Raw genomic sequence first — 144,179 nt, 5'->3', positions numbered from 1 at the left:
ATATCCTCAAGAGTCTGAATAGTGCGCTCTGATTGACCGTCAGTTTGAGGGTGATATGCAGTACTAAACTTCAACTTAGTGCCTAAAGCTGCCGGCAAACTTTTCCAAAAATGGGACGTGAACCGCGGGTCCCAATCTAACACGATACTCTTGGGTACTCCGTACAAATGCACTATCTCTTTGACATACAACCGAATCAACTTATCCAAAGAGTCGGTACTATTGATAGGCAAGAAATGGGCACTCTTAGTCAACCGATCAACAATCACCCAAACTGAGTTCTTTCCACTAGTGGTCCTCGGCAAACCCAATACAAAATCCATAGAAATGTCATCCCACTTCCACTCAGGAATAGGGAGAGGTTGGAGTTTACCAGCAGGTCTTTGATGCTCAGCCTTAACTTGATGGCACGTGTTACATTTCTCAATAAACATGGCGATATCCATCATACTCGCATTAGCCTCCCAGTGGCACATCACGCCCAGTATCCCTAGGGTGGCTATTTATCCAAAATCTCCTTTTCCACAAGAATCTTAATACAAAATTCAATAAATTCCAATGATTAGCATCTCCATACAATAATCTGTGCTAACCTCAATCGAGTCCTATGCTATAACTTATAAACCTTCATTGTATTATACCTTTGGTAACTTAATGGACACTTCCAAAGTTAACCATCAATAACATAATTGGTCCAACTGAGTAATTAATCTCCAACTACAAGTATCGTCTCAAAAATTCAAGTCACCACTAATTCCTCAAAATCAGCACACAGAATATCACGCTCATGCTGTGCACTCTGATAATTCGCCATACGCATAAAATTTATGTCCTCATAAAACTAACACCATCGAGTACAAGGTGGCACCATACCTACTAACGAAAAACTCTTATCATAATTTGGTAGAAAATATTCTCTTTCCCACAACCATGAGTTATCTCACATATTCCTCAATTAACTCCCGGTGCCTTGATCAAAATCAATATTCCATAAAACACATCCATGATCATTCACAGAAAACAGTATCAAATCAACTTCAGCATCCCAAATTGAAAACAAGTAACATCACCCCAAAATACACATGTTTCATCTAACGAAAGGAACATACCCTAAAAGGCTCGGTTCCAACTTGTCCAACCAATAAGAGTGCCTATAAACTTCTACTTGACAACCTAAACCCAAAAGCTCATCAACTATATTTTGAATAACATCTAATCTAGTGGTGACTAAACTCACTACGAACCATCATTGACTTTACCAAAACATTAACAAAACCTTACTGGTAACTCGCCCACCTACTTCTACTCCTATAAGCTAGTATTAGCACAACTAGTTCCTTCAATAACACATCACTATTAAACCTCAAGGCAAACCATACTACTCAAATCTTCAATCCACCAAAAGCCATTGCAAAGCATCCATGGATCCTAATGCTTTATTAACTCACATACTTGATCATATTATCCATCACTGATGCCTAAGCTTCAACTTCCAAGATCTTATCATACACCATACATGACGACCCATCAATCTCTCTTCAAGTCAAATAACAATGTCCTTAATTCAACCTACTGGATGCTCACTCTCCAAAGGAAAGTATAACCTCAAAATTTAAATTCCTAGGTAACCACAAGTCATAATTAGTTCCTGTAAATAATTACAACAATTATTGCCAACCATCATTCCATTGAGTAACCTGCTTCGACTATACACTTCGATCAACTCATAAAAAAAAAACTCCAAGCCAAAATTTCTTGAATTTAATACTATTGTATATACTCCTCTTCAACACCTACCAAAGCCACTACCTCCAAACCAAAATGAGATTAGGACATGTACTCTCCAAAATGAATACACACTCACCACTACTCGCATCGATCTCATGCACTCTTAGCCAAAACCAATAATCCTCCAAACGTGCAAGTGGTCCATCACTACCATATCCATCATCTGGACCCATATCCTCGAAATCAACAAGAACCATTTCCTAAATCCGGACCATCTATTATCCTTAAAATTGATATGGATTAAATCCTTAACTTGTCACCATAACCTCGAACTAAAAACAATCATTTTCCGAACTAGATCAACATGTTCAATCCTCAGAAAATACACGAACTAGTTCATTACCATCTATCTCCAAAGAAATTCTCCCCTGAAAATTTCTCATATCAGTAACTCAACCCTGATCAATCCAATTTTAATGGTTACCGACTAATCAATCTCTAGAATAGACTAAGCTAGCATACCAAGTCTACAAAACTAAGAACTCCAATCCTATTATAATTCAGTCCTTCAACTCTGCAATTCTAAAACTTTAAACCAGATAAGAATCATTTCCCGAAATCCTCAAGATCGATGACCTTAAATCTAAAACATTCACCTTATAAAGCTTGTAAATTCTAAAACTCCAAATGTTATCAAACTGGTTATCAAAGTCGGCAAGATCAAAAATTTCTAGTCTAAGTAATCCCTCAATTGCTTGTTGATCCTACCACCTTAAATCCAATAAACTTATTTCCTAAAAATTATAGGGCCTCAAAACTTAGATGAACTTCTCATAAATCTAACCTTGAAGTTTATTGAACTTACAACCTCCTATTCTAAAGCCTCATGTCATATCTCCACAAAATATAAAACCTCAATTATCCTAAACGATTTAAAACTATTCTCCTCCTCAATTGCAACTTGAGTTCCTACTCCATAGAGTTCACCCAGACCATGTCGTTCCCTTCAAGCCTTGGTATTAAAACAAACCATTTGCCAAGAGTTCAGGCCTACTACACTAAATGTTCAAGCCTAACAATGGCATTCACCGTCGTACCATCTTCCTGCCATAGCACAACCCTTACCCGCCTTTCAACTCTGAACAAAACAAAACAAAACAAAATAAAATAAAATAAAATTCCATAAATAAAATAACATACGACAAAATGAATAAAACAAATGAAGTAGTACACAGTAAAATAATTTAAACAAATAAAATAACCTACCATAAAGTAAAAAAAATAAAAAAAAAATAAAACCAACAAAAATAACATACTTTAAATTAAATAATTTCAATTTACATTTTTAAAATTTCTGGTACCACACCTAAGGGACTTGTGGTTTTATCTAGAGCCGATGACATAATGATGACCCCCTATTTCACGTGATTAAACAGTTCACAATACTGTTCACTCACGGACTGCTTTACTTTTACAATTGTAAACAGGAACTCCTTATCCTATAAAATGATAACATTGCTTTAGAAGCAGGCAGAGCTCATACACTCGCCTTCTTCCTTCTCTCTACCCATATTCTACAGCTCTCTCTATTTCTTGTTTTACTTATTTCAAAGCTTGTAAGTAATTTTACTTTTGTAATTTTACTAAGCTGATATTTTTAATGCAATTGATCATTCTCTTTGCATTTATCTTATTTTTATTAATTACTGCACACATGCATATGGTCGGTTATACCGCCTGTATATTCTTGTGCATACTCTAATATTGCTTCTTTGTCTCTCCTCTCTTCTTCACTTCTCCGCTTGTTTGGTATCAAAGCCATCTCTGGTATCTAATTGTTGCTATTACTTCTCTTCATTTCATCTTGTTTTGTTGATTCACAACCCCCACCCTGAGTTCTTACTTTGTTTGGTCTATCTCCTTATTGTCCGTCTAGTACCTTGGTAAGACCCGTTTGCCGGAGAGCATTTAGGGCATTTAGGTTGTTGGGTCGGGATAAGGATGATATTCGCAGAACCCTGAAGTGCGAAGGTCGGTGTTGTCTGGCAACAAAATGGATAGAAGGTTTAGATCTAATTCAATTAGTTCCATATCGACTATGCCACCTGACATGGTTAATGAAGAAGATTGCTCTTTCGAAGAGGCTATTTCACCTGCTTTGGAAGCATTGATTTAAATTCTATTTATCAAACCTCTTGGGTTCAAACTACTTTCAATACTGCTTTTAATGTTAGAACGGTTGAACAAACCTATGTTCTTTCAAAATCTCAAGAAAAATGTTACCTATTCTCAAAAGATCATCTTCAAGATTTTTTGAAAAGAGGATACAAATACTTGCATATTAGTTCTGTTCAAATTGCTGCCAAACCTTTAACAAGGAAATGCATCAATGCTTCTATTCTATTTTGTTTAAGAGATGCTAAATTCAATAATTTTGAAACTAGTATCCTTGGAATGATCCAGTCATCCCTCTCGAAAGGACCGGTTCATTTTGATTATTTTCCTGATTTAACTCTTGCTTTGGATGACAAAAATATTCTTAAAGTTTTAACTTTGAATATTTTAACCTCTGGTTATGACATGCTTGAGGGAAGCAAACCTCTCGCTCTTATTTTTTGGATTTATTATCGTCTTTTAAAAATGAATTTAAATCCAAAAGCCATTGTAAAATCAACTGGTAGAAAAACTCTTTTGATCCAGTGTTTTACCCCAGATACTAATATTCAAGTTCCAAAGATGGTTTATTGGAAATATATCTCTCTTCCCAACGAATGGACCTTAGAACATGAAGTTCCTCCTATCAGAAATATTCCCAATGATTGTGTGTATATATATATATATATATATATATATCATCGTGCTAAACAACATATACAAGACAATCTTCGTTGTCAATCGAATTTGCAAAAACATATCTTAGTGATCATCACGAATCAACGTGACATGTAGGATAGAACCATTACCAAGTGGCTCTTGATCACGCCTAGAATAGGATCTGATCTCCATTTTATATATACAGTACTAGTACTACTATATATCCATGAAGTATTTTAGTCATTGTGTTTTTAGAAGTGATTGATTGATAGATTTATACTATGTAGCTAGGGGAGTTACTCATGAATCGGTCTCTGTCTATCCTTGCAAGGATCATCAGGCAGAACTTGGTAGATTCTTGATCAGCTTTTAATAAAGTTGTTTATCTAATGGGGAGAACCATTCTTAACAACTACAAGTACTTGCAGATATTGAAAATACCATACAAATTCGACTCCTTCAATTAATATTGTAATTTTGCTTCGGACAATCCAAAAACAAACTCGCAAATGTTGTTGTCTTTTTTATTTTCCTTTCCTCAAATATTGACTAAGAATTACCGTGACATTTATTTTATACAATTCAAGAAATAAATTCATTCGAATCCTATACATTAAATTCATGTGCAATATATTTTTCATTCGTATTATTATTTATTTATTTTTGTATATTTTGCCTTGGGGCCGGAAAGATAGGGGAAGCAAGGCCGGGGCCCCTTACATTAAGTGATATCTCTCGACGTCTCAACGTATTCAAAATGCAATTAAGTCCAATCACACATGTTGATGATTATAACAAAGAGACTGTAAATTATAGACAACCATTTTATTTCAATAAAATAATTTCAATGAGGTTACAAGTTGGGAAACATTGACAAACTTGATCACACCACCGTCTCATGGTTTATTGCAAATATCTCTTGAAATCTATGATTTTAGTTTAGGAAATTAGTTAGAACTGTTTCTGAAGATAGTTAACCACATTCTTGTCCACTTGGAAGGCCTTGGTGAGAACATCTTGATTGATGGGAGGATTGGATCCAAAGACTGCGTTGGCTATGGTGATGACCCCCGGATTCTGGCTGCTCAGACCAGCAAAGGCAACGGCCTTGGTATTTCCGACGTTCAACTGGAAGTGAATGAGACCAATTGGGAACACAAAGACGTCTCCCTTGTTTAGAACTTTGGTGAAGAGGCGGTTACCATCTGCATTGGATGTGACAAAGCCAACATGAAGAGTACCTTCTATGACTACAAGAAACTCAGTGGCACGAGGGTGGGTGTGGGGAGGATTTAAGCCACGTGGTGCAAAGTCGATGCGAGCCAAGGATATGCCTAGGGTGTTGAGGCCTGGTAGTTGTTCCACTGTCACAGCGGTGACGTTCGACCCCACTTTATTTGAGGTGTTTCCGGGAATGTTCACCGAGCGGAAGAAATCATCAGCAGTGACAAGCTTTGGGTCCTTGCAAAACTTTCCATTCACAAATACTACAGAAAGAATGAACAGAAAAAGTTTGTTATCATCATGACTATATATATACACATGATATTATGCAGAAAATACAATCAAAGAATGTAGCAATAATAATGTGTACATACCCGCAGAAGCAGGATTGTCGATTGCAACACAAAAGTCCTACAGGGGACTGGGGTCATAGGCAGAGGCGAAGGAACAAGCGAAAGCCAACAGGACTAGAGTTACAATGGCGTACTTAGGGAAAACCTTAGAGTTCATCATATCCGAGGCTATGATCTATCTCTGCATTTAATTTTGTACCGATCTGTGTAAATAATATTGCTTTGGAGGGAATGAGAAATGTTGGATGGTCACATCCCTATTTATAGAGAGAAATTAAGTGAACTGGTCCTTGTTTTCACCAAAAACGTGCAAGACTTGTCAACCCTTTAATATTCTGAGGTTATCGATTATTATTAATTTATTTAATGGGCCTGTGAAACATTCTTTTAAGCATTAGTGCTACTCGCATGCATATATATGCATTGAAAATGCAACTAAATTGGACCCCTTCAAATAATGGAACGGTGCCATTATTCCACAAAAGAGCTAGATTACATTGACCCAGTTCTCTCTCTCTCTCTCTCTCTCTCTCTCAAATAGACCGGCCTGCATGTACCCATGATGACTACCACCATGTATATATGCAATTACAACAAGTTTCCCATTAATTCCACCTTTCATATATTTTTATTTTTATTTTTATTTTTTTTAATGATTAAGGAAGTGACTATTAGTGAATTTATATTTTTTTTTAATTTTTTTCTTAATGGTTAAGAATGTTTAAAAATACTTAAAGAAAAATAAAAAATAAAATAAAATAAATCATTTATACTAGCATGCACATTAATTTAGTGAGCACATTTGATAGTCACCCTAACGTTGTCCTTTCAAATAATAATAATCTGCAGCCTTTATCACCTGATCGATCAATATTTTTCCATCACTATTAATTATTGATTCTATTAATCTCGACATGTTGAGTAAATGCTCACATACACGCATTTACTCAACATGTTGCGATCATCCAGAAAATCTAATTCGCATTGGTTAGTAACTCTCTAGAAAATCTGGTGTGAAATTATTGCTAATTTTGTTGCAGTTTACTTGTGTTTGAGATGGGCCTACGGCCCGGGGAAGTGTTTGAAATTTTTGACGTAGTTGTTGTCGAAATCTGGGCCGAGGGCAGGATGGAGGATGGGAAACGTGTGTATATAGTTGGGATTTGTGAAACTGTGGATTTGTGACTACGGTGTTGTTGTTTGTGACTGTTGTGTCTTATGTCATGACATCCAATAAAATGTCTGTCATGTATCTGCATATTACTGTTATTGATATTTGCCACAATTTATTCAATTGTGTCATGTTATATGCTATGCTGATAAAATTGAAAACAAGGTTTTTGTGTCTTGGTAATATTTTTATAGGTCTGTGCATATCACAATCCCAAGTCGAGGTGGGGTATTATCTCGGTAAAGCTCCTCTGGTCACTCGGGAGCATAATAAACTGAGTGACATCCCCAACTCGGTTGTCTCCTGGCGACAAGGGGCTCAGACGAGACGATAACACTCTCGTGCTGACTTTTTAGCCTCTCCGATGGCGGGGGTTAGAGGATGCCTAGTCACATACGTGCTGGGTGCTGAGCTGGGCATTGCTCGTTAAGAAGTCACATGCAGGATCGTTACCCGTGGTGTAACGAATGGAGCCAAGGTGTGCGCATAGTCCATTGGGGAGACTATGGTGCATGCGTAGTAAATGGATGTGTTTTTTGGTAAAAAGGTGTTTTTCGCATGAGAGGTTCTAATAAATGCATTTAGGGGATGGTCATAAAAATGGATATTTTTGGAATTTTTGCTTCCATGACTGTTGTTCATTGTTTGTTTGTATAATTTCATGTTTGAATCTCTTGGTTGTCGTTCTGCTGATTTATTTACTGAGATTGCAAAATCTCATTGTGGTATTCCTACATACGATTCTGTTTCATAGAATCGTAGACGTTAATGCAGATGAGGGGTATGAGCAGGACGGACCCACCGCACCTGATGAGTGATGGCTTGGGACTTTACCCGTTATTTGTTGTTGGACCTTTGTATTCATTTCTTTAGTTCAACAGGATGATTGTATTAACCTTTTGGAGGACTTTGTTTTGGGTTGTATCGTTTTTAAACTTTCTAGTACTTAGTTTTGACTGCCTTATATTTTTTCACTATGTTATTTATGTTGTACACATTTTGCCTGTTTGCATAGACTTGCACTTGGCGATGGGGTGTACGATCCGTGTGGTCATCATCCCCGTGTCACGACTTCCACTCAATTACACGTGGAGGGTCAATGGTGCCACTGGTGGTATCATATCGGTTCGGCTCTGGGTAAATCCATAAGTTGCTAAAACTGGATGGAATCATGTGTGCGGTCCGTTCTTAATGTATAGAGTCTTGGTTTAAGCCAAGGCCACCATTGACTTTGTTAAGAATTTGAGATACTTACACTAATTGAAGGTTTTGATCGAGATATACCTTCTTGTATGCATGAGGATATTGGTATTTGACTGAAAATTTAATATCGCAATCTAAGTGGGGGATTATTATATTTGTTATAGATTGTGATATTAAATATGTGAATTAATTGAATGCGGATTATTATTTATTTTGGTGAACCACTATCTCAAAGAGATGCGTTGGTTCATTACCAATCTCAAAGAGATGCATTGGTTCATTTGGTAATGATGTGTTGTTTCAAATGAAAGAGTAAGAGTTCGAAATTCCACAAGTGCACTTGGATTTATATATTTTGTGGAATAAGTGATCAGACCCACAAACTTTAACATTTCATTCTCTCATATTTTCAGTCACTTACACAATTTTGTAAAGAAATTCTGAAGGAAAAACTTCAGAATTACTATTTGGTGAGTTTGTTGTATCATGAAGGTGAATTGCTTGTAACCCGATGGCAAACTCTTTCGAGTGGGGGAAATTATCACCTTAAAGATAATTTGCTACATGCCTCAAAATCGCATTTATTTTTTTAGATTATTGTATCTGCATAATTTTCTTCAACAAGCTTTGGGTCCCTAAGGAACTATTCTTCATTCTGTAGAAGAATGAAGAACAAAAAAGAGACAAAATTTGAACAAAACTTCGTCAATATAGTGACACTTCCGTGAGGGTATTTGTCCCACAAGTTGGGGATGGATAAAGGGAATTGAATGAGTGCAATTGTGTACCAATGAGCCCTATTTATAGGCTATCGTGATCTAGTTGGCAAATGGCACAACTATTAGTAACTCAATAGTTGGCAAATGACACAACCTTAAGAAGTGACAACGTTTTGACTAAATCAAAAGGTTGTGTTTTTTTACACTTCCTTAACCATCACCCCATGTGAACCATCACATGGAATGCTATATTGAAAGCTTAAATTTGGGTATATCCATATAATCAATCAACATATTTTGTGATAATCAGTCTGTCATCTCATTGATAAAAAGTGGAATATAGAGTTTCAAGCAAAAACACACTGATGTGCATTATCACTATATTTTAGATATAGTAAAAATATGTGAGGTCAAGGTTAATTTCATTTCCTCGACCGAGATGGTAGTAGATCCGATGACCAAATAATTATCTCTGGAGAAATTTGGAGAACATGTGATTAGAATGGAGTTGAGAGAAATCTAGGTGTAGCAACCTCATAGTTGACATGTATAACTCAGGAAATTCTGGGGACACCTAGAAAATTGGAGTTAGGGTGATACCCAAATAAGAATTTTGGTCATTTGTAAAGTCACTGGTAAGGTAATTAAGGAAAACCTCAAGAATGGCTTTCGGAAAGGTACTTAATAAAATTTCAGTGCAAGTTAATTAAGGTTTATAAAGTTGCTGATAAAGTGATTAGGAAAAGCCTCAGGGATAGCCTCTAGAGGAAGTACTAAACAAAAATTCAGTGCAGGTCAATACATGTGTTATGTATTTGGCTAAAATCATCAATTGTGACAACAATATCTATTATTGATCTAGTCACGAAGAATTGATGTCGTTCATTAATTTTTTTAGTGAAATGAAGTCACCATTTATATGTAGTCAGTGGGACCACATATGGTGGAGGGTGCGGTTAGATAAGGTAATGACAAAAGCGTGCGCACGTACAGTTTTCTCATGCTCTGACGCCGATATGCAAAGTTGAGTAGTGAAAAGCTTATATTGGTACGAAGGTAAAATACTCAATTGAATTATCACTGTTTTATGTGATCAAGTGTGAGATGTAATTCTAAGCATTGTGATCACCAAATGATGTACCCCTGCATGAAAAAAAACATGGTCTTGTACTTATTATTATAAACATGAGTTTTCCACAACTTGAGCATAAGAAACTTTAAACATTTCGTTTATTTCCTCATCATATTTTAGCACATACTTTATTTAAAGCTTGACTTTTGCAAACAGGTGTACTTAAGGATTTACAATTTTCCATACCAAATTTTTTAAGTACTTTTCTAGATATTTTTATTGATCTAAATATAATATTTTTTAATTTCTATGTCTAGAAATTTTTATACCAAGAACATACGCAGTTTTACCTGTGTCTTTTATTTCAAATTTAGATTTCAAGAATTCTTTTGTTTCGTTCATGATATCTCGACAATTACCTACCAGTAATATATCCTCAACATATAATGTTAATTTATTATCATTTTTCCATACGTATAAACAATAATCTAGTGGACTCATTTCATATCCCATTTCCAAAATGGCTTGGTGAAACTTCATGTACCATTATCTTGAATATTGCTTAAGCTCATACAGTGACTTCTTCAAATTGTAGACTTTCTCTTCCTGACCTTTAATTTGGAATCCTTCTAGTTGAATCATAAAGATATCCTATTTTAATTCACCATTAAGAAAAATTGTCTTTACATCTAACTGATGTAATTCCAAATTCATCCTGACAACATTAGACATGATCCAAACAAATGTGAACTTCGCCACAGGCAAATACGTATCCACAAAGTCTACATCTGTTTATTGAGTATATCCCTTGACTACTAACCTTACATTATATCTTTCCAATCTACCATCAACTTTATATTTTCTTCTAAGAACACATTTACAACTAATAGATTTTCTATCTTTTAGAAGATTTGTTAACTTTCAAATATTATTTTTGTTTATCGATTTTATTTCATCTTTCATGGCCTCAAGTCATTTATCTGAATTGATACTATTGATTGTCTCAGAGAAAATTTCAGGTTCATTTTCTAAATTTTCCAAACTGGTATTTAGTGCATAATGATTTTGAAATAATATCAATGGTCGTCTGATTCTTTTACTCCCACTATCTCCAACATCAATACCTGAAGATTGATTTTTATCTGACTTTCTTTTAGTTTTATTATTTTGTATCTCAATAATATCAGAATTTTCATTGTCAGACTCTGTGGATATCTGTTGATTTTCTAAATTATTTAATAAATCTATCTGATCAACTGGAGTAATAAAGTTTGTATTTCTCAAGAAAACAGCATCCTTACTTTCTATTAATCCTCTTTCAGAATGATAAAATATGTATCCACTTCCATTTTCTACATACCCAATAAACCTCCATTCTCAGATTTTATTTTTCAGTTTATCCCCTAGTGGCCTTGGGATAAGCACTTGTGCCTTAAAACCCTACACTTTGAGTTTACTTAAGTCTAGTTTATGTCCCGTCCATATCTCATAAGGTGTAAGAGGTTTTGCTTTGCTTTTAACTCTATTTAATATATATGCCACAGTCGATAATGCTTCACCCCAAAAATGTGGGGGTTGATCAGCATTTGCCATCATTGATCTCGTCATATCCAATAGAATTCTATTTATTTTTTCCTCAATGTAATTTTGTTGAGGTTTATATGGCATAGTATAAATGTGTCTTATATCATTCAATTTACAAAAATATCCAAAGCTTCAAACTCACCTCTATCACTATTCAAACCTTTAATGACCCTATCCAACTAGGTTTCTACTTCTATTTTATATTTTTTAAATTTCTCAATTGCTTCGAATTTATGTTTGAGTAAATAGATATACTCAATTTTGAATAATCATCAATTAAAGTAAAAATGTACTCCATTCCTCCATGGGTTTTAGTTCTAAAAAGTCCACAAACATCAAAATGTATAATTTCAAGTAAATCTATTGATTTTCAACTTTCTAAAAAACATTTATTACTCATTTTTCATTTGATATATGGTTCAAATATATCAAAATTATATGAGTTTATTTGTGATATTAATCCACTTTTACACATTATAGTTATCTTATTTTTATTTATATGGCCTAATCTTAATTGTCATAAATATGTACAATCTATGGACACATTCAAATAATCAGAAATAGATACTTTATCAATATCAGCATTTAGTACATACATATTGTGATCTTTCACTAATTTCACTGACACATTACCCTTACTTATTAGAATGGTTCTAGATTTAAACTCAGATGTGTAGCCTTTCTGATCTTGTACAAGCACTGATACTAAATTCCTATGAATATTAGGTACATATAATGCATTATTAAGTAAAATAACATAATCATTTACTTTAAATTTACATGTACCTTGCCCCAAGACACCGCAGTATGTATTGTTGCTCATATACATTTCGTGATCTCCTGTTTATTTATCTTCAAGTTTGACAAACATATATTTGTTCCTGCATATATGTCTTGTTTTTACAGAGTCAACCCACTATGAATCTGACGCTGGTTACACTAGCATTACTTCTGAGACTGTCATCATAATTTCCGTGCTTTCTTGTGCTTTTCCCTTATTAGGACATTGTGATTTGTAAAGCCTTTTCTTCCCACACTTAAAATAGTTTCCAGTAAATGGTTTACTTTGTCTCTTTTTCAACCATTTCTTTTTCTTAAATTGTTTTGGCTTCATCTTGTTCTATGTAAAACGCTTGTTCTGAGCCATCAATAAATTGGATGATTCACTATCTCTATTCGTCCTTTCCATCCTTTCTCCTTCAACTACTAAAAGTACTAGAAGCAATATCATTGTTATTTCATTTACACTATGTGTTAAAGAAGTAACAATGTGATCCCAAGATGAAAGAAGACTATTTAGTATGGTTGTAACTTGCATTTTATCAGTGAGAGGATGACCGGCATCATATAATTCTTTTGCAATCAACTCCATTTGAAGTACTTGATCGCTAATATCATCATTCTCATTCATACAAGTTCGATTATACTTATCCAATAATAAATGTATATAAGTATTCGACCTTAAACCATACTTAGCCTCAACTGCATCCATAATTTGTTTAGTAGTTTCATAGTCTTCAAAGAGAGGAATGATCTAATCATTCATACAATGCAAAATTAAAGTTTTTGCTCATGCATTGTGTTCTTCCCATTTATCTTCACTTGGTTCACTGCTCCCACTTCCATCCAGCCTATTTTCTAAACTTTTTGATGGCTTTGGTGTTATTAATGTGCATAAGGTTTTTTCATGGGTTAGAATAAAAGTTATATGCCTTTTCAGGCCCAGAAATTTCTTCCCATAGATACCCACACTCTTTCATTTATAGATTTCAGAAAATCTCTCATTCAAACTTTCCAATAGACATAGTTATTACCATAAAAATATGGTGGTGATGTGAGTGATTGAGACCTATCTATTCTAACCACTAAAGAATGATCACACTCAGGAAATAAATCCTAGCGGAGTGAACCTTTCTGATACCAATTGAAAAGACAGTGGTTCTATCTAACACAACAACTAGAGTGGGGTGAATAGGTGTAATTCAATTTTGATGGTCTATTCAAAAATATTGTTAGACAATCAATTAATCAATGGAATAAAACACACAAATAATTAACACAGAGATTTGGTCACGAAGTGGAAACTCATTTGAAGAACGTCTTCAAAATCTAAAACCACTATGGGTGTAAGTCACCACCTCAAATCCACTATAAAAACTTTAGTTTGTTACAATCAATTTAGAAACACTCACAAAACCTTTGTAGTAGTTAATTGGCTTGCAACACCACGAGTGACCCACTCCATCATTACATGCATGCAATGCCGGAACTTCGACCTTTATATAGCTTCATACGACAACCTCTCGATTTCTGCTTCAACAGCAGCTCTGAAAACCATCCAGCCAATGAAAATGTCCACACCAGTGGACTCAACTGTGTTTAATCTTGAGTGTGATATGATGGAGATGTATTTTTCAAGAGAGATTTGACTTTGAATGTGAAAGGGAGCATCTCTCAAGTGCTCTTGGAAAAGGCAATGTTTTAGCTCAGTTTCTCCCACATTAGGATAGAAAATAAGTTCCATTTTCTACTCACCAAGGAATACAGCACTCAAACATTAGTTTAAGTGACAATTATGAACATTCGCTCAAACTACATGTCGAGCGTGTGTCGAGCACACGATTTACTTTAAAAGTCACTCGAGCTCCAAGTCAAGCGAGGGTTAAGCGAACTCTCTGTCTTGGATACCACTCGAGCTCCATGTCGAGCTAGTGTTGAGCGAATTCTCTGTCTGGGTTACCGCTCAAGTTTCACGCCGAGCGCCTATTGAGCGAACTCTCTGTATGAGTTCCGCTCGAGTGCTATGTCGAGCTCCTGTCAAGCGAACTCTCTGTACGAGTTCCGCTCGATCACTATGTCGAGTGTCTGTTGAACGAACTCTCTATATGAGTTCTGCTCGAGCCATGTTGAGCTCACTTCGACCCATTTTCACTTTAACACACTTCAACACTTGTTACAACACAATTTAACAAAACTTTTTACAAGAATATGCCAACACACTCATTCTTACAATTACAAAAAGGTTGTGTCGTTTTACACTTCCTTAAAAATCACCCCCATGGGAACAATTACCAAGGAGAGGGTGTCATTCCAAGGGGTACACCATTTGGTGATCACACCCCTTAGAATTACACATTCACAAGCACTGCAAAAAGATAAGCTTGTTAAATGTTATTATCACAACAGGTATACACTGCCCATAATATTGGTAGAAATTAAACACGTGATGCCAAAAGTAACACAATCCAGATGCTAATTCAAACAATTTCCAAAACAGAGAGAACGACGTGTACTAACAATCAGCCCCGGAACCGTACTTGATTGCGATACAAAAGTTTTGAAGAGGACTAGGATCATAGGCATAGGCAGATCAGAAAGCCAAAGCCAAAGCCAAAGCCAACAGGGCCACAGTTACAAGATCTTAGAGGCTATCAGCATTCTGTACATATATTCTTGCTTTGGGTGAGGAGTGAGGAATGTTGTATGGGAGCATGCCTAGCTATTTATGTAGGGGAGTTACTCATGAATCGGTCTCTGCATGTCTTTCCTTGCAAGGAGCTGCAGGTAAGACTTGGTAAATTCTTGTACAGCTTTTAATAAATTTGTTTATCTAATGCAGGGACCGGAGAAGCATTCTTAACAACTACAAGTACTTGCAGATGTTGTTGTCTGTTTTATTTTCCTTTCCCAATTATTAACTTGCTAAGAATTACCGTGACAAGGCATTTTATACATTTAAAGTAATAAATTCAGTTGCATCCTATCCATTAAATTCAAGTGTAATATATATTTCATTGGTGCTATTATTTATTTATTTATTTTTGTATATTTTGCCTTGGGGCCGGAAAGATAGGGGAAGCAAGGCCGGGGCCCCTTACATCAAGTGATATCTCTCGACGTCTCAACGTATTCAAAATGCAATTAAGTCCAATCACACATGTTGATGATTATAACAAAGAGACTGTAAATTATCAACAACCATTTTATTTCAATAAAATAATTTCAATGAGGTTACAAGTTGGGAAACATTGACAAACTTGATCACACCACCATCTCATGGTTTATTGCAAATATGTCTTGAAATCTATGATTTTAGTTTAGGAAATTAGTTAGAACTGTTTGTGAAGATAGTTAACCACATTCTTGTCCACTTGGAAGGCCTCGGTGGGAACATCTTGATTGATGGGAGGATTGGATCCAAAGACTGCGTTGGCTATGGTGATGACCTCAGGATTCTGGCTGCTCAGACCAGCAAAGGCAACCAAATTCGACCCCTTCAATTATGAAACGGTGCATGCAGTACTTTCATTATTCCACAAATATATATTGAGCTGTATTACATTGACCCAGCTCTCTCTCTCTCTCTCTCTCTCTCTCTCTCTCTCTCTCTCTCTCTCTCTCTGTGAAAGAATTCATTTTTTTTTTCTTTTCTTAGATGTAAACTCAGGCAATCATGTGAACGTACTCCATCTCTTTAAATTAATATATAGATCATACGAGGATCAGAATTTTGTGTTAAATCGTCAATTACTACGTTCGTGCATGGGTTTGAATAATACTTCAAGATACCGTCGTTTGTATATACGTTATCCCATTTGTCTTGTATATATAATTATACTCCATATATATATATATATATATATATATATATATATTAGGGAACGGTCCCAGGTGCGTTAGCCCCGGATATAATGATTTAAATAAAAAAAAAATGAAAAAATCAATAATTTATTTGTTTGGGAAAAGAAAATACAAGGTTAAAGAAAGACAAAAAATTATAATTAAAAAAATCTAAACTTCAGCAAAATATGAGCATTGGTCTGCATCCATATTGAATTAACTATTTACGTAATCTCTATATAATAAAAAAATATTTTTTATTTTTTATTTTAAAAAAATTGAAACAAAAAGAAAGGAAAATGAGTGCACTGTCAGAACAAAAAGGACATGAAAAAGAGACGTCAATTCTTGTGCGCCGCGAGGCTATTAGTTAAGGGCCTTTTGGTAAAACATGATCTTTCATTAAATTTTTCAAGAGAGCTACACGTCAAATGGTCAAGGGTCTTAAGGACCTTTTGATAAAACAAGATCCTTCATTAAATTTTACAAGGAAGCTACACGTCAAATAATCAAGGGTTTTAAGTGCCTTTTGGTAAACCAGGATTTAACAGACTTAACAGAAAAACAAAAAAAATTAACAGAAAAATAACAAAAACTACTATTTACAGTTAGATAGTCACTTATTATAATAGAGTAGATATATACCCATTTTTTGTAATATAAAATTAATTAACAAGTGAATACTATAATAATGTCCTGAGTTTTGATCAGCTTGGTCTAAATGTCCGTCCAAATATGCTTTTAAAATATTGATCTGCTGCATGCCTTTCTGATCACCTTGATATATAATATTTTTTTATAAGCTCATGTACTAATTAAGAATGAGACTTTCTCAGTACCTCGATATTCTTCCATCATTATTGACTTGAATACGATAATTAACAATGTGAGGGACGTGCTTGCTCTAAATAGACTTAATCATGTACATGATGTACTGTCCTCATACACAGGCATTTCAAATAATATTAATCTGCAGCCTTAATGATCACCTCAATATTTTTCTATTATTGATTCTATTGATCTCTATATTTTGCATGCAGCCATCATTTTACCCATTCACATCCAATCTGAAAAAACCTGAAGTTTCTTGTAAACGCGTCTTTCTCTATGAGCGAAGCCCCTTCTTCATGGAATACTATATATATAGCTAGATTATTTTGATTTAACTTGAAATGGATACTATCTATTTAGTTATTTAGTGTAAAATATTATATATTTATTATATATCATTCTATTTTTAAAAATAATCGAAGATATATATAATATGATAAAATTTAAAATAAAAATTATTATTTTTATATAAAAATATTACCTACATGATCATCATATTTTTTTTACAATGAGAATTAACGTTGGTTGGTAGGTTGGTTTTTTTTTTTTTTTTTTTTTTTTTTTGGTTTTAAACGAGGACAGTAAGTCCAATTTATTGAAATATGCCTCACTTTAGGTGGAGGAAACCATATTACAAGACCCACTCTGAACTTAACAGGACCACAAAGAAATTACCCATACTGAAAAAGAAACCCCACAAAAAACCGGACACCTACTAATGGATGCGTAGGGGTATTCATCCGGGTTTCAACCCGGGTCTATCCGGACTGGGAACCAGGTTTTAAACCTGGGCTGGAACCCAGACCGGGTTAGTTCGAGTCAGACCCAGGCTGGAACTCGGGTGAATCCGAGTTTTTCAAAACCCGGATTCTGGGTTCCGGATTGAACCCGGTTTTTTTTTTTTTTTTAACAAAAGTTTTTTTATTATTAATTGGACTTCAAATATTTTGTCTCCATTTAGAATTTCAAATCATATTCTCAATACAACATAAGCCTATAATATAACATGAGACTATAAACAATTAATTAAACTTTTTAACTAAATGCATGTAAAAATAAAAAAATATTACAAAACACATACAAGATGCAATCAACTACATATTACATTGTTTGAACTAATTTGCTAAATATTACAAAACGCATACATTGTTTTAATTAAACTCTAATACACAACAAATTGTTTGCAAAAAATCAGAAATTTTTCCAGCAATTAGCTCTTCTTCCAACAATCACATGATAGTGGTTTTGACAAGCTCTCTTGACTGAATCAGAAACTAGTATTTGATGTTGTTGCACGCCATATGGGAAAGGAGCATTTGTTACAACCTGTACAAACTAGAAGTTTTAATGCATCCATGGGTGATCAAAAGAGACCGTAGGAGAAAGTTGAAGTAGAAGAGTACAAAGAATCGAGTTGGCAGCAAGTCAATTTGTAAATGGAAACCAACCATTCCAAAATTCTTTATGTAATTAAACAAATGATGCAAAAAATTCTTCACCTACTAATTTAATAAAATAAGCCAAAATCAACCTTAAATTATCAGAAAGTATTACTGAGTGAAGATCACTTTGTGGTAAATTTTGTCTAAAAACTATTTATTCTTTGTCTGAAAATAGCTCCAAAGATTTCCCCACATATTACAATTCAACCCCCACCCTCAATCAACCTGTACAAAAAAATTGAAAAAGGTAGAAAATGTGAATGAATAATTGGAGCAATATAGGATCCAATTTTGCTACCCACAAATAAACCTTTTTCAGTCGCAATATAGGGTCCAATTTTGCTACCCACAAATAAGCTAGCTAAAGCAGATTTCTCATAATCAAACATAGCCAAACCACATGCAAATATAATGTATACAATTCTTTCATCCAACCTCAAAACAGGCCTGAAATTGTAAAACCAAAACTGCATTCATCCTCACTCTACACCAAATTTCCAAAATCTCAAACCTATCAAAATTGCCCAATCCACAACTTGTAGTTCCACTCCGGGATGCGTAAATATGGAATGCTAGACTTATCGGTTCGAATGAGACCTCGAAGTTTCCTAGGAACTTGCAAGAGATAATGCCATGTTAGATCATTCCCCGGGCATGTGACGCCCCGACTCCCACGTACAAAAGAACGGGAATCGTGACTTCGGGATGATGACAATACGGTCACGCATCCCAACAAAATGTGCTCAAGTGTGTGTGCAACATGCAAATGTGCACAATAAAAATTCGCAGCGGATATTATAATAGTCAACTAAGTACCAGAATTTTAAATACAAATATTCAACACAATTTATCTTTAAAGAGTTATACAGTCATCCCAAATATATTACAAATGCAATATATAAATTGATAAAAACATAACTCGCTAAACAGGAGCAATCTCAGATCACTCCACCAACGGAGCCAAGCTAAGGCTCGTCATCATCATCTGCATCAAAATCTGCGATACCATAAAATGGTACCACAGGTAAGTATAAACCAAACAACTCTCGGGATAAAAATACATTAATGCAACCAACAATATGACAAAATAAATTTAGTCATAAAATACCATTTTTTTCCAGAAAAATGATTATTTCTAACACACGCCAAAAATCCCATTTTGGCCCAAAAATATAGTTTGTCATTTTCCCAGAAAATGATTCACACAAACAACCCATTTATCGGACACTGTAGGCGGGAATCGCAGGCGGGACTCTACCACCGTCCCTGCTTACCACCATCCTTACCGCGTACACCGTAGGCGGGAATCACAGGCGGGACACAACCATCATCCCTGCTTACCACCATCCCTATCGTGTGCACCGTAGGCGGGACTCTACCACCATCTCTGCTTACCACCATCCCTACAGTTCCTTTACACACAATGAATACTTAACAGAGCACTGTAGGCGGGAATCGTAGGCGGGACTCTACCACCGTCCCTGCTTACCACCATCCCTACCGCGTGCACTGTAGGCGGGAATCGCAAGCGGGACACAACCACCATCTCTATCGCGTGCACCGTAGGCGGGAATCGCAGGCGGGACTCTATCACCATCCCTGCTTACCACCATCCCTACAGTCTCTTTTCCTTTTACTCACATGAGAATCCAATTTTCAATAAACACATGAACATGTATGCAATCATGCGAAAACCCAGTTTTCTTTACAAACATGATCATGCGTGCAATATGCGATGTACATGAACAAGCCATAACCAACAACCACAATTCACAATGCAAACAAACACACAACTCTGTCCACAATCCATCCGACCCCCGAAACTCCTCGGACTCAGTCCGGCAAAACAAACCAATTCACAGATAATATGTGTTAATACAAAAATATATTTAAATCACGAAAGTTCTTTAAGGAAAATACTTACAGCGCTATAATATGATTTCTGGAGGATCACGGAGTTGCAAAAGGTAGCGACTCAGCAACAACACAGTGTAAAATACACTGTGGCCGTGGGTCTCAAATACCCACTTTTCAACGGGGACAAACTAAGACCCAAAATTGATAGGGAAGGGCCTAGAGAGGTCGGTGAAGCCAATGGTGGTGGTGGTTTGCCGTGGGTGGCGGCGCAAGGGGTGGTTTTTGGCCAAAGATGCACAAATCGGAAATGGGCATGGTGGGGCTTCACCGGTGACGGATCGGAGCTGGGGTTGGGTCCATTGGGTTGCTAGGAGGTCGGGGATGAAGTAGTGAAGAAATGGTGGCCGGAGGTGGCGCAACGGGGCAAAGAATGGCGCGGCTTCGTGGGGTGCGTGCGGGCTACCGGCTGCGAGGTAGGGGCTGGGATTTGGGCGGTGAGGTCGCCGGAGGGAGGGGGAGCTGGTCGGCCGGGCGGTGTCGCGCACGGCGACGCGACGGCGGCGGGCTGGGTGAAGAACGGGTGCACGACAAGAGAGAAAGAGAGAGAGAGAGTGTGTGTGTGTGTGTGTCGCGCGGGATGGGGGGGAAAACCGGGGAAAAAGAAAAGAAAGAAAAAAAAAAGGGGAAAAAGAAAAAATGAAGGGAAAGAAATGAGGTACAATCCTCACATCTTGAGTCACGAAAATGATCCAACGGACATGATTTTAAAACAGCAAATCAATTAAAATAATTTAAACGTAATGATACAATGAAAATAAAATAATTAAATTCCACAATCAATTAATTTTAAAGAAGAACAATTTATATGTATAACAATAAATAAATATTAATAAAACATAACAATTTAATTCCCACAATTTAAAGATCATAAAATAACCCATTTAAAATATCCGATAATTATAAAATAAGAGAATAAATTTGAATAAATAAATAAAAATACTTCATTAAAAATACACTAATTTACGGGGTGTTACAGGGCACCTAGTTTTGCCAAGAAATCGGCTGGGTTATTACCTTCTCGTAAGACATGCTGGATGGAGTAGTCCCCTTCTCTGAAAATTTTCCGAACTTCCTCCCAATTGTAACATCCGGTTAGTATTTTTTTTTTTTATTTGAAGGGTTATTTTTATTAATTTAAATATTGGTTATTTTGTTTTAAATTTATCGGATTTTTTGTTGGTTTATTTTTTTATAATTTTTAATTTGTGAAAACTATTTTGATATGTTTTTTTAATATTAATTATTGTTATGCATTTAAATTGCTATTTACTTTAAATTAGTTTATTGTTGGGTTTAATTATTTTTTTTCATTTAATCACTACGTTTAAATTATTTTATTTAACTTGTTGTTTTGAATCATTTTCATTAGATCATTTTTTGACCCAGGATGTGAGGATTGTACCTCATTTCTTTCCCTCACTTTTTTCTTTTTCCTTTTTTTCTTTTCTTTTTCTCTTCATTTCTTTTCTCCTCTCTCTCTCTTCTCCTGTGCACGACTTTCCTCTCTCTCTCTCCCTATCCATGCGTCGTCCTCCACAGCGCCGTCGTGCGCCACCACCCCTCCCATTTTCTTCCCTCCGGCCGACGACCATACCCCCTAATTTCCAACTCCTATTGCATCACCGTGAGCCCCCACGCACGGCTTCAAGTCGAGGCATCCCTTGACCTGGCGCGCCTCCGTCGCGCCGCCATTGGCCACCACCTTTTCACCACATCACCAGCTATCCCCCAGCTACCTAACTCACCCATCCTCAACTCTGATCTGCCACCGGTGAAGTCCATCCAACTCCTTTTCCATTTTGGGCTTTTTGGACTTCAACCACCCTCTACGCCGCCACCCACGGCCAACCACCACCACCGTCAGCTTCACCAACATTCACAAGCCCTTCCCTAGTAATCTCAAGTCTTCGTTTGTCCTCGTTCAAAATATGGATTTTTGAGACCCACGACCTTAGTCCATTTTTCACTGTTACATTGTTGTGTGGCCACTTCTACCACCTCTGTGATCCTTTGAAAATTATATTATATCACTGTAAGTATTTTCCCAAAGAACTTTTGAGATTTAAATATATTTTTGCACTAACTTATATTTAATGTGAACTGGTTTGGTTGTGCCGGACTCATATTTATAGATATACACTATCGATTTGATCAAATGAAATAGTAAAAAATCCTTATGATCCATAGTTATTATGTCCATGCATGCTCATTTTTTTTTCTAAAAAACAAGTATACCTCTTTTATTGAAGAATCAAAGAAATCTGTCAGTCATTACAACATTTCTTTGTCTGTAAATCAGTAAGCATATCTATAGGGCCCTCTTCTATCCACACCCTTTCCTCTCTCAACATGAATGCTAATTTTGCTAACTTATGACCTATGCAGTTAGCTTCCCTATGTACAAAACCAAACCCCCCAATTGACTCTCCAAGCACACAAGACTGTTGCCCTTCTTAATGCCATAGCTTCAGCAACTGCTGAGTTTCTAGTGCAATCCATACATGTAGACAAACAAGCTCAAATCTCTCCCTCATGGTCTTTGATTACCACTCCCACCCCAACCTTCTTAAGTTGATCATTCACTGCAGCATCCCATTTTACATTGGCAAGCCCTTCATCTAGTTTTTTCCCATTTTACAGTGCTTCTATCCACACTTTTTTCCATCTGAAACTGCTGCTGGCTTGTCTTAGTTACTATAAATTCATCAAGCCCCTTTCCTGCTCTTATCACATTTCTAGGTTCTTCAAACACCCCTTTAAACACGCATGTAATTCTCCTAAGCCAACTTCTTCTCATAATACATGCAACCACTTTTACTTCTTCACTTTCAAGCTTGGCATTTAGTTTTTCCCATAGTTACTGGAAATATATGACAAAAATACTCCACTTTTGCACTGAACTATCACTCTCATCCCATACATGATCTAAGGTAGCTGGGAAACTCCATAGAGCATGCATTATGGTTTCAACTTCTAACATACATATTGGGCATAAACTCGAGTCTATCACCCTTCTTTTCATCAAATTCTGTTTTGTAACTAGGATTCCAAGGCAGGTCTTCCATAAAAAATGTGTAACCACCCACTGCATTGCATTCTTAGGCCCCATATCCACTTCCATCCCCCCATTGAATTATCACCACTTGATGTTTCCCAAGCCTCATGCAGTAGCCTTCTATGCTCAAGGTGGTAGGCACCCTTAACTGAGAACCTACCATCATTTGTTGCCCCCCAAATTTGCTTGTCTCTAACACCCCATCTACATCTAGGTGTACTCAGGATAAGGTCCCTCTCCTCCACAGAAAACAACTCATCAATCAAATTTGTATTCTACAACCTATCATCAGCATTAATAAGTTGTTTTACCTTCGAATCTCTTGGCAGTATTATAACAGTAGATTGGATCCTAGGGGACTTTTGACAAGGAAGCCATTTATCCCCCATATGTTAACCTTATTACCATCACCCACCCTCCACCACATGCCTTCTTTAATAAGAGCAAAGGATGAGCACAGACTCTTCCTAATAAAAGAAGACCCAACACCCACTTTAGCCTCTAAGCAGCCAGTTCCTCGAAAATACTTTTCCTTTATAATAACTACCACCAAAGAAGTAGGATTCTCTATTAGTCTCCAACATTGCTTAGCAAGTATAGCTTTGTTGAAGCATTCTAGATCTCTGAATCCTAGATCACCCATTCCCTTGGAAGCGCTCATCTTAAGCCAAATTCTCCAATGTATTTTTCTGTCCTTCTGCATATATCCCCACCAAAATTTGGCCATAAGTGATGTTAATTCTCTTCACAATCTATTGGGATGTCTAAAAACACTCATAGCATAAGTTGACACTGCTTGAACAACTGCCTTAAGCAACACTTCTTTCCCAGCCTCTGACAACCAAGTATTTTTTCAATTTGAAATTTTTCCCTATACCCTCTCCTTCAGGTTTCTGAATTCAGTAAACTTTGATCAGCCAACCATGGCTGGCAACCCGAGATACTTCTCATAACTTCCACAAACTAAAACACCTGCTATACTTTTAATCTATGATCTGGTCACTTGATCAGTATTTGAGCTAAAAAAGATAGTGGTCTTTTGTAGATTCAAACATTGGCCCGAGGCACCCTCATATATCTTCAAAAGACTTTGTCTTTGCTGCCATTCAGATAACTTAGCCCTACCAAAGATGAGACAGTCATCTGCAAAAAAGTAGATGATTAACTTTAGTACACTCTGTGGAGACAACAACCCCTCTTAAATTCCCTCTCCTCTCAACTACATTTATCAAAGTTGTCACACCCTCTGCACATAGGATGAAAAGATAAGGGGATATGGGGTCCCCTTGTCTAATCCCCTTAAGGGTTCTATAGTCTTCCCTGGCTCACCATTTACTAACACAAAATAAGTCACGGATGACACACATTTCATCACTAAATTAATCCATCTTTTCCAAAACCCCATCTTCTCCATCATTGCATTCAAATACAACCTCTCAATCCTATCATAGGCTTTGGACATATCCAATTCGAGTGTCATACTACCCACCCTTCCTTTTTGCCTTTCATTGTATGGAAAGCTTCATAAGCTATAATCACATTATCTGATATCAGTCTTCCCTTAATAAATGCACTTTGATTACCTGAAATTATTCTAGGAGTGATTCTTTTCAGCCTATTAGCCAGTACCTTGGACACCAACTTAAATAAAACATTATATAGCCTGATAGGCCTAAATTCACTAGCAATTACAGGGTTAGCCATTTTAGGGATTAAGGCAATGTAAGTATAGTTAACAGTTTCCTCCAAGCTGCCATCTCCATTCAAAAAAGCCAAGATAGAAATACTTACCTTCTCTCCCACAATACTTCAATAGGCCTGATAAAAGCATGCTCCATACCCATCCGCTCCTGGAGATTCTAATGGGGCCGTTTGTTTTAGAGCCTCAACCACCTCTTCCTTTATGAACACTTTTTCAAACTCTAAGTTCATGTAAGATGTAACCCTCGGGTCCATGTCTTTCAAACATAATTCAATGGCCTCCCTTGTTGGTTGAGAGGTACTAAATATGTTACTAAAATAATCATGGAAGACTCCTTCAATATCTGCTTGATCAATTCTCATACTGCCCCAAGAGTCCTTTATAGCCAATATTTGATTCTTTTTTCTCCTTTGGCTAGCACAAGAGTGGAAGAATTTTCTATTTTTATCACCCATCCAATATGAGTTCCCTTTTGCTCTCTGTCGCCATTTAATATCTTCTATCTCCAGCCTCAATCCTAACTCTGCTTGAAGTTGTTTGATCACCATCACATTATAAGGACCTTCATTTTCTAATTCCTCTCTCAATCTATCAGCTTTCTGCCTCATCTCCTTTTCATGATCCTTTTCCTTCGTGTGACTCCAACTACTCAGTTCATTTTTACACCAAATTAACTTTTTCTGGACCTTCAATAATGGATCAAAACCCCTTACACTTGTCTCCCACACCCCTTCAACAACAAGTTTACCCTTCTCATCCAAGGCCCATTTAGCTTCAAATCTGAAAATCCTCCTCTTAATCCTTCATCTTGGGATCTTTAATGCCAAATCAAGAAGTATAGCTTTGTGATATGATTGGCTTATAGTTATGGCTTCTGCTATTACTTCTCTATACACTTCCATCCATTTAACCTTGGCCACTGCTCGTTCCAACCTTTCCTTTATGAAGGTGTCATCAGAGTGCCTATTACTCCAAGTGAAATCCTCCATTTAAGATTTTGGCCTTGGTCTTCCACCCCATTTCTCATCTTGATAAAGGATCTCATTAAAACCCCCAACAATGCGCCATGGGATCTCATGGGATGGCTTCAGCAATGACAACAGGTTCCATGTGTATTTCCACTTGCAAACTTTAGGTTGCCAAGACACCCTCTGTTATGTGTATTTCCTCTTGTGGTAGGGTCGTGCTTGACACGAGGAGCTGTAGTTTAAGGTGGAAATGATGGTTGGGGGTTGCACTCTTTTTAAGTGGCTAAAACAGAGGATTTTTTGGACATGGGCATGGTCGTGCCACTTGGTGGTTGTCGTGGCCTTAGGTGTGGGAAGGTTGCGGTTTTTGGAAAGGAGTCAAGGTGGTTGCCGGTTTCACGTGGGGCTGGGCAGTAAGGCTAGTGGCTTCCGTTGTGCAGGTGAGATCTCGGCATGTGGGTTACTTTTTTGTTCGGGTTGCTACTGCAAGATGGAGGCTGGGTGGCAGCGGCTATTGGTACGTGCAGGGACAATGTTGTGGAGTCTCTAGCTGGGCGACGTGAAGGATACTGATGATTGGTTATTCAACGTACGTGGGAGAGAAATAAAGGGAAAATAACTAAAGAAATTTAGGATCATGTGAGTCAACCCTAACTGTGGGAGGCTCTACGTGCATGAGATGATATATATATATATATAGGTGGCTGAAACCCAAGAAAAAAAATAGGAACGTGCATGGGTTTAACTATCTTGAAGACAATAGGTTCAAGGAATTTTAACGTGAATGGAACTCTAAAATTGTAACATTTGTTTGAAATTGAATACGTTAATGGGCTTGGGTTTCATAAATAAATTGGGCCTTAAATCTCATGTTCAAAATAAATCAATCGTTCAATAATATATTCAGGCCAATTACCAAGTAGTAAGATTCCACTTGATCCTTAAAATATTGCATATATAGTTTTAACCTAATTATCAAATCCAGAAGTTTTGAAACATTGTTGGCTACGAGGTAACAGATGCTGTTGTGATGGCTCTTAACCATGGTCAGTTCCCACAAGAGATAAATCACACATTCATAACCTTGATCCCAAAGAAGAAGCAGCCTGAGATTATTTCTGATTTCTGACCTATTAGTCAATACAATGTAATCTATAAATTGATCTCAAACGTTTTAGCAAACAAGCTCAAGGAAGTGCTGCCCATTATTATTTCAAGCTCACAGAGTGTTTTTGTCCCTGGCAGACTCATGATAACATCCTTGTAGCATATGAATTGGTGCATTTCCTCAGACAGAAAAAGGTTGGTAAGAAAATATTTGTCTCTAAAAATTGATATGTATAAAGCATATGATAGGGTAGAATGGGGGTTTCTAGAAGCTGTTATGCAGAAAATGTGTTTTGGTGATAATCGGATCAAGTTGATAATGCTTTGTGTGAAATTAGTCTCTTTTTCCATATTGGTGAATGGGGTACCTCAAGGTCCTTTATTTCCATCTCAAGGCTTGAGGCAAAGGGATCCTTTATCCCCTTACCTGTTTTTGTTGTGCATAGAGGGACTGATTAATTTAGTATAGCAGGCTAAAAGATTAAAATAGATAGAAGGTATTCAAATTTGTAAAGGAGCTCCTAAGCTTAATCATCTCTTATTTGCATATGATAGTGTATTGTTTTGCAGGGCCACTTTGCAAACTTGCTTAAATATTTAGCAACTCCTTGATATATATGAAAGAACATCGGGTCAATGGGAGAATAAGGAAAAGACATCAATGGTCTTTAGCATAAATGTCCATAGCAGCCAACAAGAGGAAATAATGAGATTCTGGGGTGTCCAACATCACCAACAATATGAAAGATATCTTGGTCTTCCTCCTATAGTGGGGAGAGGAAATAAACAAGCTTTTTCATATTTGAAGCAGAAAGTTTGGCACAAGCTGAATGGTTGGAAGGAGAAGCCATTATCACAAGGAGGCAAAGAAATACTGATCACAATAGTAGCATTGGCAATTCCAACTTACACAATGAGTTGCTTTAGAATACCATGTACCCTTTGTAGTGAGCTCGAAAATATGAAGGCAAATTTCTGGTGGGGCCAAAAGAAGGAAGAAAGAAAAACTAGATGGGTTAGTTGGAAGAAAACTTGTGAGGCAAAATCACAAGGAGGTATGGGATTCAAGGACTTACAGATTTTCAATCAATCCCTTCTTGCAAAACAGTCATGGAGGATTATGACTGAGGTAACAACTTTGCTACACAAGCTGTTCAAGGCTAAGTATTTTCCTGCTTCAAGCTTTTGTGATTCAAGTTTTGGGTCTTGCCCTTCATATGTTTGGAGAGGGATATGGGAATCAAAGAAACTTTTGCTAACCGGTTGCAAATGGAGGGTTGTGGATGGTAAGTCTATTAATGTCTGGACTGATTATTGGTTGCCTGGGCATAAATTGTTACAAAGGAGCCCTCATGGACAGGATCATGATACAATAACAAAATGGTGAGTGTTCCAATGCAGAAGATCAGAGAAGGCTTTGGAGGAAACTATGGCAGATGAAGGTACCAGTCAAGATCTTTGCATAGAGAGCATGTAGGAATGGGTTGCTAGCTAGAAGGAATCTTAAAGATAGGTATGTACTCCAGGAAGCTCTCTGTGAATGGTGTACAAATGAGGATAAAGATGTGGAACATGCATTATGCTATTGCTCCTCTATTAGACAGTCTTGGAAGCACTACTTTCCTGATTTACTGACGAATGATGTTAAGTCGGATATTATGCAAATAACTTTGAAGGTGCTGAGTCGAGGTAAATATGAAGATCTTGATCAGTTTTTTCTTATTGCTTGGAGACTGTGGCAGAGAAGAAATCAGAAGATTTTTGAGAATAAAGTCTTGACAATAGACCAAGTAATTGAGCATGCTTTGACTTTGGTTAAGGATCACAAGGAAGCTAGAGTTCAAAAACAAACCAGAAAACTTTCAAGTTGCTGTTGGCAGGCTCCTTCTCAAAATGCATTGAAGTTAAATATAGATGGGGCTATTTTTGCAACCCTAAATCGTGCAGGTGTGGGCGTTATCTTAAAGAATAGTTCCCCTGAAGTGATCATGGCTGCAAATATGAAGGAAAATGGAGTGAATGACCCGATGGAAATTGAGCTACTAGCTATATTTAGAGGGCTACAAATCTGCATTCCCATGGGTATTGATGAACTGATTATTGAAAGTGATTCATTACTTATAGTCAATGAATTGATTGAGGCATGTGAACCAAGATCAGCATGGGGTAACTTGGTTTGTGAGGTGAAGAATATGATGAAGATGTTCCCGAACTGTTCTATTCAACACAAGGGATGGATGGCTAATGAAGCAGCACACACTTTGGCAAAGTATGCCATACATCTAGTCGACTTAGTAATTTGGTCTGAAACTTTGGTGTTATTGGGGTTGCTCATGAATAAAAGTGTTACATTCCTATAAAATAAAATAAAATAAATCCTGTAAAACCCAGTAAAACCCAATATCCCACCATAAGATTTTTGGGCCATAGCCTATTTTAATATGATCTCTCATTTTAGGATTTACGCCTCATCAATTCATGTTTTATTTTAGGAATAATTAAACTAAAAAAAACCTACATTAACATAACCTACATCATTTTAGACATTGATATGAGGATTAGATCCAAAGATTGCGTTAGCTATAATGATGACCCTAGGATTATGGAGACTGAGACAGACAAAGGCAATGACTTTGGTATTTCACACAACAGGTTTACACTGCCCATAATATTGCTAGAGATTATGTGATACCTCGTATTTACGTGTATTTTAATTAAATAATTATTTCATTTATTTTATTATTAGTCCTCTTGTTTTAAAATTATATGAGTTTTCTTATATTATTTTATGATATTTTAAGTTGTGAAATCTATTTCAATGTGTCTTTTTTGTTATTAATTATTGTTTATTATTTAATTTGCTCTTTATTTTAAATTATTTTATTGTTGGATTTACTATTTTATTATATTCAGTTACAATGTTTAAATTATTTTATTCAACTCACTATTTTAAAATTCTCTTCGTTGGATCAATTTTGTGACCCAAGTTATGAAGATTGGATCTCATTTCTTTCCCTCACTTTTTTTTTCCTTTTTCTCCTTTTTCCTCTACTTCTTTCTCCTCCCGCATGCGACAAACCCCTCCCCTCTCCCTATCCGTTCTTCGTCCGCCCAGTGCGCCGTCATGCGCCGTTTGTGAGTGACATAGCCCCTCCCATCTTCTTCCCCACTGGCCGGCGACCCTCCCCTTCTAGTCTCAACCTCTCTCACATCGTCATTAGCCTTCACGCACGGCTTCAAGCCAAGCGGTCTTTGTGTTCTAGCGCCACTGTCGTGCCACCATCTTTTCACCACACCACCATCGGCCCTCCAACTACCTAACCTACTCTTCCTTAGCTCCGACCTGCCACCCATGAAGCCTCTCCATCCCCATTTTCGATTTGGGTGTTTTGGCCTTCAACCGTCGCCACCCACAGCCAACCACCACCACCAGTAGTTTCACCAACACCCCTAAGCCCTCCCCTAGCCATCCCAAGTTTTCATTTGTCCCTATTCAAAAATTGGGTTTTTGAGACCTACGACTGTTGCTTGGAAACCTCCACCCTCCGCTGCCCGGCCAGTTTTGGCATCACTCTCGATCTTCCAGAGTTGCCTTTCATCTTTGTAAGTATTTTTCTCAAAGCACTTTTGAGATTTAAATGTATTTTTACACTAACTCATATTTACTGTGAAATGGTTGGTTGTGCCAGACTGAGTCCAAGGAGTAAGGGAGGTCAGTTGGATTGGATGATAGAGTTGTTTGTGTAATTGGATCATGTGGAATTTGTTGGCTATTTCGAGTTTAAATATTGGTGTTTTGGGTTTGATGTTGGTTATGGTGGATGTTTAAGTTACCATTGGAATTGATAAATGGTTGTTTGGGTGGATAAATATGATAGTTTAGACTATATGATTTGGCGGTATTCTAATTGTTAGGTGTTATAATTTGAGTTAATGTTGAATGTTGAACTTGTGTTATGGAGGGTTGTGTTGGGTTGTGACAATTATGGGCTGTCAATGTCATAATGAGTTATGAAAGTGAGTTGGTTGGTTGGACATGGCATGTTGGGTTGATGTTTTGGAGGTTGTGTGTGAGTATGCTTATACCATGTATTGAAACCAAAGCAAAATGATGTCATGTGTGGGCTAAATAGAATCATAGAATTTAGTTAGGTTTATTGAATTCTTATTCATATGGAGTATTAACACGTTAGTGAATAATTTTCTGTTTAGGTCGTGACATTGATAGAGCTCAAGTTCAAGGCTCTAGTAACTCTCCGCAAGAGTCAAGTAAGCGGGATTCCTATGCTAAACTTTGTATAAAATAAAAGGAATTGATGTCAATTTTGAAAATGTGCATGTTGTGTTATGAAAAGAAATGTGAAACGACTTCAGTTATTTGTTCTTTATTGCTCATGAGATTTTGTATAAGAATTAAGTATTTTCTAGCATGACTGATATATAAATAAGCTTATTTTTTGCATTCTGTAATTGAACTAAGAAAAATATGAGCGAATATGAAAATTGATCATTTTTGCATGTGACGGAAGATATTCTGAATTTGTTTTGGAAAATGTGAAGTGATCTGAATTTGTTCAGTACTCTGTTTTGGAATAATTTGGCATCTGAAAAACCTTTGGCAAGATGTTCTGATTCTGTTTTGACTCTGAATCTGATTCTAATTCTGTTTTGTTCTGATATGTAGCCCTGTCACTAGAGATAATAGTGGCATCTAGCCCTGTCACAGGATATAATAGTTACCTCTAGCCCTGTCACAGGATATAATAGTGACCTTCTGCCCTGTCGCGAGATATAATAGTGACATCTAGCCTTGTCACTAGATATAATAGTGACATCTGGCCCTGTCACAGAATATAATAGTGACTTATGGCCCTGTCACAAGATATAATAGTCGTTTTTTGTTCTAAGTGCAATCGCTTTGATATTTATAGTAATTTATGTTCTGCTTGACTTTCTGCAGAATGCACAACCCTACCATGGGGTTAAGCATGGTTTTTGTTCTGATATGATAAGATAAAATGAAGATATTTAGTCTCTGCCAAAGGGAATTTTGAATAAGAATGTTTTCTGAGAGTGTCGCTCTTATATTTTTGGTAACATGTTTCGATTTTGCATTTTAAAAACAAGCATTCTGATTCCACATTCTAAAAGAAAATATTTTGTTCAGCATTCCGAATTTTGATAAATTCTCGTGTTTATATACTAGTATATGTTATCTGCTTACTGAATTGTTGATAACTCACCCCCCTTATCTCCACAATATTTTTCAGATGATTTAAATATTTCAGCTGAAGATTAAGAATGAAAGCGGGGAACCAATAAGATTGTTATGTGGAGGGGGCATGCAAGTAGTGCTGAATTTTTGGAGACTACTATTTATAAGATTAATTTGTTTTATCGATTTAGTTAATGGGATGTTGACACTTTTATTAAAGCTTCAAGGAGTTGATCTATTTGTTAGATTATTATTTTGATGACCGTGTAGAAAGAGTTTCATGTATTTTTGGTGGTAATAGATGAATCTATATTTATGGAGTTCTTTTTTAAATTAAAGGAGGTTATGTTTATGGAGTCTTTCGGAATATCCTTTTATATTGTGAAAGATGATCTTAGACTGAAGGAAGTTATGCAGCAGGAGAAAACAAAGAAAGAAAATATTTGATAGATGGAATTCATTCCTTGCATTTATCTGTATACTGACAACTGATATATATACAAAGAAATAAAATATAAAAGAAGGAAATACAATTTACAGCTCATTACAATAACAAACTAACAGAAGAATATTCACGTTTATTCATCTCTGCAAATGTCTGTGCAGTACGCATCTTGTTGTGGAGAATCTGTGTCAAGAGGTAGTGGGGAATCCTTTTTTGGTAGTCTCAACATCCCCCCGCAAGATGGAGAGTATATGTTAATTACTCCCATCTTGGATAAATGTCGTGTGAAGGCAGGTGAGTGTAGGGGTTTAGTGAACAAGTCAGCCAACTGAGAATGAGAGAAAACATGAGCTGTGACTACTTGTCCTTCTGTGATCTTATCACGAATTAGATGACAATCTAATTCAACGTGCTTTGTTCGCTTGTGAAAAACGGGATTTGCAGAAATGTGAATTGCTGCCAAATTATCACAGTACAAAGTTGCAGGTTTTAAGATTAGTACTTTCAGATCAGCAAGAAAATATCTAATCCATGTGAGTTCACAAACAACTGAAGCCATGGCCCTATACTCGGATTCTACTGATGATCTAGATACAGTAGTCTGTTTTTTTTTATTTCCATGACACGAGTGATCTGCCAATGAAGACACAAAATCCAGTTATAGAACGCCTCGTATCAGGACAATTGGCCCAGCTTGCATCCGAGTATGCTACAAGTTCCATCTTCAAATTCGTAGGGAAGAAAAGTCCTTGTCCTGGGGTTCCTTTTACATATCTAATAACTTTGAGGACTGCATTAAAATGAGGATCACGGGGGGGGCCTCCATGAACTGGCTTAATAGGTGTACATTTTGGCTTAAATCTGGCCGTGTGTTGGTGAGATAGAGCAGCTTCCCGATCAATCTTCGATATAGTGCTGGATCCTTGAACAATTCCCTTTCATCTTTACTAAGCTTAACATTTTGCTCCATAGGCAAATTAGATGGTTTTGCTGCCAACAATCCAGTTTCAGAAAGTATGTCCAAAGCATACTTTCTTTGGGAAAGTTGGATACCTCTTTTCGTGCACCCCACTTCAATACCAAGAAAATATTTAAGACTTCCAAGGTCTTTGATCTTAAATTTTGTTTCCAAGAATCCTTTGACAGCAGAAGTGGACTTAGGATCAGAACTCATTAGGATTATATCATCTACGTAAACAAGAAGTGCTATGAATGATGTGGTTGTGGCCTTGGTGTATAGGGTGTAATCTGCCTTGGATTGGACAAATCCGAATTCAATTAAGGAAGATGAAAGCTTGGCATTCCACTGCCTTGAAGCTTATTTTAAACCATAAATGCTTTTTTGTAACCAGCACACTTTCTTCAAGCTTGAGGATGGATGACCAGGAGGTAAACGCATGTATATTTCTTCATCAAGGTCTCCGTAGAGGAAAGCGTTGTTCACATCCAACTGTTGAAGATCCCATCCTTTAATTGTTGCTACTGCAATGAGACAACGGATAGATACCAACTTAGCAACGGGTGAGAAGGTGTCATGAAAATCAATCCCCTCTCATTGCGTAAATCCTTTTGCAACCGAGCGAGCCTTAGCTCCCTCAATGGTCCCATCCGCCTTAAATTTGTATTTGTAGACCCATTTGCAATCAATTGTTTTCTTGTCAGAAGGCAAGTCAACAACAGTCCAAGTTCCATTATTTTCAAGAGTATCAAGTTCTTGTTTCATTGCCTTACACCAAACAGGTTCTTGAATGGCTTGGGTGTAAGAAGTAGGTTCAGTATGTAAAGAGATAGAAGTAATAAAAGCTTTGAAAGCATGTGAAAGAGATTTAATTTATAAGAGAGTGAATCAGATAAAGGAAAAGATACTTTTGAACCTTTAGCATTGAAGGGGCATGAACCTTGAGTCTCGGATCCTGACTGAGAAGGGTCAAGTGTAGCAACCTGTTGGCAATGGAAATCCTGCAGGTATGCAGGTGCTCTTCTAGTTCTATTGGACCTGCGTAGAGTAGTTTGAGGAGGGATAAAATCAGAAGATGAAGAAAGGATATAATCAGGGACATGATTTTGCTCTTCAAGATTGAGAGGAGGAGTGAAGGTTTCGGTGGAGGGAGCAGAATTTTCAAGAGTTATTTTTGGATTCTCAGCATGGCTTGCAGGTTGTGTTTGAAAGGATACAAAATCTGTATTGGTATGATGTGGTTGTTTTAAGGGAAAAATATCTTCGTAGAATACCACATCACGTGAAATGAAAATCTGGTTGGTGGTTAAGTTGAGCAACTTGTATCCTTTTACACCGTATGGGTAGCCTAGGAACACGCATTTTCGGGCCCTGGGTTCAAACTTAATTCTAGCATGATTAAGTGTAGAAGCAAAACACAAGCTACCAAATATTCGAAGATGAGAATATGTAGGTTTGACTTGATATAATATCTCAATGGGAGATTTATAATCAAGGTTGGGAGTGGGTGTTTGATTGATTAAATATACTGCTATTATGACAAATTCATTCCAATACTTCATGGGTAAACCGGATTGAAACTTTAAAGCCCTTGCCACATTTAAAATATGTTGATGTTTACGTTCGGCTAATGCATTTTGCTGAGGGGTGGCAACACAAGTAAGTTGATGATGGATCCCTTTTGTTTGATAAAATATTGGCATTTGAAATTCGCCCCCATTATCGATGCGGACAATTTTTATTTTAGTTTCAAATTGATTTTCAATAAGAGAGCAAAAGTTTTGAAGAGCAATTTGTGCTTCTGATTTGGCTTTTAACATGTAAATCCATGTACACCTTGTAAATTGATCTACAATAATGAGAAAGTATTTTGATTCATCATGAGCTTGAGTATTATTGGGACCCCAGATGTCTACAGAAATCAAGTCAAAAGGCTTTGTGGTGTTGCTCACAGTGTTTGGAAAAGGCAATTTATGTTGTTTTGCAAGTGGACAAATATCACAAGGGAATCTGTCGTGAGCTTTAGGTCTATCACAAATATTATAAACTTCTTTCAAAACATGTTCAGTCAAGGAGCTATGTCCTAGCCGATAATGCCATAAAGTAAATTCATCAAAATTTGTAGTAGCAACAGTATTAGCAAAAGTAAAATGATGTAAGGTTTGAAGGTGAGAAGTTAAAGCATTAGGAGGACTTTTCTGATGTTGAAAATGGTAGAGGTCGTCCTTCACTTTACCCTGCCCAGTCGTCATCCAAGAGAAAAGGTCCTGAATATAACATGAGTTAGAAAAAAAAAATTAGACAACAATTGGAAGTTTGGGCCAAAGACTTGGCAGAGATAAGGTTAAAGGAAAATGTGGGAACACAAAGCACATTTTTTAGAGTTAGAGTGTCTGATAGTCGAACATCTCCAACATGAGTAGCTGAGGCAGAATTACCATTTGGTAATCTGACTGCATTAGAAACTGTAGCAATCATGTGAGTAAAAAACCGTGGGCTACAAATCATATGATTTGTAGCTCCGGTGTCAATAATCCATGGTGCAGTATTATGTTGTGCAGCAGTGTGTGAATGTGCAAAAAAACATAGGTTTATACCAGACATGGGAGGGACATCTAGAGAAGTAGAGGTCATTTTAACTTGATTTGCAGCGGGAACATGTGCTTCATGTGGTTGTGTTTGGAGCAAGGCAATTAAACGACTATATTGTTCTTGAGTAATGACTGGAGTATTGGTGACCTGTTCCTGTTCAAGAGAAACATGATTAGCAGACTGTCTATTTTTGTAGGAATTTTTGTGTCCAGGAAGGAAGCCATGAAGTTTGTAGCACTTGTCTTTGGTGTGTCCAGGAATGTGACAATGTGAGCAAACCGGAAGACCAAGATTGGCTTTGAAGCAACGTTCCAAAGAGTGGCCAGAAATGTTGCAATGTGAATAAAAAAGTTTGTCCCTGCGTGTGTTTGGACTCATTCTCTGATTTGGTCCTTTAGTAATCATTGCAGCGGGTGTGGAAAGTGGGAGAGAATGCAGCTGCCGATGCCTCTCTTCCTGTTGTACTAAGGAAAGAACACGATTGAGTGGTGGAAGAGGATCATAAAGAAGAATTTGAGCTCGAATATTGTCATATGAATCATGAATCCCCATTAAAAATTGCATAACCTTACTCCGGTAGTGGTAATATGCCAAGATTTTGACAGAACCGCATGTACATAGAGGCATTGGTTCATATATTTCGAGTTCATCCCAATATCCTTTGAGTCTATTGTAGTAAATACTCACAGAATCATCATCTTGGACCAAGGCAGAGATTGCTTTTCGAAGTTGAAAAATACGTGGTGCATTTTGAATGGAAATCGTTCACAAAGGTCATGCCATACAGTGGCAGCATTGTCAACATGTGCAATGGTTGGTCTATGCTTGATACTTACAGAATGTTGAATCCAAGCAATTATAATATCATTACATCTTTCCCATGGAGTGAAAAGAGGGTCTGATGTATTAGTGGGTTTAGTAGTTTTACCGTCGATGAAACCAAGTTTGTTTTTTATATTAAGAGCTCGGCGCATGGTCCATGCCCAGGTGACATAGTTTTCTGTCGTCAAAAGCTCTGGAACAAGCAGAGAAGAAGCTCCTTCACCAGGTTGGATGAAATAAGGACTTGCAAGATGATGAGGATTGGTTTCAGGGTTTGAGGGGGTTCGATTTTGCATGTTTTGCTCTGGGGAAGGATTGGAAGATGAGGATGAATCAGTGCTCATGGCTCTCTGATACCATGAAGGAAGCTACGCAGCAGGAGAAAACAGAGAAAGAAAATATTTGATAGATGGAATTCATTCCTTGCATTTATTCGTATACTGACAACTGATATATATATATAAAGAAATAAAATATAAAGGAAGGAAATACAATTTATAGCTCATTACAATAACAAACTAACAGAAGAATATTCACGTTTATTCATCTCTGCAAATGTCTGTGCAGTACGCATCTTGTTGTGGAGAATCTGTGTCAAGAGGTAGTGGGGAATCCTTTTCTGGTAGTCTCAACATAGACGACAGGTATTAACTCTCCGACCTCTCCGGGGACCGGGGTGATACAAATTAAACATGTGATGCCAAAAGTAACACAATCCAAATGCTAATTCAAACTATTTCCAACACAGAGACAACTATGTGTACTAACGATCAGCACTGGAATCGTACTTGATTGCGATACATAAGTTTTAAAGAGGACTAGAATCAAAGGCAAAGGCAAATCAGAAAGCCAAAGCCAAAGCCAAAGCCAACTGGGCCACGATTACAAGATACTTGGGAACACTTTTCATCATCTTTGAGGCTATCAGTATTCTGTACGTATATTCTTGCTTTGGGTTAGGGGTGAAGAATGTTGCATGGGAGCATGCCTAGCTATTTATGTAGGGGAGTTACTCATGAATCAGTCTCTGTTTTTCCTTGCAAGGATCAGCAGGTAGGACTCGGTAGATTCTTGATCAGCTTTTAATAAAGTTGTTTATCTAATGGGGAGAACCATTCTTAACAACTACAAGTACTTGCAGATATTGAAAATACCATACGAATTCGATTCCTTCAATTAATATTGTAATTTTGCTTCGGACAATTCAAAAACAAATTCGCAAATGTTGTTGTCTTTTTTATTTTCCTTTCCTCTAATATTGACTAAGAATTACCGCGACAAGGCATTTTATACATTTCAAGAAATAAATTCATTTGAATCCTGTCCATTAAATTCATGTGTAATATATTTTTCATTCGTGTTATTATTTATTTATTTTTGTATATTTTGCCTTGGGGTTGGAAAGATAGGGGAAGCAAGGCCGGGGCCCTTACAAGTGATATCTCTCCACGTCTCAACGTATTCAAAATGCAATTAAGTTCAATCACACATGTTGATGATTATAACAAAGAGACTGTAAATTATAAGCAACCATTTTATTTCAATAAAATAATATCAATGAGGTTACAAGCTGGGAAACATTGACAAACTTGATCACACCACCATCTCATGGTTTATTGCAAATATGTCTTGAAATCAATGATTTTAGTTTAGGAAATTAGTTAGAATTGTTGCTGAAGATAGTTAACCACATTCTTGTCCACTTGGAAGGCCTTGGTGAGAACATCTTGATTGATGGAAGGATTGGATCCAAAGACTGCGTTGGCTATGGTGATGACCCCAGGATTCTGGCTGCTCAAACCAGCAAAGGCAACGGCCTTGGTATTTCCGACGTTCAACTGGAAGTGAATGAGACCAACTGGGAACACAAAGACGTCTCCCTTGTTTAGAACTTTGGTGAAGAGGCGGTTACCGTCTGCATTGGATGTGACAAAGCCAACATGAAGAGTACCTTCTATGACTACAAGAAACTCAGTGGCGCGAGGGTGGGTGTGGGGAGGATTTAAGCCACGTGGTGCAAAGTCGATGCGAGCCAAGGATATGCCTAGGGTGTTGAGGCCTGGTAGTTGTTCCACTGTCACAGCGGTGACATTCGACCCCACTTTATTTGAGGTGTTTCCGGGAATGTTCACCGAGCGGAAGAAATCATCAGCAGTGACAAGTTTTGGGTCCTTGCAAAACTTTCCATTCACAAATACTGCAGAAAGAAAGAAAAGAAAATGTTTGTTATCATCATGACTATATATACACACATGATATTATGCAGAAAATACAATCAAAGAATATAGCAATAATAATGTGTACATACCAGCAGAAGCAGGATTGTCGATTGCAACACAAAAGTCCTGCAGGGGACTGGGGTCAGAGGCAGAGGCGAGGGAACAAGCGAAAGCCAACAGGGCAACAGCTACAAGGGCGTACTTAGGAACAACCAGCTTGGAGTTCATCATATTTGAGGCTATATATGATTTATGTCTGGGATTTAGTACTGATCTGTGTAAGTAATTAATATTGGCGGGGAGGGAATGAGAAATGTTGGATGGTCACATCTCTATTTATAGAGAGGAATTAACTGATCATGAACTGGTCCATGTTTTTTCCATAAACGTGTAATACTTTTCAATTACTCTTTAATTAATTAATCTAAGGTTATCGATTATTATTATTTTTTCTTTGATGGCCGGTGGAAACATTCTTTAACCACTAATATTGCTCGCACACATATACATTGAAAATGCAACCAAATTCGACCCCTTCAATTATGAAACGGTGCATGCAGTGCTTTCATTATTCCACAAATATATATTAAGCTGTATTACATTGACCCAGCTCTCTCTCTCTCTCTCTCTCTCTCTCTCTCTCTCTCTCTCTGTGAAAGAATTCATTTTTTTTTTCTTTTCTTAGATGTAAACTCAGGCAATCATGTGAACGTACTCCATCTCTTTAAATTAATATATAGATCATACGAGGATCAGAATTTTGTGTTAAATCGTCAATTACTACGTTCGTGCATGGGTTTGAATAATACTTCAAGATACCGTCGTTTTGTATATACGTTATCCCATTTGTCTTGTATATATAATTATACTCCATATATATATATATATATATATAGATACATGCATATACCCATTTTTTGTGATATAAAATTAATTAACAAGTGAATACGATAATAATGCCCCGAGTTTTGATCAGCTTTGTCTAAATGTTCGTCGACCACATATGCCTTCAAAATATTGATCTGCCTTTCTCACCTTGATATATAATATTTTTTTTTAAAATGATAGTTGTAGTCATTAGTGTGCAAGCGGCGCGTAATTTCTTTGAAAAAAAAATGAATATATATGGGACCCACATGGAAAAAATAAAAATTTTTTAATAATAGATCCCACTCTTTTTTAAAGCGATTGCACAACACTTACATATTCTATGATTGTACGTAGCATTACACTATTTTTTATAAGCTGTACTAAGAATGAGCCTTTCTCAGTTCCTTCATATTCTTCCATCATTATTAACATATTCTAAATAGACTAAATCATGCACATGCGTCCTCTACATGCACAGCCATTTCAAATAATATTAATCTGCAGCCTTAATGATCACCTCAATATTTTTCTATCACTATTATTGATTCTATTGATCTCTACATTTTGCATGCAGCCATCATTTTACCCATGATTCACATCCAAACTGAGAAAATTCAATGATGATCTGCCTTTCTCACCTTAATCTCTACTGATCCTAGGTTTAAGGAATATTACCTACATGATTATCATATGTTTTTTACAACGACAATTAACGTTGGTTGTTGTATCATCATGCTAAACAACATATACAAGACAATCTTCGTTGTCGATCGAATTTGCAAAAACATATCTTAGTGATCATCATGAATCAACGTGACACGTAGGATAGAACGTCATTAATTACCAGGTGGCACTTGATCACGCCTGGAATCGGATCTGATCTCCATTTTATATATACAATACTAGTACTACTATATATACATGAAGTATTTTAGTCATTGTGTTTTTAGAAGTGATTGATTGATAGATATATACTAGTATCGATTTGATCAAATGAAATTGGAAAAGACTCTTTCTGACTTCATGCAGTAGATCTTTAGCTAGCAGTTCCCGCACCATGAGTAAAAAGTCACTTTCCACCATGAGTCTATTGATCCCCATCGTTGCACATAATTCCATACTTGCTGCCATAACAATGTCACCCCTCTCATCTCGAAGCACCACCCCAATACCTGCCATGTGTGGATCACTAAACATAACACCATTCACATTTAATTTCAATGCTCCAGCAGGTGGAGGTTGCCATCTGAAATAGTCCCTAATCTTCGTAACAGGTAGTTCCTTACAAACTACAAAGCTCCTCTGTAATGACAATGCATGCACAATGACTTGTCTAGGCTCCATATTCTCTTTGTCGTGAATCATCTTATTTCTCCTGAACCCCAGGCCACTGAGAAAGACAATGCCAAATCTTCCATACTTCCTCTTGTTTTCAATTTCATTATAGCCTCCATCATGGATAGTTGTGGTTCCAAATTTCCCATCATGAGCAAAGATTATTTCCAATACTTCTAAATAGACTGAAATGCAATATGGCATGCGGCAAGTCTTCCAATACACTTTTACAAAAACAAAAATCCCCTCTGTACTGATATTCTTCTCGCTCAGATTATGTTGATTTGGAATACTCTCCTTACATAATCTCCATGCAAAGACTTTAATCTTGTTTGGCACGTTCATCTTCCAAATAGACTTCCATAAAGCTTGATGCTGCTTAGTATTAGAACACTCCCCTTCTTGACCATGTAATCTCTCTCTAATCAGTCTATACATACTTCTCACAATAGATTTTTCACTTTTTCCATAACCCCATATCCACTTATCAAAATGGTTGCCCAAACAGAAGATAAACTTCAAGACTTCAGTTGAAACATTTGGATTGAATAGAGCTCTGACTTTATCTACTTTCCACCAGTTTATATCTTTATCAATCAGGTTATCCATTGTTTCCTCCCATTGTTCTTCACTACTCATTGACAATATTTTTGTAAAGAGAGCTTGATGCACGGGATCCCGCAATCCTTCCATATTTTTTCCCTTTGTCCATCCCTATCTTCCATCTACAACCTTGAATCAACCATTTCTTTGCTTCCCATAAACCTCTCCAAGCATAGGAGGGGTTATACCCCAGCCCTACATCAAAGAACTGACCCTTGGAGAATCGAGAATCTTACATGAGGAGGGTTCTCTACTTCATAAAATTTATAAGGCTCGATATTTCAAAAGAATAGAATTCTAAGGTTAAAAGATGAGTCAGACAGTTGGCAGAAGGGGGATGCTCATAATTGTTTGATTAAAGAGTATTTCAAGAATCCTTTTAGTGCTTCCTGTGAGAGGGGCAAAGGGCCTTTGATCTCTGTCTCCACATCATCTCTTCCTTCTCTAACCACTTATGCACTTCTTCTCTAGCTTCTTCACGACTTTCTTTATTATCATACATAGGATCTGTGTCTTGTACGTGCTTCAAATTCAGTCTTGCCCTTTATAATTACTTATAAACTTCCCAAACTTCACACGGTTCCATACTTTCAAATTTTTACTACACTCAAAAATCAAATCCATCACTTTATGAAAACTATAGTTCTCAATTCCCCTCCAAGTATCTACAATAATATCATCACAACCCTTCTTACCAATCCACATTACCTCGAATCTAAACATTTTTTCTTTCCTCTACTCCACCAATCTTACTGCTATTTCAAGCCAAATTGGTAAGTGGTTTGATTAAGCCACTACCCCATGAGTTACTCTAGCATGTGGAAATAGATCTTCCCATTGAGAATTAGCCAAAAATATGTCAAGCCTTTCGCTAATACTACGACCTTCTCCCCTTCTGTTACACCAGATAAATTGTGGTCCACTAAAGACCATATCCTTCAAAGCACAGTCAATAAGTACATTTTTAAAATCAACTATCTGCCTTTCGAGCCTTAGTCTCCCCTCTTTTTTTTTCGCCTTGATCTAATATCTCATTAAAATCCCCAAACATTAACCATGCTTCCCCCTCCCTCCTAAAAAAAGATCTCATCACCTCCCAAGTTCCATGTCTAAGACTTGTTTCTGGATGCCCATACACCCTTGTAACATACCATGTACCCTCAACTCCCCCAATACAAGAATCGATATGAGATTTGGAATATTTCAAAACTGTCAAATTTACTTCCTCAAACCACAACATTGCAATACCCCTGCTCCTACCCACACAATCAACAGCAAAACAATTTGTAAAACCCAACAAATACTTACATTTCTCAAAGTCACAAACATGCAATATGGTCTCTTGCAGAAACAGGATGCTAGGCTCTTCTTTCTTCACTAAATCGCGAAGAATCCGATTGCCCCGTAAGCCCACAGGCATTCCAACTGAGGAGTTTCATGGCTCCCAGCAGGGCTGAGAGTCAACCATCGCCGATATCAAATCATTGGACAAAATTTCATCCTCCTGATGTCGCTACCTTGAAACAACCATCTTTGATGCTCTCCTATGATCTTCCTCACCCTCCCTCAGCTCCCTTCATCTTTTCAGAACTAGTTTCATTTAAGCCTTAAACAGCCTTTTTTGAGAGTTGCTTACTTGCAAAATCCTCTTCAATTTTCTACTCATGGAGACATCCTGCTTTAATAGCCTCTCGGGCCTGTTACTTACCTGCTCCAACTCTATCATTTCGAGCCCAAACATATTAGAGCCTTCAGCCCATTCACCTAAGACACCCATGTCAAAGCCCATTTGTAAAGCCCCTTGTTAAGGCCCACATGTATCATCCTCCCCAATCCTCTTATTCCTCCTCATAACCGTTACATCCTTAACTGAAGTTTGAAAACTCTTTTCTTTCATTTTCGCACCATCTCCTCCTTTCAACGTACACATCTCCTCCGTGTTTTCCTCCCCTTCTTTAGGCAGTTTTGTACCCGTTTGGATAAACTCCAAAGATCTTGCCTCCTCTGAATTTTCTCTTTGAGAATCTTTTGTGGATTTCTCACCAATCACTGCTAAACTAGACGACTGTCTATTTTCCCTCACTAGAGTAGCCATCGAATCAAAAAACTCAAGTCCCATCTTCTGATCATGCCAAAATCCTCCCTGACCACTGAAAGGAGCAGCTCTCATCCACTAACCATTTGATAATCCATCTTCGAATTTGCTTGGACTCATTTTCCAGAGAACACATCTTTGTGGCTATGGCCCAGTCGCCCACAGCAATAACACAAGGTTGGTAAGCGTTCGTAAGAGAACCATACCCATAAAGGCTCCTCATTTCCCAGATTGATCTACTTTCCTCGAAGAAGAGGTTTCATAATATCCAGCTTTATCCTCACTCGCACGAATCCCCATTTCATCTCCCCCTCGTCTAAATCCACCTTTACCACTTCACCCACCACTTTTCCTATCAAATTTCCCACGTATTCATTACAATCTATAAGAGGTAAATCATGAAGCCGGATCCAGAACAATGCCTCTGTGATTTGAATTTGGTGAACCTATTGACAACCCTCCACTTCTGTCATAAACATCAAGTATTTGTCGAAAGACCATGATCCATCTCGAAGCACTCTATCTTTGTCCCGAATATCATCAAATTCGATCAACATGAAAATAGAATTGAGATCTCTTAATCTTATACTTTTTGCAAGTCTCCACACTTTCCTCATCGTTGTTTTATCCTTCATTTTTTACAGCTTCATAACCAATATCTTATACCAAACTGTGTCATTATTTGAACTAGGTGAAAAGTGACTTCAAGTGTTTCCAGAATGCGGGCTGCCCACTGTATGCCCAGCTATGCACGATCTTTGGCGCATCAGTTGCCACCAGCACATTTCACAGTCCAGCAGCCAAACCAGTGGAAGACGGAGATGAGGAGCCGCCTTGATGTTGAGATGCGAAGCCCCACATTGGGCACACATGCCACTGATATTTCCATGGGGACTTCGGGTCCTTCGACACACATGTTTCACCCCCGTAAACAAAAGGGATAGGCCAACCCATCTTAGGAACACTTATGCACACAAAAAACGTTCGTTGCTCGCCGCAAGTGCTATGAGGGCAGGACTGAGGCTTTCGCATCAAAGCGGAGCAAGGGATTTATGCCAAAAATGGACAGAGATGACGACCTTGATATCTTTAGGCGTTGTGTCACTTTGCTGGTGGAGATTGAGCCCAAGTTGCCGGAGGATAATTGGTTCTGTGCCTATGTCGTGCTCCATGATTCACCTGCTGAGCAGCAGGACTTTTTACGTATGAATGGCAAGTATCGGCGATTGTGGGCTCGTTGTTGACTTCTATAATTTCGGTCAGCTCTATGTTTTTATTTGAAAACACTTGTTTATTGTTTTTCCGTTGTTCTCTATTTACATGTTTATGTGATTTATGTTTGCCAACCCTCAGGCTGTACCTGTTGGCCAACCTGAATTTTTGAGCTTATCATGTCTATACTTGAATTTTGGTTCTTGATTTGTTAGCAGACATTGATTACACGTATAAATATTTCTTGCATATCTTTTTTTGGTACGTTCACTTGTTTGTTATGTGTGCAGAAATATCTTAACTTGTTCAAGATAGTACCTGTATCTGGGAATCCTGTGTGGTGTGTGTCAGAATTAGGTCCAATGTATTGGTTATAGGTTTTGTCACATAAATGCCAAAGGGGGAGATTGTTAATGTAAAAATGAGTGTGTTGGCATATTTTTATGAAAACCTTTGTTAAATTGTGTTGTAACAAGTATTGAATTGTGTTAAAGTGAAAATGGGTCAAACAGCTTGAGCAGAACTCATACAGAGAGTTCGCTCAACAGGGCACTAGAGCGAAACTAGCCCAAGAAGTCCACTCAACTCTCTCGCTCGACATAGAGCTAGAGCAATGACCAAGCAGAGAGTTCGCCCAACTCGCGCTCAACATAGCACTCAAGCGAAGATCATCCAGAGAGTTCGTTCAACCCTCGCTCTACTTGGAGCTTAAGCAGCTTCTAAATTACAACGTGCATTCAACGCATGCTTGACACCTCGCTCAAACGAATGTTCAGACAACTTAATTTTTCTAAGGTTTGAGCGCCATGCTTCTTGGTAGGTATAAAAGAAACATTTTATTCTGCCCTTTGTGTGGAGAAGTTGAGCTAAAATAGAGCCTTTTCTAAGAGCACTTGAGAGATACTCTCTTACACATTCAAAGTTGATTCTCTCTTAGAATGTACATTTCCATCATATCACACTTAAGATCAAATATAGTTGAGTCCACTGGTGTGGACGTGTACATTGGCTGGAAGGTTTCTGGAGCTGATATTGATGCAAAGATCAAGAGGTTCTCGTGGTAAGCTATAGAAAAGTCAGAGTTCCGACACTACATTCATGTAGAGATCAAGTGGGTCACTTGTGGTGTTGCAAGTCAAGTTTAGATATTGCAAAGGTTTTGTGAGTGTTTCTAAATTGGTTGTAACAAACTAAAGTTTCTATAATGGATTTGAGGTGGTGACTTACACCCATAGTGGTTTTAGATTTTGAAGACGTTCTTCAAATGGGTTTCCACTTCATGACCAAATATGGTTTTAGATTTTGAAGACGTTCTTCAAATGAGTTTCCACTTCATGACCAAATCTCTATATTGATTATTTGTGTGTTTTATTCTATTGATTAATTATTTGTCTAAAAAAATTTTGAATAGACCATTAAAACTAAATTACACCTATTCACCCCCCCTCTAGGTGTTGAGTTCGATAGAACCACTGCTTTTTCACTGTCAAATCTGCTTATAGGTGCTACGGGCAAATAAAAGACAATCTAGAGAGTCTTTTGAGGCTCAATTGCACAGGAAATTGTGGAAACTCATTTGGAGTTTGAAGATGCTGAAGATGCAACATAGAGTCAAGATATTCTCTTGGCGTGCTTGTTTAGAGTGCTTACCTTCTTAGGCTAATTTACAGAAGCGGATGATTGATATTAAAGGGGGTTGCTGCCTGTGTGATTCTGAAACCGAAACTTTGACTCATGTTTTATTGCATTGTCCAAGTATTGTTGGGTTATGGACAACTTATCTACATGTGATGGCTAATGTTGATTGCAATCAATCTATTTTTAACGTTGCGGTGCAGGTGAGAACTTTAGGAGGATTGGAGGCTTTGGCAATATTTTTTGCCATAGCATCGAGTTTGTGGTTCTAGAGGAATTAAAAAAACTACATGAAAATGAGCCCCTTGATGCTAGACAGGGAATAGAACATGCGTTGATAATGCATAAAATGTTTGTGGAAGTGAAGACATAACATGGTTCAAATCTGAGAACTTTTTGTGGATGGAAGTTACCACCAATGGGATTGTTGACGCTTAATGTTGATGGTGCGACTTTTCAACATCTTCATGGAGTTGGTGTTGGAACTATTTTGCGAGATGCACAAGGGAAAATTCTTATGGCTACTAGCAAGGGAGAATGGGAGGTGGATCAATCAGAGGTTATAGAGTTCTTGGCGTTCCTGCGCCGATTATAAGGCTCGACTCCAATACGATGCGAGCACAAGTCAGCCCATAACTCCTGCTTATCGCTGCAATTACATTTTGCATAAATAAAAATAAAAAAGAAAAAAGAAAAAAAAACTTGATTTCCTGCTTCAACACGAGCCAAAATAAATTGAGAGCTCACGCTAGCAATTCGAACCACTAAGGTATTATTCCAGAGTAACCAAACTTTCCCACCAACAACTTCATTTGACGTGCCATTCTCAAAATTCAAACACCTCATCAAACTTTGAGCTTGATCAAAGCTAGTAAAAGGTTCCATTAAAACAACAATAACAGGTTTCAAAGACCCAATCAACTTCTTTAACCGACCTTTAGAGGTTCAAATCCCTCTAATATTCCATACAAAGATGGAACCAATCGTAATGGAAATTTAGTGGTTCAAGTTTGAACCCAAGTAGAACTCCTGACTTTCACAAACTGTTTTTTCCTATATGTTGTTTTAGCAGCGAGATCCCCCTCTGACTTCGTATGATAGTCCTTCTCCTGAGGCAAAACATCTTAATCGAGATCAGGTTCAGGATCTGAATCCGATATCCCTTCCAAAATAAATTCATCTCTAGTTTTAAGACTCTCATGCACTTGTGCCTCTACGGCATACGAAGAAGCCCCTGCTTCAAGGCGCACTTCCTCTGTTTTGGTTACTATCTCAAGTAATTGGTGTGCAAGTGCATCCTGAACAGGAATTATAAGACATGTTTGCTCCAAAGTAAGAACATTAGATCGCACCTGCGGGAAAACATCAAGTTGCAACTCATTAGCATGGGACGGAACCAACATAAAAGGGCCTACAACCATACCAGACTGGTCGTTAACCTCAGAAACCACACTTTGCGTATGAACCAAGGAAGAGTCACTAGGTTGCACCCTCAGAAGGGCACCCATCTAGAACTTAGATGATGAAGGCTGCACCGACGGAAGCTCATCAATAATCTTTCTAGAACTCATCTGACCAGCCATGTTAGAAACCACCACCAAACTCATATCCTGTTGAATATTCGATGTCCCCTACCTCTAGTTCCTTCTCGGACTCATTTTGAATCACAACATTCTAAACTACCTCATTCTCTTAGCCTTCAGATCCTTTCCAGTAGGATTACGTTTTTGCCGAACCCAGGACCTCTCCCCATTCACAGCCTTCCTAGCACGACACATACGGGAGTTATGTCCCTGCACTTTACATCTACAACAGAAAGCAGGAAGTGTTTCATACATAATATCTTGTTTACAGCTCGAGGGCATACCAAGGACCCCAATCCCGAAAAACAGAATTGTTTGTACCGCCACATCCATCTCCAAGCATAAACGAGCTCCATCCGTGCGAGTCACACACCGAGTAGGATTATCTCTTCTGATGAACTTACCAATAGGTGCAATGAAAATACGTAAACAATACTCATGATAGAAGTTTGGAGGCAAACCTATGAGCACTATCCAAACCGGAACCATGGAGGGTTCCTCATCTTCACTAAAATTGGGTGTCCAATGGAATGAACAATAGAAAACTCCATCGATGTCGCAAGCTTCACGAGACAACGCTTTCAGAAAATCATCCTCAAATGATAAAAAAACAAAGACGTTGCGAGGACGCCGCATAGCAGAGGCCATTGGGGTGCCTTCTAGACCCCATCGGCAGCGTATGAAAGCTCTAATGGCATCCAATGAGGGACGGTTTCTAAGAAACTTCAGGACAATGGAAAATTTGAAAGGATCAGCTGAACGTGAGATCTCCTCTTTCGAAAACTGAAAGTATAACACGCCATCCACACTCTTAGGCATACAAGATGGGACGAAAACCTCTGGGAGAGGTTGGGGCATAGCCGCAGCGAGTTCTACAAAGGAACGTCACCCAGCGTTAGCAACCGCGGCTGCCATGCAGCCCTATGTAACGAAACCGTATGATGCAAAAGAGAAAGAAACCCTAGCAGAGCTCTTTCCGTGAAAAATAAAAAACAATACAACCCCAAACAAACCCTTAATCATGCTTAACGCCCACTGATTTTATTTCATTAAAAAAGTATGTATTCAAATGATATGATCTCAACGTCAACGTATTCAAAATGCAATTAAGTTCAATCACACTTGTTGATCATTATAACAAATTAAGAGAGTATAAATAAATAACCATTTTATTTCAATAAAATAATTTTAATAACGTTACAAGCTGGGAAACATGACAAACTTGACCATACCATGATCTAATGGTTTATTGCCGGTACATAATATTGCAAATATATCTTGAAATCTATGATTTTAGTTTCGGCAATTAGAACTGTTGTTGAAGATAGTTAACCACATTCTTGTCCACTTGGAAGGCCTTGGTGAGAACATCTTGATTGATGGGAGGATTGGATCCAAAGACTGCGTTGGCTATGGTGATAACCCCAGGATTCTGGCTGCTAAGACCAGCAAAGGCAACGGCCTTAGTATTTCCCACGTTCAACTGGAAGTGAATGAGACCAATTGGAAATACAAAGACGTCTCCCTTGTTTAGAACTTTGGTGAAGAGGCGGTTACCGTCTGCATTGGATGTGACAAAGCCAACATGAAGAGTACCTTCTATGACTATAAGAAACTCAGTGCCGCGAGGGTGGGTGTGGGGAGGATTTAAGCCATGTGGTGCAAAGTCGATGCGAGCTAAGGATATGCCTAGGGTATTGAGGCCTGGTAGTTGTTCCACAGTCACAGCAGTGACATTCGAACCCACTTTATTTGAGGTGTTTCCGGGAATGTTCACCGAGCGGAAGAAATCATCAGCAGTGACAACTTTTGGATCCTTGCAAAACTTTCCATTCACAAATACTGCAAAAAGAAAGAAAATGTTTGTTATCATCATGACTATATATACACATATATATTATGCACAAAATACAATCCAATAATATAACAATAATAATGTGTACACACCAGCAGAAGCAGGATTGTCGATTGCAACACAAAAGTCCTGCAGGGGACTGGGGTCATAGGCAGAGGCGAGGGAACAAGCGAAAGCCAACAGGGCCAGAGTTACAAGGGCGTACTTACAAGGAACAACCTTGGAGTTCATCATATCTGAGGCTATGATCTATCTCTGCGTTTTAGTACTGATCTGTGTAAATAATATTGCTTGGGAGGGAATGAGAAATGTTGGATGGTCACATCCCTATTTATAGAGCGGAATTAAGTGAAATGGTCCATGTTTTTACCATAAACGTGTAAGACTTGTCAATCAACCCTTTAAGCAACCAAACTGGACCCCTTCAAATAATGGAACGTTGCCATTATTACACAAAAGAGCTAGTTTACATTGACCCAGCTCTCTCTCCCTCTCTCTCTCTCTCAAATAGACCCTGCATGTACTCATGATGACCACCACCACGTATGCAATTACAAGAAGTTTCCCATTAATTATTCCACCTTTCAGATATTCAGAAATATTTTAATTTATTTTCCTTTCTTAGATGTTTACTGAGCTGGCAATGTGAACGTACGTACCCCATCTCTTTAAATATATAGATCATACGAGGATCAGAATTTTGTGTAAAATTGTCGACTACGTACTCGGGTTTGAATAATACTTTAAAGATACCATCGTTTTGTATATATGTTGTCCCATTTGTCTTGTTTATATAATACTCCATACATACATACGTACATATATATATATATATACACACCCATTTTTTGTGATATAAAATTAATTAACAAGTGAACAGTACGATAACAATCTAAGTTTCTTGGTCTAAATGTGCATATATATATATATATATATATATATTAATAAGCTGTAAGAATGAGCTTTCTCAGTACCTCAATATTCTTCCATCATTATTGACTGTACCTAGAATGTTTGATAATATATAATCTGCACCCTTTATCAGTACCTCAATACTTTTCCATCACTATTAATTATTGATTCTATTGATCTCTACTTTTTGCAGCCATCAATTACCCATTGATCACATCCAAACTGAAAAACAAAAAACAAAAAAAAAAAACATAAGTTTCACGTCTTTCTCTATGAGCCAAGCCCCCTTTTCTTCTTCAGGAAATTCCATCCGGCCAATAGGTTAATTTTTATTTAACTTGAAGTAGATACTATCTATTTATAAGTGTAAAATATTATATTATATATTTTTTCATCATTATATTATATTTTTAAAAAAATAATATCTTAGCGATCATATTGCATCAATCAATAGTTTCACGTGTCTTTTGGAAGGGGACATATATAACTATCATGACACATCATACGTAGGATGTATACCAGCTGGCCAGTGGCTCTTGCTTATGTCTGGAATATGTTTCGATCGCCAAAAAGTGATTGATTGATATATCAGATATACTATCGATTTCAAATGAAATAATAAATTAAGATCCATCTCCCTTACATCCATCCTCATGTTGGTTTCGTTGTTACTTGTTATTGTTCTCCAGTACTACAAATATTCAAATGTTCGTGTTTAATTCCTTTATTTAGCTAGCTGGGTTGGTAATTATGTTAAGAGGACTGAGGCTGTTATTATACGCTGTTATATATATATATATATATATATATATATATATATATATATATGAATAAAAGAACCTACAAGTACACCTTGTGACCACACAGTTAGCCAACTTTCGGATGGCTAATATCTGGTATAGTATACTAGATCGGAAGCAACGTGCAATGCACATTTGTCTAGTTGGGTTAAATAGATTTTTTACAAAAATAATATGATTTTTCTTTTTATAAAAAATCGATTAATGAATAGTTTAATGCTCTGAGACAAAAAAACAAATTTTAGCAAATATTTTTAGATAATGATAGGTCAGTGAAGTATAATAATTACATATTTGGATATATTAGAAAACAAAAAGATTGGTTCAGAATTAAAGTCAAGATACATGAATAACATAGACATTAAAATAGCATCATTGCCACCACAATAAATACTACCACACACTCAAAGAATGCATAACCAAGATTTTAACAGCCAAGCATTGCACAATGTACAACCACCATGAAAACACATTTAAAATGAAGTGCACATTTATTAACAGAAAAGGCTAAAAAAAAATTTGTTATATGTTAAGCCAACAAAATCACCCGTGCACACTTAATCTAATGGTCAAGGAAACATTATTGTCCAAAAAAAAAACATAACAATAAATTTCGAGGAAAAAAAAAAAAAAGGTTTCCTTTTCTTAAGAACAATAGGTGCATGTCAACATTCATGATTCATAACTACAAATTTGGAAACCAAATGCTTGCCTTGTCTATTAAGGCAGTTAAAATAAATCACCCCGTAGCAACATATTTTAGACTGGCTATCAAATGTAATGTCTAATCAGCCAACAGATTTTCATGACAAGACAACTTCAACTACAACAAAAAATAAACGAAGATAAGCAACTAATGATTTAATTGAAGGAAAAAAAAAAAGGAATTTCTCTTGAACTTTTCTTTAGCTGTCAACTGTAAGTGGCTCGGCAAACAATAAACTTTAGATGTAGGTCAGTTGAAGACTAAAGACTAAACCCAATAATAAACTTTAAGAGGAGAGGGCAAACCCAACAATAAACTTTAAGAGGAGAGGGCAAACAATAAACTTTAATAGGCTTTAAGAGATGTGCAACATTCAAAAGACTAAACCTGACCTACTTATCCCACCCTCTTGAAAGTGTCAACTCCAAAACTTAAACAAACCAGCAGAGAAGGTCAACCAAGAAAATGCTCCTTTTAAAACCTTTGCTACCATCCTACAAAATACACACAAGGCAAAGTGCTTCCAGCACAAATTCAACTGCTTTTTGTCTTACTCCCAAGCTATAACAGATTCAACTTCAACAACCACATATGAAATTTTTATTTTCAAAGAAACAAATTAGCAATGATTTATGAACTTCCATTTGAAAATATACCAAAACCTCCATGATACTTTTATCTTTAAACAATAGATGATACGACAAAATAATGCATCCTACCAAACAAAAAAAGATCCAACTTATCAGAACAAACATCAACATTAAATTTCATAGTACCTAGAATTGAAAATACCTTTTTGACAAATAGCAACAAATTATATGCATTCTACGAACAAAAAAGATCCAACTTCTCAAATAAAATCAAGAAGAAGAAGATCCAAGTAAAAATGTTTTCTAACTGCTTGGCAATTATATTATGAAGATATGCTTTTTAACTTGATTTTTTTACTACACAAACCAAAACATGGCTTCTTCACGTGTGCATGAACAGTATACACTCATTGGCGAAAAATTGATGTTGCAACTTGAATTTAGCATGCCACTTTAAAGTCTTGGTTCTAGTTCAAATTTTGTCACATCATAAAACAGAAAGTCACATATACCAAACCTGAACATTTATTTCCCAGTCACAAGAAACAATCCTACCTTACATGGACTTTGGTATACCAGCATGTTTCAATGGCAGGGTTGTGTCTAGAGTTAGGGTCCATCTGCCCTCCAAAGTCCATGTACTTGGGTGCAGGAAAAGGCTAAATTTCAAACTTTTCCGAGTTACTTATTCAAACATAGCCCAGTGTGAAACAAAACATCAGCCTAGTGGCCTCCCTGGTCATTTTCATGTACCAAAGGAGCACACTATCTAATTTTCTGTTGCAACCTCTACAGACAAAGGACCATGTTGAAAACATGTGCTTGGCACTGGTCAAGCAAGCATAATCTTCAATATATCTATGATACACATAACCATGTTGTACAGGCTGCTGCGATCAACCCATTTAACTTATATTCATAGAGCCCAAAAACACAAAGCTCCAAACTGAAGACAAACTAAGCATGCCATGTAAAAGCAAATAATAGTCCAAAACAATTAACAGGTTAAAGTGAAAAAAAACAGAGATACAGATGTCTACCATCAGTATCTTACCCATGGTATCAATTTTTTTGGCTCTGGACTCCACCCATGGTATTGTCCTTCGTACATATTTAATTTATCCTGTAAAAAATGAATGTACTCGATAACCTGCAAATAAATATGAAAAATTATCAATTATGAGTCATTAGAACTAATGTCCAAATCATTAAAAAAGAACATCGTCATTAGGCATACCTCCAACAAGAACGAAGCCTTGTCTCGTTTTTTATCATTCTGCGGTGTGATATCTCTCAAAATCTGAAATCTGCCTCAACAATAAAATTTTCAGGTGAACAAACACTTACCAAAAAGGTTATTAACTACGAGAAAAGATTAACATGGCAAAAGAATACGAAAAAACATTAAAAACGACAATCACTATTCACACAAAAGCAACATGAACTGGGGGGAAAATACCAAAGAGGAATTGAAGCAAAAGATGACACTAACATTAGAAAGCTAAAGAAAAAGATTCAGACATCAAATAAACCCAAGGTATCAAATGTGATGCCTTTGCCATCTAGTTAAAAAGCTCAAATTGGACATCCAGTGGAGTAGAATGCACTACCCAAGAAATTGGGATAGAATATGCATAGACAAAAAAAGTTTCTTTTATGTTCATTTTAAAATCCCACTAACAATAAATGAATACCTTATACACTGGGTGCCACTTAGACGAGCAATTAGTTCATAGACGATTATCCTTAAATAGAAAATTAAGAACATTTTCCCCTGGCAATGAATGTGAATACATAGTTTAAGCAAAATTTAATTCCAACAAATAGAGAAATCATTTTCCATCAGAATTTTTCTCTTTATAAGCATGCCCATATCAAAACACTCTTCTACAAGAAATCAATCGCAGGGGAGTGGAAAGATTACCGTAAATGTGGGTTGATTGAAGTAGGAACGACGATACGACAATGGTCCGAATTGGGCTGTGATGGGGTTAGCCGAGATGGAAATCGACGGTGGCGATTAACATGGCACCGTCGAGCTTCGGCCGCCCATCCTCTGTGCGAAACTCTTCCTCCGTCGCTCAATCTTCTTCCGCCACCCATCCTCCATGCGAGCTTCGGCCGCCCATCCTCTGTGCGAAACTCTTCCTCCGTCACCCAATCTTCTTCCGCCGCCCATCCTCCGTGCGAGCTTCGGCAACCTCCACCTAGGCTTCGAAAATAGCCTCTTCCACTGTCCCTCTCACCCAGCCCCGGCTTCGCCCACCCATCGCACGAACAAAGGCCATACGAGCACCCGTCGGACAAAAATAACCACCCATCGCACGAGCATGAACGCACGGCATCCTCACACCTTCATGGCACAAATCACACCTTCACACGGCACAGATGCACCTTCGCACGACATCACACAGCACAAATCGCACCATCGCACGGCACAAGACCTTCGCACCGCACCATTGGACCAGCGCACAGCAACGCACGACACCATTGCATGAGCACCATCTCATGTAGGTTTCCTGGTCCTTGCGGCTCAAAAGCTCAGCCCCAGCACCAGCAGCAACATGCGAGGATACACAGAAATGAAAGAGAAAGATGGTGCTAAGAGAGAAAATAGATCTAAAACGAAAAGAAACAAAGATCTGGGACTGAGCTTTTGAGCCGTAAGGACCAGGAAATAAAATCTGGGACCAAGAGATAGGGTCTGGTTTCTAGGGAAAGGCCAAAGCTGCAGTACTAATTTAATAGGGATTTGACGGAAAGTAAACGGAAAACAAGAAATTTTGTTTCATACCGTTTCATAGTCACTTATATAACAGTAATAGATAGATATATATATATATATATATATTATTATGACTGTTAGGTACTTAATTATATGAGAAATATTTTAATAAAATAAATTTAATATATACTTCTAGATGTGCTTTAAATTTCATTTATATTATGGCTTAGATAATTATATTATCGCATTTATTTTGACATGTCGATCAAATCATGGATCAGTAGTATTTATTATCATGAAATATATATATATACACACACGCCAGGCTAGCTAGCTAGCTATGGATTATTATCTCCATCGTAAACAATTAAAGTCTTAAGTGATAAATCGAGAATTTTTAAAGTGTATTTAAATGTTAAAATGAGTTAAATTGAATTGAATTGAGTTGAGATGATAAAATATTATTAAAATATTATTTTTTAATATTATTATTATTTTAAAATTTAAAAAAATTAAATTATTTATTAAATTTTATGTTAAAATTTAAAAAAATTATAATAATAAATTAAAATAAATTAAGAGTTGTTAAAGATTAAAAAAGCCTTCAAGATACGTTAGTACTTCATGTTCTTATTCAGTTGGATGGGGCCGGGCGGGTCAAATCAAGATCAACTGCACTTAAAGATCACTAGATTCAAAATATCGATCGGACTGCACAAAGGGTGGTCCTTAATTAGTTGTCAGACGATCCAAAACTTTTATTTAGGGACATTAATGCAAAAGAGTACTCAGACATCGCTCAAGCATTGGTGGTCGGCTAGCTTTTTAAGCGGTAAAGTTTAAGAACTTGGGAAACGTCACCCCTCGCATGGCATGAGATCTACCTCCATTCCCAATTGCATAGAAAAACGTTCGATCACTTTATATTTAAATCCATTCCAAACAGCTTAGAACGGCATGATTAGTCGATCACTCATCTAGTTTTTTAATATTAGAGAGAAGTTTTTATAACATTACATATTTTATACTTACTGTATAATTATTTTTAGTTAATTATTCTTAATATTTATTTAAAAAAATATATAGTCTAGATGATATCACATCATATATATAAAATAAATATTTTTAATAATAATTTCTACTTATATTTATTCTTTTACCGTTACCCTTAATTCCTTTCCGAGATCCAAGAGGCAAGTGCAGCATAAATTGGTTTCAATCAGCTGATCTTGGCATAGTCAAGTATAGTACTACGTCTTTCTATTCCTAGGTTTCAAGAATATTAGATACAATTCTTCACCTCTAAATCTTTTCCACGAAGAAAATATATTTAAGCGTCCAATATTCTTGTTTATCTAGACTTCAACTAGCTTATACTCGAAATGAAAATGAGAGAAAATAGAAAAATAAAATCCCATGTAGAATCTTTCAAAAGAAAATATAAATCTTAATTAGAAAAAATTGATTAACTCAATAACAAAACCATAAAAAGTAACAAATAAATCTTATGTAATTGGTCATCTCTCTAATTGATTTAACAATTTCTCTCTTTTTTTTCAAAACTCGACTTTTATTGAACTTTTCTTGTTTTATGATTTTTTTTTTTAATTTTTTTTTTAATCTTTTGGCTCACAACCATGCCCTTTATGATTATGTTTCTAACTACATATCTTGATATTGGGATTTCTTTTTTAAAAAATTCTATTATGCTTGAGTTTACTTTATGATGACAAAGCTTTTACTCCTGTCCATCTGATCTTTTGATTTCTAGTATTGCTAGTGAGACATAAGTCATCCAAATTCTCATCCTATTTTTACATTAGAATTATTTCACATACTCTCTTTTTGAAGGTATACTCACTTTTTATCATTATTAGTTTATAAATAGCAAAATCTGCTTTTCGAGTATTCATAAAATTAAAGATTTTTGGAGTCCAATTTGTTTCCCATATACTTACATTGTTTATTTAAAATAATGATTATAATTACTTCTAAGAATCTAAAGCAAGTCTGTAAAACCAAATTTAATAAAATTCTCTCTAAATTAGTAATTTCCCAATAAAGATTAAATGAGCTATCAATTGAAAATGTGGTATAAAGTCTTAATTAGTAATTTTTTTTTTTGCAAAACGATAAAAAAAAATTTAAATAAAAATATAATATAAAAACTAAAGTTAAAATAATTTTATAGAATTTTATTTTATAAATATAAATAAAAAATAAAAAAATATGCCTTAAAAGTTTTCGCCTTATGCCCAACAAGCTATTGAGCCGGCCTTGCCGGCATGTTTCGAGTATCGGACTTATATAGTTTACTCTTGTTTTCGATTGTTCTAGGAACCATATCGGATACAAAATCTTGGTTCCTTTCATTTTTTTGGGGAAGTAATCGAGGATTAATTGTTCGTTTTCTTTTCCTGAACAGGACTGGAATATATCTTCTGTTATTTGGCGAAACGAAGCCATGAAAGTTGGAGATGCCGCTGCGGGAGCAGCGTTGGGAGAGATATTTAATGGTTCGTGTAAAGTAATTACGCATGTAACAAAAAGAACCATTCAGTTCCAATCCTATTTGGAAAGCCTCAAATCTACGCTGTCTAGACTAGAGGTATTGGTCGAAGATATTCGACAGTCACATGAAGAGTTAGCTCGTTCCCCGGGAGGAGAAATAAAGGGATTGGTCGAGTTGGTGAAGAAGGGAGAGAAGCTTGTAAATGAGTGCTCGAAGCTCAAGTGGTGGAAACAGAGCATCAGATTCGCTTACGCGGACAAACTCCGGAACCTGGACAAGGAACTTCTGGTGTTCTTTCAGAGGGACATCATGGCTCGGATTATGAGGGATTTGTCGGAGACTATGAAGTTGGTGATTGAAATTCGTGAGAGAGTGAATCCTACCGAGAGGAGTACTATTGATCATGGCGAAGGGGAAGGATCCGCCTTCCATGGAGATCATGAAGAAGATATTGCAGCTACTGCTGAGCCGGAAGGATGATCTTGATCTCGTGTCCATGCTTGTAGCGACGGATCGAGGATGCCGGATGACCACGTTTGTGAAAAAAATATGATTTCTTCAGGACGAGGAAACCAACCGATCGCAATGTTTATCTTGATTTTAGATCTTTTAAGTGAAGGGAATTTAATATACGAGAGTTGTTAATTCACAGATTGAAATAGTTTATATATAATTTATTTTATATAATCTCTTTAAATAAAATATTTTTCTTAATATATCAAGTCAGCAATTAAAAAATATTTCTTTAATTTTATACATGAATAACGCTAAATACAGTCGCGAGCAAGTCTCGCGCATCGGTGCGTACGTAGGACTGATAGTCTGATAGTAGTAGTACGCTGTATGGGACAGAGTGAGGGCCCTTCTCACCTCCTACAAGTCACCCAGCGGACGAAGTCAATGGGTTGATACTCGGATTCCTCCGAGCTTTTGGACTAGTCGAGTTTTTGTTCACTTTTGTTTCTTAGATATTTGATACAAAATCTTTTCTTCCTATTAGTTTCGCGTATTATTGGAGCTTTGGGTTTGTAGCGAAGGAAAGAAATGGAAAATATGGTCTTGGGTGCTCCTTTTGGAAGAGTATTTTCGGAATTGTATGAGACAGTGAAGGATGTGGTGATCAAAAACCTTGAGTTCGATGCTATTCTCGATCGCCTCAAATTCACGCTAGATTTATTAGAGCCTTTGATCAAAGACATACAAAGGGCAAATAGAGAATTGGATCGCCCAGAAGAGGAAATTCCGAGAGGCTTGATTGAAAAGATGAAGAAAGGCGCTTCTCAAGTTAAGGAGTACTCGAAGCTCCCGCGGTGGAAATTCATCTCGAGATTCATGTACGCGAACGAACTTTGCAAGTTGGAAAAGGACCTCATTAGGTTCTTTCAGCTTGAGGCGCAAGCAATGAATTGGAGAAATGTGTTGCAGATTTTGTTGGGGATGAAAATCAATCGTGGTTGGTCCTCCTGCACGGTTCCTGGACACCAAGAGGACTTCATCGTTGGGTTCGAGTTGCCTTTGAAGGAGTTGAAAATGCATCTGCTCAAGGAGGAGCTGAATATGCTTGTGTTGACTGGTCCCCCAGGATGCGGGAAGAGCACTTTGGTGAAAATGCTACATCACGATAAGCAAATTAAAGGTATCTTCCTTCCTCAAATCTTTTTCATTTCTGTGAAATTTGACACATAAACCAATGATCTGTCTCACTGCCCTTGCTAATTTGGGTTCATTCATTACATGATTGGTGGCATTTGTCTCAGAAGATTTCTCTTTTAATTTGATCTTCTTAACTGATCTTTTTCTGGGATTGGGTTTTGGAGTTCCGTTCCTATCTTCATGTTATGCATAATTGAGAGATGTTTAGTCTACAGAAATATTTTACAAAAATGAGTTCACAAACCGAGGGTTTTCGATGATAGCTTTGTAACTGCATCTTATTTGTATATACAGGCATATATAAGGACATTTGTTTTGTCCCCATTTCAAGGAATCCAAACCTGCAGGTTATTGTAGAAAAACTATTCCGTCATAAGGCCATGAATCAAGTGCCTGAGTTTGTAAGTGATGAAGATGCAATCGACCAGCTAGAGCAACTGCTGAATCAGATTAATGATCATGTACTGTTGATCCTGGATGATGCCTGGTCTGGATCAGAATCCCTTCTTGAGAAGTTTATTAAGATTTCAAAGATGTCAAATTGCAAGATTCTATTGACTTCGAGAACTGCTTTTAAAAGATTTGACTTTACCTACGAATTGAAAAAATTAAGTCCTGAAGATGCAATGAAACTTTTTTTACACTCAGCAAACTTGATAGAGAACAGTTCTCAAATTCCAGAGAAAGTTATCAAAAAGGTACATTTAAGCTTGCTTGGATAGCTAGGACATTGCGCCAATATGCGTTACGTCCTCAACCTTCAAACAAGAACTGATTTGTTTAGTGGCCTTGGATTGCAGATTGTGACAAGCTGTGGGGGGTTCCCACTGGCACTTGAAGTGGTCGGGAGATCACTCCGAGGGCGGTCTGCTTCAGTCTGGCTCAGTAGAGAGACGAAATGGTCTAGTGATCCTATTGTCGATTCTGAAGAGGAACGTTTGTTTGATTGTCTCGGGCAAAGCTTAGATTTCAAAGACAATGAGATCATCATCCAGAAATGTTTCATGGACCTTGGATTGTTTCCTGAGGACCAAAAGATCCCCGTTGCAGCCCTGATTGATATGTGGTCAGAATTATACGATCTAGGTCCAGATGTCCGTGCCATCAAAACACTAGATGACATCGCCATCCGGAATCTGGTTAGTCTTTTGGCCATAAGGTATGATCTGGCTTTTTCTTTGTAACTCAATATTCTTTCAAGGCCGATATCTTCACGTTTTTATAGCCAAATTACTTTTTTCATACTAGCCTATGCATCTCCCTGAAAGATATAAGAATAAAGGGAAAGTTTTACCAACTGGAACTAATGGGGATTTTCCACTATTCTCTTTACCTTTATGCAGTTTGTGTAATAGATGTTTGACAACTTGAGTTTGATTATCTTTAATCACAAATTCATAGTGCCACTTCTTTTATCACTTTGATTAGTCTTTCATTTCACTGGATGATCAAGGAAGTTATATTTTCTTTTGTGAAAACTGAAGAACTTCAAGCATTTATTTTCATAATTACCAGAAAAGATGCAAGCGAGGTTGGTCGCTACTGCAGTGAAGACTTCGTTCTACAACATGATGTTCTTAGAGAGCTAGCTATCCGTCAGAGTAGGCAGAAGCCAATAGAACAGAGAGAAAGACTGATTGAAGACATTACTGAAAACAATCTTCCCAAGTGGTGGGTAGAACAGGGGCAGCAATTACAACTCAGCGCCCAATCCCTTTCTATCTCAACTGGTAATTGGTTCGTCATTCTCAAGAGGAACTGTCACACACATACACACAAATTATGTCCTAAATAATAGTATTTAGCACCTAGTCACACCATCTTTTTTTCTTTTTTGTCAGATGAGAAGTTCTTATCAATGTGGAGTGAAATACTACCGCTTAAAGTCGAGGTTCTAGTTTTGAATTTTCGGACAAAGAACTACACCTTACCCGAGTTTGTGGCCAAAATGGATGGACTGAAGGTTCTAATTGTCACAAATTATGGATTCTCCTCAGCTGAATTAGGTAATTTTCAGCTACTTGGGTCTGTACCCAATCTGAAGAGAATCAGATTGGAGAAGGTTTCGATTCCCTCCCTTTGCAAAACCCCAGTAGAATTGAAGAGTTTGAAGAAAATATCCCTGTTTATGTGTCATATTGGTCAGGCTTTCGAGAATTGCAGTATCCAGACTTCAGATGCGATGCCAAATTTAACGGAGATAAACATTGACTATTGCAATGATCTGGTGGAATTGCCTGTTGGGCTCTGTGATATTGTCACCCTCCAAAAATTCAGCGTCAGCAACTGTCACAAGTTGTCTGCACTGCCAGAAGGGATTGGAAAGCTGGTGAAATTGGAAGTGCTAATGCTCCGGTCATGTACTGCTTTGTCGGAGTTGCCACAATCAATCAGAAGCCTCCATAACTTATACCTTCTTGACATATCCGACTGCCTAAGCATTATCAAGTTGCCCGTACAAATTGGCGAGTTGCGTAATTTGAAAGAGTTTCACATGAAAGGGTGCTTGAGATTGCACAATAGGCCGTTGCCACCATCAATTATGGATCTTGAGGAGCTGGAGCTTGTGACATGTGACGAAATTATCAAGGCCAAGTTTTGGGAGCCTATCAAGAAGGAATTTCTTACCAATCTAGAGATAAAGGTGCCTGAAAAAGATATCAACTTGAATTTTCTTCTCTGAGAATCGTTTCGTCTGGGATACTGTAGAGCACTTGTAGATGGATTGAAGTTGTGACGGCAATTGGGTTTGAGTAATATTTTAGTGGAATCGGATTCAGGTGTTGTGTTGGATGGTTCTTGTCGGGAGTTTGCAGATTTTGGTATTTATGGGAGTTTTGGAAGGAAGCTTAGGAGCTCATCTACTCGCATAATGCTCAGGTTCGTTATGTCTTTCGAGAAGAGAATATGGTCGCAGATTTTTTGGCAAAAGAAGGTTATGGGGGGTTTCTTTGGATTTTATTGGGGATTGTTAGATTGGGGCTTATCTAATATCCGGTCAAGATAGAATTTTTATTGGATTTGTACAAAATAGTTTTGGATCTTTATTTCTTTTGATATCTGGGTTTGGTTTATATATAACTCTGGATTGTTATCACGATTTTTCTATGTCATAAATGAGGATTTGTAATAAAATTTGGGTTAAAAAAATAAATAAAATATATAATTAATTAAAAAAAAGTGTACTTGAGTATAATATTAACTTCGTTCTTTGTTTCCTTTTCCTGTTCATCTGAGAGTGCATTGTTTCATAAACATGAGCCCCCCTGAAGCTGAAAGTGTATTACTACACCGAAAAAAACAAACGACAAGTTTGAGATTTACATCGTACATATCATGTTGTATGCAATTCCTTTTTAAGTCATTGTTGCATTGATATAAATTATAATTATATGAGGGGGTATGCGTCCTAAAACTGAACTCCTTATAGGGTATATTGTAGAAAATAATAATTTAAAAAGGTGAGTAATAGATATAACAAATTGGATATGAGCCATGTTACTTGCTAGCGAAGATTTGAAGAAACCCCGGGTTAGCATCCCGTCTAAACGGTGGAAATGTCTCGTTTGGTTACATGAGATGAGAAATCTGTAAATAATAGTGAAATAATTTATTAATAGTAATAAAATAATTTGAGTTAAGATATTTTATGGAATTCTAATAAATGAGTAAGAAAAAATTGAATAAAAATATTATAAAATTAAAATATTGTTATAATAAAAAAATTTAATATTATTTTTATTTTGAAATTTTAAAAAGTTGAATTGCTTTTTGTATTTTATTTAAAAATTTAGAAAAATTATAATTATTATATGAAAAATTTAAAATTAAAAAATATTTATATTTGAATGGTGTTTGCATATTGAAATGAGATGATTTGTGATTGTGGTTTGAGGCAAATAAAAAAAAGGCAATCCAATTTTTTGTTTTGGTATTGCCGACAATGAAGGAAAGTCAGAACATAGTTAACTAGAATTATAATATTAGAGCAACCGTGGCAATAGTTTTTCATAGAACTATATGAAAGCATTCTATGTATGTTTCGATTAGAGACATTTTCAGCTATAACATGATAATGTTTTGTCTTGATTGTTAGCTTCTCAACTTCTTTCCAAACATACAAAACTTTCGATCTCAACATATTAACAACACGTTAATTTAAAATGGGGGCCTACACTTTCATAAATATCATTCAAAATATATTATTTTAAATCGGGATCTACGTTTTCACAAAAACTTATAAAACTTTCAACTCAACTTTATTTTTTTTATTGTTCATAAAAATCTTCTCAACTATTAACATCCAAGCAATACCTTAAGATATAACATTAACATGACTATTGAAGATGTGTCAAGTTTTTAAAAGTGAATGAGTGTATATGAAGATGCCGTTTATGGAGCTCGACATTGCCGTTTTCATTATATTTATATTTCAGTAATGACACTTTTGTAAATAGGTTAATGGCACTTTTGTAATATTTGATTGATGGCAAACTTGTAAATATGTATTTGTATATAAGGCAAGTGGCTTTCGTGAATCATCGAGAGCGCAAGTCACTTTACCAAATTGAAGCTGCAATCCTGGGAGAGAAACAGAATGGGTTTTCAAACCCTAGTCTTACCAAGATCAAATTGGAGCTTGAGGAGATGATCAAATGTGTTTTATAGTATGGGTTTGTTAGAGGATAACACGAGGAAGCCAATACATATTTTGTGCAGTGATCAACAGTTGTAAGTGATTGTAAACTCAAATTTTGATGCATTCTTCAATAATAAAAACTCATAGACTGTTCCTGCCATGGAGGTAGACTATTAGAATCAAACCACGTAATTTATTGTGTTGACTTCGCATTTCTTTTATTATTCTTGCTTTTATTTTGATCTTCCATAAGTATATACTGTGATTTCGGGTTTCTAAGGTTTTTAAAATAGAAAACTAAATCGATCACGTTAATCATATATTTTCTAGGTATTTTGGTTGTTTGTTATTCAATATTAATTACATATTACAACCAGTTACGTTAATTTGATTGATTACTTATTTGTGAGAGGTCTGAAAATATAACAATAACAATATTTAAGATGAAAAAAAAAATCTTGCAAGTGTTACACATGCATATAATGTTGTTTATAACCAGAATTGCTATTCATTGTTTCATCGTGTTAAAATCAAGATTTCAAAGTTTTTCTCCTTGAGTTGAGGAAGATAGTGAATGGGGGAAAGGAGCTCGTAGAAATGCTCGAATCTCAAGTGGTGGAAACAGGCGTGAGATTCGTTTATGCGGAAAAACTCTTGAAGCTGGACAAGGGCCTTCTCGTGTTCTTTCAGAGAGACATGGGCACGGATTATGAGTGATACGTCGGAGACTTTGAAATTGGTGAAGGAAATTGACGACAGAGTGAAAGTTAACGAGATGGGTGGTCATGGCGAAGAAGGGGATGAACCTGTGTCCCCTGGAGGTGAAGATAATGGCAGCTGCTGATGAGGTGGTGCTCCTACTTGTATTGACCAGTGTTTTAAATTTTGTACCATACCGGCAGTCCGGCCGGTACAGGTACTATACCCGTTTCGTACCGGCCGATATTTCGGCCTGTGTTTTTTTTTTTTTTTCATTTTTTCAAACTACAAGCATATTTTTTAACCCCCAATTCAGACTAGACTATTTATAATTTATATATATATGTATTTATATATAATTTATTTATATATAGACTATTATTTTGAAATATAATTTTTATATATATTTATTTATATATCGACTATCCTGAAACGTTATCCCGAAACGCTATCTCGAAACGGTACTGATACTGAAATATTTCGTTCCAGTGCCTTGACCGATACGGCGTCCGGTACGGTATTCAAAGCATTGGTATTGACAGCACCCGAATCGAGGATACCGTAAGACTACCTCTATGAAAATGATGACAAAGAAACTGAAGATTTATAGGTTCTATTTGCTCGAAGTAGTTCAGTATTTAGTAAATAATAATAAAATAGTTTGTGAAAAATATTTTGTTAGGTATTGAGAAATAAGAAGAAAAAAATTAAATAAAAATATTATAAAATTAAAAGAAATTATTTGAATATAATTTTTTAATATTAATTTTGTATTGAAGTTTGTAAAATTGTATTGATTTTTATGTTTTGTTTTGAAATTTGTAAAAGTTGTATTGATTTTTATGTTTAAATAATAATTAGATAAAAAAATTAAAAATTCAAATTTAAAAAGTATTTTATTTTTTAGTGATACCTGAGAATGGAATTTTGATAATTTCATGTCACATCTTTGTATCCATATGTCGTCTTTTAGGAATAGAAATTTTTCATTTATATATGAATTTTAGTTTTAGAAAAGAAATCTGAATGTGATTTAGATGATGCTTAGAAAATGAGATGAGATGAAAAATCTGAGAAATGTTTGAGTTATGATATGGAGCTTTGAAAAATGAGAGAAAAAATTGAATAAAAATATTATAAAGTTAAAATATTGTTAGAATATAATGTTTTAATATTATATTTGTTTTTAAATTTGAAAATTTTGAATTATTTTTTTTATTTTGTTTGAAAGTTTAAAAAAGTTGTAATGATTAGTTTAAAAGTGTTTATATTTGAGTGACGTTTTTTAAGAAAATAAGAATGAATTAGATGAGATGAGATTGTGTGAGCAGATGCGGCTATCGATTATTGGATTTTGAGCAGTACGAAACCTATGATATGGAATTAGTAGCAAGTCATGTGCTTAATTTAGGCCTTGTTTGGATTTCATCTAATCCTTATAATTTTTTTAAATTTCTATGTAAAATACAATAAATAATTCTACTTTTTCAAATCTCAAAACAAAAATAATATATAATATTTTATTCAATTTTTATCTCATCTCAACTCACCATTTAAACCTCCCCTACAGATATAGATCTCTTCGACAAATAATCGAAGATAAATATTAGAGAGGTGCACATATACTTCACCTTTATCGGTGTTGTATCTCACTTGATTGATTTATTACCAACTTGATCAAAGTTGTATTTCTTGATTATCTATAGAAAGGACAGAAAGGGATCATATTTTTACGTAATTCATGACACAAAAAAGTTCGTATCAAAGCATTCCAAGTTTTTATACTTTTGTGTAAAAAAAATAAAATAAAATAAGGGAATATATTATTAAGTCAGCAACAAATCTGGAAATTTCTTCCTCTGATTTTATTTGTCCCAATTGCAGGGGAGAGAACCAGAGCACGAGAAAAGGCACCCAGATCAGGAGGATCATTGCAAGGCTCAAGGTGAGCCTTTTTCCCTCGTGAGTAATTATACAAGAAATGAAAATACCCAAACAGCCAAATCCGAATGGAAATTGTGCGGGAACTACATTCATCTACTCAAAGCCAAAACACAACGAAAAATATAAAGCATAATGTGAAAATAAGAAACAAACAAGAGTTCAACGGGTAGGAGAGGAGGATTAGATTTTACAACATCATCCAGTCCAATAATATTATGTACTTCAAGGGACATTAATTTCCTAGCACTACTGAGTACTAACACTATGTTGCGGACCGAGGAATCGGACTCCAAGTGCGTGCTGTCTCTACCAAGCTCACAGCACTTGAGTTCACAGTGCGTAGACTATCTCCCCACTGCTGTCGATATCAAGCTCAGAGTCGGACCCCGAGTCAGACCCCAGATAAACCATGTCATCATCCAGATCCGGGTTGTCTATCAAATACTGGTCGAGGTTACGAGTCCCAACTGCAGGTACGGTTGCTTCAGCAATTAAATGCATGATCACATCAATGCTCTGCATCGGTTGGTCGGCTTCTTGAAATTGGTTGCCCATCGTCCTTTCATCCATCAAGTCTGCGGGGAGATTCTTCAAAAACCACTCATGGTTCTTGATTTCAGTAATGGTGATCCTCTGTTGCATTTAGGTTGTCATAAGCATCAGCCTTAATGTGCAAGTTAAATCCATACTTTTTTACTCTTAACAATGTCCCAAACCAACAAGTAGCATTCAACTTTCTATAACACCGAACCCAGATGGTGATATTTTCTAATTACAATGAGAAAATCCGGCATGTCCAAAAGCTTAAGTTGATAGTAAGTGGGCAAAAACATTCCTACTTATACATTTTAAAGCTAGCACCTGCTCAAAAAACACAAAAAGAAAAAACATGCTAAAATAAACCTAAAAGGTGACTGAACTCCAATTCCGTTTTCATAAAAATTTCAGGTTTCATCAAGAATGGGTACTACTTGCCACTAGGATTCAAACACCAAAAGTTCAATTACACGAACAGACAATGTGTTAAAAGACACCACCACTTTTGGGGTTGGGGTTGGGGAGGAGGGAACAAAGTTTCCTTCTGAAATTGGATGTTCATAAATGATTCTAGAGTCAAATTGTCAGTTTTGGCTTTCTGCACGGTAATTTGAAGAGTGTATACAATCAAGCAATTAGCAAGGCCGAGAAAAAGGAAGTCGAAAAAACAAGAGACAAATAATCATGTACGGGTCTAGAACAGAAATCTATCAACAAAAGCGTGTTCCATATAGGAATGGAAAAATGTATAACCACATTTTGAAATTTCTGACATTTATAGGCACCCAAGCAGAGTAAGGAAAAATGTATAACCACATTTCTCAAGCTGTTTCTTAGAACAGGAAATACCAATGCACTTGTAGGAAAACAAAAATAGCATTCTGGGAAACAATAAATCACTAACCGCTACAGGATCTGAAACAAAAATTCTTGAGATGAGGTTGCGACACTCTAGAGATATTTGAACAGAGTCTGGAATGGAATACTGGAGACTTAGAACTCTCTGCATGGAAACAATAAAAACATGTTATGCATATAGGAATATACCTCAAGTCGTAGAAAGACATGAATTAATAACTAGGCCAACTGATATACTTGGATAGTCTTGCAGAAATCCTTTGGTTTATCAGGATCCTCAAAAGGATATGCTCCCACCAGCATCACGTATAAGGTCACCCCACATGACCATACATCGGCAATCTGATATTTTATGCAATACCAATGTCAAAACAGAAGCTCTTTAATTTGAGGATCGCATTGCAATATGAAAAAGAAATTAAACAGAGTAACTACATGTTTTTCAACTTAAGTAGAATCCAAATAGCATACACTGGGAAAAAGAACAGCAACAGAGAGTTTTTCAAGGAGGCTTCGAGTAAACAGCAACGGGAATAGTTTTTCTAAACAGCAACGGGAATAGTTTTTCTAAGTAAACATAATGTATCTAATCCACTTTAAGCTCCAATTCCAAACTTTGGGAAAAACAAGAATTCGCTAAGCTAATGCATTCAAGGAAGAAAGCAACTAATTAAATTAGACCCAATTTACCTTGCCATCATACTCTTTCCTTAGCAGTACTTCCGGAGCAATGTAAGCAGGAGTTCCCACAGTTGACTTTGGTTGTGAATGAAGCACAGAAGACTGATAAAAGCACCCATAATCAGAACCAGTGTGAAATGCATGTCATTAACAGGTTCAAAGATCTCAAAATAAAGAAAGTGTCTAAATATTTTGTATTACATATCCATATTTGAATGCTTCAGAAGTGAGTTTGGAATCAGAAATAATGTGGGTGTATCTGTTAACGTTATGTATTTACTTGTAATGAAAAGATATATAAAAACTTATTGACTTAAACTTCATCAAAATCATCTGATTCTAATAATGATGTTTTTTCATGAGAAACAAGAGCCTATCTGAAAATAGGTAGAGCATCTATAAGGAAGCCTCCCCCCACAAAACAAAACTCTCAACTCAATCCTTAAAAAGAAAAGTACAACCATTACCTTGGAATACCCAAAATCACATATCTTCAACCGAGGAGCTGGGCTTCCATCCAACAGAGTGTTTTCCAGTGTCAAGTCCCGGTGACATACTTGCTTCATCAAGAAACAGAATATTAAGTATCTTCACCATCAAGTTTCCATGCAGAAAAAAAACAAAAAACAAAAACAAAAAAAAAAACCAAAAAAAAAAAAGAAAAGAAGAAGAAGAAGAAGTTCCAATACCATTGCATGGCAGTAGCTAACTCCAGATATAAGTTGTTGAAAGAAAAAGCGTGCCTGCAGCACAAAATAATAATAAATCAGTGATCAAAAGAACTTCATTTGCCTAAAGAAATGGAATTAGAAAAATATTGTATAATGCACCTCATCCTCACTAAAACGTCCTGCACTGCATATTCGATCAAAAAGCTCTCCACCAGATGCATATTCCATAACAATTGCCAGATGAGTTGGGGTTAAAATCACCTATATCAATTTGTATGTACAAAAGTGATTAAGCTGTCATATCTTTTGCCAGCCAATTAAGCTCAAAAGTGTAAAAACTAAGCTAACCTCTTTAAACTGAACAATGTTGGGATGCCTCAGAGACCTGTGATTAATGATTTCTCTTCGAACATTTTCATCTATCTGAAACCAAAAAAAAAAAGTCCTATTGAAATCTATCCGAAACAAATAGTCCTACAATGAGAACGAGAGTTCATAAAATTTATCATCTCACAATCGATGTATCTTTCCATAAATATTAAATTAAGAAAATGGAAAAAGTTCAAATTAAACCCTCTCTACTTATATCCCCCAACCACTTCTTCAACACTATATTCAGGAATTAGGAAGGGAACAAGAGGAGAGGATAAGGGAAGGAGAGATAGGAGAGGGATCCCTTGATTCGACTATTAGTAAATAAACCCGCTTAATGCACTGAAAACGTTTAAGATGGCTGACCTGCTTGCTTGCTGGAAGGGTATCCAAGGTTGCCCCCAGGTGGCAGCAGCATGGAAGATGATACCATTGTGCAGTATGTGGTGTATTTGGTCGAAAAGGAATGCACGGTGCTTTGAAGATAGGGAGCGAACAATGGCGGAGCTTCAGAGTTTTTTTCTACACACTAAACTCCTATGGTTTTCAGCCATTGTTCTTAATGGAAACAATGTGCATGATTTTTTATCTTTAATTTAGCGCTTTTAGAATGTATTTAGGTGTTTTCTTCTGTATACTCCATGTGTACATGGGCTATGCCTATTTTTCATCCATATCAATGAAGCTTACTTCTTACTTTTAAAAATAAAAGTTTTTTCTACAAGTATAATAGTTTAAGATGGATAATTAGAAATACTACATGTAATCTTTTAAAATGTTCTAAAGATGTTTACAATGTTATAAATGTAGATAAAAAAGTTTGGCTAGAGCCTAGGTGACTAAGATGATAGACTTCCATCTTATTTTTGGTTTTATAATTTGGATGAATGTAAAATACTTACACTTTATCTATAACTATTTTGAGTTTATCTAGAAGTTATTAGGAAGTGTTTTAGATAAGTCAAAGAGTGTGAAAATCGAGTTCCAAGGGGTTTGTAATTATCCAAAGAAGAATTTGAATGGCAAACTGCAATTGCTGAGAAGATTTAGTGTCAGGTGTCAGCATCCCATCAGAAGAGTCACTCCCGACAGAGTCGCTCCGTCAGCAGAGTCCTACTGCAATTCAAACTACTTTTAGATTGTTTATTTAAGGGATCCTATTGGTTAGGATCTGTAGAGATTCAGTTCTGAATATTTTTTAGAACATTTTCCAGTACATATTTTGGTGAGGAAATTCCTGAGAGAATTTTCATATTGTCTCTCAAAGAGTGTAATCGTTGATCCAAGATTGAGATTGAGTGATCGTGATTCAACCACTAGAGTCCCAGGAGAAAAGCCAATATTTGAAGATCTTCAGAGGTTCTAGCTGCTACTACAGTAGAGACACGTTTGTCTGGTCAAGTAAGAATATCAATTAACAAAGGTTTTGTAATTAAAACTTGCTTGTAATTGATTTTCAAATAATAAAATTGACTTTTCTGAATTTGGCTGCCCTGTAGGGTTTTAATTTTAAAGAGTTCTTTAAAGGGTTTCCCTTCATTACCAATCTTGATGTTATGCAATTTATTTACTTTATGTTATTGCTTTATTATTAAATAATTGCATGGTTGACGACTAACCAATTTGTTAAGTGAATTGGTAGATCTTTGTGTTACGATACAGGGACATCTTGGTAATTTCAATAAATAAAAAACTGAGAAACCCATCACCAAGAATCTGTTTTTCTTGCAATATCATCAAGCAAATGGAGTTAGTCATGTCTCTATTTTCAAGTTATTTTTTTATAGCAGACTCAGACTTATATGTTGAACTGATGTATATTTTTTATGTCAAGTAAAGAACCCTATTAATAATCAGTTTAGCGTCAAGGATTTTCTTCATTTCTATTTTATGTATTGGACTTTTTTGGTCAGTTCGCTGTGCTGAACTCAGATAAGATGAAGTTAGTGATTTCTGAATTTTCTATTTTATCATAGCCTCACTAAAATATAATATAAAGAACTTGTCAGTGGACTATCGTTTTATATGTCTACTATCACTAAAATACCGGGTATAAATAATATTTTTATCAATACAAAAAAAAAGTCCACGGGAATAAGGGGCGATGCAATTCATATGTGATGAGACCTTCAAGCTTCCAAAATTTGTTAGTTATGAGAGGATGATGCAAATTCACAAGAACAAAGTTATATGCTTCCAAATTATATTTATTTATAGGTAAAATAAAGTTTTATCGAATCAAATAAATAAGTGTAGCCAAAGTACAAAAAGAAGTACACAAAAGAGAACACCTAGTTTTTTTTATAAGTTAAAAGAGAACACCTAGTTACTGGTAAGGAGTTAGAAATTGATAAAAGAAATTCATGGAAGCTGGCTCCATTGAATAATAGCAGATGCCGAAAGAAATAATGTGTGGAAAAAGGAATTTCTAAGCTCATCCAAGGAGCGCTCCCAACTGTCCATTCATTTCAAGTCAAATGCACCACATGAGACATAAAGGAATCATTCTCCAAGCACCAGCCATCAGGAGGTTGCCTTGAAAGCCTCTTCAATAAGCAAAAAGATCCACAACCTCCTAGGCATCACCCATGCAAGTCTAGTCCTGCTAAAAATTTCATCTCATACCCTTACAACCCCATAGTGAAGTAACAAATGATCTACAAGTTAACCATTTCTTTTACACGTAGAGCACCAATCCGTAACAACAAGCCCCTGCTTCCTCAAGCTGTCCATAGCAAGATTTTCCCAAGAGAGGCAATCTAAGCAAAAAAAGAGCAACTTTGGAAGGCACCTTACTCATCCATATGCACTTCCAAGGTAAAGGAATATGGTTCTGACATGAAAAAACCTTGTACAAAGATCAAACAGTGAACTTCTTAATCCCATAATGCATCCAAAGCATCTTGTTCACAACAACACTACCAATGCTGTTGAAAAAGTTGGAAACAGCACAAATTTCCCAGTCCTGAGAAGCTCAAGAAAACAAATATTCCACAGTAAAGAGCCACGAGAGCTGTCCAAAGGATCCAACACTGAAGCCTCCTAATAAGAGCAATCCAGAAAAAGGAAGTCAATACAGCCTTGATGGCCAAATTCGGTTAGTTGAAAATTCAATACCTCAGCTTTTGCTGGTTTGCAAAAAACCACCTCAGTTTTTCCAACTCGCAACATTTATACCTGAGATCTCAAAATTTTGCAATTAGCCACTTTCGCCATATCTTCCAAACCTATCCCCTCAGTCTCCCCTCATATCTTCTCACCTTCCTAAAAAACACATCCACACAGGATAGAAAAGATAATCACCATCCCCCTTCTCCTATCCCCTCCCTCCTTCCAAACCTATTCTTAGGATCAATAACAAAAAGAAAGACTGTTTAACCTGGATTAATTGATTCCCTCTAGTTTCAGTTACAATCGGAGCTTCTTGGAGGGGCCTTCTTCGATTAATAGATTCCCTCCTACTTCAGGTACAATCGGAGCTTCATTCAAGCAGTCAACAAGAAAAACCAAGATGTCCTTGGATTACTTGGATCTTGAAAGGTGCATGTTATACAATTCGGATCAAAGGTGAATTGTCATCTTCATTTATTGAATTTTGATTAGAAGAACTTCATTTTTTCTTTAAATTTGCGATGTGGAGTTCAAGATCTGTTTGGTGAATGTAATTCTGTCATCTTCATTTCTGTTGTTCATTGTCATCTTAATGCTCCATTTAAAGATTGTTTATGTTTTCATCTTCATTCTGCTTGGGGGAAATAATGCTTCTTTGATTGCTGAATCGTCATCATTATTTCTGTTGTTCAGTTTTTCCCAACTGCAACTCTACTCCTCCAACGAGCTTGGCGAGCGGAGCTGAAGTGAGCTAATTTTGGGGTCCAAAAACGAGATCAGAGCTCTGAATTCCAAATCAGAGTTGGAGCCCACCCCCACAATTTTTTTTAGAGAGGTGTTGGGTTATATTATCAGGTACAAGGTGATTTGGCGAACGTACACGACTAAACCCACCATAAATACACCAAATTAAAGAAAGTATACCAATTATGTCAATCGCCGAATTATGATTACGAAGTACAGACCAACGACCTAATTTTCATAAATAGAAGTTCAAATAGAAAATGAAGTAAAACACTAATTTATGAATATCCGAAACTGACCTTATCTCCCCGCTCGATGTACTTGACGGCGACGAGCTCCTTGGTTTGCTTGTCTCTCATCAGCCTGGCGACCCCGAAACTACCAGACCCGATATCTCGGACTAAATCGTATCGATCGCTATCGTGCATAATCGGCATGTCTGTACCCGGCCCGACTGCTATCACGGCCCGATCCATTTGTACTCTCCGGCTTTGACCTAATCAAACTTGATCACATTAGAGAGATGTAAAAACGGCTAGGGTTCGTTAAATCGTAATCGCTGCAGACAACTAAGGTCAGTTTGGAGAATCGGCCGTCGGAGGTCCGCGAACTCACTCGGGATGAGTCGGTAGTAGAAAAGGTCAAAACTCGGTCAAGGGCGTTTCGGTGAGGTTTGGAAAAGTGCTGTAGATTTTCGTGATCGGAGACGGAGTAATGATCGGAAATGACGTTGAATTTAAAGAATTTTGTCAGGGTGATGTAAATGATGTTGCAAAAAGAACGGTACAAAGTGAATGAGACAAGAAGCGGTGTCGGTACGTGACCAGACGGCGCCGTCTCAAGCTGAACAGCTGACTCTGTAGCTGTAGCTTTTGTAAATGACTATAATATCCCCGGTTTGGATACATATTGAGCTGTGCGGATTTAGATGGATCCGTCGCTCCATTTTAGATAGATTACTTTTCCCTTCGAAGAACCTCCAAAAGAGTACCTAATTAATAGAAGATTTCCTCTAGATTTTTTTAAATTGAGTAATGATACAAATAAGTCGCAGTATACGTAAGTATCGTATAATATTTTTAAAAAGAATTTAGCTATTATTAAAAAAATTAATTTTTTTTTTATATAAATCTCATATTTACTTATTTTTTTTAAAAAAAATTATCTGACACTTGCACATTTCGTGACTTCAAATATCATTTCTGTTTTAAAATTTTTGAGAAGTAAATTCTCAAATCTTTTAAAATTTTCAAAAACTTAACGAATTAATCACGAATCATAGAAAATGATCGTCGATTAATTTTAAAAAGGAAATTATATTTGTAATCGTGAAACGTACAAATGCTACGCAAAAAAAAAAAAAAATTAGATGCGAGATCTACATAAAAAGAAAATTATTTTTTTAATAGTATATCTCACTCTTTTTCAAAAAGATTATATAGTACTTATGTATTTCACGACTATACGTAACATTACTCAATTTAAAAATCTCAAATGAGAAGAAATAGACATTCAAAATAGACCCAACAATATTTATTACTCATTTAATATTAATCAAAATATTGCGGTACTACTGAATATGTCTGTTTTGCTCTCACTTTAGCTCGTCATATTCAAATAAGAACTTAAATTGATTTTGATCCATGAATCCTTATGAAACTAAGTTAGAATATGAATAAGAAATGTATTAAAAATAAACTAATAAAGAATAACACATAAATATATTAAGTTTAAATATTGATTTAATATACAAATAAAGAGTCATATTAGCGTGCCGCCCAACTTTAACCGCTAGACATGCCAGGGAGCACAAAATTATTTTTTTTATTTTTATCTTCTTTTATTTTTTACATTTTTTAATATTTTAAAAAAAATAAAAAAAATATATCAATACATTACAAATTATTTTCTTTATTATTAAGTAAAAAAAATTTTTAAAAAAAATAAATACATGGTTAGTTAAAATGAGGGAGTAAACGCAGGCAGCATACTAACATTTTCCAAAAATAAAACTAACATCCATTCAGTGTCAACAATATATATATATATAAGGGAATAATACAAAATTGTTCTTTCTTAATATATTTTAAATCTTAATATATTTTAAATTCCAACTCAATCGGATATCAAATTAGAATGGAAAAAAAAAAAAAAAAGACTCGTAACTTGTAAGTGTAAGTTATTTAAAACGTGAATTGAGTAGACTATGCTTCATATTCAACACCTGGATCTATCTATAATAAGAATTTAAGTCGAGAATCTCAAATTAATGAATTTGAAAACAATGATTGAAAAGTGAAGATCGCATTATGAAACGTGTAATGTTGCATAATAGTCTCGTTTCACTACATAAAATATGACATTTTTTTATTACATTTCGATTAATTTGCATTTTATTTTTAAATAAAACTTTAAAAGTTAATAGAGAATCCTACTACATCATAGTAGAATAAAACTAAGATGAAAATATAATATATAAAATTGTTTTTATAAATATCGGGAATATTTTGATAAGATAGGTGTTACAAACATAAATATATTTTATAAAATTAAACTCACAAATTGATGTATTTTCATATAATACATTTATTCTATTTTATGATAAAAATAATTTTATAATCCGACGTACCACATCATATAACGTCAGTTTATAAATTTATTTTTTAAAAATTATTTTATAACTAAAATACTTTTCATTTGATAACTATCAAGATCTCGCTCTAATTAGAACAAGAGCACTGGCTTTAGTTAAATAATTGAAAGTGTATTATTTAACTTTAATATTAATGTGAGAGAATTTGAACAATTTAACTGAATAATAATTAATAATTTAAGACAAATTAGAAAATCATCGATAACGATCGAGCCAAGGAAAGTTTCTGACTTGCAAGCATTATTTGCGAAAAAAAATAAATGAGGCATAATTCAGTGTATATCGGGAGTATGAAGTCCGAAACCTTAGCCGTTGAAAAACTTATTTATTTGATTTTCACCTTGATGTTCTCTTCCCTCTACGCCTAAAAAAAGGGAAACGATACTCTCCACCTCATTTATTATTATTTTATTATTTAATAATTTTTTTTTTACTCTTTGAATTGGATTAAAAATTTCAGAATATGATATTCTTAAATAATCTAACAAAAAATAAATTCAATCAATTAACGTAATCACTAATCATGTAATTTAATTCAAAATAAATTCAATTTTATAAAATTTGATATTCTTTTACTTTTGAGTCAATTTTTATAAAATTAAATATATTTTTAATTAAATTATTTTATTATGTTGATTGGTTAAATTTATTTTTTCTAGATTATATAAGAAGACTATTTTTTGAAATTTTTATTTCAAATTCAAATAACAAAACGAACAAAAAAAAAGCTGAATAATAAATCAATAGTATAGGAAATGTAAGTGTATTATTATACAAAAAAGAATGCCGAACGAAAGACTATAAGGTTGTGGTTTTTTTTTTTTTATATATAAATATAAGGTTGTGTTTTGATGCTTAGCTGATGTAGATGATATGAGTTAATTTGTGAATAATAATATTTTATAAGTCTTATTGAAATATACTGTAAATAAATTGAAATATATATTTTTTAATTTTAAAAAAATAATAAATCATATCAATAAATAATTTAAAATACATTAAACTCAACAACCAAACACAGCTTTGAGACTTGTGACCAACAGGATAAGATTCTACATGGCAGGCGGAATTTTATTCGGAATATTCCACCTGATTTTAACAAGGCGGCTTGTTGCAACGACGTCGTTGTGCTTAATAATCAAATCGAGGGAGGCAGCCAAAACAAACGTCTGCGTATGTCTACTTGTTTGAGGAGAAAAAAAAGAGGTCCGTGCGAACAAAATTCACCCTTAGACGGTAGATTTTATTTGTTTAAAAAAAGTCGTATAAACTTTGTACATCGAGCCTACTTGTTTTTACAGATAAAATTAAATTAAAGTTAAAAATTAAATAAAATAATAATAAAATATATTTTTTTATAATATTTTTATTTTAAAATTTAAAAAAATTAAATTATTTATTTTATTTTATACAATAAATTTAAAAAATTATAATGATTAGATAAAACAAGATAAAATGAGATAAGTTAAAAAAATTATAAATACAAACGACTGAACGAGGCATATAACAAACGAAATCTGTATCGAAAATAACTCAAATTTAAATATATATACTATCAACATAACCGAATTTAATTTATAAAAAATATATATATTTGATTATATATCTATCTATTATTTGAAACGAGTTTTTAAAAAAATATTTACTTATCAATAATAATAATAATAAACACTTAAATATAATTTATGGAAATTTTGGATTTCTTGCTCCCATTTATCTTCCAATTTCGTATTTGATAAAAACAAAATCGAGAATATTATTGTAATGAAATTCAAGACAAATAATAGGATTGCTTAAGAAATATGATTGTTCATCCCAAGAATGAACAAGCTTTCTAGAGATATTCGTTGGAAGGTAATTTCACTTCTTTTGGGTTTAGGTCTATATCTTACAAAATGATAAACATAAAATTTTTTTTCACAATACTTTATGCAATCATATTTTAAACAAGTGATATCATAAAAAAGATTCTTTTTTTTTTGAAAAAAAAGATCAGGAGTACTTATATATATATATATGTATATCAATCACTATTCACCCCACACTTGACGATTTTTTTTTTACTAACATGTCGGGTATTTTTCATAAAAGTAGGGTAGTGAATTGTAGCTAATGAAAAAAAAAATTTGAAAACAAATATATATTTTAAACGAGTGACATTTTTGTAATGTAATTTGTAAATATTTAAAATAGATTTATAAATAGAATTATTAAAAAGTGTTGTAAATATATATTTCCCTGTCGAATGTCTTTTGCTTAAATATACTCACTTTCTTTTCTTCTCTTCCTGAACTTTTTGAATCAATGCAAGAGCCACGGATAAGGCTGTGGGCGCAACGAATAGAACATGGAATTTATGTCCTAACTTGTCAACAAGAATTAGATGCCTGCATTTGTATTCTGCACGCACATACTAGCCATTGCATTGTTTTGAGATGATCCCAACCGTTCACATTTTCTTTCTAATATATATATAGTAATAATAATAAAATAACATTGATATAACTATTTTCCAACTCAACTAGAATATATAATAACGGCTTCGTTTGAATATTAAACTTCTCTCAACTCATTTCAACTCATCATTACAATTTTTTAAATTTCAACACAAAATATAATAAACAATTTAATTTTTTCAAATTTTAAAATAATAATAATATTAAAAAATAATATTCTAACAATATTTAATCATCTTATCTCAATTCAATTCAACTCAATTTAACATTAAAACGCAACTTTAACTTTCATAAAAATATTACATTTTTTTATTAGAATTGCAAATTTAACATAACTTCCCTCCATCTAAAATTCAAAAGAGTCGTGCTAGGACTACCAAGAGTGGACCCAAAGATTTATACCGAGAAGTGCAAAATGCACTTCTTTATTTTTTTTGAACATTTTTTTAAGTTTCTTTAAACATTTTAAAAAAATACATAAATTCATTTAAAAATACTTCTTTAATAATTAATTAAAAAAAATAGAATCGGTAGCTTTTGTCCGGATGCATCCTCAGTAGATGCATCATTTCCCAATTCAAAAATAGCAGCAAAAAGAACAAAAAAAGTTGTATGTATATATTACTTATAAAAGGAATTCTGAATTATGGAATTAGTTTCAATCTCTTATACCTAAAATATTTTTTTGGGTGATAAATTGAACTGTAAATAGAATAAAAAAGGAAATACAAGAAAACTTGGCCCACGGGTGTACAATAATTGTCTAATAATGGAATTCAAATGTGTCAAGTTTGTAAAAAGAGTTATAATAGTAAATGTATAAATTGACGTGATTTTTGTGAGATATTAAATTTACATAAAAATAAAAAAAATTTATAATATAATATATCATTAAATATATCAATTTAATAAAAAAAATTATTTATAAATTGATATGATTTAATGATACGTTATATTATAAATTTTTATTTTTTAATTTTATGTGGAATGGGGGATTTGAAAAATCAAGATGATGCCGATTGATCTAAAGGACTTGGGCATTTATAAACTGATTCTTATAATTTTTTTTTTAATCTAAATATTTCTAGTATATATTTATTGTGACGATGAAATTAAGAGGCATATAGCCATAACCTTTCCCTTTTAATATGTTCACTCACCCGTATAAACGACACAATTGATATGGAAATGATATCACACGTGTTATGCATGAGCAGAATCTTGCAAATCATAAACATCGATGATATTAATTAAGGTTATGTTTGAACACTATGAGTATTTCATTATTTTATAAATGATAGTGAAATAACTTGAATAGAGGTATTTTATTTAATTTTGAGAATTTATAGAGAAAAAAAAAAAAAAAAGCAGTTGAGTAAGTTATACCAGAGAAAGATGCAACAATCGTCCATCTGACTTATATTTTGGACATGAGTAATGTTATGTATAGTTTCTATTTAGAGACTATAATGTAAGTCTAGATAATTTTATGTTTAAAATTTTTTAAAATTATAAAAATATCTCTCTTAAAATGATTTTTTTTTATTTAATAAAAAGTTTATACATATAATCTTCAAATGAGGACTGTAAATAAAATTTCTCTTTAGATATATAGCTATGGTATATATAAAGCAAAATGATAAAATTACCGAGAGTTGGTCCAATACGGTTTTCATAATTTTTTTTAGTGATTAAAAATATATTTTTTTAATAATATGATGAAAATTTTAAAAAATATAAAAAAGATATATTAAAAATAAATAAATAAATAAATAAAGTGATTTGGCCGGACCAACTCGGGCTGCAGTACTCATATGAAACGATCTTTGAAGTGACCGTGACATCCAGTCATCCATGACTATTATGAAAAAGAAAAATATATAAAGTTCCCTCGCTCGGCTCTTTGTTGTTTACATAAGAGTAGATTTGGAGGGTGAGATGAGAATTTTGTATTTTATTTAAGAATTTAAAATATTATATTTTAATATTATTATTATATTGGAATTTAAAAAAGATGAATTGAGATTTGAAAAAGTTGAATTGTTTATTATATTTTGTATAGAAATTTGAAAAAGGTGTAATAATGAGATGAGATGAGATGAGAATTTTGTGTCTCATCTCATTCCCAAACCTGTCCTTAGGCAGCAGCGTTTGAATATTGAATTAAATTAAATTGAGTTGGGATGATAAAATATTATTAGAATATTATTTTTTAATATTATTATTTTAAAATTTTAAAAAGTTGAATTATTTATTATATTTTATATTGAAATTTAAAAAAATTATAACGATGAGTTGAAATAAATTTGATATCCAATATAGTAATTAAGTAATTATTTTTTAATGATTTTATGATTTTTTTAAATATTTAAAATAATTAAAAAATATATATGTGAAAAAAAGTAAGAAAAAAAATATCAATTGCACTAGCGGGGAGCCCCAGCAGCGGCTATAGAACCATCCTAAATTTTGTAATGCTTAAAACATTATTCTTTAATTTTGTTTATTCAGTTATTTATAATGTGTAAAATAAGTCAGTGAGATGACATGATATGATGTGTAAATAGTAATAAAATAATTAAATAAATATGTTTATGAGAATTTAAAAAAAAATAGAAATAAAGTTAAATCAAAATATTATAAAATCAAAATATTATTACAATATAATTTTTTAATATAATTTTTGTTTTAAAATTTAAAAAAATTGAATTATTTTTTATATTTTATTTGTAAATTTGAAAAAACTATAATGATTATATAATAATTAGATGAGAAAGTTGAAAATTTAAAATTAAAAAGTATTTATATTTGTGATGTTTAGATATTAAGATGAGATTGGATGAAATCAAATGACTTAAAATGATTTTACTATCCAATCCAAGTCTAAAAATAATACAATCACTAGTAGATTTTTCATCCTCAATTGCATGGATTGATATATTTTATTCCTCGTCTCTATTGATTTCTCGTTAGAAAATTAACTATAAATGGCGTATTTGTCTTTAATCAATTAGAGTGCGTTTGAATATTAAACTAAGTTGAGTTGAGATGATAAAATATTGTTAGAATATTATTTATTATTATTATTATTATTATTATTTTGAAATTTGAAAAAGTTGAATTGTTTATTATATTTTGTATTGAAATTTGAAAAAGTTATAATTATGAGTTGAGATGAGTTTACTTTTTAAACGAAATAAAAATTCTTAAATGTGACTTTCTTAAAATTTAAATATTACTTTGTCTGAAAATTATAAATAGAAAAGTATTTTTTTATTTGTTTTTATTTTTTTATTTTTTTACTTACTAATTAAGAAAATATTTTTTTAATAAATATAAAAAATAAAAAATAACAAAAAAAAATCTATTGATAGCCATTCTCGTGCCGCACCCACCGCGGCTCGTAAAGAGTTCTTACGAATCGTTATCCAGTCGGTCATTCAGACACGTTTGTTACGTGATAGTGTCCAAAGTTGCCGATACTTTCTCAGTTCAACCCACACACCAACAACTGCGAGGACGCCCACGAGGCACGAACATTGAAGATAAATCCGAGGGCAAATCCGTCCACTTGAAAACTCTAAGAAAAGGGCACAATTTAGGAGTGGGCCCCACTTGTGTTTCATTGTAACGAGAATGGGATGAAGCTTTAGAGAGAGAGAGAGAGAGTCTTTTGGTTTATTTCCATATTTGTCCTCTTTTCGACGCCTAATTCCATTCCCCATTTCGGTTCCCTCTCGGAATCCTTTTCTCGGTAGCTACCTGAGAGTCGCAGAGAGCGAGACCCAAAGCCGACTAGAAACAAAGGAAAATGGTATCGGACTCAGAGCTTATTGCTCGGCTCCGGGAGTTTCTACGGAGCTCGGACCTGAACACGACGACCACGGCAACCGTGCGCCGAAAGCTCGAGGAAGATTTCGGCGTGGATTTGACGGACAAGAAGGCGTTTATAAGGGAACAGGTGGACTTGTTCCTGCAGAGCGAGCATGCGAGAGCCGAAGAAGATGGTGAAGCTGAAGACGGCGAAGAAGGAGAAGACGATCAGACGGCAGCGAAGGCTAAATCGGAAGAAACCGGTGGTTCTGATTCTCACGACGAGGATGATGAAGAAGAAGTTCAGGAAAAGAGTAATGGGAAGGGTAAAAGACGGTCAGTTTTTATTTATTTTCCCAGCGCGCATACAAAATTTACGTTACTTGTTTCCGCATTTGAATTGGTTATTGACAGAAGTTATTCTTATTTTTCTGTAAATTGAAAATTCCTGTAGAGTTAAGGTCGAGTGTGCATAAAAATCGCTTGTTATAGAGGGAATGATATTTAAACGCAAATTGTGTACGTGTTTGTTGGCCATGATAAACAGAAATGTCTCCTTAGGGCATTATAGCTTTTGGTACAAGTAATTAATTTGCACATAAATATTTATAGGGATTTAGAAACACACAAAAGTTCAAACTTTGTTAGGTTTTTCTGTTTTGATTTAATAATGTTGGTCAGTTGTAGTTGTTAGTTTGAGAAATTCGGGAAAATTATGGTTCTAATTTCTAAATGTTGTTACTATGTGCATTGTGTGTTTCAAAAGGTATTGATGAAGTGCATTAGGGGTTTTCCTCAAGAAAGTGCATTTTCACGTTATTCATTGCTTAGTGTAGCAGCAAAGTCACATAGTTTACATCCACGACTTATTGATCATTGGAAAGGCCACCCTTTCTTTTTAAATATGATAGTAAAAGTGAGGAAGGAGATCGTGATTAGCAGATACTGAGAGCATCTGTTTTTATTTGGACAGGTCCTTGACAAAATCACGTGTCCATCATTCCCGTCAAGCATCTCCATCAGACTAATCATAGATGTTCTACAACGAACAATGATTTTGTGAATAATGATTCTCCCCTTCAGATTTCCCTTTTAATTTATTTATCAAGTCTCCTAACTTTATCAGGTGAACATTTTAAAAGGAAGATGGATAAAATGGATCTTTTTTTTTTTCATTCAATTCCCCATATGTTATGTTTCGATAAGTTTATCATGTTTTTCAACTTGCTTCAGCTGAAAATGTTTCTTTAATCCTTTACATTATGATTTCAAGAAAATATTTTCAGAATATGTTTAATTCATGAAAGGAAGGTATTTTCTCACTCTTTGAGTAATTCAGTTTTCATGGTTGCAATTTATTGTCTTTCCTTTGCTTTATAAAAAAAAACAGCCTTTCCTTTGCTTTATAAAAAAATATCCGGAGACAGTATTTTTGTCTGAAATGATAAATTCATTGATTGATTGAAAGCACAAGCTACAGCTCCCTCCTTTGCATTCTGCTTGCTTTCAAAGTATTATGTCATTCAGCGATATCAGCCTTTCCTATGTTTGATTTTTTTGTCTTTCAGTTTTGGCAAGTCCACTTGAAATTCTCTGGGAACTGAATCTTCTTTATTTTGTTCTTGGCCTGGAATTAAGATGAACCAGGTGTAGAGTTTTTTCCTGAAAGAATCCCTTCATTAAAAATGACCGTTTTCCCAATGCTGATCCCACCAAATTGGAGTCATGGGGTGACCTTTGCTATTGCACCAAACAAGAATCAATTGATATGGCCTCTTAACTGAAGCCACTTGGAGATTTTTAGATTGGAAAAAAGATATTCTTTCAAAATGTGTAGCCTTTTGACCATTACTTCTAAATCTTCACTCAGGATAACGAAACTAAGGCCTTGTTTGGTTACGCAGTTCATATGAGATGAGATGAGATGTTTTGTTGAAAGTTGAATAAAATATTGTTACAATATAAATTTTTAATATTATTTTTATTTTGGAATTTGAAAAAATTGAATTGTTTATTATATTTTGTGTAAAAGTTTGAGAAAGTTGTAATGATTTTATGAGATGAGATGAGATGGTTTGGTTACACAAAACCAAACCAGCCCACAGAAAAAAGCAACCTCTCTTCTTTACTAAAGACGTGTTATCTGAAGTTGCATTCCAGACACCATCTTAAATATATAAGATCTTTGTTTCCCTCCACTTGTCACTGACTCTGTAAAAAACTTGGGGGGGGGGGGGGGGGGGGGGGGGGGGGGGAGGGTTTGTTGGTGAAGTACGTGATGCTATGAAAGAACAGCATGTAAAGACAGGAAAAATATAAAAATTTAAGAAATCTTTTCCCAAAACTTAATTTTTCATGTATTGGGTAACTTTTTGGTTGTCTCTGCAATGTCAGAAATTGTTAATTTATTTTGAAATTTGTTTTAGAATTGTTTATGTTGTTATCGTAATTTTTCTTGATAAATTTCCCATATTTTCTTTTAACTCAAATGATATCGTGTGTTTAACTGGAATTTCTATTTTCTACATTGGCATGCATGATTGTAAGTGTCAACAGACATTTCACTTTACATGTAAAACTGATCATTGGCTTTCCTTAAAATTCAGGTCGAACAAGCAAAAAAGTGAGGTAAAGAAGAGAGGGGGTGGTTTTAGCAAATTATGTGGCCTTTCTCCTCAGCTTCAGGAATTCCTTGGGCAGTCTGAAATGGCGAGGACCGAGGTATATTAAGAAAGTAATGGAGAAGTTGGTTGCAATTTTCATTAGTTAATCACGTGGTTTTCAGGAATCTTCGTTACTGTAAAATCATCCATTTTTTTTTTTTTTTTAACATGGTTCCAGGTTGTCAAGCAGCTGTGGGCCTATATTAGAGAAAATAATTTGCAAGACACTAATAATAGGCGGAATATAAACTGTGACGAACCGTTGCATACGCTTTTTGGTGTTAATTCCATTGACATGTTCCAGATGAATAAGGCCTTGTCAAAGCATATCTGGGCGTTGGACTCAGGTGATGGGATGCCGTAACCCCTTTACCATTTTTATTTTTTCAATTGGTGTTATTTGAGATGCTGGACCTGGAAATGGTAAATAGAAAATTATTTCTTGTTCTATTTTCACTGTGGTCCTTTTGTTGACTTTCTTTTACCCATTAGAATGCATTCTTGAAATGTTCTTTTGCTATCTTTCTTGATATAGTTGTGCCGGTCAAATCAACGCAGAAGGACAAGCAACGGAAACAAGAAAGAGAAGAAGGTAGGATCATTTAATTCCTTGTATAGATTATATTATAATGCTTTGTTGTAAATGCTGCTTTGAGTTGATAGTTGGAGTACCAATGGCCTTCTCCTCACCTATTGCATATTGAATCATTGATGATGGTGGTATAACGCTTAGCTCAAACTTTATATTTACTATGTGTGTTTCACATCTAAGTTGAAACTCATTTAAATATGTATTAGATTAGGTCTTTTAGTGTAGTGGGAGTCTATTTGATAAAAGCTTCGCTGGGTGGGCAGATCCAGTGGGGTTTGTAGCACTTGTGAATTTGACTAGACTCAACGACAAAAAAGTATTTAGGTTATTGGATTGAATTTATTTATCTCTAAACAGCATATACCAGTCAATTACTTGTCACATTATGGCATTCTTTTTATATACCTATCTTGAACTCGATTTCAGATCAAGATGAGCCAAAAAGGAAGGAAAAAAGGCAGAAGGGAGGGAAATCGGGTTTTCTTGCTCCTCTTCAACTTTCGGATGCCCTTGTGAAGTTCTTTGGTACTGGAGAAAGTGAATTATCACGGGCTGATACTGTAAAGAGAATATGGGACTATATAAAGCAAAACAACCTTCAGGTGTGTTGTTTCTTGCCTTGGTGCAACACTATGATTACTTTGTAGTTAAAGATTTATATCTCATATATCTGATACCCGGGAATACAGACTTTTTGTTCCTTCTACCGTGCTGGTTCCTTGATTAGGGTTCAGTGGCTTCCATTTTCAAATTTTATATTGCTGCATGAGAAGATTTGAAATCATGTCCACTCCTTGATTAATTTTGCTAAGTTTGAAATCATGCTACCCTTTTGGGTTGAGAAAATAACTTGTACCCATTCAGAAATGAGGATCACTAAGACCTTGTGTGCAAGTTTATGTGATGTGCTTGGCCCTTGCTTTCTGAGTTTATCCATTTCCTTCTTGGTTTAAAAACCTTTTTTTTTCCTAATAAATGAAATATTAATACAAAAAGATGCCAGAAAAGGGGGCATCTTCCAGATGCAAGAGGTACAACAAATGGAAGATGAATCAGTTATTTACACTTCTCTGACCATTTGTAACTTATAAGTGGACTATGTGCAGAATTGTGGGCTTCATAATGAAGTGGAATGTAGTCTACTTCTAATATATAGCAGTCTTACTTGTCAAAACAAACCAACCAAAAAAAAAAAGTATATAGCAGTCTTGCGAATGAGATTGAAACTCGAGATTGAACTTTTGAATTCATCTTAATAAGGTTTTTTTTTTTTTTTTTTTTTTTTTTTTGGGGGGGGGGGGGGGGGATTTTGCCATCACTATGCTTTAGTTAAAAAGCTTTGCTTAATATGGCATTTTTATTTTTATTTTTTATATATAGATACTATGGCCTCTTTTTTGTGATTTTGTAGTTAGAAATTCACTCAAAATGTGTTCTTTGCTTGTTCATGAAGGACCCATCTGATAAAAGGAGAATAATATGTGATGAGAAGCTGAAAGAACTCTTTGACCTTGACTCCTTTACGGGTTTCACAGTATCAAAACTCCTGGTTTCTCATTTCATCAAGACAGAACAGTGACTTTCACAGATACTCTTCTTGTGAAGCCTAACGGAATGGAAGTTTTGCTTCTAGGTCTTGTATCTTTATGCACGGCCCACAAACAGAGCAAACAGAAAATATTCTGCGAAGGAAAAAAAAAAAAGGTCTTTTTTTTCTCTGGCACTTTTTACAACTTCTTCACGTCTTTTGTAGCTTTTGGATTGCTGAAGTTTTAGTATTTATTTTCTTTCGTTTCTGAAAGATGTGAATGAAAAGGACAATGTTGAACTATTCTTTTGTGCTTCTGATTCTCTCATTCAATAGACTGAACAACTTAACATGCCAACTGCACAAGGAATATCTGGTCAGTGCAAGTATGTGTATCCATCAAGTTTCCTATTACAGAACCATAAGGAATTTCTTCCATATTTTCACTCACATTCACATTCATTCCAGCATTGCATTAGGCTGAATTTATCCAGTTTCCCCGTTTCTAAATCGAAGCAACAGCTAAACATGAGTTCTGGTCCCATTTGGATTCAAAGATGAGTTGAGATGGTTTTAGATGAGCTAAATAAAATGTTGTTAGAATATTATTTTTAATAATATTATTGTTTTGAAATTTGAAAAAGTTGAATTGTTTATTATATTTTATATAGAAATTTGGAAAAGTTGTAATGATGAGATGAAATGAGATGAGTTGAGGTGAGTTTTGAATTCAAACGGGACGTTTCTTTATGACGGCTCTCTTGTAAATATTAGTTTTCAAGCTTCCTCTCTTGTATCTTTCATTGACAATTATATATTACTTGTCAGTAGTAATCTTAGTTTATTACACAGAATCTAATAGATCGTTATGGTTTTGATGGTTTCATTATAATTTGGAATTGTATCCAATTGATGTGAAAAAATTGTCTTCATGAATGAGGTTAGAAGAAGAAGTCTAGTCTACACTTTAGGATCAACCAAAAACGACAAGCAAAAAAATGTATATTTCCAATATCGATTTGCAAAACAAAGTTTGGCATCCGGTTTGCTATGTTGATGAGGAGCCTACTTCACGTGTAAAATTATGGCAGTAGGACCATCAGTACTCATGACCAAAAACGACAAGCCAAGAGAAAATTAAAAATTAAAAATTTTCTATATCGATTAGCATATGGCATGAAATGATTATTATATAAATAAAAAATATGGCATGAAATGATTATTATATAAATAAAAAATAGCTTTTCAATAATTTTTTTCATAATAATTCTACTCATAAATCATTATTTAATATTTCACACCACACACCTAATGAAAAAAGAAAAAAGAAAAAAGAAAAAATTATCTAATATGAAGTGTGGAGGTGAATAGTGACTGATATATAACAAAACTCTTTGTTTTAAGTGATAAGAACGAAATGATATTATTCTTCTTAAAATCGTCTAAAAAGTATTGAAAAAAAAAACATAGCAAACTTACTTTTGAGATTTGAGCATTAAGCTTACTCACGACACACGTGAATCAAGATTTCATTTATCCAAATAAAAGGAAAAAAGAGCCATGATTTTAAAGGATGGTTGCAAATAGTTGTAGCGACTTTGCATGCATGGAAAAGCATAAATTCTATTTGTCTCGCGATTAAAAATAATAATAATAATAATAATAATAAACAAAACCAGCCTCAGCCTCTGCCCATCCCTAAACAAAGAATCCTTATCTCTATCAAAACTCGCAAATCATTTCATCCTCTCACCTGTGCCTGTGGTCGAACGAATTCGCTTTAACACGTGTCACTACCATCGTATGATAGGAATCAAAACGATTACCTCGTGAGAAGACGATAAAGCATTCAAGAATCTCACCGCCTCACCACGTGTCCGTGTCTTGTTGGAAGTGACAACCTTCTTTTGCCATCACCGCTAGTTTTCACCACCGTCCATTTCTTAACGAGGAAGTGCTTGTCTAAAAAACATTTTATAAAAATATAAATTCGGCTAGTTTGTTTTAGAATTTTATTTCATCTCATCTTATTTTATATAATTATTAAAATTTTTTCAAATTTTAATACAAAATAAAATAAGAAATTTAATTTTTTTAAATCTCAAAATAAAAATAATATTAAAAAATATATTTTACTAATATTTATTCAACTTTTTAATTTTAATATTAATTCATCTCATCTCGTCTGCAAAAATAAACGAGATCTAATGGCCGAGACTCAAGTGTAACCCTTATATATATATACATATAATATTATAATATATTAGGGGAGTATTAGATCTACATATAAATTTTACACCAAAAAAATTATATATTGATAGGTTTATTGTGATAAAATCTTTCTATTATAAAATAAATTTAACGTACTACATTATTTATATGTATAGCAAATATTTTATGTTTGAATATAAAGATAGTTTCAATTTATCTGATCTAATTATTATAATTTTTTTAAATTTATACACAAAATATTATAAATAATTTAATTTTTTTAAATTTTAAAATAATAATAATATTAAAAAAATAATATTTTATTCAAATTTTAATTTTTATTTCAATTCATCCAATTTCAACTTATTATCGAAATCTCAGCTCAATATGTAATGAGCCAAATGAGAAAAGAAAGGAATAATATTGTGAAATTGACTAATTTTCTCAGATTTGTAACATTATGCACTACCGCGAAAGTCAACGACAACGACGTCGCGATGCTTTCAGTTTCATTCTTTTACATAACCCCAAGAATCTCGTCTAGCCAAATCTCTGTGAATAGTTAAATTTTGGATAAGTTTAAAAGTAATTCGTGTTGAAGTAGTCAAAATTTGAAGATTTTATTTTTTAGCTACAATAAATTTATTTCTTTTTCTATATTTAATTAGTCATTAATTTTTTTAAAATAATATTTTACTTTAAAAATATTTTCAATGACTACTATTAGATAATTAGATTGAGAAAAAAATAGTTAGAAAATAATAATTTTAAATAAAAATTAAATTATTAATTAATATATAGAATATATTCATAAAATATAAAAATTAAAAAAAATATTATTAAAATATCTAATATTATATTATTATTTTAACTTTTAGATGGATAGTCAACTTCCAATGATTTTGGTTTTATTTAAAATCTCAACTTTTTGTCAAATTTTAGATTTGACAATATCATTGTCAATGGTCTTAAACCTATTTGGATGTTGAGTTGAGTTGAATTCTTTATGAATAGTAATGAATTAAGATGATAGAGTGAATTTTGTAGGAATGAGTTTAAATGTATTTAGATGTTAAAATGAGTTTAAATATATTTATAAGAAGTTAAAAAAAAATTGTGAATCCTGTATTTAAAAAATGTGTTGAGTTGAAAAAAATTATAGATCTCACGTGTAAAAAAATTTTGAATTGAAATAAATTTAATAATTTTAGAGTTAATATTTATATATTATACTCAATTTGAAATTAAACTAAGGGTGGTGCTATTCCCGCTGATGGGAGCTCCCACTAATTGTTTTCTGATTTTTTTGGCTTATTTTTTAGTTTTTACATGTATTTTTTAATATTTTTTAAAAAATAAAAAATTACAATATTACTAAAAAATACTTACTAATTATTAAGTAAAAATAAAATAAAAAAGTCCTAACGATTAACTTCCAACGAGAAGAACCTGCGGAAAGATTAGTATTTTCCTTAAACAAAACTGAATTAATCTCAGTTAGAATGTAAATTCCAAACCGCCCTTAATTTACAGCCACCGAATCCAAAGATTCCCGCAACACACTCCATCAACCACTCGGCGCGTCCCAAGCGAGTTTATTGTCGAGTTGGCTCCAAGACGCGACGACGCGAATGCGACTTTCCGAATCCAAACTTGTTCGGATCCCAATATATCAATATATATATATATATATAATTGAGTTTTCCTGTTCTTCGCTATCAGCTGTTATCTTGGCCTAAAGATGATATAGACCCAGAAACAGAAAAAATATTCGAGAGAGTGAGAGAGATGGAACTAACCCTTGATTTGAGCAGGGTCTTCGTCCCCAAAACCATCTCCGAACTCGTCAGAGAAATTTCAACCGCCGGAAATAGCTCAGAGAAACTGTCAAAGCTTCATGATTGTGTGCAAAGATTGGAAGATGAACGAAGCAAGATTGAAGGTTTCAAACGCGAGCTTCCTCTCTGTATGCATCTTTTAAACGATGGTGGGCTCTCTCTCTCTCTCTCTCTCTCTCTCGTTTTTTAAAAAATGTTTTGGGAGGTTTAGTTAATATTTAATGAACTTTTGTGGTGGGTATGAAGCTATTGGGAGGTTGAAGGAAGCAGCAATGCATTGTTTGGAAAGCGATAGCGATGACAAGAAGAATTGGATGAACTCTGCTCAGCTCTGGATCACCGGTCCCGACTATGATTACAAGAAAGAAGAATCAGCTTCAGAAGCAAAATTGGTGATTTTTAATATTCAAAGCACTTAACAACTTCTCTCAAATTTGTGGGGAATCAAATTTCTAATGGTCTTTTATTATTTGTGGTAGCATGGTGAAGAAGACGATTGGTCTGTACTGGAGAACCCGATTCAGCCACAAAGTAACCGAAACATGGGAGGGAATTTTCCGCCATTGAAGGAAGAGAACGAGGTTTCACAAGTCACTAGCCTTTCGCTTATGACTCCACTGCCTGAACTGAATCCGAGCGATTCGGTTTCCAAAAGACGAACCTCTTTTGGTTGTAAAGGTAGTAATTCTGGTTCATCTTTGTTAACAGAACCACCTAGGAAACAAAGGCGGTACTGGTCGCCGCAGCTGCACCGATGTTTCCTCGAGGCTGTCCAACAACTTGGGGGAGAGCAGGGTGAGTGAGGCCTTGTAACTCAATAGCGTGGAAAAGAAAATTTTTCTTGGACTTTGGTCGTTTCAGATTGATTACTTTGCACCTGAAAGTTGAAACCATTGTTAGGAAGCACAAGGTGGCGATTTCATTGTTTTACGACATGCCCAGAAGGCATATCAGTAGGACTGTCTTTCTGAAATCATTACTTAAGAAGTTAAAAAACAAACCAAAAAGTAGTTCTAAGTTCCATTGAAGCATGGTTCTATGGCCTCCCTTTTATTGATAATTATTGAAGTTTAGTTATCATTTTACATCACTTTATTTTGTACAAGGAAAAGGTTCTTAGGCCCTCTTTGTTGCCGTACTTATTTGTTTGGATGGTTCTCCTTTGCAGTGGCCACCCCTAAACAAATTAGAGAACTCATGCAGGTGGATGGTCTAACAAATGATGAAGTGAAAAGCCATTTGCAAGTGGGTATTCATGGCCTGTTTTCTCAAGTTTTATCCTATGTAATTCCTTCCTCTCTTTTGTTTAAGGTGATTTATTTAGGTATCATGCCATGGCAGAAATATAGACTTCATGTCCAAAGACGTGCATCTTCTTTATCTGCAAATGGTTTATGGATGGCCCAAGATCAACACAGAAAACGCTCAAATCCAAACACGTCCCAGTCTGGTTCCCCTGAGGGTACCCTTCTTGCTGGTGTGTCTGCTAAAGGTGTATTTAGTATTGGAGACAACAGCAAGGAAGCAGAAGCAGATGAGGAATCAGATGGTCATAGCTGCAAAGGTGGGCTTCAAGAGCCAAGAGAAGATTGTGCAGTCTCTCATTAAACCCCCAAGAGGTTTCAGATACAAAATACCCATTGGGGATTCAGAACTTATGAACATATAATTACACAGAGAGAAGAATTCATAATTTCATACTAACGTTGTTTTTTCTCCTTTCTTTTCTGGAGGAACTACTTCAGAGAAAGGTGATAAGGTAGTTTGTTCCTCTGTTTTTGAAGAGGTTTTATGCCATGGCCATAGGGGACTGTATGAACTCTAAAGAGAGACGACAGTCTTTTTTCAAATGATGCTATCTGAAACATGTCTGAATTTAACTTCCTTGCAGTTATTTGTGATCTGATGTCTGAATTTGAGGTTTTATTTTACGTGCCCATGTCGCTTTATTCTTGCTCTATCATGGAATTAGCTCACAAACAGAAGAAGAGACGTTCTGCATGAACATCTCTTTTCAACTTATGATTTTTCAAATATTAAACAGTAAAAGTCTTGGACAATGATGTTTTCATAAAGAGCTTACTGTGGTAAGCTGTCCAATTTGCAAAAGAGAGATAATAATTTCTTACTCTATAACAACTTGTTTATATTATGTAATAACATAATATTATTTTTATTTTTATTTTTGATCTGATGGGTTTAAGTTTAATAAAAAATATTAAGGTGGCTCTACGGCCACCGCTCCCAGTCCCGTTGGGAGCCACCGATAGTGTAAAATGTTGTGTTTTTTTATTTTACTTTTTTATACATGTATTTTTTTAACACTGTAAAATATTTTTTTTAAAAAAATTATAATATTATTAAAAAATACTTACTTAATCACTAAGTAAAAAAAAATATTAAAAAAATTAAAAAAAAAATATAGCGGGACCGAGAGAGGGACCAGGAGCGGTGAGAATAGCTTTACTCAAAATATTATTATCACCCTACCGTCGAATTGATTTGTTGATAAAAGTGTTCACTTTACACTGTCGAATAAAAGTATTATTACTGTTCACATAGCTTTATCTAATTTTCAAGCATTCCTTAAATTAAAAAAATTAATACTAAAAAATTCCATACTATAAAAAAAATTTGACCGTAAAATTGCTTGATGTTATCTATTTTTAATATAATTGAATTAGGACATAAAGTATAAGTTTTTAATAATTTAAAAATGTAATATTTGGATTTTACTAATTAAATTAAATAAGCGTAACTATGTCGCCTGCGGGGCAATCACCGGGCCGGGCTTGTCTCTTGCTACCAATTGAAATGGAGTATCCTCCGGTAGCCCCTGTCAGGTTAGCGAAAGTCTCGTTATGAAAGATTCCCAGATAAAACGCAGTGATTTTTGCTTCGACTTCAGCATTCAAGAGGAACTTCGGCGACACTGATGCTTCGGCTTTGGTATTCAAGAGCATGTCGATCTCGCAATCAAGTATGATCCTTCAACTGGTATCTTTTAGTGTAGGTTTGGAGTATGAGTTGATATGAGATGTTGAAAGTTGAATAAAATTGTAAAGGATGTGTCCCACCATCGGTTGTGATCGTTAATCTGCAAATCGTTAAGTGAGCAGCGTGGTACATCTGTGACACTTTCGATGCTTAAATCAGTGATGTGTGAGAGATAATAATTCAAGAATGCTTAATTAGATTGATCAAAGGTTATCTGTGTCTGTTGCCCCTATATATAGGCATGAAGAACATTGGATGAATACTATAAACTGATTAACTTTGCACAATGCTTAGCTGTTAAAAGACTTATCTTTGATGTACCGAAATTATCTAATCACCACGTGGTCCATATCCATAATGTGAGGTTTATCCCTCTCTAATAAATAGGGCAGCTAGGATTTTTGTTAAGCTACATGACTCTTTTGAATCCTCTATGGTTGATGGGCCTTGGGCTCCCAGTTTGAATCAGACCAATATTAACCTCTCTAAAAATATTATTAGAATATTATTTTTTTAATATTATTATTGTTTTAAGATTTGAAAAAAATTGTATTGTTTATTATATTTTGTGTGAAAATTTAAAAATCAATTCCTCTTTGGAATGGTAGATCCGACATTGTGATTTTAATGGAAGCCAATAGTGAGCTGACACATCACCTAAGCACATAAAAAATTTCTGTACCACATCGCACCATAGCATAAACAAAAACCAAGGACCTTGACACCCATTTATTTTTTGAGACGTGCTAGGTACAGTCCACTTAAGTAGTCCCCGTGTACGCCACTGTTTGTCGTTTGTCCATATCAGTTTGGTCGAAAAACGAAATTGACCTCCTCCTGCTTTCAACCTTTCACGAAGACGAGAAGGAATTCAAAATCAAAATTCATTTTGCCGCTATTCATCCCACGCAACCCAGATTTTTCCTCCACCACTGGCGTTGTTTTCACTGACCTCCACCATCGGCGTTGTGTTCATCTCCTCCACCACCACTAGCCAGTAACGTCTTCCACCACCATCAGCAGGTAACGACCATCGAGGCTACAGAGAAAATCGGTTTGCCGCTAGCAGCCCCGCGCGACCCATTTTTTTGTCTCCTCTACCACCGGCGTTGTGCCAATCTCCTCCACCACCGCTGTCGTGCTCAACTCCTCCACCAACATTAGCTGGTAACGACGATCGAGGCTACCAAGCAAATCTGTTTGCTGCTAGCAACCTCGCACAACCCAGATTTTTTTTGTCTCCTCCACCACTGATGTTGTGCTAATCTCCTCCACCACCGCTGTCATGCTCAACTCCTCCACCAACATCAGCCGGTAACGACGATCGAGTCTACTGAGCAAATCTGTTTTCCACTAGTTGCTCCGCGCGACCCAGATTTTTTTGTCTCCTCCACCACCGGCGTTGTGCTAATCTCCCCCACCATCGCCGTCGTGCTCAACTCCTCCACCACTGGCGTTGTGCTAATCGGTTTGCCTCTAGTTGCTCTGCTCTCGTATTTATTACCTGGTTTCAGTTTTGGCTTTAATAATCCATATGTTTGAACTAGCTTTGCTTGCTTATTATTAAGTTCATCAATTTATCTTTTTTGCTTGATGATAAGTAAGTATGGTGTTGTCTTCTGAAGGAACTAGCTACATTCATTTGAATTTAGATTTCTCACTACATTCATCATTTGTCTAAGCAAAAAAAAAGGGCAATTTTCCACTACTGTAAATTTTTTTTCCTTCTGTATCAGTGTTTGATATTGTTGATTTATTTTGTAAAGTGAATTAGAGGAGCAGCATGATATGACATAGTTTGTTTGTGTTTTCTTGGGGCTATGTAGATGAAGAATATGCTTTAGTTGTGATTGGTGGATTGCTTTTTGTGTTAAGACTTTGGGTGTTCCTACCCATTGTTATTACCTGATTATTAAACATGTTCAGCACTATATGTTTAGGAATAGACTATGATTATCTTTAGTACTAATTTTTTTATCTTGAACTGGCTAAATGTTTACATAAAGGTAGGTCTATTTTGGTGGACAATTCGATGGAGAAAGGGGAAGAAAACTAGTAGTGCTGCAAGGCCTACCAGCACTACTGCAATGACTCAGGTATTCTTTCTCCATCCAAAAGTCATGTTATCAGTATCATTTATAATTTGGTGATAAATCATTATTCGATATTGTTTCAGGAAATACCAAGACCATTTTATCCAGATTGGTTAGCATATAGTTATATGCATGATTATCATGGGATGATGCCACCTACATTTTTTCCACCGTTTGCTTCTCGTCCAAATGCCGACCCTTATTCATGGAGAAACAAGGTGATAAACTTTATGAATCGGAAGTTTCTATGTTTAAATCCACTTTGTGAAGGCTACATTTATGTTTTTCATTGTAAATTGCAGCAGCCAACGAGAGTACCGTTTAGACCACCAATTGCCTATCCTTATGTTCCTCCAATTCCCTATCCAGGATGTTCAAGTAATCCTAAGGACATGACAGAACCTTCATTTTCTACTAGGCGATTGTTGTTTTCTTCTGAAAGCAATACTTATCAAGATAGCTCAAATGTGGGAGACGAGTTCATTGAGCAACAACAAGTATACACTTTATTTATTGAAATTGGGTTTATACCTTCCTTACCCTGATTTGTGTTATGGGTTAATGTAGGAGGCTGATAATTCAGTGGTTGAGGAAGTACCATCGAGCAGCCATGAAAATGATGATGATGGCGTTATAGAGCCGAGGCTGAGGATGTCATTTAAAACTGAGCATGAGCTTTTGGACTTCTATAAGCAATATGGAAAACAGATTGAGTTTGGCGTAATGACCCAAAGAAGTAAAAGGGAAGACGATGAGAGTGTTAGGTATTTAACACTTGGTTGTGCTCGTGGTGGTAAGGCAAGGAACCATACTTCGAATATTTCTAAACCACGTTCGACAACGAAGATGGATTGTAAGGCTAAGATTAATGCAATTATGCTTGATGGGGTGTTGCGTATAACTACCGTTGATAATGCACACAACCATGGGTTAAGTCTAAGAAATGTAAGATTATTTAGATGTAATCATGCTATCGACGCTTTCGTAAAAAAGACAACTAGATATCAACGACAAGACAGACATAAGTATGGCTAAGAGTTTCAACTTATTGGTTGTCGAGGCAGGTGGATACAATAATTTTCCATTTGTTGAGAAAGATGTGCAGAATTATACTGATAAGGCCCGACACCTTAGGCTTGGTAAAGGAGGTGCTGATGCACTTCGTGTCTACTTTGAGAGAATGCAGTATAAGAATGATGGGTTCTATTCCTTGATGGATTTAGACGATGAGGGAAGATTAAAGAATGTTTTTTGAGCCGATGCACATAACAGATCAGCATATGGGTATTTTGGGGATGTTGTGACATTTGATACAACATACCTACAAATAGATATGGCATGCCATTCGTCCTTTTCGTAGGTGTTAACTATCATGGACAATCAATACTTTTTGGAGTAGGTTTGATTTCAAGCGAAGATACTAATACATTTGTTTGGTTATTTGAGACTTGGTTAAAATGTATGGATGAGAGAGCTCCAAATGCTATCATCAGTGACCAAGATAGGGCAAAAAATGCCATAGCAATAGTCTTCCTGAAGACCCGACACATACATTGTTTATGGCACATTATGCGAAAACTATTAGAGAAGTTGAGTTCCCATTCTAAATATAGTGATTGATTGAAGAGCGCATTGCACAAATGTGTTTATGATTGCCAAAATTCTGAAGAGTTTGAAAAAGTCTTGGGAGATATTGCTTGATACGTATAATTTGCACGAGAATGCATGGCTTCAAAGTCTATATAGTGAGATGATGCATTGAGTTTCTGTATATCTAAAAGATACATTTTAGGCTGGAATGAGCATAACTCAAAGAAGTGAGAACATTAATGCATTTTTTGATGGTTTTGTGCATATAGGGACCACGTTAAAAGAGTTCGTTGATCAGTTTGACAATGCATTGAGGAAGAGAGGAGAAAATGAGATGGCAGTGAACTTTCACTCATTCAACTGTACAATCCCATGTATAATCCATTTACCCGTGAAGAAGCAATTTCAAGAATTGTATACTAATTCTAAATTTAAGGAGGTACAGTCTGAAGTAATGAGGATTATTTATTCTCATTGTATTCTCATCAAGACGAAATGGGCAATTTCGACATATCAAGTTAATGACCAGTTGCAAGTTGAAGGGTACATTAAAAGAGTTACATACCAGGCATATTTTAATGAAGAGGAGTGTGAGGCGAAGTGTATGTGTAGACTATTTCAGATGAGATGCATTTTATGTAGGCACATTCTTGCTATTTTCTCTATAAAAGATGTTCAATCGGTGCCTTCAAAGTACATTATGGACATATGACGGAAGGACATTAAGCGTAAGTATGCTCTGATTCGAAGCAGTTATGATGATTGGAGTAGTAAACCAGCTGCTGGAAGATATACTAATTTGATTAAGCTATGCTACGAAGTCGCTACAAATGCAACTGAAAGAGATCATGATTCAATGGATATGACACATAAGTTGTTGGCTATGAATTTGAGTTACACAAAAACCAAGGCACAACCTGTAACTGTGAATCTGGTATTGAGGTCAATGATGTTGAAATGGAAAGTTCAAAAAAAGTGTTGAGTCCTCGCATGTTAGAGGTAAGGGGAGGCCTCCATCGAAGAGGATGGCACCTACAGTAGAGAATGTTATGAGGCAGCCACAAACTAAACGTAAATAGTCCGAGACTAGTGCAAAGAGAAAGAGAAAAAATGTATTTAATTTGTTTGTCATACTTATGCAAAGTTGTTTCATAAAAATACATAATTTAATTATGTATGGTTGAAATGTAGGCAAGTCAACTTCTGGATGAGGTCTTGAGTGGCGCTCCAGCAATAGATGGCGTTGCAGCAATAACAGATGAGGTCTTGAACACAAGTGGCTGCATGAACACAAGTGGCGTTGCAACAACAATAACAAATGAGGTCTTATTTCCTGGCACACAATAAAGTGTCATTACACAGGCATGCAATCGTTCATGTATAAAAATTTGTTTACTAAAGTACGACAATTTTTAAGTGATTTCTAAGTCTATTTTCATTAACCCGGTTATAGGTGGATCTTCAACATGGTTAGTTTTAGTCGGTGTATTAGAAGTTGGTAGGAACTTTATGCTTGTGGAGCTGTTGGCATTTGTGGAGCTGGTTGCTTATGGCATTGTTCATTTGGAATGTAGTTTTTGTTGGTCGTTGTTGGAATTTTTGTACTCGGCCTTTGTGGTCACACTTTGTATTTGTGGTTTCTATTTGTATTTGGCAATAGTCATGACTACATTTGTTGTCAAATTTTGTATTTGTGGTCACTAAAGTACATGTTGTGACATTTATTTTCAGACAAAAGCAACAAGTGGACCATGTTTTGTGCTTTTAATGAAAAATGTCATTTATTTATTTTTAAAATAACCCAGGCTTGCCTGGACCCTGATTCTTAAATTTAGTCTACTTATTAGGTGTTGGAATGTTCAATATATACGTCAGTTTCACACTTTATTTATGTACTGGTATATAAAGAAGAGTAGCTCTCGCATATTACAAATTTCAGCTTAATATTATTGCAACAAATTTGATAGAAAATACGTTATATTGAAGGGAGCATAAGTCTGGTACAGTTGGAAATATAAACTGCATAGTACAACTTCGACAAGACTGCATATTAATACACAAAAAGTTAACAACATACAAAAAGTCCCTAACACAAACTTAATCTTCAATTGATCTTGATCGTAGCAAACAACATGAGATTAGAATTGTAAATGCCCAGTACACGCAAAGTAGCATGCGTGCATGTTGGAGTTCATTCTCTCTCATTTGGACTTCAACCTCTCTCTTTTCGACTTCTTCCTCTCTTTGCCGGATTCTCTTTTCCTGACAAAGGGACTTTCATTTCGTTCTTCAAAATCTGTCTATATAAAGTAGTTGCAGTATGGCTTTCCCTACAACAAAGAACTTGTAAAAATCAATGTAGAGAAAAGAAAGAAGTAGTAAACCAATAGTGTAGGAGATTAAGTGATGACCTCCTTATTGTACTTTGGACAAGTAAAAAAATGTCTTCTTGAATTTCTTGAGGTGCTCAAGATTTTGAGACGTGCAATCGACCCACATAAAATCATTAGAGCATTTCTCAAATAACGATCACCCGAAGAAGATGATGACTGAGATTGCGATGAAGACATTGCACTTTATTAAACACAAGCACCCATGAAACAAGTAAAATATTAGTATAGTGGTAAACACCCTTGAAACAAATAATATCATGAATGAGTTGAGACTTCCATGATTACTTGCTTGTAAACTTTAGAAGGAACCATATAGAATACCGAGGTCCATACTATTGTAGCTATTTTGCAGTTTGTCTGTAGTAAACATAATGTTTCTTGGTATTTGCTAAAAAAAATAGTCATGAAGTCCCTAACACATAAATGCATCTCTGTTGGGTAATCTCTGTTGGGTGGTTTGGATGGGTGTTTGATCTATAAGATACATGCATCAAGTGTGGCTGGTAAGGGTTAGGGTGGATGGTGTGCCAAGAATTATCTAGCAGAATGCAACTCTCTTCCTGTTCTATTGATTAGAAGCATATTGCAGCACAACACTGGTCATTTCATTAAGAATTTGATAGTAAGGGCCAAAGTTCTCATTATGCCCCTCCCTTTTAGGAAGCCACTGTGCAAACCCAAAACATGCAGTGCTCTTTAATGTGCATTTTTTAGTATACTAGACCTATGGCGCACAACACTAACAAAGTTCCTCCTATTAAGAAACCATTTCAACAATAGAAAGACAAAATATATACCATATCTGTATCCATTTTTCTGAATTTCACCTAACATGCATGCTTACTTTGTAATTTGACAGACTAAGGACATGGCAACAACCATTCCTCTAGGCACAATTGTTCCTGAAGTTCTTGGAAATACAAATTATGAGAACTGGAGTGCTTGCATAAAAAACTATCTGTTGACTCAAGATCTTTGAGACATTATTTAAACAACAACGGAACCTCCTAAACCAGAAGATGATGCAGTGGAATTCAAGGCTTGGAGGAAGAGGAATGCTGCAACTTTACATGCAATTCAGATTTCATGTGGGATGGACATATTGTCTAAGATCAAGGATATTAGTCCTGCCAGAATTTTGTGGGATACATTAGTTAAAATGTATGAGCAACCCACAGAAGGAATTGATCCAGAGGTTGCACTAATAAACTCATCAAACACGTCAGATAGAAAACAGAATCAGGAGCAACCACCAAATGATGCTAATCAAGATGTAGGAAACCCATCAAGCATCCCAAGTGACACTCTCTAGTTTTATTTTAACTGTAAATTATATCTAGCTGGCCAATACATATTGCCACATGGATTATAATGCATTTAAAAAAATTATCAATGATTCAACGGGCTCAAACATAGATTCTATTGGATGCATTGTAAATTGTAACTATTCAATTGGTTTTTAATAGGAAACCAATATATTGTTAAGAAACCAATATATTTGGCCTACCAAATGCCTTAATTTCTAACAAAAATAATAAAGCATACCAAAGATCTATTCTTAATTGAATTGCTCAGTAGGAAAACTATATTGCAAAAACAGAAAAACATTACCATAAAAAAGTTGTCAAAAATCAACCTATCTCACGAACGGAGTGGAATTAGGGCTCAGACTGAGTGAAGTTAGGGCTGGCCTCAGGAATTACTCTTTTGGGTGGAATCAGCTCATCCACCACCTCCACAGTTCTAGGCAAAGTGAATCTCCACCACCGACGGAGTGAAGTTAGGGATACTCTTCTGGGCAACACGAATCTCCAATACAGATGGAGTGAAGTTAGGGCTACTCTTCTGGGCAAAGCTTCGGTCTCGGGGAGGAAGGAAGCAATCTCTCATGAAGACCAGCCAAACAAGGAAGGGACTCTTGTAAGCAAAGCTTAGGTCTCAGGGAAGAAGGAAGTAGTCTCTCAATTCGATGGAGAAGACTAGCCAAAAGAGGAAGGTGTCCGTCTCAAGCAAGACGACGTCGTAAACCCAACTTAATAAAACGAGGCATTTTTGCCACGGTTGTGCATGCCCAGTCCTCTAATATGGGACTGCATAAAGACTTTCTCTTATTTTTTTCTCCTGTGAACCATCAACCCACTTCAAAATTTCCAAACACACGCCGCCGCATGCCCTACGACCTCTGGTCTCGGTGGAGGAGTTCCAAACTAGACCCGCGCACCCCATCATAGTCGCATGAATCATCGCATTGCTGCCCTCCAAATTGCGCGAATAATCTCACTACTGCCCATTCCTTCATCGACATCTTTCTTCAATTCTGAAAATCACATGGTATGTCAATAAAAATCTATATTTTTATAGGCAAATTTGCTATATGCAAATAACATTAGGTTTTCAAAATTTTTATCCCATTTCCAAGCCCCCGAAAAAAAGAAAAAAAAAATGTCGAATGCATCATTAATCAGGCTGCACCAATATTGCTGTGATGGTTTTATATATGGTCTTTCAAAATAATTAAGTGTGTATGGGACTCCAATAGAAACTTCTAAAGATAAATTATGGCACTTGATTTCGAAGAAAAGTGCAATTATATAATGTTTGGAAGTTTAATAAATTTAGGAGTAATTTTATCTTTTTAATAACAAAATAGGATACATTGCAGTTACTTGGTGTTTTAACAAGAACATTGCCAAGTTCAAAGAAATATTAAAAATTAAATGATAGTATGGAGAGGTTGTACTAACGTTTTGCCTTGGGAGAGCTGAGGAGATAACATTCAATTCAGGATCATCCATGCTGGGGAACTGATACTACAAAACTGAAGTTCCTTCACTTGAATTTGCCCCTAAATCCGGAATGTCCAGCCTTTTTTTCATTTTCTAAATTTTAAAAAGCTCATTGTTTTTGGAATTTTTTGCTTTATTTTATAATTAACTAAGGACAACTAGGGACCTGAAAACTTTGGGTTAAGATAGTGATGGTTTTATATATGGTCTTTCCAATAATTAAGTTTTGGCAGTGTTATATGGTAGTGTTTTAACAGTGTTATTTTTTTTTATTGATTTCATTGTTTTACGATGGGATGAAGGATCATATGTCGAGTTCGGATAGTGATGAAGTTGAGATACTAATGAGTAGAAACTGTCCACAAGTTAAAAATGAATGTATTGATGCTGAAATTGTGGAAGAACAATGTGATGTGAATGTGAGAGATGGATTGGATGTTGGAGATGGTGTGAATATGGAAGATCATGTAGATAAAGTGAACTTGGAAGATAGAGTGAATGTAGGAGATGGAGATGGAGTGAATGTGGAAGATGGAGATGAAGTCATTGTGATTTCCAATCAGCAAAAAAAAATGCGTTGTAGCATTTACAAGATTGAGGGTCATGCAAAGAACAAATGCCATTCAATGATGTATAGTACTTATTAACGTTTTTGCTTGTGTTTTAATCTAAAAACTTCATTTTTTATGGTTTATTGTCTTTTATGTAGGAATCTTGAAAATACAACTGATAACATATCCCAAAGCTTGGATCCTTAATACAAACACGTAGTTGCTGCTTAAAATATTTTGTGCAATGAACGTGATGGTGCCGTTCTTCACAAACTTATTTGATTTTTTTTTTTTTTTTTATGTTACAGTTAATGAGAGTGGAGATAAAAGCTTGTTAAAGTGGAGATAAAGGTTTATTTGGAGCCGTTGAATATCTGTCCATGTATTTTTTCTTCTATGTGGAATATTTGGACAGATGTTGAATATCTGGTCAGATGTTGGAACTTATGTGTATTTTTTCTTCTAATTTGAATATTTGGACAGATGTTGGAACTTATGTGAACTTTTTCTTCTATGGGAACTTGTATTTTTCATCATTAAGCTTTTGCACCACTGAGGTCTATATTTGAATTTTTTTTTTTCACTTTACTTGATTATCCATGTGAGATTCAACTAAATTTTATTATCTAATGCCCAGTTAAGTCATTCTGCAAAACTTTTATTATCTACTACAGTTTTGTCAAGTGTCAAAGATCATTTTTTAGAGCATCACAAAAAGATAATGCTTGGTGGATTCAGGATTAAATTTCATAAAAAAGATAATGCTCATTACATTACAAAACATTAGCATTACATGTTGGAGAAGTATATTCAGTCTTTCATTACATTCAAAAAGACTCTAGTTACATTCCAAAAGTACTAGTTTAGAGCATTACAAAATTTAATTACAAATGGCCTAAAAACCATAGGTTATTAGTACTGGCCGACATACATTATTATCGTTTGGGTACAAAATAATTACTGCACAAATCACAATAAAACAGAACCATGACAATAATAAAGCTTTTAATGTTCCCTACTTCTTTTTCATAGCTTTAAATTTTGTTTCTTTTCTTGATTGATCATGTTGTTCATTCTTTGAGCTAACTCTAATGTCATTTTGTAACAATTATTTTGTTTTATGTCAAAATCAATCCATTGAAAATTTCTATATTGTTAGTCGATCTTATAGTTTGGACAATTATAAAATCGTCTGTCAAAACTAGTATTTTTACAAAAAATCTTTAATTTTTATAAAATCTCATAATAACAAAGTGGTCTCTCCAAAATAACTTGATCTTTTACTTTCGAAGTTCAATATCCTGAACTAACACCGTTGTCAGTATGTTTCACATTGCTTGAAAAAATAGCACCGCTTTCAATGCAACTGCACATGTAAAAAAGGCAAAGAATTCTTTAAAGTAATGCCATGACAGAAAATTATCTCACATTGCATGCTTATTTTTGTGCAAAATATAATGTATTTTTCAATAAGTCACGTCAACGTTAAATTCCCTAATTATTCACTGTTGAATCTTTTGGATCTTTTGGATGTGCTTTCCACACAAACTCATGTTCCATTCTCCAACAATATTGAAAAATATATAGTTTTATAGCCCTATGCATGCATGCTAGGAACAATACCAATGCAAATAACATCATTTTCTGACATTTAGGAAACTTTGTACCTTAAAATAAACTGCTTTTCATCCCATGAAATTGGTTTTCCTAATTATTCACATGGGGAGCTCATTCAGCCATAGAATGTGTGTGCAAAGGCAGTCAATTAAATATTATTTGTAGAAGGCCTAAAAAATATTATTACAGTTAGGGAAAGGCCTTCTGTAAAAGCTTCAAGAGAGTTTGGTGCATGACAAGTTCCCTTTTGGAAACTTCCACAAGTTCCAGAAGGAGTACCAATGCCAAAGCTTGCAAACTTAATAGTTGATATGGACTGCCCTGTTTCACACTGCAAGTGAACCTTGGCCTGATGCATCATATTTGATTCACCATGGTCCTCAACACCATAGTTATCAATCGTTGGGTGGTGCTCATATGAATCAGCACAAACACTTGTTGAATATTTATCAATCTTTGGGCGGTGCTCATAAAAGAGTAATAAATAAACCCACATTGCAAAAGACCTATATAAAAGAGTAGTATATAAGAGTATTTAAAGTTGCAGAAGGCCTAAAATCAAGGTTATTCATTACTCGACGGTATTGATCAGCAGTGAGTACAGTCAAGCTAGTGGGTTTTCAAACTTTAGACATCCATATTCAATAGACAGCAAAGGGGATGAACACAGATAAATTCATTTTAAGGGACAAAGAAATTTCACATATATAACAGTTGCATCACAGTTCAAATTTGTAGATAAAATTCATTTGAATTTTAGAGGAATTTAAGGGACAAACATTACCCTCAATCTCGTTGGGAACGTCAGTGACCATCGCAAACTAGCACTGCTGTTCTCTGCATGCAACCACACGTTGATTGAGGGGGGTTTCGTTGGAGGCGTCAAGGGAGGGAGGGTTACGGTCTAGTGGGTTTCATGGAGGAGGGAGGGTGACTTACGGTGGAGATCTAAAAGTCTGGCTCAGAGAGAGAGAGAGAGAGAGAGTGAGGGTGACTTACGGTCAAGGGAGTCGCAGGGAGGAGGGAGAGAGGGACAGGAATCCAAGAGAGGGGGTGGGTTTCGGTCGACGATGGCCCTTGCTCCTCGAAGGTTTTCTTAGGAATGAGAGAGAGAGAGAGAGAGAGAGAGAGAGGGAGGACAAAGTGAATCACCAAAAGAAATTCTCTTTCCTCTATAGTGCGGTCCACCATTGGGTTCATGTGGAGTCTACGTGGCAGGCTACCATTCAATGTTGTTGTTTGGAGAATATCGAAACTCGAACGTACCTATGTCAAGATTATTATTATTTTGTAATTTAAAAAATTAAATTATTTATTATATTTTACATTGAAATTTGAAAAAGTTGCAATGATAAATTAAAATGTGTTTAGTAACCAAACGAAACCTGAGTGGTTTGGATTCAGAGATAAGTTGAAATGGTTTGTGAATAGCAGAATAAAAATTGAATTATTTATTATATTTTATGTGAAAATTTGAGAAAGTTGTTTTGAGATTTGAAAAAATTGAATTGTTTATTATATTTTGTGTAGAAATTTGAGTAAGTTATAATGATGAGATGAGATGAGTTGATGTGAATTTTGAATTCAAACGTTAAAGGATCGAAAAATTTCGGTCAAGTCCACGGTCCAGAATTTTTCCATCCCGAACTGGACCGAATGAAAAATAAAAATAAAAAAATATTTTTTATATATTATTTATATAATAATTGTACAATTAACAATATAAAATTTTAACTATATTATTAATACTTGTTAATATTCTATAAATTAATAATATTTTATATATATATCTTCATCTAACCTATCACTATTAATAATATAAAATCTTAAATATGTTATTAACACTTGTTAATATTCTATCAATTAACTAATATATAATATCAATTAGTTAATTATATAGTAATTATATAAATTAATAATGTAATTTTTATCTAACTTATTATCATTGTCCATATAAAATATTTTTTTATTGAATTTGTTACATAATCCACATTAATAAATCACTTAATTTAATATAGTATTTTAAATAAAATCTTTTTATTAATTAATTTACAAAATAATAATAATTAAGCAGACCGAATCAACCGATCAAACCATGTCAAAACACGAAATCACCAGAAAGCACAAGAGAACTGGCTAGGTTTGGATAGAAAAAATATTTCAACACATCTCATTTTGTCAAGAGTATGTGGCTAATGGCACAAGACACGCATTTCTAAAATAGAGATCATAGATTCGATCTCATTTATTTATTATATTTTGTATTAAAATTTTTTCGGTCCTTTAACGTTTGAATTCAAAATTCACATTAACTCATCTCATCTGATCTCATCATTACAACTTTATCAAATTTCTATACAAAATATAATAAACAATTTAATTTTTTCAAATCACAAAATAACTTTATCAAATTTTCACATAAAATATAATGAATAATTCAATTTTTATTCTACTATCCACAAATCATTTCAACTCATCTCTGAATCCAAACCACTCAAGTTTCGTTTGGTTACTAAACACATTTCAACTTATCATTATAACTTTTTCAAATTTTAATATAAAATGTAATAAATAATTTAATTTTTTAAATTATAAAATAATAATAATATTAAAAATAATATTATAATAATATTTTATTATCTCCAATCAACTCAATATATAAATAAGCTTAAAACATAATCCGAGACGGATGGGTCTAAATTTCGTATGACATATATTTACCTGGGTCGTAAAAAGGTTGTATCTCTGTCATTACAGATTTATTGATTGAAGATACTTCTTCATTTTTCGCAGCAAGATTCTTGTAAACACCAGAAAAGGTCTCCAGCTTATTAGGGGGATAACCACGGCCTTGCAGATTAAGCTCTGCTTCGCGCAGAAGAGAAAGCCCTACGCTACGGGTCTTGAGGGGACTTGGGAGGAGGCGGAGGTCACTTTTTAATCGCCGCTAAGTATGAAGGAGATTGTGACTATTCAAGTTGGAGGTTTCGCCAACTTCATTGGTTCTCACTTCTGGAACTTCCAGGTTTGATTCTAACATGTCAGTTCATTGTAGTACTGTGATTTTCTTTCTACCGTTCTCTGCCGCTTTCTATGTTTAATTTTTTTTCAGTGAATAAAAACTCTCAATTCCAGATACATGACCCGCATTTCTTCTGGTTACTTTTGCTGCTTTATGCAATTAAAATTCATTACTTTCAAATACGTTAAACCTGTTTAGCTTTGACAATATGACCTTTATTGTGATAAGATTGACATACGGCGCATCTGAAAGTTGATTACGGATTTTCTATGTTGCCTAATGGTTAGGCGTATAGAAGTTATGCCAAAGTATGGAATGGCATTTTCTCCTATCTATCTAGGATGGCTTGGCTTCGAGAGGCTTACTTTTGCCTTTTCCGATGAACTGGAAATGGGTTGAGGTTACGAAATTTGGTGTCGGTCATTTTGGAGATTGAATTTGAGTGGAAGTTCACAAGATTCTGGTATAAAATGTTAATTCCCACTTTGCATCACCTCACGGTTATCCTTTAGATATACTTCGTTGAACAGATGTTGGATTTATTTCTATGTTTTTCTTCCCTGATCTCTTCCTTGTGGATATGCACAAACTTCTGTTTTATTAGACACCTTTGCTTCAAACCCTCTATCGGAAGCCTACAAAATATCTCTACAAGAACGTAGCTTGCAAATTGAGTTAAGTGCTAAGTTTGAGGGTTATTCATGCTCTTATATTTAGAAGGAAATCTGGTGTATATTTTGGTTGTTAGCATAAAGTTGGTGACTCTCCCATGGTCCACATCACCAAGAGATCTAAACTTTACCATTGTTCCCCTTTTCAAGCATTGTTTTTCATGTGCCAAGACATGCAAATAGCATTTAAAACCTTGGTTAGTTTTATAACATATAGGACATATTCTGCGTCGATGTTCAATTTTATCTGTGTTAGGACTCCTTTGGGTTTGTTATTAATTCTTAGCTCTGCAAGCTGTTGAGAGTCTAGATAGCTTTTTCCCCTCCTCTTTTTGGGTAACATAAAAGATTTACCTTGTCTTGTTATAATTGTAGAGATCATGTTGATATATGATTTTATTTGACGTTGTTTGGACACTTTTAAACACGATATATTAACTTATGGGCTTGATGCTGAAGGATGAGTTGCTCGGGTTGGCTGCAGACCCTTATGGTGATCCAGTATTCAAGAATCATTCTCTAAATATGGACGTGCTCTACCGTAGTGGTGAGACACAACAGGTAGAGACTTATAAACTGCGATTTAAGAATATCTTTTGCAACTGTTTATTAATTAAAATCTTAAATAGTTTCCTAAATAGGTGTAATCACATATATACCTCCTGTGTACTTGGGCTATACCTATCTTTATATCAATAAAATATCTTCTTACTTATAAAAAAAAATTAAAATCTTAAATAGTTTAGCGGATTTGAGGACTGTTTTCTCTTCTGTAATGTGCATAGTTTTTGTACCGGTACATGCTAACAGCATTGCTGGCAAAACATGTGCAGGGCACCCTTACATATAGTCCTCGCCTGGTTTCTGTTGACTTCCAAGGTACCTGGACTTATATTATATACCTTTTTTTCCTTTTGCCTTGGGTAATGCAATCTATCTATTATTATCATTACATCCATGTAGGTAGTCTCTGTATGCAAGTAGATTTGGGCTTAAAACAATTTAATTTACTGGATAAGATACGACATCTCTTGCTTATAACTAAAACAAATGCACCTTGGTCAACAAAAACTTATGTCATCTAGTATTGATAGTTATTAGTGAAGGATCTATCATTTGTCTTTGCCTTTTTGATTGTTGATATTGTATCCCAAGGGATGATGATTGTAATCCGTGTTCCTATTTTAAATCTATCAATGGGGAAGTTTTTTGACATCACAGGTTCGCTTGGATCTATGAGTTCACGTGGTTCATTTTATAACGAGGCTACATCTGCACCTCCAGATGTTGTGACATGGTGAGAATCTTTTTAAAGATCTGTATAGCATTAGCAGCTCCGATTCAGTTTTTTAGCATTGAATTTGGTTTTGTAAAAGTTATATTTTTATGTCGGTGTGATTTTTGCATGAATGATTGAAATTATGACTTTTTTAGTGATTTTACTTTTTAAATATGGATCAAATTTTGTGATAACTTTTTAAAACAGTTGGGCTTGGCTGAAATTCTATGCTGTCTACTTTTCTACCATTTAGAATTAGACCTGTCTCAAGTGTAAAAAATATCTGTCCAGTAATGATGTTTTTTCATTAGAATATTATGTTCCAATAATGTGTTCTTCCTGTGTGATTAGACTGTAACGTGAGCTGGCTTCATTCAATTATATCGGTTAAGGTTGCAAACCTTAGATTCCCATCTGATCTATTCTGTGTTGTAACTATTGTTTCCATTGAAAGCAAATGTTGAAGGTTTTTTGTGTGTGTTTGTATGTTGCATACTAGTAGACATTACATGCTTTGGCCCTACCAGTGTGACATTATCTCAGGAATATTGAAGATTCTGCGTGTTCTTTGATTTGTTGTACATCATCGGATATATCCATGTGCTTCAATTTGTGCACAAATGGTGCATGTAATTATTGTAATTTGTAATGCTAGTATGCATATGTGTTCTTATAAATTTTTTTTTGTGTGGTAGCTTAAAAGACGCAATTTATGTGATACGTCTTTTAATCACGTAGTTTTGCACCCAAAAGTAGAGAACCTTGATATTTAACATTTGGACAATAAAGGATGTGTATTAAATTCAGTCTCAATACCTCTACAGGTTGTCCTTGAACTCTATCCATATTTGTTCTCTTGATTTTTATGTTGTGGTGTCTTCGTACTTATAAGAAAAAAAAAAAAAAAAATTATGTTGTGGTGTTTAAATGAAGTGAATGTCTATAAACTGCTTTGCAGGACTGGTAATGTTTCCACTCATGCGGCTGAACCACGGAGGAAGAATTTGTTCTTGCAAAGATTGAATGAAGAAGAGCAGGAGAATTCGACTCCAGTGAACAACATTAGTGGTGGGAGGAATGACCCTCAGAGAGAGATTCATGATGAGGATATAGTCGACTACTTAGATAATGGTGTCGAATATTGGACAGACTTCTCAAAAGTTCACTACCATCCCCAAAGTTTGTATGAACTGGGTGGATTATGGATGGACTCTCAGCAATTTGATAGTTATGGAGTTGGAAGGGACGCCTTCTCCTGGGATTTACGAGGAGAAGAAATTAGTGAAAGGCTTCGATTTTTTGTAGAAGAGTGTGACCATATTCAGGTATAGAGTAAAAGCTTCTCATTTTTAATATGATTATTCCGGGGGAACTATAAAGTAATCAGTCTTATACCTATAAAAAAAAAATAAAGTCATCAGTCTTATATCTTCGATGTTTACTTTTTACCCCAACATCGAAGAAATGTGGGGAAATAAGCTATATTCACGGTATGATTTTCAATATGATAACATCTTGCTGCATATCCCTTGAATTCAGGAGTAGGTGAAGATTTTCATTTTCCCACATGTTAGTGATTCGAGTTTCTGATTATTAGCAAATTACCATGTTTTTAATGAGACCGAGTTATCTTATAGTGTAGCATCATAAAACTTGTCTACTTTTTTTTCATTTAAAAGGTTTAAAGAAGTACAAAAGCTGAATGAAGATATATTAATATTCAAATGCTAATTTCTATTTTTCTCTCTTGATTTTACTGGTTTAAGAAGAATGGGACCTTTTTTCTTGGAGTGCTTTATGATTTCCCCCAGTCAGTTTTTGTAAGTCCCAGGCTCTCTAAGATGGAGCATTGTGATTGCCGCCTGTCAACAAGGGTTGGTAGTCACTACAAGCGAGTTTGAACTTATGAAGTCCTTGTAAGTTTTTCATTACATGCCAGGATCTGATAGAGCCTAAGAGGCTTATGTTACTGTTCTTTATTTGCACCAAATATTCACTAATTATTTAGCCATGTTTTTTACTTGCCATTTTTACTCTATTCATATTTTGTATGGCAATTTAGTTTTAGGCTATTTTATTGAGTAATTTTAAAACCAGCTTTCTAGATCATTCAAGTTTTGCCTGTAGTCAGTATCTGTGTGGCTATAAAGATGTGTATCCTATTGAGATCATGGTCGGATGTTGAGAACATCGTCAGATATCTAGATGAATGACCCATGGTTTTCTGGATGGTTAGGAGTCTAGCATAATGATATTTATGTGGACATTTTTCAATGCTTTTAATCCTAGAAAACTGCCTAATTGCAGAAATAGAGTTTGCATTGTAGGCACCTTTTTGTGGTTTATTAATGCAGTGATTCTCAGTTTGAATTCTGACGCTATCTATATTCTTTTTGTTTTGGCTGAACCTTTGTTACTGATCAAAAAAAGTTTTGACTGAACCTTTGTTAATTTTGACAGGGGTTTCAGTTCATTGTCGATGATTCAGGAGGATTCTCCTCTGTAGCTGCTGATTTCCTGGAGAATATTGCTGATGAATACAGAAACACACCTGTATTGCTCTATGCTGTCAGGGATCCTGGTTCTTATGCGATCCACAAAAGCCAAAAGCAAGCAATCTCTAAGAATCTTCATGATGCAATTTCATTTTCAAGACTGTCATCCTTGTGTAAACTGATTGTGCCAATTGGTCTACCCTCCTTGAGTAGAAGTAAGCAATTTTATACATCTGGAACGTATTGTTTCAGATGGTTATCTTCCCTTTCTCAGTAATGCCTTGCTTCTTTTCGTGTACTATCCATTTTGACTTTGAAGCATTTTTTCCATTGTCTGGTTTGTCTCAGATAAACCGGGCTTTGTTGATTGTCTTAAAAGTGCACACTCGCTAATTTTTTATTTATAGTAACTTAGTCTTTTCTTGTTTCAATTTGATCTTGGCGTTATGGATTTATCTGGGTCCTATGTATCAGGTTGAATCAGTGTGTACACTTCAGAAGTGATACTTTCCAAAGTCTATCCTAAATGATCCTCCCCACTTTTTCTTTATTTTTTCCTATATTAGGGACTAATCGTATGTTTATGTTATTATGAAGGTAAAGCTTCCGCGTTGCTCTGCATTGAAGATCAGAAGCCTTACCACTGCAGTGCAGTTTATGCTGCTGCACTGCATTCTATTAGTCTCCCTTTTCGAATGGAAGCACTTGGCCCCTCTGCCGATTCACGTAATGTTTCAGGTGCTTTTGACATCAATAGTGTTGTACAAATGTTATCAGGGCAAGGTAGGAAGAATATGGTGGCTATTATGGATGTTGCAATGCCAGCAACTTTCATGACTGGTAAATATTTTAACGGCTTTTCACATTAAGCCTTGCTTTAAGTGACAAGTTTGGTTAATTGTCCAAAATTCTGAATCCAGGGAGACAGGCTGAACAATCTTTGTTAGGGAATTTGCAGCCATTGACACCAGAGATAGCAGCAGATGTGGAAGACTTGCAGGCGGTGGAATCCATGACCATCCATGGAGCACTTGGGACAGGTACTTTGTAGAATCTATGCGTTCATCACTACATTTATTTTTCTTTTCTTAGTCTTCTGAACATTGTTAAATATGCTCTTAATGAACTGTTCTGATTTCACCGCCTTCAGTCCACATTTAATGATCCTAATTCCATATATAAAACATTACTACTTAATTAATGTTCAAGTTGCTTTGCCGGGCAGATGGAGGCTATAAAGGGCTCTTGTTCCCTGTCAACTATTTTTTTAAAGGATGCATAGGTGACAATGCTAAAGTGATTATTAAAGTAATCTGTCACTTGTCTCCTGGTACTTGGAAGAGACTTGGAAGTGCTCATTAGTGGTTTTAATTTGTGGTGTTGGATGGTCACCTGAGGATTTTTGAAGATTGTATTTATCTTAACTCTAGAGCTCTAAATTTTTAACCAAATATGGATGAGTATTGATCGATTAAGCCAAAGATGTATTTTCTTTTTCCTTGGATTTCTTTTTTAACTGAAAAAAAGATATACACAAGACTGGGTGTTCCATCCTAACGTTGCTTGCAGTAGTCTATATTAAGCCAGACTGAAGTGGCATTAGCAATGACTCTGCGTTTTCTTCTTTTCTCTTATTTTCAGAGAGAGATCCCTGGGAGCCAGGGGTACCAGTCAATATATAAGCTCATTTGTGTTGCTATTTATTCTGCTGCTTGATGAGGACTCCATGCATTTAATGTTTTGACTTAATTGTCTTGTTCTACAGGAGGCCATCGGGCTCCAATTTCTGAAGTAAAAGATATGGTTCATGCTGCCTATGAAAATGCAATAACAAGACCAAAGTTCTGCAATCTATCTGTGGCTCTTTGTCCTCTCCCAATTCCTTTACCTTTTCCTAAAATATTTAGAAGTGTTGTTGGCCAACATGGTGAGCTGTTGGGTACTCCTGTCAATGGTTCTCCATTGAGGGGATCGCTTGATGTCCATTCCATCCCGATGGCAGGTAGACTACGTTCTAGCAGTGCTGTCTTGCCATTCCTGGAGAATAGATTAGGAAATCTTCGAAAGTTTGGAACTCAGCATGGGGCAGCTGGGGCCGAGTTAGTTAGGAGGTGGGGCTTTGAAAAGGATGAATTAGAAGATATGGGAGAGACACTATCTACAGTGGTTCGGGAATTGGATCCTCACTTGCAGGCGTCATCAGACTCAGATTAAGCTGCTGGTGAGTGTAAATATATTTGGTTCATTTGTTTTTTCATTTTTGTAGACGAAATGGTTGACCAAGCTAAGCCCTATATAACTCCTTGGCCTTGCTACTTTTAGAGATCCTCATTGTTGCAATCCCATTCAATATTTGGCAGGTTGAGATATTCACTGAAGAGTAGGGAAGCGGTTTGGCAATTGCATGGAGGTCTTAAAAAGGCTGCACAACATTTGTAATTTCTTTGTGCAAGTGTAAAGCATAGCTGAAAGTCCGGAAGAAAGAAAGCCAAAGCTAAGAAACTTGATAAAGTGATAAAAGGACTCGTTTTTGTGTTGTGCAAGACTGTTTTGAGGCTGAGCTTATCTTGTATTACCCCTTTTCTTTTCTTTTTTCTTTTTTTTTTTTTTTTATTCGCGAAAAATTTTCCGAGTCTATGTATAAAAGTAGTCATTTACGAGCTATTTTGTATATTCTGGCATTTCAAGATTTGGTATGACGGGCTGGAACAAAGGACATATGATCTGTAGATCTAAGGTATTTAATTACTCGAATCGGCCTTTTTATATTTCGAGTCGAATTTCTCATGAATCATGACATGCTACTTCATACAGGTAAATTTATGTAAGACGAGGACAATCAACTGTCTTTTAGACAAAAATAATAGAAAATTTTATACATCATACTATCATCTTCCTTTCATTCTAGTAAGTATGATGTGCTACATTTATCACCATTAAATGATTATTTATTACATGTTTGTTTATCATCTAATGGTGATGAATGTGTCACATACTACTTAATATGATCAAAATAGGATGAGGGTATGCTATATAGCATTACTTTTTTTCTTCACCCTTTTTTTGTACGAGCTCATGTTGTTCATTGTTGATAATAAACAAGAATGATATATCTTTCAGAATCTGAAAATTTGTGAACCGTTTGATAGATAAAACATTGGATAGAAAAAACAAAAATATCATATTATTTTGAGTAATGCTACAAATTATATTCTCATCTTATTTTAATTATATTAAATAGTATGTGGCACATTCAACACTATTAGATGATAAAGAAACATATAATGATAAATATGTCACATCTTATTTAGTAGGATGAAAGTGAGATGATAGTATGATGTATAGAATTTTCATTATTTTAAACCACAAAAAGTGCAGAGGAAAAAGAAAAATTAATATTGCCATTATTAATTTATGTTCAAATATTCTCTTTTGGTCTTCTCAACGTGTCACAAGAAGTTTTCCCTGTGAATTACCATCACTACTATGATTATAATAATAAGCTATCATCAACTCATTAATGAATTTCTACTTATCAATCTGTAATTAGTAGTAGAGAAATGATTTTTACAAGTTTTAAATAGACAAATTTTATGCAGATTTTTGTAAAAATGTGAACCTCATTTTGAAAAGAATAAAAAAAGTTATTATTTTGCATTGAGATCTATCTTTTTACAGAATTTTTATGAAACTTATCTATTTAGAACAAGTACCTAATATTATTGAAAGTAAGTTTACAAAAAGACCTTCCAAACTCTGATTTATATTTTTCCGGGAGGAACCAAAAGGAGCAAAAAAGAAAAAGAAAAGTGTACTGAATGTTAGGGGTGGCAATTGTGTTTTCGGATCGTGTTCATGTCGTGTGAAGTCATGAACATTCGACTGTATAGGTTAACCCGAACTCAATCCGTTAAGCTAAACGTGTTAATCTTCTAAACCCTAACACAACCTATTTAGATAACGGGTTGTGTTGTGTCACTCATTTAATAATTAATTAGAAATATGTTAATACGACACGACTCATTTAAACATGTTTGTTTCATATAAATGAATTGAACTAAAATACATAATTCATTTGATCTGATTAATATAATTTCACATAAAAGTTAAAATCTATATTTATTAATAACAACGATATCTTACAAAATATATATCACTATTTTTTAAATTTTAACATATAATAAAACCAATATTACAAACTATACAATAACAAATATGAGCATAGTTCTAAAATTATAATCCCAATAATAAAAATGTAAGTATACTGAGAAATATTAATATTACAACTTAACAATAATAACATATTAATTTTGAAATAAATTCTAAACGAATCAAAATGAGTTGATTTTGTGTTAAACAGATTGACTCGTTTATAAATCGTATCTTAATGGGTCAACCCATTTTGACCCAAACTTGTTAATATTAAATTCAAACTTGCTAATTTTGTGTTCTGTTTGTATTGGGTTTACTAGTCGTATCATATATTGTCATCCTTGATGTTTCATTGGTTATGTCACATATTGTCACTCCTAATATATTATTTGTGAAAAGTTTTCTTCGAATCCCAAAAAAAAGATGTAGACTTCGGAACCCCTCTCTCTCTCTCCGGCATGCGGCAGATACGAACTGGCACATAAAGAAGATTATAGAGTGAAAATGTGTATTAAAAGATATTGTTTAATTATACGACCATCAACTATAATAATAACCAAAGTTTCTCTCATCCCTTTTCTCTGTCTAATATATATGGTTTTGAAAATGAATTAATTAAACTAATCACGTTTTTATACACATTCAGCTGTTATGAAAATAATAACCTAATGTTTAAGAAACTATGTGTGTAAATATAGAAAGTAAATGTCACCTAATACACTCCATTTTCAAGTCAGCAGTCTTCATAGTTTCTATGTATGATCAAACACGAAATAATGCAAGTCATATATAGCTGGGCCAAATTCCAAACTTCAACACACAGGTTTATATTCAAGAAAAGGAAACCTCAACTAAATGGATATCGTTTCCATTGAAGGCGATATGGAGCTTTGATTGGACAATGTTAGGTAGGGAAGAAACAGTATAACGGTGGCAATTTTATCTTTGGAAAATACTTTAGTTACAAATAAATTGCACAAAGGTAATCCTACTAATTAATTTGACCCAATGTGATTTGTCAGATTGTAAAGTTATTTTTAATATAAAATATATCTAACGGACTACATGAAACCACGTCAATTTATAAAATTACTTTTATACAATATTTTTGTGGCTGTAGTAGTATTATTTTTCTTTAGCACATGAGGGAGTAAAAATCTAAGTAGATCAAAATTATTTATGTAATCTTACGGTATGCAATCTATTCCGTTGAAAAAATAAGTAAATATGTGATCTACATAAATAAAACCCATTTTTTTTAATGATACACCTCATTATTTTTCAATAGAAATATGTGAGACTTGAAAACCAATATTAATTAGTTTTGCCTCCTATTAATGACCAGCTAAACCCCTTCAGCAGTTCAGCTACCTATTTTTGTCCCATTGTTAATACAAAAAATTCTTGTTGGATCATAATTTGAGACACACAATGGGCTAGTTGACCCAAAGAAAACGCCCCTACCACACGGTTTCTTCTTCTTCTTCTTCTTCTTCTTTCTTTGAGAGAGAAAAAAAAAAAAAAAAAAAGACTCGAGAGAAAGCAAAAAAAAATCTCCGAGGCTGCAACTGATAATTGATGAGGGGACATATATCCCTCTTCTTCTTTCTCTAAAATATTAAACTTCATTGATAGACTTGTGCTTAGTACAAATAAATTACAATAACGTAGAGCATGAGTAGCATTCTAAATAACATTATACAAAAGCATCTAAGTCTTTGCCATTGTGGAAATCCAATAAGCATAGTGAGATTTTGATTAAGGGTGTGTTTCCAAACATGTTAGATACTGCTCATTGCGCAATATTATGCGTGTATCGATTATGAGAACAATGAATTTTTATTGCTTTCCAACTATCAAAGTTTTGTACCAGTATTCTTATCTCTTATTATACCTTCTGCAATCCACTTAGGAGTTTCTTGATGTTGCTTCAAAATTGAGATAATTACTTGGGAATCTCTTTCTATTATAATATTCTTAAGATGCTTTGTTTGTGCTTCTTTTACTCCCAGAAACACTGTCATAGCTTTACCTCTATTCGGATTGCAGCTACCTGAATGCTTAGCTATTATGAGTTCAACTGCTCCACTGTGTGATCTGCAAATTGCAGCTGAGGTGCTACCAGTAGATCTCATTGCTACATTGAATGCAATTGAGTATTTCTCTAGAAGAGGAGGGGGCCAACTGGTAGTGTTGTTCATTTCTTTCCATTCCCATGCATTACAATATTGTTCTCCATGGATAGGCTTTGGAATTCATGGACAATCTGGTTTCTATAAAACCAAAGATTATCCATTGCAATTATAGGAAAAAGCTGGAATTTATGGATATTTGGAGCCAAAATTTGAAGATTATTCTCATGATCCAAGATATACAAAATCCAATCGGTGATATCACATCTTCTAATAAAAGAGATGTTTAACGGCCATGGGAATTTTCTCCAAAGGATTCTAGAATAAGCACAATCTAAGAAAAGGTTAGATGTTGTTTCTTCTGCAGATTTGTAGATTGGACAAAGCACTTGATCCTCATTAAGAGAAATGCATTTTTTCAACAAGGATCTTGTATGAAGGATGTTGTTAAGGACTAGAGTTTAAGCCTATCTTGAAGTTGCAAAGACCACAGTTTCTTCCAAGTTAAGGTTTGATGGAGAGGGTTAAGGCTGCTGTTTTGATTTACTAAAGCATAATATGCAGATTTGACTTAGAATTTCCTGAGAAATGGTGTACCCATTTTGGACTATCCCTTAAGTTAGGGAATTGAAATTGGGTGAGGGATTTTTTCAATTTCATTGACAGTTCCTTGAGAGAAAAGAGCTTGTAGAAGAAGAGTATTCCATCTTTTGGGTTCCTCAATAACTAATTTAGAAACTCTCAATTGTGGGTTCAGGATTATGAGAGATGATGATGGAATTGGAACTAGAGGGGACAGAGTGGGAATCCATGGATCTCTCCAAACTTTGCTGTTAACCCCGTTATTGATCTGCATACAAAGACTAGAGACTTTAGTCTCTTTGTTTTAATAGATCTCTCCAAAATTTGAAATTTGTTTGTTTAGCATAAATAGTCAACCAAGAGGAATTTTTCACATATTTTTCAATTAGAAGAGTCTTCCACACATTGGTGTAATTGCTAAGGAGATCCAACCAAATTTGCTTAACAGTGCTTTATTAAAGTGGGAGTTTAGTCTCATCTTGAGATCTCCCAAGGAGTTGGGTTTGCAAATTAAATTCCAAGACTTAGGAGTGAAGTTATGAGACTTTTTAGGTCAAAACCCCATCTAAACCTCATGAGAGATTTGTCAATTTTCTTTTAAATGGTCTTACAGATCACAATAATAGACATCATGTAAGTTGGAATAGAACTGGCTACTGATTTGATCAATTTTGTTCTACTTGCTTGGGATAGAAGTTTTGATTTCCACATTGCTAACTTCTTTTGAATTTTATCTAGGATTTCATTGTATTGATTGCTATTGAGGCTATCAAAAATTAGAGGCAGACCTAAGTATTTGATCCTGAGTAAAGAAGTTTTGAAATTTAGGGTCTCTTTGATGGGTTTGATAGTAGAAGTGGAAGAGTTTCTGCTAAATTGAATGGAAGATTTACCTTTGTTGGTCTTTTGCCTAGATCATAAAGAATAATTATCCTAACAATTAAGAAATGATTTTCATTGTGGATAGATGTTGTACCAAAGAGGATCAAGTCATCCGCAAAGAGAAGGTGGGTTATATAAGGCCCATTTTTGTTGATATTAATGCCTTGGATATTACCGCGTTGTTCCTCCTTGGTGATAAACCTAGACAACACTTCACTCCCTATGATAAACACGAAAGAAGAAAGAGGATCGCCTTACCTTAACCCTCTGGATGAATTGAAACACCCACATGGCTCACAATTGATGATCACTAAGAAAGAAACAATGGATATGCACATTTTTATCCAATTGATCCATTTGGAATGAAATTCTATGCATGCCATAACTGTCAACAAGAAATTCCTTGCAATCAAATGCCTTTTCCATATAGTGAAAGGCCTTTTTCATATCAATCTTAATAGCCATAAGACATTTACTACCTATTTTCATTTTTAGGTGATTGAATATTTCTTGAGCAACTATGGTATTCTCTTGAATCAATTTCTTAGGGATAAAAGCATATTGATGAGGAGAGATAAATTTGTTATAGACAATCTTTAGGCTACGTTTGGGTAGCCAACATACCTTAACACTTTCCAATTATTCTTGTACTATTGGAAATACTCCACATGCCAAACGCAATGAACCATCTTCATACCAAAATTTTTCCAAAAATCACTATAATATTTATCACTGTTATATATAAATAAAAATAAAAATCAATAATATTTATCACTATTATGTATAAATAAAAAATAAAATCACTATAATATTTATCACTATTAAATATAAATAAAAAATAAAATCACTATAATATTTATCACTATTATATATAAATAAAAAATAAAATCACTATAATATTTATCACTATTATATATAAATAAAAAATAAAATCACTATAATGTATAAATAAAAAATAAAATCACTATAATATATAAATAAAAAATAAAATCACTATAATATTTATCACTATTATGTATAAATAAAAAATAAAATCACTATAATGTATAAATAAAAAATAAAATTACTATAATACTTATCACTATTATATATATATAAATAAAATCATTATAATATTTATCACTATTATATATAAATTAAAAATAAAATCATTATAATATTTATCACTATTATATATAAAAATAAAATAAAATCACTACAATATTTATTAATATTATAAAATCACTATAATAAAATTACTATAATATTTATTACTAAAAATAAAATCACTATAATATTTATGGGACCCACACCTTTTTGAACTACCTATCCAAAAGTCAACAACTCAACATACTTCACACATTCAAACAACTCAAAATACTCTCAATGGGACCTACAAACTCACTTCAATCTCTACTCATAACTATTCACAAACATTCTCAATACTTCTCAGATATTCTCATAACCCAAACGTACCCTTAGTCTATTGGCAAGAATTTTTGCAATCACCTTGTAACAAACATTGCAGAGGCTTATTGGCCTGTCTTGGTGTACATCACTTGCAGATTTAGTTTTTGGGATAAGAACAATGTGTGTGTGATTCAACTCTTTTAGACTTTGCCCATTGGTAAAAAAGGTTTCTATTGCCCTGATAAAATCATCATTAACATATAGAAGAACTTGGTATTAAGATCCATGATAGTGAGCCTTTGTAATCTAGATTTCTGCTTCCAAAGTATTTCCTCCCTTTTGAGTTGTTCATTAAGGTAGATTTTTATACTCTCTTCAAGTTGAATAGGTTGAATAGAATTATCAGAAGGAACTTGGGTTTAAACCAAAGTTAATAGATGATTCAACTCTCTAATCTTGGTTTGAATATAGCCAAAGTGATCTTTGTTCTAGATTCTTAAAGTTTTTTTAACGACATTGAGTTTTTGATAAAGAACATAATTAGGGGGCCTGTTATGATCCTATCCCAAGCCTTTTTTACAACAACTAAGCTAGTAGGGTCCCTAGCCCAGAACTCTTCAAATTTGAAGCGTCTTGGAGGTTTTTTTCTTTTTTGAACCAATGGTATCCAAGAATAGGGGTGCATGATCCGAGGAATGGATAGGGGGATGAAAAATTTTTGCATCAGGAAAAAGAAGTGTTCATTTTGTGTTAGCAACTCTTCTATCTAGACTTTCACGAATGTGGAAGTTTCCATACCTCTTATTCGACTATGTATATTGTGGTCCTGAATAACTTAGGTTTGCAAGTCCATTTTAATCGATGAAAAATTTTAGACCACTAGGTTGTGAAAAGGAAGCAAAGGGTTTGCCACTAATTTTCTCATATTGATGAAGGATTGAGTTGAAATCTCTTAATCCTATAATGGGTCCAAGGAAGTTCATAGCTATAGTATTCAGTAGATTCCAAAAAGCTTGTTTATGATTATATTGAGTAGGACATTAAGAAAGAATGAGAAGCCAAGGTATATGAATAGGATCAAAATACACCAGATAAGTTATTACCTTACTAGATATATGCACAGGTTCGACATCCATTCTTGGAAGCCACAAAAAAAAAAAAAAAAAAAAAAACCCTCATTTCCTCTAAAGGAACATGCATAAAAAGGTAAAATTATAACCTATTCACAACACTACTAGTATTTACATAAGATAAAATTGTTTCCTTAAGTAAAATCATATCAGGTTGGTGAGACTTGATTTGAGCCCTTAGAGAGCGCATTGCAAAGGGTCAGGAAATCCCTCTACAATTCCAACATATCAATTTCATTTCTGGGTTGGTAGCAGGTTAGGCCATGCCAATTTCGGCAAAAAAAAAAAAAAAAGGTTCTGAGATTGAGTACTGTTACCGATGGGGACTTCCTTGAGATTATCCTAAGGGCATCACCTTGTGGTGAAGCACCCGTCTTCCATTTCTTCTTGGCCATTGAGGATGTTTTGTTGTTTCCTTTGGCCCTGATGATTGTTGCTAATGGTTTGTCTTCATCGATCTGTGCTTCTTCTCCAAATGAGTGATCCGAGATTTGAGCAGTGGGATTTTGATTGTTGGTACACGGCTGGAGATTTGCAACTCTCTTCTTCCATGGAACATCTTCCTCAGAGTGAGTTACTTCCCTCTTCCTAGGGTTACTTTGAGATTCCTAGGAGTCTTTGGTTAGGGGGGGGGGGGTTTCGAAGAATTGTTGGGTGGGATTTCTGGGATTATGAGAGATGGGGGTTGTGTCAGGAGGTAGGGATCTGAATGTTTTGTTAAAAGAAGAGTCTCAAGTGAAGTGATAGGATTTTGGGTTTGCTGGAGTTGAGTGTATGAGGAAAGGGGCTCAACTTGAGTTTTGGGCCCTTCTGTGATGGTGAGATTAAGACCACTTTCTTCTTTAAGGATAGTGGGCTTAAGTTTTGACTGGGCATTGGGCTCGATAATTTCTCAAACTGAGACAGAATTGTTTGTACACTGATGGGCCTGTAAACAAAGCACATAGGTCAATTGAGTCTTGCTTAGGGAAACTGAAGGGGATACGATTAGAAGTCTTCGAGCTTGAATTAAAGGCTGGGAACTCACGATGTGATTTCTTCAGATTTAGGGGAAAAGTCTTAATGGGGGGGGGGGGGGGGGGAGGGGGGAGGAATGACAAGTGGAAGGCTCAATGCTTTGAAGATTTGAAGATGTCAAATGGGGAGGGGGGGGGGATTTGGGTTATTGGCAATAAATGGGCTGCTGGCAATTATGGGGCCACCAGTTTATTAATGGCCACTGTTCATCTTCTTTGGCTTGCTCCCCTACGATATCTCCTCCAGTTTTTTGCTGACTTCTAGTGAATGAGCTCCATCATCCCATATATGGAATCCCTGCAAATATTTGTATTGTGTTGCTCCAATTTTCAGAAATGGAATAGTAGGAGCCCTTCTTAATAAACATTTTCTCTTTGCCTTTACGAAATGAATTTCTTGCATAAGCTTGATTTTTTTCTGGCTGATCTTCCATTTGTTCTCTGATGCGAATTGGAGGCAATGAGATTCTTTGGTATGTTTGTCCTTCGTTGGGATGTTGGTTCAAACTGAATGGATCATTTCTCCTATAAAGAGGATTTCCGGCTCTCATCCATGGCCTATATTGGGAGACTTCGGGTAGAATAGAGTATCTAGGGCAAGTTTGAGCAATGTGTCCCAAGCACCCACATCCATAACAGAAATCCAGGAGCCTCTCATACTTGATTAAAAAAAATTTCACTTCACAATTTGGTCGTGCCAAATCAAAACCTTCTAGGAGTGGTTTTTCAATTTTAATTTCAACTTTCATTCAAAGGTATCTTTTCAATGCTACTTCAAATATGGAAGCTTTATTCAATAAGATTACCTAACACCTTTTTTTTTTTTTTGGGGCATTCTGGTTTGTGAGCATTTCCATAGGAAGGGCATGGATTTGGACCCAAAAAATATAAAAATTAAAAGCAAGTTCATGTATACTAAGTCTCGATGGCCAGTGCCTTAACACCATATGGAATCCTTTAAAATTCCATGGATGATTAGCTAATACCTTTTATTTGTCTTGTTGGGTCGGGAATGTGAACATGAATGTGTTGGTGTCAATATCTTCAATTATAAAGCCCAAGATAAAACTCCAATTGGCTTTGATCGTTGCATGGAAGGTATTTTTGTTCAAAGGTTTAAAGGATATCAACTTGTCTACCAGTGTTAGATTGGAGAAATGATTCAAGGGACGTACCACTAATTCAAGTTGGAGATCGCTCCATGACAATGCTTCAATTTGGCTAATGAGCTTATCAATATCAGATTGCTTGGATGACATGTTGGTGGAGTTTGTGAGTCAATTGGTTGGTTTTTGGATGAAGGTCAATAGTGTAGGATAAAGGTGATTTATGGGAGGAAGAGGAGGAACATTGGAAGGTATACTACTAAGAGGGGAATAACTCACACGAGAGGCGGAGAGATCTCACTTAAAGAGAGTTGGTTTAGCCCTCCCGAACGGTTATCTATATTTACCAAGCTATGGTACCACGGGGGGACATATATCTCTCTTGTTGTGAAAATTCAATAATTTCATTAACCAAAAGAGATTGCCCCGTTTATGAAGAAAATAAAAAATAGGAGAGTATTCACATTCATGATCAAAACCCCTAATAAATGTCTAGCATTTGCTACTCAGGAACCTTCATATGAACAAGCATGCATAAAATCACAAACACAATAATCTATAAACATCCGTTTATACACAACCATGTATAAACCAGAAGTAGAAAGAAATAAAGAATGTGCACATCTCACAAAGCAAAAGGTGATGAGAAGAATTACAAGCAAAAGGGACATGAGGACACTGAATAACAACACTGTAGTATGTAGGAAATACAATGTAGCAACAAAAGTTTATGTAAAGCACAATGCAGCAGTAAAAAGAAGTAATGCAGTGGCACAAAAAAGCAAGGCACTAGAGGAAAAGTATTGGTGACAGATCACTCTCAAAGGCTGCACAAATTGCACATAATAGCATATAAAGTGATGAAATACATGTAAAGCAATACCTGACCCATGTAATTGCAGAAGATTACTTGTAAATCACAGGAAGATAAAAAGTTAACTTTAAGACTATTTCTTTTCAGTTTTCTGTAATATATAGCAGAAGTTTTTGTATCAATCGATGGATGAATGAGAATAAGATTTTCTCCAACATGTTGTTTCGTTTTGAGTTCTCATTTCACTTCTAACATGGTATTAGAGCAGGCAAGTTTTCCTGCTATGTTTCCTTAAGTTTGCAGACAAACTTCATTTCATAAGCCATGACATCCTCCTCTTCTTCTTCTCCCATTTCCCTTGCTGAGGACCCAAATAGTCCCTTCTTCTTACATCATAGTGACAATGCTAACACTATCATTATCTCATCTCCATTGACTGGTTCAAATTACATATCTTGGAGTAGATCATTGCTACTTTCTACTTCCATAAAAAACAAGTTGGGCTTCCTGGATGGCACCATTCCTACCCCTGGGCTGTCAGATCCTTCATGCATGTCATGGCTGAGATGCAACAATATTCTCCTTGCATGAATCCTTAATTCTGTCTCAAAAGATATTGCATTTAATGTATTTTTCATGACCTCAACTAAACAGGTTTGAGACAAACTTAAGGAAAGACTTGCACAACCTGATGAAGCTCGAATTTATCACCTCCAACACAAGCTTAATGGCATTGTTCAAGAACATCTCTCTGTAAGTGATTACTTCACACAGCTTAATGCTATATGGGAAGAGTTACATAGTTATAGACCTCTTCCTTGTTGTTCTTGTGGAAAGTGTACCTATGATGCTTTGAAAAATGTTGGTAAGGTCTAACAAGGAGATTATGTGTTTAAGTTTTTAATGGGCTTAAATGGCAGCTATGATTTTGTAAAAGGACAGATCATTTTGCTAAGTCCCTTGCCTTCATTGGACAAAACTTTTTCATTAGTTTTACAAGAGAAAAGACAAAGGCAAGCAAGGAACACTGCGTTACCATCTCAGAACCTTCTACTCTTCTTGCTTACCAAAACTTCCCAAAGAAAAAGTAAAAGTCAGATTACCACATCACCTCATGAAGCACTTGCTCCAAGTGCCTCTCAACTGAACCTCTCTCAAGCACAAGCATAACACATCATGGCTCTTGTCAATGCTCAATTCCTTCAACTGGACTTGGGACAGACCAAGCCAATATTGGCTACTCCTGCTCCTACCAAACTAGACACTTTTGAGACCAGCTCCTCGACCAAACCTTACCCAAACTTAGCAGGTAATCATCACTGCCTTTCCACTCTTTCCATACTTGCTGATCATTCTCATCTCAGTACTGTGAATCACTACAAACACGATTTATCCTCTCACCATAAGCACTCTGCTATTTATAACACAACATGTATCATGGACACAGGAGCCACTGATCACATAGTGTGCTCTACCTCCTTTTTTGACAATTCCTTCTCTTGCATACAAGCCTTTGTACAACTCCCAAATAACACAAAGGCTCAAGTCATACACATAGGCACTGTTAAACTTTCAGACTCACTGTTTTTAACTGATGTCCTATGTGTGCCCTCATTTACATTCAATCTTATCTCAGTTTGTAAGCTCATTCAAGACTAGGTACATGCCTATTTTTCTTAAGTGTGCTTCATACAGGCCTTCTCTTCATGGATGACGATTGGAGTTGCTAAGGTTCGTGCTAACCTGTATTATCTACTGCCTTGTTCCCATGACAGCAACATCAATCATCCTTCAACTCTCTCCAATCAAACTCGAGTCAATCAAGCTATCATACAACATGATTTTGATCTATGGCACTTTAGATTAGGACATTTATCTTCACAAAAAATGAATTTAATTAATTCTCATGTACCTAATGTAAAGTCCAAGAATCAATCTCATTGTAAAATATGCCATTTGGACAAAAAAAAAACATCTTTCCTTTCCGTCAAGTGTATCTACTAGTTCATTTCTTTTTAACTTAATACACTGTGATTTATGGGGGCCATACTCTCAAGCATCACTCCAAGGTTTTCATTACTTTTTAACTATTGTAGATGATTATTCCAGAGCTACTTAGATTTTTCTGATGAAACTGAAATCAGAGACAAGATCTATCTTGCAATCATTTTTTCAATTCATACACACTCAATTCAATTGTAAAGTTAAGAAAATTAGGACTGACAATGACCTTGAATTCGATACGGTTGATTTCTACAAAGACCATGGTGTTATTCACCAAAGTCCTATGTGTATACCCCTCAACAAAATGGTGTTGTTGAGAGGAAACACCAACATCTCTTAAATGTGGCCCGAGCTCTTATCTTTCAAGTTGCATTGCCTACCCAATTTTGGGGAGATGCAATTATATCATCAACAGAATACCTACCCATCTTCCTATGCACACCTTCGTGTTTTTGGATGCCTTAGTTATGCTAGCACCACTAAACACCACAGAACTAAGTTTGAGCCACGAGCTAGGCCTTATATTTTTCTAGGATACCCTACAAATACAAATGTTACAAGCTCTATGACATAGAAACTCATTTCACCTTCATTTCTATGAATCTAATCTTCCATGAACTTGTCTTTCCGTTCCAATCTTCCACCTGCATTCCCTCTTCTCATTCCTCTATGGACATTCATTCTTCATTTCCTCAAAATCTGGTCCTACCTCCTGTACCACTAGATGACTCATTCACACCCTCTCCCATGTTATAATCTGCTGACTCTTTCAACCCCTCTCATTCCCATCCTGTTATACAATTTGAAACACTTCATCCTGAAACACTTGTTACCTCCTTTGATTCAACTCCTCTTTCATCCCATCCTCATGAGCTGCACACCACCCCTCCTCCTCGAAGGTCCACTAGAGAAAGACATCAACCTACCTATCTCAATCAGTACCACTGTCAGATAGCAGCATCCCAACCCCTCTATACTTCATCCACCCCACCTTCAACACTTCATCCACTCCATCATCACCTGACCTACAAATATCTCTCCCTATCCCACCAATCTTTTTTTGTTTCTCTCTCATTGTTTTCTGAACCCAACTCCTATAATGAAGCTGTCCAATTTAAGTATTGGCAGGTTGCTATGAATACTGAACTCGGTGCCTTAGAAAAGAATACACTTGGACTGTGACTTTTCTTCCCCCCAACAAAACTGCAATTGGTTATAAATATGTCTTCAAAGTGAAACTCAAATTTGATGGTTCTCTTGAAAGGCACAAAGTAAGGCTTGTAGCAAAGGGGTACACTCAAAGAGAGGGTTTTGACTTCCAAAGACCTTCACTCTAGTTGTTAAACTCACCCCAATTCATGTCTTCCTCGCCTTAGCATCCATTCAAAACTGGTTTTTATCTCAAATAGATGTTCATAATGTTTTTTTACATGAGGATCTTGATGAGGAAATTTATATCGACCTACCATCTGGCTACAGCATTCACGGAGAGGAGGTTGGGGGGGGGGGGGGGAGAAATTAGTTTGCAAGCTGAATAAGTCCATCTATGGACTTAAACAAGTATCGAGGCAATGGTTTTCAACGTTCTCTAATTCACTCACTGTCATTGGATTTCATCAATCCAAATCTGACTATTCATTATTCACTAAAGTGAGTCAAAAGGGATTCACAGCACTCTTATTGTATGTGGATGATATCATAATAGGAGGCAATTCTCAAGAAGAAATTGATTTGCTTCAAGCTTACACTTATAGCAAATTCAAAATCAAAGACCTTGGACCCCTCAAATACTTCCTAGGACTAGAGGTTGCAAGGTCATCAGCTGGAATCAATATCTGTCAAAGGAAGTATACCCTTGAAATCTTGAAAGATTCAGGGTTACTTGGCACCAAAACAGCCTCCACACCCTTTGAATTGAATTACAAACTGAGCCATACCACAAATGAAATTTTGCAAGACCCTACAGCCTATAGAAGGCTCATTGGAAGGCTCATGTACTTAACCATTACCAAACCAGACATCACTTATGCTATAAATATTCTAAGCCAATTTATGGACAAACTTTCACAAGCTCACTTACACTCAACTTATAGAGTTCTCAGGTATCCCAAATGATCCATAGGCCAAGACATTTTGCTATCATCAAGGTCGTCTCAACACTTGAAAGCATATTGTGATTCTGATTGGGCTGCTTGCCCCGAGACTTGGAGGTTTATTACATGTTTTTGTATATTCATTGGAGATTCATTGATAAGTTGGAAATCAAATAAACAAGTAATTGTTTCTAGGTTTTTAGCTAAGGTAAAATATAGAGCATTAGCCTCTACAAGCTGTGAAATCATATGGCTCCTTGGTTTGTTAAAAGAGTTCAATATCAACCATGCACAATCTGCTCTCTTATTCTATGATAACCAAGCAGCCATCCATATCACAAAAAATCATATCTTCCATGAAAGGACTAAGCATATAGATTTGGACTGCCATTTTGTTTGAGAAAAAATCCTGGCTGGAATCATCACCCCTGTCCACATAGCCTCAAAGTTCTAGTTGGAAGACATCTTCACCAAGGCCTTGTCAGTTTCTACCTTTCAGTTATTATTGTCCAAGATAGGGATTCTTAACATCTATATCTTGAGGGGGAGTCTCACGAAGCAAAAGGTGATGAGAAGAATTACAAGCAAAAGGGAAATGAGGACACTAAACAACAACACTGCAGTATGCAGGAAATACAATGCAACAACAAAAGTTGATGTAAAGCACAATGCAGAAGCAAAAAGAAGTAAAGCAGTGGCACAGAAAAGCAAGGCACCAGAGGAAAAGTATGTGGCGACAGATCACTTTCAAAGACTGCACATATTGCACAAAATAGTAGATAAAGTGATGAAAGACATGTAAAACAATACTTGACCCTTGTAACTGCAGAAGATTACTTGTAAATCTCTAGAAGATAAAAAGTTAACTTTAAGACTTTCTTTTTTGTTTTTGTAGTATATATAGCAGAAGTTTTTGTATCAATCGTTGGATGAATGAGAGTTAGATTTTCTCCACAATGTTTTTTCATTTTGAGTTCTCATTTCACTTCTAACAGCACATACGTACCTAGAATGAAAATCGACTTGATGAAAAACGGGAATGTGCTTAAAGGGATTCGGTGAAGAAAAATCAGTAGTACAGACCAACAGTACTACTCTTCTTGCTATCAACCTCAGGCTGCTGCACGATTTGCTTGCCTTTTTTATGTGCTTGTGCCTGTTGTTGTTGGAGCAAGAGCTGCGCCTCAAGTTGATGGTGGTGATCAGAAGGGTCGTGATGTTCCCCTTGCTGCAGTTCAATTTCGAAAAGGTTCTCATATGCGCCCAGAGTTAACGAAGGCGGCATAGCAGCATTCATCTGGTTGAACCCACTAGCAGTGACCGAACTGCCCGCTAAGGCCGCTGGGTCGATTAATCCACTGTTGAACATTACAAGCTCTGGTTGTTGCTGGTCCGGGTGCAGATGCATATGCTGCAGCAGTTGTTGCTGCTGCTCATAAGCCAGTAAAAGTTCCTGTTGCGCTGCCGCAGCCGCAGCCAAAGCCGCTGCCAATTGCTGTGCCTCAAATAACTGATATTGGTGGTGCTGGTGCTGGGGATGGGGCCGGGGCTCGCGAATCACCAATGCCCCACCACGCGTCGGAGCCCTGATAGGAATCCCAAGCATTGGCGACATGTTGTAGGGTAAAACTGCCGAGGACGAAGGATTGCCCGGGTGCTGCTGTTGGGGTAAATCAACCGAGGACGAAGGATTGCCCGGGTGCTGCTGTTGGGGTAAAACAGCCGAGGACGAAGGATTGCCCGGGTGCTGCTGTTGGGGTAAAACAACCGAGGACGAAGGATTGCCCGGGTGCTGCTGTTGGGGCATATACCCTATCCCCGGGTACTGTTGCACAACGGGGAGCATTGCGGCCTGCGGCCCAATGTAGCTGGCAAGCTCTCTCCTGGCATGGACAATATCATTTTGAATCTGTCTCATCCTATGCTGAAGCATGGAGACGAGGCCAACGCAACCATACACCGGGTCCAGCAGACGAGTTTCTGCCTCGTATGCCAACGATTTTACGGCGTCCTCGCGCTGCGAGGGGTGGAGCTCGTTGAGAAGCTTGCTCACGTTACAGGCGCCAAAGACCTTGTGTATGTTTGCGAACTTCTGGGTCTGGTCCGGCGGGAAATAGGGTGCGAACGAGCACTCCTGCGTGCACTTCCTCCTCATGCACTTGCACGCTGCGCAGGGAGAGTTCGAAGACGACATCTTGCCTCTCAAAATCCTTTAAGACGAATAAGACCTATATACATGATTCAAAAGAGATTAACTTCAAACAGGATTAGGTGAATAAATGAATTTTACACCCTCCAATCAAACATTTACACGTGAGCATTTTAAGAGAAGAACAATAGAACCCCTCACAGGCAAATCCCACTTTCTCTTTCTCCCCTCTACCCTTCCCCCTCGTTCTCTCTCTTTCTCCCCCTCTCTCCTCTCTCTTTCTCTATTTTTTTCTATGGCGACTGATTTTTGGCATATGCATCCAAATTTTTGTGCTTTTCTTTATGAATTTGAAAACGTTTATGGATAGACAGCAAAAACCCAAAAAAGATTGAAGCACCAACAAATGCCCAAACCCATCGTCATGGAATTAACCATCTTCTTTTTCTTCCTCAAAGAAGCTATATATAAAGTTGCTATGTTCTACTCCCAGCAAGAAGAGAAAAAAAAAAAGAAAAACAAGAATTCACACTGCTATAAATGTTCTACTCCCAGCAATAAGAAAAAAAAAAAAAACAAGAATTCGCACTGCTATAAATGTTCTACTCCCAGCAAGAAGAGAAAAAAAAAACAAGAAGAATTCGCACTGCTATAAGTGTTTTACTCCCAGCAATAAGAGAAAAAAAAAAACAAGAATTCGCACTGCTATAAATGTTCTATTCCCAGCAATAAGAGAAAAAAAATTAAGAATTTGTACTGCTGTGTTCTGCTTGCAGCCTTGAGAGGAAAAAAATAAACCTTAGCAATGGCAGAGCGAGGAGAGAGAGCGCACTAGAAAGAAGAGAGAGAGAGAAGGGAGAGAGAGCGCGACGAGAGGAAAGAGAGAAAAAGGAAAATGAGATTTACTTACATGTTTGTAGTTCTATTATTGTTCACTTGAAATACTTACGTGTCAAAATTCTATTAAATGGTGTAAAAGTCCGTAACTCACCCGTCCGGCCCTAACCTCTCCCCAAACAAAAAGACAAGACGAAATTCTTTAATGAACGCAACGGGATTGTAATAAGCTTACGACCTTTTTATTATTTACAATTATTTATAATGTATTTATTTTTTTAATAATTTATTTTAAATATTTTTTAGATAGTGATAAACTTATTATTCTATTACTACCTAAGTATATTTTAAGTTTTTTTTTTTATTTTTTTTATCATTTTTTAACATAATTAATCATTAAAAAAAATTAAAATATATATATAAATTTACTAATTCTTACTTTCTTAATTATTAAGTAAAATAAAAAATTAAAAAAAATAAATAGAAAAAGAGTAGTAGATAGATAGTAATAAAGTAGTAAGCCTATCATTAATTCGTATTTTTTTTTAGCATCCTTAATTATTAAGAAAAAATTTAAAATATATATAATTTTATTAATAGTCACTTCCTTAATTATTAAGTAATATAAAAAATTAAAAAAATTAAATATAAAAAAGTAATAAATAAATAATAGAAGATTAATAATCTTATTATTGTCTTAATAATAATAATAATAATAATAATAATGCTAATAATAATCAAGAGGAAGCCATCGGAAATAGGAATCACGTAGATAAAACGAAAGGGCGAAGTGGGCTTGCTTCTATTAAAGATATGGATAATGTTGTAGAAGGTACAGCTCGCGACTGAATAATAGCAGAAATCCAAATGACAAACCAGCTCTCCAACAATTCATCAACTAAACCTAATTAAATCTCAATAAATTAGTAGTTCGTTTATTATTTCAATACGGCCCATTAAACCTTTTTTAGGTCAATAAAATTATCCATGTTCAAACCTTAGAGATGTGAGCTAAGTCGTTACAATTTCTCCTCCTAATAAAAGTTCTTTCTTTGGAATTTGCTAGTACCTCAATTAAAACCTATATACTTGTTGGCGCATCATTTCTATGTCTCTTTTACTCCTTGATTATTTAATTGAACCTAATATTCCAAAATTTCAAATCGATATTTGGTCTTATTGTCAACCATCATACATCTTGAGACTCAATTCAAACCTCAAAATAGAACCCTCAACAATAGGTTCAATTAAAAACTTAATGATTTAACCCAATAATTAGCAAATAAAATTCTCCACATAAAATAATAATCTCAAATAAATAGTGACCTAGAACTCTCCAAAGTTTAGATCCTAAGTCTTACGACTCGTAATAGGTGATAGAATAGTGTTACGTATATATTGTCCACCAGTTATCATTTAATACCATACACTGTATATAAATTTATGTCATAACTTCAAACATGTTAAATGCATTCCTAATTTCCTCAAATAAAACTACACAATATATAAAACTTTTTTCCTCATGAACAAGATGCACCATCAATCTTAAAACAAAAGCTTCCTAACCTCACATTTAGAAACTTAATTCCATATGTCATACGTTAAAGCTCTTTCACGTGGTAGGTGCATTTTGACATGCTTGTGTCTAAACACTTTTCATTAAAATAATACAGCAGTAACAGTTAAAAAAAAAAGACTTACTGCAGAGCAAGATATGCATTGAGGAGACTTTGACCTAGATTTTCATTTTCTTCCTTTTTTATTTTCCACAAAAAAAATTCTTTTCTTGGATTTTTTTTTTTTTTTTTGTGAAATATTTTCCTCTCTTTTATTTTGAAAAGTCTACAGAATCTTTTGACATGGGCTCTGATACCAACTGTAATACACTGTCCCCAAAAGTCATTTTTAAAAATCTCAGGAATACAGTGTGCTACTAAACTCGACTTAAATCTTTTCTTCTTAGCGAAGCGCCAAATATAAAAGGTTCTATATATAAATGTCAATTTTTATTAAAGACTTAAAAACCAAAAGAGAGTCTACAGAAGCACTTATTAAAATCAATAAATTCTAATGTGCTTATCAAGAATAACTTATTAAACTGAAAATCATAAAACTTGTCATAAGCTTTCTAAGCCTCTGCCTTGCCTCCTTGGGCCAAGTCATATCTTGCATCTCCATTCTCATAAAGATCATTTCCTAGGGTGGTTAAAATATAAAAACATACAAAAATAAATTGAATAGTCAATAAGCAACATATCATGCTGTAAACATAATATTAATAAAGAGTTTTTTGAAAACATGCATACTAATCGTTACATACGTAAATAACATGAACACGAGCATGAACCTGATATGTGCAAGAAATGCATTGACTTGTATTTTACTTTCATAGGTTGATACCCATTATTGACCCTCATGAGTTAGGACTAACAAATCTTAAGTAGATTTCAATTCTACTGTGGCCGCAACTTGTGGAATCCATACATAAAGAAGACACTATGGGTGCATTACCAGCGTGTACAAACTAGCAATACAATATGCCCATAACATATGTGTTAACGTCGTGTTTCGCATACCTTTGGGCCAGGCTCTAATTACTTAGGTCTTCACAACAAACCTTGCACAGAGAAGAATGTAATGTGGCTTTAAGATGGTTGCCTAGGAGTCGGGGAGCCTCTGATGTCAAAGTCAGTAAGTGTTCTTAGAGTATAGTAAATAAGTAAAAAAATCTAGGGATTAGAGAGAGTTTCCTCGTACATGAGATCATCTATTTATATTACAGGTTTGAAAGTAGATCATGCCTGCTTTCATGAAGTTCGGGTTTTCATACTATTCACTTTGTCAGAGTCTTTAAATGCGGTGTGGCTTCTGTGTCGGCTTCATTATTATGGAGTGTGACTGGATTTGTAGTGTTATTAATGGGGGGTGGCTTCCTGAGCCCCAATCTGGTTTATGTCAGTCGTTGATACTCTGATGCCAATAAATCGAGGGTCCTCCGTGTTTCTCGTGTATTTTAAGCATATTCTATTCTCGAGAGAGGCTGCCATTGTGTCAGGCCGAGTTGTCTTGTCGACTAGAAGGCGTCTCTCCCTAGTTGACGGTTAGCTCCTTACTTGGGTAAAAACCCCATTGGGTTGGGTTTCTGGGTTGAGGCCTCGTGGGCCTTTCCAGACGGAAAATTCTCTTTAAAATATGGTATTGTCTTCATATTATAACATAGACCATTACGTATCTTAACATTCACATTTCATTATAATCATACATGCATACTTTTTTATCATATCATAGATTTCCAGTGAAATCGTGTCTTATCATATCATAGATTTCAAATGAAATCGTAAGTCTGTATAAAATGTCATGATACATATTTTCTTACATAAAATCATGATCTTTCATAAATCTTTTTATGTATAACTCTTCGCATAAAATCATGACTTTTCATAAAGAAATCATGATTTTATAAAGGGGCTTCCAATGGAGGGTGTACATGCATAATATGTTTATAAAAAACTTGTCATTTACCGTACAACGCAAAAATGAATCCACCTATTAAGAGATATTTGGACGAGGAGAGTGCAACATACAACAAAAAGAGCAATAGGATCTCCAAAATTAGGTTGCTGGTGGCCTTGTGGCTTTGTGTAAAGTCTTACAAGCCCCATTCATAACCAGATTCACAACCAATTACACAAATCTACAATAAGAAAGCAGTTTCCATTAACCTAACTCTAATAGGAAGAGGCAACAAATATAGATCAATCCACTGCACTTTGAAATCAAATAAGCAAGAAAAAAGGCAAAAGTTAATTCTAAAAAAAAAAAAAAAAACTCACTCTAATTTAGTGATAGGGCACACAGATTTTTTGTTTAATTAGCCTCGAGACCCTAGAAAAATTTCAAAGAAAATAAAAAATCAAAAGAAAAGAGAAGACAACGGGAGAAGAAAGAGAGAAGATGAAGGGAGAAGAGTCTTACCAGGTCCCTAGAAGAGAGAGAGAGAGAGAGAGAGAGGTCGTGCAATGGGATCCTGAGAGAGAGCCAAGGCGACTCTGGGGGGGAAGCCAAAGGCCTAAAACTTGTGGGTCGGGTTGCCGTTTTGGCCCTTTTGGGATGAGCTTTTAGGTTTTTTTTTCCCTATACCCTAAATCAAACCCTAAACTAAACCTTAAATCAATTTTAATATTTGTTTTAACCATAAGTTTTTTTATTTATAGTTTTATAAATTTCGGCTGATTAGTTTCTGTAATGCGATCTATAAAGTTTTTGCTAAGTTGATTGTCAACAGATTAGCACAACTGCTAGACAATATGATATCACCGGAGCAGGAAGCCTTTGTTAAAGGTCGAAGTATTTTTCAAAACATTTCTTTCACTCAGGAAATGCTTAAATTATTACATCGGAACGCTCGGGGTGGTAATGTTTTTATGAAAATTGATATGTCAAAGGGGTATGATAGGGTGAATTGAAGATTTTTGTTGCATGTGCTACACAGTTTTGGTATCCCGGAATATTTTTGTGTCTTGATTAAAAATTATGTTACAACGTCATGGTTCTCGATAATGTGAATGGTACATTCAAAAGTTTTTTCAAGTCTAAGAGAGGACTTAGACAAGGGGATACGCTCTCGCCATATTTATTTATAATTATGGAGGAGGTCCTTACGAAGTTCATAAAAAAAAAAGTGACTGAAAAGAAAGTTCATTAGTTCTCCCATCCAATAAATTCTCCAATGGTTTCTTATCTTTTATATGTTGATGACATAGTACTGTTTGCAAATGCTTCAAAAGGAACAATTAGATGCTTGATGGATGTTTTGAAGCAATATGAGAGATGGACAGGTCAGAAGGTTAATTATGAGAAGTCGGCGATTTATTTTTCTAAGAGATTGTCCTCACAGAGAGTAATTGAGATTCGAAGGGTGATTGGTTTTGTGCATGGTGAGTTTCCTTGTAAATACTGGGGGGCACCGATTGTGGATGGAAAGTTGACAGCAAGGCATTTAGATTATTTAGTAAAGATAGTTGAAAATAAGTTGGAAGGATGGAAGAGTCGATTATTGTCACAAGGAGGAAGACTCATTCTTTTACGACATGTAATTTCGAGTATGCCAATTCATTTGATGTTAGTAGTCCAAATGTCGAAATTAGTGATCAAGAAGTTACAGAGTTTATTTTGAGGTTTTTTCTGGGGAGAAAATGATGGAAAGGGGAAGAGAAAATGGAAGGTGTGGAATAAAATGTGTGTTCCAGTGGAGGAAGGGGGACTGGTATTAGGAAGTTGGGGAAAGTGTAATGTTCATTATTTCACAAATTTGGGTGACAACTGTTGACGCAAAATAGTTTATGGGCGAGATTTTTTTAAGCCAAATATGTGAAGAATAAGCAGCTGAGTTTGTGCTTAGGGAGAACATCAGGTTCTAGTTTTTGGCAAAAAGTCGTGGAGAGGATTCCTTTTATTTTAGAAAATTTTCAAGTGGAAAGTAAATGAAGGTGACTTATTTTTCTGGTATGACAAATTCTTAGATGGGGGTCCTTTATGTGACCTTGTGCAGCAGATAGAATTTCTTAAGATTTGAATTAAAGAGCTGGTGATTAATGATCTCTAGGATATTGGAAAGTTGCAAGAAATGGTAGGTCCTCAATTGGTGACACATGTTATGGAGACTGTTAAGAATTTGAGTAATAAGAAGGATTTGTTAATTTGGCTTCCAGATAAAAGTGGTGCTTTCTCCACAAAGTCGACGTGGGATATCCTTCGAGTGAAACTAACAAGGAATGATTGGTATCTATGGGTTTGGAATAAGCTGCTTCCGAAAAAGATGTCGTTGTGTATGTGGAAGGCAATGTTCAGGTGCCTTAGTGTGGATGAGAAAGTCCAAAAGGTTGGTATATCACTAGCCTCATGTTGCGACTGTTGTAACAGGGGTCAAATTGAAGACTTAGACCATGTTTTGGGTAGCAGGCAGTTTGCAAGATCTGTGTGGTGCAAGGTCTCGGCTGAATTAGCTATTACGTTTGAGCCTCAATAGCGGTGGTGTGATAGGGTCCATGCTTGGTTTAATCGAGCATCTCGGCAGTCACAAATGGGGACGTTAATGGGATTAATTCCTGTTATTGTAACATGGAGACTGTGGAAGAGGAGATGTACAGCTTGGATGGAGGGTAAATATGAGAATTTGGAAGTGGTTTGGAGTTCAGTTAAATACTAGGCTCGGTATGTAGTTGAGAAAACAGCAAAGGTGAAAAAGTTGTCTAAGGGAGATATGGATATTCTGAGAAGGCTAGATGTTAAAATTGTAGAAACATATCGAAAAAGTTGTTCGCTGGTCTGTGCCTAGCCTGGGAAGATTTAAGTTGAATATTGATGGAAATAGTTTTGGTAATCCTGGAGAAGGAGGTGGAGGAGGGTTTTGAGTGATGATAGAGGAAAGCTGATATTTGCTTTTTCAAAGTTTTTTGGTTATTGTGCTAATAATGAAGTTGAGCTCAGAGCAGTGCTAGAGGGATTGATGTTATGCAAACAGATGGGTTTTATGAAGATTGATATTGAATGCAATTCTTTGGTGGTTGCTAATTGGATTGTTGACAAGAACTGTACAGTTTGGTACATTTGGGATTTTTGGGACAAAGTAGTGACTCTTTCAGATGATTTTGATTACTTTATTAATTATTGCTTTAGGGAAGTAAATAGCATTGCTGATCTGATGGCAAAATCTGGTGCGCGAGGGGAGAATAAGGTCGTCCGTAATGTTGGCCTTTTGGATATAGAAATAAGAGGCTTGTATAGATTGGATATGTTGGATATGGCTTATATACGGGATTAGTCTGGTGCATTAGTAGTCTGGTTGGTGGGTCTTTAGTTTTATTAATTTTTTGGCTGGTTGATTGATTATTTGGTTATTGGTTGTAATAAGTTGGTTGTTTCTTGGATACTTGGGTTTTGGTTTTTTGATGAATATGGTAACCCCGAGTATATAAGTTGTAACCACAGTATTCTTCTGCCATAGGTGAGGGTTTTTTAATAAACTTGGGACGGGGTCGTTATGTGTGGGGCTAACGGCTCTTTAAGGAAAAAAAAAATTTTCTTTTAGCACTAAATTTAATTGTTAGTATTAATTATTAACAATTATTATTTAACTAGTGTCTAGTTACATGTTATTACAATAACATATTATTATATTAGTTTCTAACTTATTTCTAACTTAATTATATACTAGACTTAATATTATATGTTATTATACATTAGGATCCATGTTATTATACATTAGTATTTATACATTAATATTATATGTTATTATACATTAGTGTTATATGTTAGTAATAGTATGATGTTTACATATATTAAACTACTATTAGTCAATTTAATCTATTTATATTATAATATAAATATATTATTTTAAAATAACTAGTTCATACTAGTATATTATTGAATTTAACTAACTATAAAAGATGTAGCTATATAAAATTTATATGATTAATATATATAAAAATACATATATTTTTAAAACATATGTACAATATCAGAGTGAGAGTCAGATGCGGAGTTGGAGAGCAAAGCCGGAGTCAGATTTTTAAATTTTTGCTCCGTCCTAATGCCCATCTTGTCAATTAGGAAAGAATAAAAAGTTAGCATTTTCTTAATCTCATTGTATCTCTACTTTACCACTCGAACTTATCTACGCTGATGTATGGTCTTGCTTAGTTCCATCTCTAAGTGGTTGTCGTTACTATGTTATTTTTATATATTGATGATTTTTTTTTATTCGCATGGTTGTATCCCATTCATAAAAAACTTGATGTGTTGTCTTGCTTTATTAAATACAAATTCGTTGAAAACTAATTTTTGACTAAAATAAAGCAATTGGAAAGTGATGGAAGTGGAGAATACATGTCTTGACAGTTTAAAGTAATTCTTGAAACTAATGGTATCTATCATAGATGGACTTGTCCTCAAACACTTGAATAGAATGGTGTATCTGAATGCAAGCACATACATATTATGAAAGTCGGTCTATCTCTCATTGCACAATCACACCTCAAATCAAATTTCTGAGTTAATGCCTTTCAAATAGCCATACACCTGATCAATCGACTCCTTACTTCGGTGCTTAGCAATGTCTCTCCATTTTGCAAGTTATTTGGCCATAAAATTGATTACCAATTCCTACGTGTCTTTGGTGTGCATGCTACCCTCTTCTTAGGCTTTACCCTCTTCATACGCGCTCCTTTTATTCTCATCCCTCTAAGTAACTAATAAGACATTATGTATAAAATTTTAAATTCTTTATCTTAAAGATATTTAATGATTGATAGTAATGTTGCATTGTATAGTATGATTAAAGTGAAATGAGATGGTGGCATATGACATAACTCATCACATAAAACCATAAAACTCTATTTGCAAGAAAATGTGCTAATATGTTAAATTGAAAAAATATTTTTTTTTTTTTTAAAAAGGAACATTATTAAGGTTTTTTTTTTTCAAGTATAGCGACTTAATAGACCTCATATTTGAATACGACCATGTATTCGTTATAAACTATTAGTATTAACCGATGAATTATTCTATTATCAAATTAGTGTGTAAAATATATTATCTACATCACTAAAATTGTAAAATTTGATTTATAAAATTTAAAATTTAAAATTTATCTTCTAAATCAAATTATGTCAGGTAAATTGTGTGTGGTGTAGAGACCTTAAAATAGAAATAATCTTAAAAGAGTGCATATATGTGGACAAAATGAATGTGGATTGATTTTTCATGCAAGAAATTTTGTAATTATTTTTAGACATTGATTTTCATGCAACAAAAAGTTTGTAATTATTTTTAGACACAAGATATTTCTTGCTTTCTTTGAGAAGTTGGACATTGTTTCAAAACAGAGAATATCTAAAGTAATTATGTAGTATATAAGGACTTTAAAATTCTAGATTTGAAAAAAAATCATTTTATTTTCTTATATATGTATATATAAGAGTACATTTTTCACATTATGTAAATGATAAAATTTGATTTATAATATTTAAGTTTTAAACTTATATTTTAAATTAAATTATATAAATATGTTAAGGTCTCGTTTTGTGATAATTAGATGAGATGAGATGTGTTATGAAAACAAACAATGCCTAAATATACTTTATTCACTGACTTAAAATAATATATTTTACAATGGAGTATTGCATCTAGGGCTGTAAACGAATCAAGTTGACTCAAATTCAAACAATGGTACTCGAGCTCGATTAACATGTGTGATCTCTTGAACTCGGCTCGAAGTTGAATAAAACTTGAATATCCTTGTTTGAACTCGGTTCGTTAACTATTAATGTTGTTTGAATTCGACTCGAGCTTGACTAAAAAAAAAACAAACGACTCGAACTCGATTTTTTATTTTGAAATTTTTTAATCTTATCTTTTGATTAATAAAAAAATTTTAAATAAAAAAAAATTTCAAACCATTTAACTATTCAACTAAATAATTTTGATTCAAAATTCTCGTGGTATAACTTTTTTATAAAAGTAACTTATAGTTATAAATTAAA

At 35.1% G+C, this 144,179-nt stretch overlaps 10 protein-coding genes, 2 long non-coding RNA genes and 1 pseudogene across 21 annotated transcripts; 7 read left to right on the top strand and 6 right to left on the bottom strand.

The window, feature by feature from the left end:
- Positions 1 to 5,353: 5,353 nt before the first annotated feature.
- Positions 5,354 to 6,298, bottom strand: LOC121240262 (annotated as a pseudogene).
- Positions 6,299 to 39,058: 32,760 nt separating this feature from the next.
- LOC121240242 (germin-like protein subfamily 1 member 7) lies at positions 39,059 to 40,055 on the bottom strand. The gene is made up of 2 exons (XM_041137640.1): positions 39,851 to 40,055; positions 39,059 to 39,739 (listed from the first exon to the last, which is right to left on the bottom strand). Exons 1-2 carry the CDS (start codon positions 39,990 to 39,992, stop codon positions 39,204 to 39,206), a joined length of 678 nt encoding a protein of 225 aa, XP_040993574.1. The 5' UTR covers positions 39,993 to 40,055; the 3' UTR covers positions 39,059 to 39,203.
- A 10,192-nt stretch (positions 40,056 to 50,247) lies between these two features.
- On the bottom strand, positions 50,248 to 51,255 carry LOC121240251 (germin-like protein subfamily 1 member 17). Its single transcript, XM_041137648.1, has 2 exons — positions 51,042 to 51,255; positions 50,248 to 50,936 (listed from the first exon to the last, which is right to left on the bottom strand). The coding sequence occupies exons 1-2, from the start codon at positions 51,181 to 51,183 to the stop codon at positions 50,401 to 50,403; spliced, it is 678 nt and encodes a 225-aa protein (XP_040993582.1). The 5' UTR covers positions 51,184 to 51,255; the 3' UTR covers positions 50,248 to 50,400.
- A 7,675-nt stretch (positions 51,256 to 58,930) lies between these two features.
- LOC121249085 lies at positions 58,931 to 72,495 on the top strand. The gene is made up of 2 exons (XM_041147747.1): positions 58,931 to 59,582; positions 72,464 to 72,495. Exons 1-2 carry the CDS (start codon positions 59,147 to 59,149, stop codon positions 72,475 to 72,477), a joined length of 450 nt encoding a protein of 149 aa, XP_041003681.1. The 5' UTR covers positions 58,931 to 59,146; the 3' UTR covers positions 72,478 to 72,495.
- LOC121249065 (probable disease resistance protein At5g66900) lies at positions 60,055 to 63,822 on the top strand. Its single transcript, XM_041147726.1, has 5 exons — positions 60,055 to 60,830; positions 61,142 to 61,545; positions 61,648 to 62,006; positions 62,363 to 62,577; positions 62,689 to 63,822. Exons 1-5 carry the CDS (start codon positions 60,239 to 60,241, stop codon positions 63,528 to 63,530), a joined length of 2,412 nt encoding a protein of 803 aa, XP_041003660.1. The 5' UTR covers positions 60,055 to 60,238; the 3' UTR covers positions 63,531 to 63,822.
- LOC121249077 (serine/threonine-protein kinase SRK2I-like) lies at positions 68,194 to 75,954 on the bottom strand. The gene is made up of 9 exons (XM_041147738.1): positions 75,403 to 75,954; positions 71,225 to 71,299; positions 71,036 to 71,137; positions 70,895 to 70,948; positions 70,673 to 70,765; positions 70,215 to 70,307; positions 69,762 to 69,866; positions 69,571 to 69,669; positions 68,194 to 68,762 (listed from the first exon to the last, which is right to left on the bottom strand). The coding sequence occupies exons 1-9, from the start codon at positions 75,577 to 75,579 to the stop codon at positions 68,460 to 68,462; spliced, it is 1,101 nt and encodes a 366-aa protein (XP_041003672.1). The 5' UTR covers positions 75,580 to 75,954; the 3' UTR covers positions 68,194 to 68,459.
- Positions 71,655 to 71,959, top strand: LOC121249100. Its single transcript, XR_005937592.1, has 2 exons — positions 71,655 to 71,790; positions 71,858 to 71,959. It is a non-coding gene; the product is annotated as an uncharacterized LOC121249100 (long non-coding RNA).
- Positions 72,888 to 74,787, bottom strand: LOC121249092. Of its 2 annotated transcripts, none has more exons than XR_005937591.1 (2): positions 74,045 to 74,787; positions 72,888 to 73,853 (listed from the first exon to the last, which is right to left on the bottom strand). It is a non-coding gene; the product is annotated as an uncharacterized LOC121249092 (long non-coding RNA). The 2 variants fall into 2 exon arrangements; XR_005937589.1 differs by having other exon boundaries at positions 72,888 to 73,850.
- A 7,709-nt stretch (positions 75,955 to 83,663) lies between the features above and the next one.
- Positions 83,664 to 89,166, top strand: LOC121249803 (upstream activation factor subunit spp27-like). Its single transcript, XM_041148610.1, has 6 exons — positions 83,664 to 84,361; positions 86,632 to 86,746; positions 86,867 to 87,035; positions 87,224 to 87,280; positions 87,707 to 87,882; positions 88,734 to 89,166. The coding sequence occupies exons 1-6, from the start codon at positions 84,024 to 84,026 to the stop codon at positions 88,857 to 88,859; spliced, it is 981 nt and encodes a 326-aa protein (XP_041004544.1). The 5' UTR covers positions 83,664 to 84,023; the 3' UTR covers positions 88,860 to 89,166.
- A 3,414-nt stretch (positions 89,167 to 92,580) lies between these two features.
- LOC121249774 (transcription factor HHO5) lies at positions 92,581 to 94,751 on the top strand. The gene is made up of 5 exons (XM_041148578.1): positions 92,581 to 93,006; positions 93,104 to 93,249; positions 93,337 to 93,652; positions 94,026 to 94,102; positions 94,199 to 94,751. The coding sequence occupies exons 1-5, from the start codon at positions 92,808 to 92,810 to the stop codon at positions 94,463 to 94,465; spliced, it is 1,005 nt and encodes a 334-aa protein (XP_041004512.1). The 5' UTR covers positions 92,581 to 92,807; the 3' UTR covers positions 94,466 to 94,751.
- Positions 94,752 to 104,054: 9,303 nt separating this feature from the next.
- LOC121235373 lies at positions 104,055 to 105,363 on the top strand. Its single transcript, XM_041131724.1, has 2 exons — positions 104,055 to 104,261; positions 105,019 to 105,363. Exons 1-2 carry the CDS (start codon positions 104,166 to 104,168, stop codon positions 105,361 to 105,363), a joined length of 441 nt encoding a protein of 146 aa, XP_040987658.1. The 5' UTR covers positions 104,055 to 104,165.
- Positions 105,364 to 109,630: 4,267 nt separating this feature from the next.
- On the top strand, positions 109,631 to 117,125 carry LOC121249424 (protein misato homolog 1). Of its 4 annotated transcripts, none has more exons than XM_041148141.1 (10): positions 109,631 to 109,909; positions 111,062 to 111,138; positions 111,411 to 111,456; positions 111,799 to 111,874; positions 112,815 to 113,181; positions 114,317 to 114,566; positions 114,949 to 115,191; positions 115,272 to 115,391; positions 116,117 to 116,572; positions 116,712 to 117,125. In XM_041148141.1, exons 2-9 carry the CDS (start codon positions 111,103 to 111,105, stop codon positions 116,563 to 116,565), a joined length of 1,587 nt encoding a protein of 528 aa, XP_041004075.1. In that variant the 5' UTR covers positions 109,631 to 109,909; positions 111,062 to 111,102; the 3' UTR covers positions 116,566 to 116,572; positions 116,712 to 117,125. The 4 variants fall into 4 exon arrangements, with proteins under 4 accessions (XP_041004075.1, XP_041004071.1, XP_041004084.1 ...); XM_041148137.1 differs by having other exon boundaries at positions 109,632 to 109,909; positions 111,037 to 111,138; XM_041148150.1 differs by lacking the exon at positions 109,631 to 109,909 and having other exon boundaries at positions 111,055 to 111,138; positions 111,783 to 111,874.
- A 5,363-nt stretch (positions 117,126 to 122,488) lies between these two features.
- LOC121249678 (LOB domain-containing protein 36-like) lies at positions 122,489 to 138,713 on the bottom strand. Of its 6 annotated transcripts, XR_005937629.1 has the most exons (5): positions 138,613 to 138,713; positions 138,471 to 138,522; positions 138,168 to 138,331; positions 130,609 to 130,612; positions 122,489 to 122,501 (listed from the first exon to the last, which is right to left on the bottom strand). XR_005937629.1 is itself a non-coding variant. In XM_041148452.1 (3 exons), the coding sequence occupies exon 3, from the start codon at positions 133,843 to 133,845 to the stop codon at positions 132,721 to 132,723; it is 1,125 nt and encodes a 374-aa protein (XP_041004386.1). In that variant the 5' UTR covers positions 133,846 to 133,861; positions 138,471 to 138,522; positions 138,613 to 138,698; the 3' UTR covers positions 132,551 to 132,720. The 6 variants fall into 6 exon arrangements, 4 of the variants coding, with proteins under 4 accessions (XP_041004386.1, XP_041004362.1, XP_041004370.1 ...); XR_005937630.1 differs by having other exon boundaries at positions 138,168 to 138,522; XM_041148452.1 differs by lacking the exons at positions 122,489 to 122,501; positions 130,609 to 130,612; positions 138,168 to 138,331 and adding an exon at positions 132,551 to 133,861 and having other exon boundaries at positions 138,613 to 138,698.
- Between the last annotated feature and the right edge of the window lie 5,466 nt (positions 138,714 to 144,179).

The sequence above is a fragment of the Juglans microcarpa x Juglans regia genome, chromosome 1D (genome assembly GCF_004785595.1).
Source record: "Juglans microcarpa x Juglans regia isolate MS1-56 chromosome 1D, Jm3101_v1.0, whole genome shotgun sequence".
Lineage (NCBI taxonomy): Eukaryota > Viridiplantae > Streptophyta > Magnoliopsida > Fagales > Juglandaceae > Juglans > Juglans microcarpa x Juglans regia.
Note: the sequence above shows the minus strand (reverse complement) of the source record. Positions and strands in the feature narration are given on the sequence as shown.

What these genes read in the sequence shown, in the direction of transcription:
- LOC121249424 (XM_041148137.1), top strand. Translation starts at nt 109,838, where the DNA reads ATGAAGGAGATTGTGACTATTCAAGTTGGAGGTTTCGCCAACTTCATT. An exon ending in GCCAGCAACTTTCATGACTG is followed by an intron (nt 115,192 to 115,271) that starts GTAAATATTTTA and finishes TTCTGAATCCAG; the next exon opens with GGAGACAGGCTGAACAATCT. An exon ending in CCATGGAGCACTTGGGACAG is followed by an intron (nt 115,392 to 116,116) that starts GTACTTTGTAGA and finishes CTTGTTCTACAG; the next exon opens with GAGGCCATCGGGCTCCAATT.
- LOC121249065 (XM_041147726.1), top strand. Translation starts at nt 60,239, where the DNA reads ATGGAAAATATGGTCTTGGGTGCTCCTTTTGGAAGAGTATTTTCGGAA. An exon ending in CAGAGAAAGTTATCAAAAAG is followed by an intron (nt 61,546 to 61,647) that starts GTACATTTAAGC and finishes CTTGGATTGCAG; the next exon opens with ATTGTGACAAGCTGTGGGGG. An exon ending in ATCCCTTTCTATCTCAACTG is followed by an intron (nt 62,578 to 62,688) that starts GTAATTGGTTCG and finishes CTTTTTTGTCAG; the next exon opens with ATGAGAAGTTCTTATCAATG.
- LOC121249803 (XM_041148610.1), top strand. Translation starts at nt 84,024, where the DNA reads ATGGTATCGGACTCAGAGCTTATTGCTCGGCTCCGGGAGTTTCTACGG. An exon ending in AATGGGAAGGGTAAAAGACG is followed by an intron (nt 84,362 to 86,631) that starts GTCAGTTTTTAT and finishes CTTAAAATTCAG; the next exon opens with GTCGAACAAGCAAAAAAGTG. An exon ending in TAAAGCAAAACAACCTTCAG is followed by an intron (nt 87,883 to 88,733) that starts GTGTGTTGTTTC and finishes TTGTTCATGAAG; the next exon opens with GACCCATCTGATAAAAGGAG.
- LOC121240251 (XM_041137648.1), bottom strand. Translation starts at nt 51,183, where the DNA reads ATGATGAACTCCAAGGTTGTTCCTTGTAAGTACGCCCTTGTAACTCTG. An exon ending in CGACAATCCTGCTTCTGCTG is followed by an intron (nt 50,937 to 51,041) that starts GTGTGTACACAT and finishes TTCTTTTTGCAG; the next exon opens with TATTTGTGAATGGAAAGTTT.
- LOC121240242 (XM_041137640.1), bottom strand. Translation starts at nt 39,992, where the DNA reads ATGATGAACTCCAAGCTGGTTGTTCCTAAGTACGCCCTTGTAGCTGTT. An exon ending in CGACAATCCTGCTTCTGCTG is followed by an intron (nt 39,740 to 39,850) that starts GTATGTACACAT and finishes TTCTTTCTGCAG; the next exon opens with TATTTGTGAATGGAAAGTTT.
- LOC121249774 (XM_041148578.1), top strand. Translation starts at nt 92,808, where the DNA reads ATGGAACTAACCCTTGATTTGAGCAGGGTCTTCGTCCCCAAAACCATC. An exon ending in ACAACTTGGGGGAGAGCAGG is followed by an intron (nt 93,653 to 94,025) that starts GTGAGTGAGGCC and finishes TCTCCTTTGCAG; the next exon opens with TGGCCACCCCTAAACAAATT. An exon ending in AAGTGAAAAGCCATTTGCAA is followed by an intron (nt 94,103 to 94,198) that starts GTGGGTATTCAT and finishes ATGCCATGGCAG; the next exon opens with AAATATAGACTTCATGTCCA.
- LOC121249077 (XM_041147738.1), bottom strand. Translation starts at nt 75,579, where the DNA reads ATGGATCGGGCCGTGATAGCAGTCGGGCCGGGTACAGACATGCCGATT. An exon ending in ACATTGTTCAGTTTAAAGAG is followed by an intron (nt 71,138 to 71,224) that starts GTTAGCTTAGTT and finishes AAATTGATATAG; the next exon opens with GTGATTTTAACCCCAACTCA. An exon ending in TTGTTTCAGATCCTGTAGCG is followed by an intron (nt 68,763 to 69,570) that starts GTTAGTGATTTA and finishes TAAATGCAACAG; the next exon opens with AGGATCACCATTACTGAAAT.
- LOC121235373 (XM_041131724.1), top strand. Translation starts at nt 104,166, where the DNA reads ATGAATCATCGCATTGCTGCCCTCCAAATTGCGCGAATAATCTCACTA. An exon ending in TCAATTCTGAAAATCACATG is followed by an intron (nt 104,262 to 105,018) that starts GTATGTCAATAA and finishes GATGGGATGAAG; the next exon opens with GATCATATGTCGAGTTCGGA.
- LOC121249085 (XM_041147747.1), top strand. Translation starts at nt 59,147, where the DNA reads ATGAAAGTTGGAGATGCCGCTGCGGGAGCAGCGTTGGGAGAGATATTT.
- LOC121249678 (XM_041148452.1), bottom strand. Translation starts at nt 133,845, where the DNA reads ATGTCGTCTTCGAACTCTCCCTGCGCAGCGTGCAAGTGCATGAGGAGG.